This window comes from Mya arenaria, chromosome 10 (genome assembly GCF_026914265.1).
Source record: "Mya arenaria isolate MELC-2E11 chromosome 10, ASM2691426v1".
Lineage (NCBI taxonomy): Eukaryota > Metazoa > Mollusca > Bivalvia > Myida > Myidae > Mya > Mya arenaria.
Genome location: NC_069131.1, coordinates 42599701 through 42743879, shown reverse-complemented (window position 1 = coordinate 42743879; position 144179 = coordinate 42599701). Strand labels below are relative to the sequence as shown.

At 33.8% G+C, this 144179-nt stretch overlaps 3 protein-coding genes and 1 long non-coding RNA gene across 9 annotated transcripts; 3 read left to right on the top strand and 1 right to left on the bottom strand.

The window, feature by feature from the left end:
• Positions 1-53: 53 nt before the first annotated feature.
• LOC128205162 (neuroglian-like) lies at positions 54-60487 on the bottom strand. 5 transcript variants are annotated; one of them, XM_052906618.1, is made up of 20 exons: positions 60375-60487; positions 37827-37905; positions 24605-24683; positions 21458-21543; positions 20944-21067; positions 19914-20098; positions 18449-18588; positions 17317-17383; positions 16570-16695; positions 15468-15576; positions 15053-15231; positions 12560-12703; positions 12310-12441; positions 10340-10528; positions 9521-9679; positions 9004-9174; positions 8042-8281; positions 7533-7667; positions 6462-6540; positions 54-4547 (listed from the first exon to the last, which is right to left on the bottom strand). In XM_052906618.1, exons 4-20 carry the CDS (start codon positions 21510-21512, stop codon positions 4343-4345), a joined length of 2439 nt encoding a protein of 812 aa, XP_052762578.1. In that variant the 5' UTR covers positions 21513-21543; positions 24605-24683; positions 37827-37905; positions 60375-60487; the 3' UTR covers positions 54-4342. The 5 variants fall into 5 exon arrangements, with proteins under 5 accessions (XP_052762578.1, XP_052762579.1, XP_052762581.1 ...); XM_052906619.1 differs by lacking the exon at positions 60375-60487 and adding an exon at positions 52388-52732; XM_052906621.1 differs by lacking the exons at positions 37827-37905; positions 60375-60487 and adding an exon at positions 35458-35475.
• On the top strand, positions 39042-64159 carry LOC128205166 (uncharacterized). 2 transcript variants are annotated; one of them, XR_008256185.1, is made up of 4 exons: positions 39042-39074; positions 62865-62998; positions 63578-63675; positions 63955-64159. It is a non-coding gene; the product is annotated as an uncharacterized LOC128205166 (long non-coding RNA). The 2 variants fall into 2 exon arrangements; XR_008256186.1 differs by lacking the exon at positions 39042-39074 and adding an exon at positions 60571-60645.
• Positions 64160-72335: 8176 nt separating this feature from the next.
• Positions 72336-110486, top strand: LOC128205163 (neurofascin-like). Its single transcript, XM_052906624.1, has 18 exons — positions 72336-72404; positions 73213-73299; positions 75399-75519; positions 76713-76897; positions 81192-81334; positions 82171-82237; positions 83621-83743; positions 84535-84643; positions 87971-88149; positions 90946-91089; positions 93394-93522; positions 96489-96680; positions 97884-98042; positions 99169-99336; positions 99784-100020; positions 100545-100679; positions 102649-102727; positions 103776-110486. The coding sequence occupies exons 2-18, from the start codon at positions 73248-73250 to the stop codon at positions 103975-103977; spliced, it is 2424 nt and encodes an 807-aa protein (XP_052762584.1). The 5' UTR covers positions 72336-72404; positions 73213-73247; the 3' UTR covers positions 103978-110486.
• A 6805-nt stretch (positions 110487-117291) lies between these two features.
• On the top strand, positions 117292-135731 carry LOC128205165 (multidrug resistance-associated protein 1-like). The gene is given in 34 exon segments (XM_052906626.1): positions 117292-117599; positions 118127-118312; positions 121181-121306; positions 121606-121734; positions 122039-122158; positions 122288-122349; positions 122652-122786; positions 122922-123176; positions 123488-123665; positions 124008-124328; positions 124561-124698; positions 124845-124991; positions 125140-125224; positions 125510-125562; positions 125564-125577; positions 125733-125859; positions 126024-126200; positions 126362-126529; positions 126704-126890; positions 127040-127118; positions 127305-127418; positions 127849-127975; positions 128183-128414; positions 128653-128797; positions 129382-129544; positions 129818-129908; positions 130153-130261; positions 130404-130527; positions 130763-130864; positions 133037-133183; positions 133523-133681; positions 133997-134163; positions 134898-135092; positions 135371-135731. Coding segments are annotated over 34 exon segments (4719 nt in total). The 5' UTR covers positions 117292-117554; the 3' UTR covers positions 135483-135731.
• Positions 135732-144179: the final 8448 nt, after the last annotated feature.

Below are 144179 nucleotides of genomic sequence, written 5' to 3'. Positions count from 1 at the left end.
CTAACAGTTAGTGCCAAAATTACAATCAAGATGGGTGCCAAAAAAACAATTAATTAAGTTACTTGACATTACTAACAATCTTACAAGCAACAGAGCATGGATGAATTACTGAAATGCCAAGGAAAGTGAATCCTCTTTACACTCAAACACTGTACAAAAATATCTACAATTTTCATGGTTAGTATTTATGTACATTCAATGTAAAATGTAAACATAGAATATACACCTGATGAAGTAAACAACATGAACATTGGGGACAGACTACTTGTATTGAATACCTACATGTACATGATTGTAATTGAATTAATTGTTGTTTTTTGTTTGTTTATGAATGTTCAGTTGAAAAACAGTGGTCCAAGGTAGCATTAGCTAAAAAGCCCTCCACTAGTAAAATGACTTTCTTCTTTACCTAAATTCTTGGTTTTATAAATTATAAAAAGTTTTATTTTTTTGATGCTATATGCACCTGTGTAAAAATTTGGGCTATTTTAGCCAAAAGTGTTATTATTTTTGACGCTAAGATTGCATGTACTTCTGAATAAGCATGTATGTTTTACTAACTGCAAATTGGGTACCAAACACTTCTTCAACTTTTTAACTACACAGTGTATGAGTTTATGTAAAACATGTAGGTAGTTTACAACAAAAATACAACAATCATCAAAAACCACCAATGTTATATTTTAAATCACAGATCAATGATACTGACTTTTACCTTAAAAATATCCATACTGGACTCCATTTTATATCAAATACTCAATACACAGAACGTCCTGTATTAATTTATTTCTGGTTTAACAGTAATACGTTAACAACATTTTTAGATTACACTCTTCTTGCTACAAACAACATCATCAGCCATAACCAAATATTTGAGCGCTTGTTTTCGCCGGGACATCTTATTAAATCCATATTATACAACTTCTCTTGTAATTATATATGAGAGTTCCAAATATACATCAAAGTTCCAATGAATAAAGAGAACTCGGTTCACTTTCCATATTATAATTCTGTCCTCTTTAAAAAAATCAATTATTATAAATCCACAAGTTTTGAAGATCGTAAAATAATTCATATTGAAGTCTAAATCTGAATGCTGCTCATCTGTGGAGTTTCAGGCATAACTGTATAATTATATAAGCCAGAGTTAAGTGCCTTGCTGAACATGTTTCTGGCAACATGCCTACCAAGCTAAATTAAAATACCTTTAATGTTTTTATATTAAAGGCCAAGGCTGAAAAATGTGCATGCCTATGACTAAGGCTTTAAAATTACTTTCTACATTTTTTCTTTAAAGAAACAGCTTAGCTTGAAATTGTTCATTCAAATCAAGCTCCATGTTAATTACAAAACTGATAACAACACAACCATGAAAACAATACACATACATTTGTTATAAAATGAAGACTTTATCAAAAATGTCTACAACCAAGAACAGTAAAATAAGTATCTATGACACAACTCACACTTCAGCTACTAAATATTATAACATATCTTAAAAAAATATACATTTCATGTATTTAACATGTAATAGTTCTAATGGCAAAACTAAAATTCATGTATGATAAAATCATAACAAGAGCTTCGCGTATCCAACGCGATTGCTCGTCTGTTTATTGTTACTCAGTAATACAAGGGAGAACATTCCACCATTACTAAAGCAAGAGTTATGGTTCTTGATAAACATGTGTATTGTCACTGGCAAAATGTGTACCCAAATTCATATGTTTGAATATTTGAATATATTGAACAGTTTTCGAGTAAATGGCTATGGTAAACATTTGGATTGCTGAAAGCTGTCGCAGGCGACAACACCAAGGCTACGACAATGCATCAACTCTTTTCCTTCGAAAAAATTGAAGAGCTAATAAGTTGCATGAGCTAACTATGTACATATGTTATGTTGTTATATTTCTTATATATATATTAAAATTATGCTCTTAGAATAATGTACAAAATAAGCACTTAATACATACACAGAAATATACATCAATAAAACCATAGCATCATATAAATGTACTTTACAAATGAAGATCAATTAACATTGTTGCATTACTTGTATGACATTTAAACAATGGTGACAACACTTCAAGGCATCAATACGAATAGTGAGTGTAAAAGAACAAAAATAGAATTCCATGGCACTTGGATTAGTTTGTAATTCATTTATGCAGTACATCTAACTAATTGTTGTTGTATAGTTCAGTCACTTTCTTTTGCACATAAAAATCTTAGTATATTAAAAAAACAGTCCGGTCAAAGTTTTACTAAAGTGAAATTTCAATTAATAAAAGAAAAAAAAATGTACTTTAAGATTTTCACACTTTTTCCTATTGTAATCAAGCATTTTGTTAAAAGAACTTTTTAGAAAACATAACTTCAATGACTTCATGTAATAATATGATCATGCTGTATAAGCACAGGGATTTGATACCTCTGCATGTTCAGTTCATGTGTGAGTCTTGAAATATTGATCACATGGATATATGTTGGACAAGCCTTGCAGTTAGGTTTGGAATGTAAAAGATGCAGGTGTATTGAATTCTGAGATACTTTATTACATTTCAACAACTGATTCAAGAAATAATTTAGAGAAATTGTTTTAGAGTGCAAAATGTTGTTTTCTTTTCTTCATGGAAGAAACATTCTTTAAATTTAATGAATTTATCAGTCAATGAATGAATGAATGGATGGATGAACGAAAGAAGGAACGAATGAACGAACAAATGAACGAACGAACGAACAAAGGAATGAATGGAATTAATGAATAAACTGAATAGAATTAATCAATGAATGTTTTATGGCAATAATAAGTGTTATACCTATTAACTATCATGAGAAATGTTTCAAAACAATCACCCATGAAATATGCCTTTAACATCAAAGACAGGCTGGGATCATTACAACTCCCCCCATCTCTATTTCACAATACACGGGGTGCCCCCCCTCCCCTCTCTATTTCTTTAAGCCACATGCCCACCAGGTTAATTTTACAGCAACAGTAAGGCCATCATTAATAAATAATTTGTTTGTGATTTAGCTACTGACAGTTATTAGTATGGTTAACGTAGGATTTTTGTTGTTTTTCTCCTTCCTAAGAAGTTAATTCGCCGTAATAAAAACTAAAAAATATACCCACCAGAAAGGCTAAAAACTAATTTGGGTCAAGAGTATTTTTGTGAGTCAGTCGAGAAACACCATATAAACTATTTATTACTTGTAGATTTATACATGTAGCAATTTCATACACAAAGTGTTCTCTTCCAATATTCTAACCCTATTCATTTGGGTAAATTTATCAATTGAATAGGAATGGAAAAAAACAACAATGTCATAAAATTCCCAGTAGAGTTATCTGCAAATGCCCTTAAACAAATATATGAGATAAAAACATAAAATACAACATAAAATAGTTCACATGTAAAACGTTACATAATATCCGGAGTGCTAAACACACAAGCTTGTTATAACTTCTAAAAGCAGAAGTGAACAGTTTATAATGACAAATATATTTTCAAATACATCTGGGGTTTTTCAGTGAACATCAGTAACATATTGTTGCATGGCATTATATGAAGTTATAAAATAATATGTTACAGGCAAATAGTTAAATTATCGGTTCCTATAAATTGAAATATTTAAACAAAATGTAAATACAGTACTAATGTAACTACCAGTAATAAACATTGTAAAGGTATTCATATATTACTTGACATAAACAAAAGTGCTACAAAGCAGACATCATCGCTCGTCTGTTCTTTTGTTCAGTTAAAAAAGGGAGTATAACTTTAAGTCAGAGTTATGGGCCTTGCTACACATGTGCTTGTTGGATTAAATATCTTAAACGTTTTTTGTGTCAAGTCAAATGTTAAAGGTTGTTTTGTACGCTGACAATTTAAACAACACCAAAGGCTATAACAATACCTTGACTTTTTTCTTCAAAACTAAGGTAAAAACAATATTTCTAACATATATCTAATTCTAATAGTCACTACAAAGTATCGAACCGAAAGCATTTACTGTTTTTAATAAAAAACACAAATATTTTTTTAATGAAAATCAACAGTGTTACCAACATATAAAAATACATCTATAAACCATAACTTGAACTTAAAGAACTAAAATAAGTATTGCTTTTCACCGATAGACCAAAGCTTATAATACAGTTTGAATGAATGATTTCATAAACACCATATAAAGCATAAAGAGAACGCTGCACATACTTCATAATTGGTCCAATCAACATTGAAATTATACAAATGATGACATGATTTTTAAAATAAAAGTAGATGTAAAAAAAATTAATTTGTTAAACCTATAATGATAAGTCGGAAACAACCCGCTACACTGTTGCCTCCTTTGATTCTGTGGCATATTTACTTTTTTTGTCCCCATATAAACCTATGAACGACCCATCCTCGTTAAATTTGCTGACGTCAAAATCGCCTCCGTATTCCTCGGTTATGTCTTCGTCTGATTCGTACGGTTTGACGCTCTCCGATAATGAGACTTTCTCGTCAGGGTTGTCGTTGTAGTCATCATCATCTCTGAAAATATATTTAAAATATATTTATTTTTTAAAAACTTAGCAGTTTGAATCACAAACAATCAATTTATATAAAAAAATAAAATAAAATAAAACATTTCACATTATGTCAAAATACTAATGTTGAAATATTTAAATACATATAATACTGATACTTTTCAGAAATAAAAGTGCAAAATAATTACATAAAAAACAACACTATAATTTGCTAAATAACACATTAATATGACATTTTCGAACTGTGAGTCGAGTTCTGCATGCTCCATTTATTAAATCATTTAGTATCAAACAATGTATCCCAGCAGTCCAATTAAAAAAAGAAAAAACCTGATGTATGATATCAAAACAGTGCTTTTGTATGCTATTTGATTGATCATGCATGAATGTTGAGTGTCATTAGACCATAATTATTTTTTATAGAAAGAGACAGTATATAGATTACTGTGAAATCAGTTGTTTTACAATTTTAAATAATAAAATTTAAACTTCATAATTGCTATTTTTTTGATGATTTTTAACTATAATATCAAACAAAACTTAACATAAATAACATATAAATGACTATTACCGCATGTATGGACCAGTATGCCAGCTAATCAAAAAAAAAAAAGCACAAAAACATGACTCAGCAATCAGCCATCTTATTCTCATACATATATAAATATTACCGACCCTTTTTAAATGGAATTCAAAAGTGGACTTTAAAACAGAGCATGATGTAATGGAACATCATTTCTTTCGCAAAAAAACGCAAAATTACAGACCATGATAATTATCAACAAATGCAAATTTACAGACCATGGCATGGTATTATGGAGCGCAAAACTACAGACTTAAATTATGAAACATGAAATCAGAACCATTATATAATGGATCACAAAATTACAGACCATGATAGTTATCAACAATTGCAAATTTACAGACCATGGTATGGTATTATGGGTCGCAAAACTACACACCATTAAATTGTGAAACATGAAATAATGAACCATTATATAATGGATCAGGAAATTACAGACCATTATATATCGGAATAAAAAATTACAGACCATTATATATATTGCGAATTTAAATTTACAGACCATTGTATTGTGAGACACGAAATTATGGACTACCGGTATTTTATTTTTGAATATGAAATTATGGACCATTATGTTATTGAATATGAAATTATGGACCATTATGTTATTGAATATGAAATTATGGACCATTATGTTATTGAATATGAAATTATGGACCATCATGTTATTGAATATGAAATTATGGACCATCATGTTATTGAATATGAAATTATGGACCATTATGTTATTGAATATGAAATTATGGACCATCATGTTATTGAATATGAAATTATGGACCATTATGTTATTGAATATGAAATTATGGACCATCATGTTATTGAATATGAAATTATGGACCATTTTATTATTGAATAGGATATTATGGACCATTATTTTATTGAATACAATATTATGGACCAATTATGTTATTGAATACAAAATTATGGACCATTATGTTATTGAATTATGGACCATTATTTTATTGCATATGAAATTATGGACCATTATATTGTTGAACACGAAACTATGGACCTTTATGGACCATTATGTTATTGAACATTGAATTATGGACCATTATTTTATTGCATATGAAATTATGGATCATTATATTGTTGAACACGAAACTATGGACCTTTATGGACCATTATGTTATTGAACATGAAATTATGGACCATTCTATTTTAACAATAAAAAACAGTGTCTGCCTGTAGAAGGAAAAGTCGGGGTAGGATTTCCACAAGAGCACCAAACTGATTCACACAACTCATTACAATATTAAAGAGAACACCAAAATATGGAGCATGTTAAAAGGTAGTCAGGTATAGTGAGAACTATGAGGTCTGGGAAATACTTACATTCTACCAACATCATGGAATCCATCATGTTTGAGTTCCTCCTCAGGGTCATTACCGGCCTGCTTCTCCTTTTTATCCACTGAAATACATGTACCGATTCCCAATGATCACGTACAGGGCATTTATTTGACATCATATTTCATGTTTAGAACAACAAACATCAATATGATTATTTTGACTGATTTGTTCTGAATCAACTTAAAAACCTTTTGTTTAGTGTCATTTAAAAATAATCTTAATTTTCTTTTGGAAGCTATTATTAAGATGTATTTATGTTTGTTTTCGTCAAAAAATGGAATTTGATTTGATTTTTTTTTGCCAGACTTTGACATACATTTTTACAGGTTAAATATTCAATAAATAAAAAAATCGCTTATGTGACATTTGACGAACAATTATTCCACATTGGAAGAAGTATTGTATGCTAATGTCTATTGATTATTTCTTATATGAGAACAGCAATCAATAGACCGATGTCTTACCTATGTAGTATATTAAGAACAATATAACAATATTCACTCCTACGCACACTTCTGTTGAGTGTAAGGCTGTCCTTGACAATACATGGTACCTTAAAGTTACTAAATCTTGAACCCCAGTGATTCAAATTATACAACTTGTATACAATTTCATTAACTCAGATGGTGGGTAGAGTGACTTAAACAGTTGAATCATCAGACAAATTTCATAATTAAATCAAAGTTAAAAAAACAAATTGTTCAACTAATCATGTATATATAAGAAACTGTAATTTAATACTAAATATCGGAATGAAAATATTTCAGATCATTTAAAGAACATCTACCTATTATATTTTTAAAAAACTGCCCCACCTAATTGAATGAAAGAATAATTTTTTAAAAATGGATAATTTATCGTGCTTTCATAGCATAAAAACAGATGACATTATACAAGTGTATTTTATGGTTTACAAGTGAAATAATAAAGGTTGATGAAATTGATTATGGTCGATTATAATCGATTATTGCTGAGGTAAGGTGATGATGGACGGTTACTTGATCACCTTCAGGCCATCACTTGTAACTATATTAACCAAGTAAGTCCACTCACAGAGATATGTTCCTCCTCTATTGCGATGCATGTAGCAAACGATGAGCGCGATAACGATGAACAGAATGAGAATGGCGAGAATCAACGCAATGAACCACAAGTTGAAACTTGCCGTCGTCACCACTGGCTTGATAACTGAAACACAGAAAAACATAGCTATATAATCAAGCATTGTCCATTTATTTTCAATTTGATACAGCCTTAAAACATTTGGTTTAGTAATTATTGTTCATTTAAAAAACACCAGCTATAATGCACCATTTTCAAAGGTTCGAAATGCGTCACTGAAATTTGCAGGATTTTTGCGATATTTGCATGACTAGGTGATTATGCATTTTGTTGCCGTGACTATCATGAGTCACTACAGTCAATTATTAAGCCAACGACCCAGCTCTGCCACATAATAACTTCTAATGTATATTCTCAAACTATGAAACTCGCAACTCTGCTATTAAAAGATTCTACGGCCCTATGCCATACATAAAAAATGATTATTATGTCCAACATACTTGGTTTTTCTACTTTTTCTCCTATGATTGTAAAGTTTCTGACATCCGAGTCGTATTTGTGGCTAACTTCCAGCTGAAATAGTCGATAGTCCGTCATCATGTCATAGATCTCGTACATTCTGGCATCCTGCTTCTCATTCTTGGTGTCGATTTTCGGAATTACAATTGTCAGATTCTTGTTAGAAAGTGACAGTGAGAAATAGCTCCTGAATGGGCCTGTTGGGGGTAACGTCTTCTTCACTAGAAGAGAGTAGGAATATAAACTATATATAAAGTAATAAAATAAACAAACAAAACACAGTAATAGTAGAAAAGCAAAGAATCTAACATCTTAATTATTTACATTGTGAAAAATATCCTTTATTTTACTTTCAATAGAAAAGCTGTGAGGAATTTGGACCATCTCAACATCAAAATGTTCTAATTTCCCTACTTGTACAGTGTACAGAAATCATTTGTATTATTTTTATAATCATTTTAATATTAAATTATTAAAATTCCGAGCATCTGGTGTCCTGCCTGTTTGAAGCACCTATGATAATTTTACTTAAGGTCACCATAATCTTTACCTATTGACCACTTAATCACCAGGGATTATCTTAAGACTTTGACCAATGTACATGCTAAGTTTGAAGACTCCACGCAAAGTCACGCATAATTTTAATTATAAAGGTCATCATCACCTTGGCCTTTGACCCTAAAATGAATCAAGGGGTCATTTACTGACCATGACCAATGTGCATAGCAATTCTTAAGACCCTACAACAAGTTATTCAAAAGTAATTGATTACACATTATAGAACACACATAATATATCTAGTGTAGACCACAATGACCTTGACTTTTGTCTCATCTACATTGCAAGCCAACTCTGGCAACCTCACTTTTTAAAAAACAACAACAGACACATATATTATCCCTTTGCAAGCAATGCAGGAAACCAAGCGCAAAATTTAACATACCATAAATAGTGTTTCCAGTTTCCTTGTCTTTGACTGGTTCAAACCAATACCAGGTGAAGTCCATCTGATTCATCCAATCCTTGTCCGTTACGGCATCAACTCCAATATTGATCACCATGTCTGGTTTTACGTGGTATGTGTCGTTGGGTGGCAAAAACAGATCAATTTTATCTGGAAATCGGGGATTGGACAATTAAGAAAGGGTAAGTACAGATCAATCATGGCTTCAGATATATTACATTGTATGAGTAGTATATGTTTTCATTCAAAATAAAAATTTAAGTAGTTTTAAGGAGTTTTTTGCAATTTTCTTACAGCAGCCTTAAATTCAATTTCAAGTCTGTGCGAACGCTGTTAACATAGCTTATTCCTCCATTAATGAAAGTAGTTCTGGCTCTTGGAATGAAATACGGCTGAAATGTGCTGGAGTGGAAAACTAACACTTATATACAAAGCGATATGTATTGAGCGTGGATTTATGATTGGTATAAAATAAATGATAATATAACACTCTTACCAATAACAGTAAGACATCCGTCTCCGAATAGGTAACCATGCTCATTCTCCACAACACACTGGAAGCACATGGCATCATCGAGCGTCACCTGGGGTAGAACCAGTTCTGTTTGCTGGCTGTTAATCTGAAACCTGCCACGCTGAATTGTGTCCAGATTGGCTGAAAAAATGATGAATAAATGCTTACATTGATTTATAAATAGATCTCTCAGACATTCAGCTTTTACCAGACAGTAATCTTCATACTCATGTCATTGTTGAATAGAAAAATTGAGATATTTTCTACCCATCCCAGTAAAATTTTACCAGACTTGGCCGGTGGTTCTGACTTCTTTTTCCAAGTTCTACAACCCTCAATATTAGCTAGTCAATTATCATAAGGAATTCATTAAAGCTCTTTTTACAATAAAATAAACAAACCGTCATGTAAATTTACATTCAGTACCATATAATATCAGACAGAAATTCATCACAATCACAAATCAACTCCATTTATAACCTCAGGCAGCTAGGATATACTATCAAGCACTTCGTTTTCAAAATCACAACACATAAATCCTCATGCCAGGGTTAGAGTGGTCATGTGGTATATGCGTCACCCTCTCACCATCAGTGGTTCTTACTCATGTAAATAAATGTTTAGTATTTGAGATGAATGAAAAAATAGATTTGATCTTGTTATATTTAAACTTTTTCGACAATTTTGGCCAAGTTCTGGTTTCTACTGAGGAAACAGACTTAAGAGTTATTTTTTATGCTATCAGCTTTCGACACAGTCGAGATAAAAGAAATTAGTATAATTTAACCATCTAACACTTACGACATCCCTTTTCATCTGACCCATCTGTACAATCCTTAGTGCCATCACATCTCTTTCCTTCCACGAGACATTTTTTGCCCCGATCACAACTCCACCCTGGGAAGGAACACACGCTACTGTCGCTCAAACACTCGGCGTCCTTGTTGACACACTTATCGTTGCACACCTTAAGTCCCTCCGCACATGTAGCTAGAAAAAACAAAATCATAGCTTTAATTCTGTTTAAAGATGTTTTTAAGATTTTTACAGTTTTAAAATGGTTTGAGAAGATGATCTTCATATAAGCTAAAAAGCTTTCGCTCAAATTCTTAAATATTTTAAATGAAATAAATGTTGTCACTTGTATTTTTATAAAATAAATATGTTTAAACCAAAACGGTCTAAAAAACTATATGTTACATTTTTTACATATATTTATGTTAATAATACTTAAACATTTACAGGGTAAAAACATCTATTACTTGAAATTTACAGAGTTTACGGGGTGAAATCTGTTATATATTTACAGTGTTTACGGGGTGAAACCCGTAATATATTTACAGTGTTTAAAGGATGAAACCCGCAATATATTTACAGTGTTTACGGGGTGAAACCCGTAATATATTTACAGTGTTTAAAGGATGAAACCCGTAATATATTTACAGTGTTTAAAGGGTGAAACCCGTAATATATTTACAGTGTTTAAAGGGTGAAACACATAATACATTTACAGTGTTTAAAGGATGAAACCCATAATATATTTATAGTGTTTAAAGGATGAAACCTGTAATATATTAACAGTGTTTAAAGGGTGAAATCTGTAATATATTTACAGTGTTTACGGGGTGAAATCTGTTATATATTTACAGTGTTTACGGGGTGAAACCTGTAATATATAATTACAGTGTTTAAAGGATGAAACCCGTTATATATTTACAGTGTTTACGGGGTGAAACCTGTAATATATTTACAGTGTTTAAAGGGTGAAACCCGTAATATATTTACAGTGTTTAAAGGGTGAAACCCGTAATATATTTACAGTGTTTAAAGGGTGAAACCCGTAATATATTTACAGTGTTTAAAGGGTGAAACCCGTAATATATTTACAGTGTTTAAAGGGTGAAACACATAATACATTTACAGTGTTTAAAGGATGAAACCCATAATATATTTATAGTGTTTAAAGGATGAAACCTGTAATATATTAACAGTGTTTAAAGGATGAAACCTGTAATATATTTACAGTGTTTAAAGGGTGAAATCTGTAATATATTTACAGTGTTTACGGGATGAAACCTGTAATATATTTACAGTGTTTAAAGGATGAAACCCGTTATATATTTACAGTGTTTACGGGGTGAAACCCGTAATATATTTACAGTGTTTAAAGGATGAAACCCGTAATATATTTACAGTGTTTAAAGGGTGAAACCCGTAATATATTTACAGTGTTTAAAGGATGAAACCCGTAATATATTTACAGTGTTTACGGGGTGAAACCCGTAATATATTTACAGTGTTTAAAGGATGAAACCCGTAATATATTTACAGTGTTTAAAGGGTGAAACCCGTAATATATTTACAGTGTTTAAAGGGTGAAACACATAATAAATTTACAGTGTTTAAAGGATGAAACCCATAATATATTTATAGTGTTTAAAGGATGAAACCTGTAATATATTAACAGTGTTTAAAGGGTGAAATCTGTAATATATTTACAGTGTTTAAAGGGTGTAAACCATGTTTTCCAGCTTAAAACTGTTAGATTTGATTTGATTAGATCAGCAGGGTAATTAGTTTCGTGTGATTTATAATTAATAAATAATTATAGATACATATATTTCTTATAGCTTAATCAGATATATCATTTAAAAAACTTTCCAATAAATGACAGGATGAATTTTCAAATATTCCCAAATAAAACCCTTTGTGAAAAATGATTTATAACATAACTACAATGCCGAACTACACAAGATACATGTACAACATACTCTCTTGGCATTTTTTTTCGTCCGCTTCATTTGAACAGTCAGGGTTGTTATCGCACACTTGTTTCTCAGGGATGCACTCGGAAAAGCCGTCCGTTTTCATGACATCACAGTCGAAGTAGTTCGGTGGGCAACCTGAAAATTATTGTTGTTCATTTCAAATACTAACCGACCAATCAATTATCCTGTCTTGTATCACTTAAAACAGCATAATAGTGCCTAATACAAAATTAATTGCTGCATGTCGCATTACCTATCAGTGGCACTCCATTCACCATCCAGACCGGTGGCTGCATGTGGGAGTTGTGTGACGATGCGCTGCAGTGGAAATCCGCGTTCTTTTCCACGGGTACTGACGTCAATTGGGGGGCCTTGCCGGGCACAAACTCTGGGGGAGCTTGAAATAACATTAGGTAAAACGTGAGTATTTATCAGTTAAAAAAAAAAAAAATTATGTTCTTTAAATAAATTAAGTCATCTTCAACAATGCCAAAAGTTTTCAACCATGATTGAAAAGAGATGAATACTAAATACATGGACATTTGTTAAATATTCCTTCCTGTTTCACACAACAAAATTAGTATTTCGAATGAAAAGCTCAAATTCATATACTTCTGCTTCACATTTCATCTTTTAATGATCTCTGCTGTATAAAACCCAGAATTTGAGCAAGCCCAGAAAGCATTTTACCAGTGCATGGCTTTTGGGCTTATGCTAATTTCCACATCTGCTGTTTTTGTTGTTGTTGTTTTTCAATTTGAAAGTATGGAACATTATTCTTGGTAGGCTTGAGTCATTGTGGCTCCAAATTGATATGAACATAACTGCCAGTACCATCATAGCATAAATGCATGCATGAGTAAAAACTAGGAATGCAAACAAATATTCGAATATTCAATCAAACGTTTGGTAGTTGAATGTCAAAATCGGTATTCGAATATTCGAAAAAAAAGTCAAATAAAGAGAATAAAAAAACCTTTTACCTACAACACTGTTGTTGTTTATAAAGTTTGTCTTGTTTTTACAACGATTGGCCCCTTATGCCAGAGGTGTAAATGTGATGACAATACACAAAACACGTGTCATATGTCATTTTTGGACATACCGTCTGGTACTATAAAAAGTTACCTACTTTTACAATAACTAGCTAGAATTCGGCTTTAACACCAATGTGTTGTCGTGGATGCAAATTAAGCTGTGCAACATACTGTGAAATCATTTATATTCGTGGGCATGAAATTTCGTGGTTTGCCGAAAAATAACAATTTCTTGGGTACTTGAATTCGTGGTTTTTCATTTTTGAAAAAAAAAATCGAAACTGCGATCGTCCTAAATTGTATGCATTATCTCAACGCGCTGGCCCGTGATTTTCGTCTTCTACATCACACAGTTTATGACACTCGCTAAAGTGGTACGACATGCCAATAGCCGAAGCCATTGAATGCCAATTAAGAATTTTGCAAACTGCGAAAACACCGAGAAGGTCCGTATATTTGAGAAAACAATCCCAAAAGATAGCTGATGTTTACAAATTTAATCACTTTGTATATCATCTCATTTCATATCATAATTTCAATATTTATTCAAAATTTTTTGTTTAATAAGTGTATTGAACGCGATGTTTTGTACATTGTCACGTTGGATGCTCAGAACCTCCAATGTAATCGATTAGTTATTCCATTAAAGAAAAAATCGAGAACCAACACTCATCACTCACATCGTGTTAGCCTTGAGGTTTTCATGAACAGCACACGTTTAGGCACGTGCTTCTGTCATTTGGTTCATAAAACACATTAAAATGATTTGGTTTATTATTTGTTGAAGGCATATATAATATATTAACATCGATGAAAGAAAGATATACTGTATACAGTAAGACGGATGTTTACGCTGTATAATGCGGCCTGTGTAACGAATAAACTAGAGTATGAACATAACATGGCAATTGGAAAAAGTGAATAAAGGATCTATATTTCGTGGGATCTTGAATTCGTGGATCACCCAACCCACGAAAACCACGAACATAAATGCCCCACGAACATTAATGATTTCACAGTAGCTCAAATCGCCGTGATGATATGAATGCTATGTGCTACAATAATGTTGTTACATATATGTGCTTTAAACAGTCTTCCATGTTTCGACACAATGTTCGTGCTTTGAAATTTAAATGTATAGTATAGCATTCAGGATATATTTCCTCTATTGTTGTATAAAACATGAGTCTAATCCATATATATTTTTGTTTTATTATTTTACTAGTTCCCTAGTTGGTTTGGGTTTTTCATAGTAATACAAACAATTTAGAGGCCAATCTCAGAACGAGGCTCATCATCCTACGGAAAGACCCTCCATTAGCGCAAAACGCTATTTGAATAATAATCCATCTAATTTCACATTGTTTACAAATAATGCAGCAGAATTGAAATTATTCTACTTTGTTGTTTGTTTGTTTGTTTATAAGGTATTGTTGTTTTTTTCATTTCTGAATATGCAGAATTTTAAAGACTCATTTAGTGTATTCGGGATTCTCTTCGCATACTGGCTATGACAACGTAGGGTAAACATGTCCCAGCTATTACTTTAGCAAATAATAATAGTAGTTTACTACTTCTTATAAAATAAGTATTTCGGTAATCGAATATTCGATCAAAAGAATTTCCGAATATTCGAATATCTATTTTGCCATTCGTTTGCATTCCTAGTAAAAACGAAACGTGACTTGAAAACAGTGTGGCATTGTTACCAATAATCTTCAGTGTCACGGTGCCTCTCACAGGCTGCATATTGCCAAGCCGGGCCTCGCACATGTACTGTCCCTCCTGATTCTGTAAGGCATCAGGAATCTTAACGTTCTCTATCACCAGGGTTGTACCCTCTCCCACCTTCTTGTTCTGAAAGATCCAGTCAATCTGGAGTTTTTCACTGAAAACAAAGAAAATTCCAATTAAATGTAAAATGGAAGCACATGTAACAGGCAGAAATCTTTTTTTTACCTTCTTTTTACCCTTAAATTTGACACTCCATTTACTTTGTTTCCATTTAAACTGTGCAAGCATGTTCATTTATAGTGCTGTTAAATTTTGATAATTTTATATAATAATTGCTTTCTACAATTTTCACCACAAAACTAAATGCTACATATAGGTACATGTACACACCCTCTTGCAGAGTAGTAGGTAAATATACATGTGAGTTTAGCCCTCTGCCCTGCTTCAACCGTCACATCCCCGTTGTACTTCAACTCTGGAGATCGGTCTTTACCTGAACCTGTATGAATGAAATCACATGAAAGTAACAAGTAGCCAACAGTATTCCAAGTGTGTTTGATTTTTTTCAACAATTAGTTTGTCATACCTTATTGCATTCAGTGCACAGGAAATTGCTTAATTGACACAGGTCATGCGCATTAAATGCACATTGGTATAAAATACCAGAGTTTAAGATAGGAAGATTTCACAGAATTTCAAAATTAAACTTCATTAGATTTAAATTATCTACAAATGACCATGTGTACATTGGTATAAAATACCAGAATTTAAGATAGGAAGATTTCACAGAATTTCAAAATAAACCTTCATTAGATTTAAATTATCTACGAATGACCATATGTACATTGGTATAAAATACCAGAATTTAAGATTAGAAGATTTCACAGAATTTCCAAATTAAACTTCATTAGCTTAAAACTAGAGCTGTCACAGGAGTGGCGAATACCCTCAAATGCCGCCTGGACACAGGAATGGCAAACCATTCCTTTGAAAAGAGGCCATAACCGACCGACCAACCGACCGACAAGCTCACTCCTATATATACCCCCTCAAACTTCTTTGTGGGGGTATAATTATCTACATATGACCATATGTACATTGGTATAAAATACCAGAATTTAAGATTAAAAGATTTCAAAATTAAATTTCATTAGCTTGAAATTATCTACAAATGACCATAGAAATGTTTGCTTACTCATCAATACTGTAGGTCACTGTTATTTAGGGTTGATTTATCTCAAAAATAGTTCACAGATTTAAAAAAAAAAAAATAACCATTGCATTTGACAAGAGAAGATATGGCTGGTGAATCTTAAACCTCATGGTCAAAACCAGAACAATGAAACACAGGACCTAGCAAAACAACCTAAAACAGTTAAAACAGGCCTTGCACAAGACTGTAAGTGTTGTTACACAAATTTTCTATATGATTTACAACTGTCTTGAATGAGGCCTGCCGATTGTAGAAAACAAACTGGTTTAAAATCCTTACCAGTCATCACGTTCAGTTTAAACGTCTGAGTGTTCCTCACGTCCATAAGAATGATCTCGTTTTTGGTTTCACATGCGTATATGTAGCCATTGTCGGACGACTCGACCCACAGAAAATGTAAGGTCCCTGCAAGTTAATAGAGAATATACATATAAATTCAACCTGTTCATTATTATCATTTATAATTTTACTTTCATTCTCATCCATTGTACGCTAATAATTACAAACACCAATCCTGACCCGCAACGTAATATTACGATATGTAAACTTTTTAACTATCAATGACAAAAAAATATTATTAAAGACTGAGTTTTTTTGTTTGTGCTGATATCTTGCCTGCACAATATTTATAGTCTAAGAGTAAAAAGGTTGCAAGTATAAATATTCACTGCTAAAGAAATGCTGTTTCTTGGTTTAGATCTTGATAACAATAACTTTCTAGCCCCTTATTCATTTACTAGTGCTTGTAAATTTCCTTGACTTTTGAGTCAGATACAGAATAGAAATTACAAACCAAGTTTAGCAAAACATGGCAGAGCTTTTATATCGATTTTGGATCAGCCATAAATAGGTTGAAGTTGTGTTTATTAGAATGCTTTCTTAGGGCTGTGTAGACAAGTAGCTAAGTTATACGTTTGGAAATCATGAAGTACCTAATACAACACATGCAAAACCTATAAGAGAAATCCACATATTTGTGATCATCCCTCAAATATATATATATATATATATATATATAGTACTCACCTTTAGGGTCGATGACCATTCTTTCACCTACTGGCACACGACTTGTATCCGATAGTGTGTTACCAACCTGCGAATAAAATAAAAATGTGATTAAATCAGATTAAGTTATTCTTTATGTGGTTTAAAAATGTCCTTTTTGAGATGCCCTACTGTTGAAGAGTTAAAGACTGCCTGTTACATTATAACATCTACTATCAAAAGATAATTTAAATTCTAGCAATGATATCTGAAATTCTTGTCAGCTACTGCTTCTTGAAAAATTCTGCTTCTTGTTGGCAACGGCTTCTTTAAACTTCTGCCTTTTGCTGGCTACTACTTCTTGCCAGATACTGCTTCTTGTCGACTTCAATTTTTTATCAGATTCAGCTTCTTGCCTACTACTGCTTCTTGCAGACTTTTGGGTCTTCGCAGCTCACTGCTTCTTTTTGGCTTCTGCTTCTTGTTGACTTCTGCTTCTTGCTGGCTACTGCTTCTTGCTGACTTCTGCTTCTTGCTGGCTACTGCTTCTTGTTTGCTACTACTGTTAGTAGCCTCCCACTGCTTCTTATTGACTTATGATTATTGCCGGCTACTGCGTCTTGTAAGCTCCTTCCTTTAGGGCCCCTCACTTTCCTAACAGTTAATGTGATTATTTATAATTCACCAAGTTCTTATCAGGCCTAAAAAAAAAATACATTTGGTTCGGGTTACCCGACCCTACCTACGGAATAGGCGCCGACCCTACCGTTTTTATAGTCAGTTTGAAAAAAAAATATGAAACATTAAAAAAAAAAAAAAAAAAAAAAAAAAAAATCTCGTTTTTTTTTTAAATTGCTTTTTAATATTAAGTTTAAACCTTAAATGCTTATACAGAAGATAGCTTTAACACCATTCTCCAATGATGAAAATTATTTTCTTATATAAAACCTAATAAAAAAAAAATAATAAAAAAAATAAAAAGCCTACCTACCCTACCTATTTTTTTTAAGGATGTAACCCTAACCAAACAATATTTTTTTTTAGGCCTCACTGATAATTCCCTGAGAAAGGATGGAAGCTGTTTCTCATTCAGAATCTTAAATACAAACCACTTTGCCATCGCTTCCGATGTCAGATGATTTCTTCATTACTTTTTTCTGTACCTCTTACATACCATTATTCCTCTCTGCCAATCAAACGTCCATTGCGGGACACTGCGGGGAATGTTTTCACAGTCCATCGTGAAGTAGTTTGTCGCATACGCTTCAACGTTCTTTGCAAATGTGTTTTCACCCCCAGGGAATGCATACGCCACTAAAAAAAAAATGGTAAAGAAAGATAACAATTTAGTAGTGAAATAGGGTTAATCTGAGTTAATGTGTTCTTTACGAATCGCTTTTCCACTTCTTCAGGCGTTGCTTAGCCTTTTCCTTTCTGTTGAGGCTAAATGGCAGCAAGTGTAGTTATCTTACTAATAAAGCTATATGTTATCTTAGGATTCTATGATTTGGTATTACTGTTAGTGTAAGAAAAAATTTGATCTGTCGTGCATAGTGAATGAAATACCACTTCTAAGAATGTAACAGTGTTAATGACATTGCTTGTTTCATCGACGACACATTCATTTTACCCACATTAAGACATTTGACCAACCAAAAATGTCCTTTTTGTAAATCTAGGTTTACACTACGACGTTTGGACTGATGTTTAACCATGGTAAGGGAAAATGTCTAGCTCTGATAGTAAAAGTTGTTACAATTTATAAGAGTTGATGTTTGCTGGGGTAAGCTGGCAAACCATGTGTGTTCTTTGAAAAATCTTAACATGCTAAAACTATGTATTTGTTTGGAAATTAATGTTGGTGTACTTTGTGCTTCGTTTATAGACGTTCCTGAACACTTGATTAAGTTGTACAGAGTTTGCCTTAGTTGGTTTCAGTTGGCAAATAATGAAACACTGGCTGGCAGTGGTGAACTTAGTTGAAAGCTAGTCACATGGAGGCCAATAGATATCTGACGCAAAGAACATGATGATGATGGTAACACAAGGGAACAGCTAAGGTGAACATGATGGTAACACAAGGGAACAGCTTAGGTGAACATGATGGTAACACAAGGGAACAGCTTAGGTGAACATGATGGTAACACAAGGGAACAGCTAAGGTGAACATGATGGTAACACAAGGGAACAGCTTAGGTAAACTTTCCAAAGCAGCCCGTAACTTAGGTAAACTTTGGAAAACTGATCCTTACAGATACGACCACTCCATACGAAAGTATCATTTAAAGGGATATATCATATTGTTACAAGTTAGGGCTTCCTCATAGAACACTTGCATTTTTCCATTCACTGACTCATATTTAAGCCCCTGTGAGTTATATTGTCCAATTTTCAAAGGACAAATGTAATAGTTTGATTAAAAAAAGTTTATTAACTAAGAGAACTTTTTATATACAAAGATTTCATCAGAAAAGAATCCAAGGGATAATTCCCTTAAAATATGTTTCACTATATTACATTGTATTTCTCCACAATACATGGATTAACATGAACTTTGAATGATCAATACTCTTGATATGATAGTAAATATGCATGGCCCAGGTGCCATTTTGACAGTGTTAACTTTTAAATACACATACCTGTGGCGGAGATGGTCAAATATGGCGTCATTGCAGTCCCATAGGCGTTGCTCACAACACATTGGTAGTCTCCTGTCAGCTGCTCATTAAAGTACTCGCCAATAAACAGACTACCAGCGTTCTCATCAAAGCGAACCTCTTCTGGCCTCGCACTTATACGTTGTCCATTATATCGCCATTCATACCTGTAAATATAATACATGATGTACATGACCCTTCAGTCACATGATGTTTCTGGTTTCCAGTACAATACAACCATTACACATGCTCTTAGATTACACCAGAGTAATGTAACATTGATGTTATTTTTCCATACTATTTTAGCACCACACATTTTATGGAAAAGTTAACAAAATAGTCATTCGGTAGTGTTGGGAATTGGTTCCATCGATAATCGGTTTCACTCTAGTTACCAATTATCGATAGAACAATATGTTTTTGACAATACGTTAATTGTAGTTTTTTTTCTTGTACAATAACTCATTATCCGTAACAATGCTTATGTTATGCGTATATTTGAAGTAATTTAGTATTGTTTATTGCTTTTGGTCATATTGTTCACAATAACAACTGAACATTTCTGAATGTATAAATGAACCCAGAGGAGAAAATTTACAGAAATTAACCGAACTCAAATAAAGAGAGGAAAGATGAAAAACAAGTCTCTGGTTAAATCGATGATTGATTATGACCAAAATACAATCAATTGGCGCTGATTTCAGGCCGAACCAATTAATTTTCATTTATCAAAACACCAGTTTTTTTTACGATAAATGTGGCAGGTCAGGAAAATCTGAATACGTTCCCACTTTATACAATATTTTACGAAATTAAATTTTGCATTCAATGGTAAGTAATGTCAGATCCATTTGTTTTTTTGTTATTTCATACATTCTTACATGATGATTTGGCACAGGCTGCTGTCACTAATGCTATTCCAAATCTTGACTCCATTTTCAGCAAATAAAATACACGCTAAAAATGAACCACTATGTTACAAACTATGTAACTATTCCCATTTCCAACTTACTTCAGTGGACCTGGACCAACCGCCACGCATTCAAAGGTCTCTTTGTTTCCTTTACGTATATACTCAAAAGACTTTGGCCAGTTGTTACCCTGGGGTATGGAGATCTTTGGTGGGGATCCTCCACCTGAAAGAGATGTGTATAGTTTAGTTTATTCTTTATTTTACAATCAAGTCATTAAACATTATATTTATATATATATCATGTTATGCAATAACGTAGTTGTTGTGTTGTTGGAAAGGCCTGAGTACCAGGCGGACACCCATTTGCCAGGCTTGGCAAACACAAACTTAATGCACCGAGGGCGATCGAAAACCTTGGGCCCCTGGTCAGCAGCAAGTGCGCTAGCCACTAACCAGACACTATGTCCATTTTTATTGAAGAAGAACTTGCATCCAATGTAGAATCTCTTTAAGACTGACAGCAAGAGTGGCTCAGTCCTAAAGGTGTCCACCTTTCACCAAATAACGCAATTTACAGTAAAAATGATCTGGAATAAATCTAGCGGTCACTTACGCCCTTGGACACTGGTCAGAGCAGCCAGACATAGTAAACTGGCCGCGAAGATCATGGTTGATGGCACAGCAATGGAATATTATGATCTGAAAATAAAACAGTATTTTCAATATAAAAGAAAACTTATGACTTCAAAACTCACGTATTATTCATAATAATGTGTTGGAACTGGTTGTAGTTTAATCAATGATCAACAACAACAAAAATTGTTCCAAATGATATCACAGTTATAATGAAATGATTTTTTCTAATCTTTACTTATAAAAATTTAAAATGATATAACTTTTAAAATGTTTATTTCCAGGATGGAAATCAATCCTTTGGCAATTTCTCTTTTACATTTTCATGTTAACAAGAGCACCATAAAGGATATCAACTTTGTTGTCATTTGCCTGGCTATACGCGTGCATATTGTGACTGACAAATGTACCATTAGTTTTATTTCAATATCTAGAACAGTTTTTGAGTTATGGGCAATTTAGTTTAAAGTTAATGTATGATGGTGCTTACACCATAGCTATCACATTAACTAAAAAAACCTCTTTAAAAAAACAGACAAGCATATATAATATATATAACCTAGATTAAGAAATCTTTTCCATGTCAAGTACACAAGACAGCCAGTTATATTATTCAAAGATGCTTCATGTCTTAAATAAAACCGTAATCATAACCTGTCTTAAACTGACGTAATTGCAGACAACCTAAATACCTCTCCTATTTATCTAGCCATGAATAATTTCCTATCAATTTCTCCAATTTCAGACACAAGAAATATCTATCATTTTCCTATGACAGTTTTCCATTAAATGGGACTATTTGCTCAAACCCTCGTGTCAATAGCTGCTATACCGCAAATCAATCCCTTTCAAATAGAATTTTTACTTGCTTTCTAATATTTTATGTATGGACAAATGCAATGAGTACAATATGCAGAAACTTAACAGTCATAATGCATTAAAAGTCCTTAGTGTTTACAGTCATGTCTCTGCTGATGGAGCTAGCTGGATGGATTCTAATAGGATCTCTAGAATGCTTCTCACAAACGCAAGAGCCAAAGTTCCATTACGAAGGGTGAAAGCAAAAAGGTTCCATCTTCTTTATTTAATGTCACTTAGAACCTTTTCGCATTCACCCCAATTTTAGTCATTAATTGGTTTGATTAAGTGGGTCATGCAGGGATTCAAGAGTGTGCACTGCCAGGCTGGTATGAGGACATTCACATCAATAATTAAGTGTTATTTATTTTTTGCTTTTCTATACAAACTTAATCAAACAAAAATAAAAGAACATTTGAAATACCGACCAATGAAATATAATATGTGCATTTTCAGTAACTTAACATATTCATTTTAGGTTAGTACAGGATTGTTTTTCTTTTCATATTCTTTCCTTTTTTACATTCTTGATAGCATCTATCGTATCAATATTTATCTCATCGAGTTTTTTCTCACAGAAACGGCATGTGTGGGGCTTGAACCCACAACCCAGTGTGACAAACAAGCCTAGAAATATGTCATTCAGTTTATTACATTTTCCTCATTTTAAATTGATCTTTAAAAAATTCAAGTCACACTTAAATATTTAGTTCCAGTAACTTTTCCTTATCTTTTTCAAGAATACACAACACTCCTCTCTATCAATAATTAAAGGAAACAAACCTAGAAATATTTTAAAGGCTTTAAAGTCTTTATCATACTCTTCCTTCTAAAAATCCACACACTTAGTCAGAGTTTGTCCTATGAGGCTTAAAACATAAACAAAGTTGTGGTTTTGAAGAATTTACATCGATAAGAATACAGGATAACTTTTTAAACCACACAAAAGCTGTGGATCATGTTAAAGAGACATGCAATACAATCCTAGCATTTAACATCAATGTATTTCAACAAATACCTCGGAGGTATCAATTACACAAATTTATTGTTTTGTATAGTTTTGTACTAGTTTCAACAGCCTCAATAGTGTTTATTACATAAATTTTATAAATTGTTCTGTTATTACGATCATTTAGTGATGGCGCCTGGATGATGATCAAATATACTCGTGCGACTACGATACATCGGTGATAATAGATTATATGATCACCCATAATCGATTTTCATTAAACTTTCAAAATTATTATATTACTTCAGAAAAACCATAAAATACATGTGTATAATATCATTCGTTGAGGCATAACATATGAAATATCCAAGTTGGAGTATAAAAATGTACAAAAATAAAACAAGAACAGTTCTTCTGTCATTCAAATTAATTGGGCCAATTTCGAAACATAAAACATAAAAGTATTTTTAACATAAATGAAATGTTCATACCAATATTTAGAATTGAAATAAATCCACATCTAGAATCCCTGTTAACACTCAACACTGTATTCCGAAATTCACCTACTTTAATTTCAACTGTTTAAACACTGCCGTCAGAAACTTATGAATGTTTTAAAAACTTGCTATTCACTTCAGAAAATGATTATTAACGTTGGAAGCCTGCACGGTAGCTATTGTTCCAATTGTAAGAATGTTTATTTGCATATACGCAGTGACATAGCCGTGTCATTGAATGTATCGTTCTCACTGTATACCATATGCGATATGCATAAGGCTCGAGATACATTTACTATATAAGGAAATTGGAATTTTATTAATACCACACATTCATTCGCATGACTAATGTGTTTTTACACTAAGTATTAGTTGTTTATTTTAGAAAAATAAAAAATCGTTATAATTCTTTCCAACCACTTTAATAATGATTGTGTTAGATTGGCAGGAATGATAGAATTATTTTCTTTTTTAAACAATCAACACTAAATGGACTGTAAAATGTAAACGATTTGCATGAATTATTTTTAAACGTAATAATATAACCCCTCAAAAACTTTTTTTTCTCATCCAAATTTATGCAATAAATGATCTTAAATCATGAATATCTGTTTTCAGTGTTAGTGTTCATAGGTTATATTTTGTCCAATGGAATGGCAGTATTTTCAAATCTGTCGTACATTTACTTTAGTGAATTAAAGCATTCATGATCAGCCATTTTGATCTTGAACCAATTAGTTTGGTAAATAACATACTAATGACTTGTAACCATTACATGAAGTAAAACATTTGTAACAAAACTATAGACTATATGTTAATATACCTGCTTAAATCTTGCTTTTGCTTTTAATGACTCGATCGCACTTCGTTTCACTCTAGTGGTAAAGTTTCAATCCCCCAGACTGAAAACATAAAAGATTAACAGCATGAGACGAAAATGTGATAAAGTATGTATTATTTCCTTACTTGATGTAACTGACATCAATATAATAATATATAATACAGTGTTCCCCTTAGTTGACTTGAATACCTGAAAAATACCTGGAGAATATGATCATCACTAAAAATGATAATTTAATCCCGAGTTTCAATAAATAGAAACCAAAATATCAGTTTTACAACTAAAATGTATCCTGCTCCATAGTTTTATTACGAAACAGTTTTCACAATAAAGCAAGAACTCATTAACTGCTTCTATTTGTATATCCAGTTATTGAATTATTGCACTAGTGGGTGACGCACGCTATATTGTGCGTTATATGCTCAATATTTTTCGTCTTTAGTCAATGAACAAGCTTTATTAATGTCATGATTGACACCCATAGAGTGAAGCAATTCATCGGCATAATTGTTCAAATATTTCAAAACTTGCATCAATTTAACAACAAGAGCACCAGCAGCTGAATCTAAAGCTCGTCTGTTTTCCTCAGTTGTCTTGGTCAAGGGGAATAAATCAATAAACTACTATGGCCAGAGTTATGGGACCTACTTCATATACATGTGCATATTGTCATAGTGATCACATGGGTTCATTAACCTTTCATGGTAATATCTAAAATTGTGTTATTAACCTTTTTCAAAGCAATTGTGCCAGACATAGAAGTCTTAAAAATATAAAAGAAAAAGAAGGAAAAAAAAAACAGACCCCCTACAAATCAATATTTTGCGTACAAATTTAGTTACTATTTGACGATTACACACCAGAACCTTGTTAATCTTTAAGTTGGTAGAGAACATTGGTTCAAGCCCAAAGAAAATTGCAATCTCAAAATAATAAGTAATAATAAGTGTCTCAATAGTCTTCTAAAAGTATTTAAATCTAGATCAAGTCAAAGGAAACTATGCGTTGTGCGAATACAGCACTTCCAGGACACTTGACTTATAGAACACTTGATCAACACTTGTGACCGAAACTGCAACAGTCAATTGCGCCGAAACAACAAGTTGGGATTCAACAAACACTAAAGAATGAAACAGGAAAATGAAATGTCGTAAGCATTCTTGTTTGTCAAAGTTTAACTCAATTAGGCCTATAAAATAATATTTTTGGTATAGGTTACCCTACCTATGAATAAGGCGCCGATCCTACAGTTTTTATAGACCAATTCCATTGGTTAAAAAATGATTTGGTTAGGGTAACATCCTTTTCAAAAACAGGTACTAGGGTAGCTAGGCTTTTCTTCTTCTTTGTTAAAGATTGTGTTTCATAAATATAAGTTTTATACAGAATATTACTTTAAAGCAATTTCCAAATGATGACAATATGTTCTAAAATAAACCCCAATAAAAATAGAAATCTACCCTACCTGTTTTTGAAAAAGATGACCTATAAACAAACCAGTTATTTTTTGGCCCAAAAAAACGAGTTTAGAGGACAAAAAATGAAGTCATGAGTACACTACTACAAAGCCATACAAATCTTGGCATAGAAAAGAAACATCATAAGATATAACCCTTGAGAATTGAGAAAAGGGCAATATCTAAAATTATCAGGGTAATATCGAAATGATCAGTAGCTGAATGATTTGTAAGTCTCAATTCTTGTTAGAGAGTGAATGATTCCTGACCAATCTCCCATACACAATAACCCATTGTGTTCATCTTCAGATGTTCAGGAAACCGTAGAATCAGGAAGAAAGAATTCTCAGAATATTCTGGGCTTTCAGAGAATGTTTTTTGTATGACCAAGAAATGCACACTTTAAGAAACCGGATCTGTATTAATATTATCAAGAAGATAGCATTCAATAACACAGTCTATATTTAAAAAACAAAAACATTTAAACAATGTGTTCTTTATATAATGCATTTATTCTAATTGCACAATCATTATAATAATACTTATAATTAGAAAAGAGGACAACAATGTTTCTTATAATGTTATCAATATGGGAGTGAAATTAAGACTTGGAAAAAATCATATCATTGTTGTAATGAAAGACAAAACTCATATCAGCCCTAATTGACAGTAATTTATTTTTGCAAGAATGAAAAACATATTCTGTGAGCATATTGTAGTAAAAACAACTAGATGATGAGTTTAATGGAACAGAATTTCCTGGCAAACAGGTGAACAGTTTTGCAGAAGGAAGTTAATTAAGTTAAAAGGCGTCTCCCATTAGGTTCAAAATGATTTTGTTTATCCTCGATTTTATATTGTTTAACTTGGGCGTTATACAACATGTTGTTGTTTAAAACGGTGCAAAACATTAGTGCACCGTGAACATGCTCAAAGTGAATGACAATTTAAGAATGTTTGAGTTTCCAATTCATCAATACTCCGCAATTTATTTCATTCCAAGGAGATTGTTTCAACACTGAGTACTGCGATATTGAAGATATCTCCTAGGTACGAATTGCTCCTAGGAGTCACCATAAAACAGCCCCCAGTAGTATTTTTCAATAAACCTTACTTACAGCCACATTTTCGGCTTTGGTTAATAAAGTGGTCTAACGGCAGTGACCTTGTTTTAAGCACTCCAGAGGAATCAGGATCTGCTGCCAAACTAAATCAGTTATTTTATTTTTGTTTTATATGTCTTTTGAGAAAAGGATTTTAAGATTTATTTTATTTCAAACTTTAAAGCTTGTGAATGTTTTCTGAAAAAAAAAATCTTTTTTTTTTAAATTAGGATTTCTTCAAATTATGCACCATGCAGTCAATAGTAACCACGCCCCCCCCCCCCCCCAGGTCCGGGGGTATACTGGGGATAGCCGGGGAAATGGGCAGTGTTTTTACCTTTCAGGTGGCCTCGCAGTTCCGAAAAGATAGCAAGGAATGGGCCTTACCTAGGGTCCCTGGGGTGCGGGAACATTAAGCGGGGATTTTACCATCTGTTCATCCCCACAGGGCGGATATTTTAACCGGGGATGGCTAGACCGAAAGATAAAGTCCCTGCTATTCCCCGGACCTGGGGGGGGGGGGGGGGGGGGCGTGTTACAATTGACAGGTGCATTGCTGTATTTTATTTAGGGCCTGTTAGTTAGAAAAAAGTCATTTTCCACTCCATCTGATCAATAATCATTAATGATCTACGTCAAGAACATGCATTGATACTACATGGTATTATTTACAAAATCAGGTTCTGATGTAGGTACTGACAGAAAATAGCATGACTAACAAGATTAAAGCTTATTATCGGGCCTAAAATCAGCCATTTTTACACAAAAGCCTTTTGCCATTGGCCATATGGTTCATGTTTGGAATTCCTTTGAGAGGGTTCTGCTCTTCTGGATTCGTGAGGGAATTTGGTGCAGTGTACAACTATATACTAGTAAGGAACTTGGCTGAACATAAATGTGCCATTGTTAAATGAAAATGTAACACACAATTCTGCAATAGTTTTCTTTTGAAAGGACATATTACAATATAAAATGCTGAAGAATAGGGTTAAAACAAGGATCAATTATTGTCCTAATTTGATTGATAATACTGACAATGTCACTTTTTACCTTTTACCTTTTATACCTTTTCAGTCAATAAATTATTTTACATAGTTTGCCTTACTGTAATGATTTAAACCTAATAAGTTATAGGTACTCATATTCAATTATTACAACCTGCACTCACTCACTCAAGAGTCAGTCCTTCGAGGATCAAATTTAAAATCCATGGCTGGTATTTAAGCCCAATAGACAGTATCCATCCCTTTGCATTTTCACACTAATTCTATCATGTAAACATATTTTTTCACAATCTGTTAGAGCAGTTATATAATAAGCATAAAACTTAAAAAAAGTGAAGTAATGCAAAGTAAACAGTAAACAGCTACTGAACAATATAGAAATATATAAAAATAAATTTATCAATTGGATGACAACTAGAAGCATTATCTAACACAATCAAGTCACTATAATTCATGTAAGGCCGAATATATATAACCCTGTGTCACATATTTGGGGTAAATTTATCACCAAGTTGGCTATTAAGGTCCCAGCAAGACATTTACCATGTAACTGGAGAATACCATGCCAGTATCAGGTTTTTGGGATGATGCGTATAAAAAATAAAGACTCAACTGTTCTTTTACAACTTTTAAATTCAAGGTCTGAAAATTTGATTAATATCATCACTTAAAAACGATGTATGATAGGAATCGGTTTAAAAATAAGTCTGCAGACACAATAACATGATTCATCAATGAAATAATCGAGACAACAACTGACACAGACTGGCTCTCAGAGCACAATGAGGGCTTTGACTGCCAGCATGCTGCATGCCATACAATTATACTTAAAGTTTAATCTTTTACAGGTGGTTAAAATTCCTGATATTATTATATTATTTATGAAATTACATGTTTGAGGTGATGTTACGTCATAGGAGCCTAGGTGTTCCAGAACTTTCACCCAACTGGTCATAGATTCAATCCCCTTCACCGGCACTGAGTCTTCAACATCTTGTGACCTCTTTACGCACCAATGAGTTCCAATTTTCTACCCAGGAAACTATCATTCAGTCAACTATCGTAATTTAACAGTAATATAACTGTTAGTGTCTATATAACAACCAAGCTATATTCCAATAATAAGTATATCAATGTAGCAAAGTAAAGTGACATCTTCAAAATAACTTGCCTCTTTCAACTTATTCAATCATAAAATGCTTATTGAAGAACTATTATAAAAAATAATCCAAATGTAAGTTTTTCACAGAGTTTAAATTTAAACTAGTAAATCTCCACTCCCAAAAATGATATGACTTAAGTTATTCAAATGTTGAACAAGATTAAATAATAGGCAATATTGCATTCACTAAAACAATGAAATAGTATTCCAAAAAAACAAATCAGATCTAGCTGACTCAAACCAATTTCTGTACACTGCATTTGTTTGTCAGCAATAATAGCTACCTTTTCTTATCAAATAACCCATCTTTCAAGTTCAGCAATAATTGGATGTAATTCCCTGCCTGCCACAAATGGTTAGCCTGACAACCCACAACTAATGGTGCGTTGTAACCTATTTCTTTTGTTTACATCTGAGTAGGAACCCTTTAATTGGCACATGATTGTTTACAAAATCCAATTTAATTTGCCATCTAGGTAATATCATCTCACAATTCTTTCAACAGGCTTGGTATAATTAATGTTAAATTGCTGAACAATGAAGAGCCATAGTTAAGTAGTGTATTTATTCCAAATAAAGCAACTTCAAAATAATGTTGAGGAAAGTATGCATTTCAATTTAAATCACTTAAAATGTTGACGCACCATCATTTCTGAAAAATAAGTGCTGCATTTAAATGGAAGATTCTGAGCTTAAGGGAAAAAGCCTATAACTGCCAGCAGCTCACTCAGATAGCCACATTTGTTCATGCCAGCCAGTTTAGTGGACTAGGCACTTTATCTATCAAGCATTTTAGCATAACATGTTTTGTTACTGAGTAATATAGCTTCTTAGATAATACTAGAAAGATTTTCAAGAATGAATCACTGTTTGCCATTACATTAATTATATCATAAGGTGGAGATAATAATAATAAGAGTATCACTCTTCAAGTGGAGGAGAGATAACTCTTGGTACCCAATCAGATTTATCTGCCCCAAAGTGACATCTATTACCCCAAAGTGAAATGGCAGGCAAGTGCTGCTCACTGCTGCTTGACAGGTCAGGCATTGGATAAACAACAGAACCTGTTGTGTGTAGGTGTGTAATTACTGGGAAAAGATAAGCCCGACATTAGATAACTATGCTGTCACAAAAAAATATAACAAATTCTTAGATTTCCCTGGAGATTCTTTGTAATTAATTATAAGGTCTTTGTTTAGAATGCATCTCTTTTTTAAATCACAAAATCTAAACACTGTGTGGTCTTGTCAGAGATGTAAATTAATTAAGCCTCTATGAAGTCATTTGTTTATCTTTAAACAGCATTAACAAAATTATACATATTCTTCATTTGTATCGAGCCCGGTACCGCCTTTGTGCAAGTCAAGTAATGGACCTTCTGAGCTAAAAGCAGTCTGGATATATTAACTTTCATAATCTCAACCTATTCCAGTCAGAACCATGACATATAATATGATTACTAGATGTCCACAGGTTATTATAAAATGCAAATTTCATGACAATTTGTTCACTGTAGAAACCCTGGAGCAGTTTTGATGTTATGTTTCATTTCATCTACTATCCAATTTGATAAGCCAACCACCTGTTGCTACTCAAAGGTAGAATTTATTTTAAATTGAAAATTAATTGCAATTTTACAGTCATTTTAAAGCTGCACTCTCACAGATTGAATGTTTTTCCAACTTCATTTTTTTTGTTACTAACGGTTTAAACCAAAACATTAAATTTGGAATGGAAATATGAACATCTTTTATCTGATCTTTAGTCAGCTGAGTCTTTCATCACTGGTTTGCAGATATTTACGCAAAAATTTGCTAATTCCAAGACAAAAAAAAAAAAAGTTGGAAAAACAGTAAATCTGTGAGAGTGCAGCTTGAAATTAGAACCTATCTTTAAATAATCAAGCAAAACATGTAATTTTTATCAGCAGCTTTATCATGCAATTAATTCAGTGCAATGAAAAATGTATACATTAGTTCATCCTAAGTATTTAATATGTATAGTTCCATGGATCAAATGCAAACGCCTTGAACGCCTGACAGTTTAGTTTTCAGTCAAAAAGGGGAATAATTTGAATACGATTACAGCCAGATTTATTAGCCTTGCTTAGCATTCATGTACACATTGACTATATGGCAGAATGTGTACCAAGATTAAAGTACATTTGAGTCATTGCAAAGGATGAAAGTTTTGCCCACTGTTGCCAGCGATGTGGCCAATGACGACGCCTGTTAAGGGTATGACAATACCTCAACTATTTTTTCTTCAAAGACAGACTGAGCTATAACTAGATTTATAGGAGCTATAGATTTATTTAGATTTAGTTATATTTATGAACTTATGAGTTAAATAGATTAATATTATCTACCAAATTAAATAGAACATGACTACCCATAACACAGGTTGGAAATGAAAAAAATATAATATTTTGATAATGAAGGTAATAGATTTGTAGTGGTTTTTAGTTAAACATGTAAGCCCAATGGTTCATCAGCATATCATAAAATGCCTGACTGGAAACTCCCCAAACAAATGTCTAGAAAGTGATACCAATCTTGGAACAACTTTCGACACATGGAGAAGTCCTAAACTGACAATTAAAAGCCAGTAAAACAACCGGAATTGTCCCTCAAACCACCAACAGTCATATAATCAACATAAGTTATTCCATGTCATTCAAAAAGGTATCTTTATGTGCCGAAACACATGCTTCCAATTAATCTATTTCAGGTAATATAAAAACGGAGTGCAGAATTATGAGGCTTTTAGTATTTTATGAATGGCAGAAGTTGAGATATTACTCATTTTTGCCAAAATCATCTCACAGTTAAACACTTGTTTTTATCAGTCAGTTATAAATTGGTTCATATGTGCATGATGCTTAAATTCCTTTGTGTGTTTTTTTAGAGTTTTAAAACCATCCTTTAGGTGTAAAAGTTTAAACTTTGTTCAAATAATGAAGTTTTCATGAAACCTTGAAAGAAACGCATAATGAAAAGCTTAAAATTAATGAACAATACCTTTTGTTTGTTAGTTGAGGCAACAGATAACATATGAGCATACAACATTTTTTACCAACTCTGAGAATAATTTTATCAGAATTTCTACATGAACATATAAACATTTGTCTTTTTGTTTTCGTTATGTCAAATTGTATTGCATCATCAGACGGAATATTTTTATATGTTGATATATCATTGCAGCTTTAGTAAGTTAAGAACTAAGTGTCCTGTAATGTCTTAAAAAGTCAAGGTGATGTCGATTAGTTTTGTTACAAGGCAAATCCAACTCAAACGAGTTTCTCAAACTATTTATAACCACAATGTGATGATTCAAATTCTAAATGGCCCATGTCAGAGCTACAGTGCCAAGGAATGCTCACATTTACATTCTAGCTGGCAAGGCTTATCAGCAGATCCGGGAGCATCTGTTGTTCTTTATACTGCAGGTTGGAAAGTTGTTGAAATTTCAAAAAACATTGCTTTTGTTTGTGTGTGTGGAGAAGTTACATTCATCACAGAATATTGGCAAACAGCCGATTTCCCTTGGACTGGACAAAGTTATTATTATATACCAAATATACTTGAAACAATGTCATTAAACCATAGGTGGCAGTATCAGTTAGAGAGGATAATTTTGTATTGAATTATATCATGATTTCATATATTTTTATAAGACATCTGGAAAATCGTCAATGTTCATGATCAGTGAATTTCAACCCATTGAAAGTAAATTTGTAAAGGACTGGGTGTGTCGATCTGATCAAGTTGAACATAGAAATTAATGTCAAACTTCGATAAAATGTTTTTTAGACTTTTTCGTAGTTATAATTTCAAAAGACATGTACACCTTGCATAATGCAAATTATGTAGTGTTAAGGAAAACAAGTGTAAATTATGTGTAATACATAAAAATGAGTGTCATGATCAATAAATTACCAGAATGCACACACAGTTCCATCACAACGTCAATTTTTTGTATTCAAAATACTGCATTCTTAAATATTTTTAATCAAGCTTTGATATCGAGCGTAAGAAAAATCACTCAGACACAGAAGCATTATCAGCATCATTTCAGAGAAGTCATTATCTTTTATCTTGAACATATATGTAACATTCTGTCTTATTATACTATATAAAGATTTTGCCTATTTGAATTAAATCGCAAGAATTTTTTAACCTGAAACGTTTCAGTCCTTAAATAATTTGGTGTTACATTGTTACAGGACCGTCTAGTCCAAAATTGTACGTTGACAGATTTTTTTTTAGATTTTTGATATGGCAAATCCTTCACATACAAATTGTTTAGTATCAGAAGTGGGTAGTTGTTCCGATCAGGATTCTGGGTTAAAGCATATAGCGTCTATAAAATATCATAAAAACAGGAAATTTTACCAGACAATGTTATTTTATATTAGTTTCATACACAAAAAAAATAATATCCAACTTATAATTATGAGTTTAAAGGCTTTTCTTCATTTCATTCTGTCAAAACATAACGATATATACATGAAGGGCACCTGCAAGGCTTTAGGGCACAGTTTTAAATCGCTCGGAACATTTCGGCCATGGCCGAGTTGTTACGATTGTATAACGAGGTCTATCTCGAAGCTTTGTCGGAGGAGGCCGAACTATCACGATTGTATCGAGTTGTTCCCCTTCGCATAATTGTTGTCTGTGTCAGTCAACTTTCGTTTTATTGGAAAGGTAAACAACTTGATTTAATGCATTAAATGTTTGTTAAGTGCAAAATAACATTTCACTTACATGGTAAAATATGAATATAACTCTTTATGATCAATTTCAACCATAAAATACTTCACTTAAAACAATTTCAATATTTTTAAAACACCCCCGTTTTTTGAACATTCCCGTTTAGACGTTAGGGATTGGCAGAATCCCGTATAACACGTCTATTATTTTAGACTACAGGACCGTCTAAACTGCAGGTTCGATCTTAAATCATGCGGTTATAGAAGTTTTTTGTTGGACTTAGCATTTTCCTTTCCGACAGACAAAATTTGAAATCACCTTCATGCTGTCGATACTTCCACTTATCGTTTTGAGGTTTTCCCAAAACGAACCTAAATTCGTCTGTTATTCCTCTAAAAATTATTGCATTTTTTTTTATTGGTTTTACAATAGAATGAAATTTGACCATAAAGATTGAAACTTTCAAAGTAAAGACTTACCTCATATTTATACCTTGGCCAATTTTTTTTTAAACACACCTCTTATTAATCATACTATTTGTATAAACCGAACAAAACATTTCACACATGGAGGATAGTTGGAATGACAAATTTTTAATCTTGTTTAAATTTACAAAGTCAAGAGTTTAGTCAGAAAGAGGTGTGAACATAAATATTACCATTAGGATTTAGAGATTAATGCAGATAAACCAACGCTTGACCTGACTGAATAAATAAATGACATACAAACTCCTGTCTTGCTGACAACAGACTGTCAACCTCATAAGTCAATATAGGTTGTCTAAAAATAGCTCAAAACTGGTACATGTATAAGTCAGCTGCATCTGCTCATGTATGACAGTTTTAAGTCTAATGAATTTGAAGTTCAATTCTGAATTCTGCTTTTGCCATATCAAAAATCCCAACAATTATCTCAACATACAATTATTTGGACTATTTTGACAGTTATTTCACCTTATTGTAACCCAAGCTTAGCCTATATTGAAAGAATTCACTGGAGTGCAAGTTTTGTATAATTTCAATCACAAGGGTAAATGGCCTTATATTTCCTTATTTGAAGTAAAGCACATATTATTTACAATAATGTCTCTTACCTTGTTTTTTTAAATTTAAACACATGTCTGACTTTATAGAACACGCAAATATTTTAACAGTATTAAAACAACATCCTGTTTTAAGCATGATATTTCTCCCACACAGTTAAATATTATGACACTGAAGACACTGTTGTGTCATCTGTGAATCAGAGTTTAAATTTCTTCCCAGACATATGTCATAACAACATAATAGTGTGTGTAAATTACTGGGAGAAAAAGAATTGATAAGCCACAAAGTGTTATACACAAAACATATCATTTCCCTTTTGTTTTGTTAGATAGAACCTCAATAACTTACCCTATCATCCCCAAACATATCAACTACTCTGTGACAGATATCTTCAACACAGGATTTTAGGGAAGGAAAAGTGACGTAATTAGCATATAAAAAAAGTCCAGATGTTTTGTTAAAACAGAATCAATGTTTTCTTGCTTTATGTACGTAAACATTTACTACTGTTTGCATGTAAACATTTAGTTATGTTTGCAAATGAACTTAGCATTTGAATGTTTGGGAGCATTGAGTCATCTGCCCAAATTCATCAATGGAGGGCAATATCTGTATTGCTTGTCAGTCAAATTCACAAAATGAAACCGGACTGCCGCAGTCAGCGATTGAGCTTAATCTTTTAATGAAAACATGGCAGTTACTTACAAAGGGGCTGGCTCTTACATCTGCAAAGGAACTATACATGTACTGTCTGAATTTATTTGGTTCCACATTAACCGGCCAATTAAATCGGAGCTTAATAAATTACACTTTTTTAAGTGATGAAAAGTTATTATTCATATCGCTTTTGGGGCGGTACAAACTGACTGTCTTATCATGGCAAAAAGGCATTATGCTTCTATTAGCTGATTATCATGTACATGTATGCTTGACTTAGTTTATTTGCAAACAGTAGTCTATAAATCATAATTTCGCTGACACTTGTGTACCCTCATTCTATAAACCGCATAAGTTTTCTCAAAGTTTTTAACACTAATTTGTATATTCTATTCCAATGAAAAAGATATTTTGAGATGAAATTTCCTTTAATCGATCCAATCTGTATAAATGAAAAATATGTGAGATATCTGGTATCAACTGATAGGCCTGTTGCCATGAAAATGCTTATTCCTGAAAACGATTCTGCAGTACGGTATGTTAAAATTGTTCTTCTCATTCTTTTTTAAATTTCTGCAAGATTCCGAGGCAAGCTCATTTTATGATATTTGTTTATGTGTTTTAATTATCACAAGTAAAACAGAAAAACAGGCAATTTATAATATTCCTGAAATTTTAGTATTTTACACAGGAAAACAAACTTTCTATTATATTCCTGTGATTTGATCAGTATTTAAACACAGGAAAACAACTTTACAATTGTATTCCTGTGGTTTGCGTATCATAAAACACAGAAAAACAAACTTACTTCTATATTCCTGTGTTTTGAGTATTTTAAACACAAAAAAATGTTTCTATAACATTCCTGTGATTTAAGAATATAGTGTCCAGAACTTGCTTCTCTCTAGAATTCCACACAAAAAAAACACAAATAATTCTTCCCACAAACTGATGTAATCAATAATCCAAACTGTTATCCACTATTACTAGAGGCTGAGAAATAAATGAACTTAATAGTCCTTCTTAAACAATCAAGTTGGTTCAGCAATACAGCTAAATTGGAAGTGAAAGTGCTCTGCATCAATGAAAGCAGACCAGCAGTGAAATGAAAATAGTAACAGTTATATTTTTGCCGATAAATACCAGAATATATGCTAACTGGTTGGCGGAAAGTCAAATTACTCCAGCTAAGGATGCCGGGCTCCAATTATTGCCACTGAGCTAATTAATTAAGACAATTTTGTTGCTGGTAACATTCTTTTTGACATAACAAGAATTGAATGTCTCGCCTGACCAGTCAAGGGTACATCTACACACTTTGATCCGCCAATGTAAATGGGGGTGGGGGTTACTGTAATTGAACCTGTGTTACGCTGACGCCTTAATAGCACTGGACCATGGATCTGCTACTTATATTTACTAGGCCAAGTTACTTAAGTAACCCTTCATCCTAAAGCACTTCTTAAGGTTATTCTAATTCAACACTAATATCTAAGCAACAATTTTGGCTTCATAATTGAAACATGGGGGTCCCCAAAGTTTACTAGAGCATATTTAAGAAATATTACACACCACATGTTCATATGACATTAGGACCAGCCAATCAGCCACTGAAAGTGTATATGGACGTTTAAAACAGAGGTCCATTCACCTTTTGAGGACGACTGGCCAGTCTTTATAATGCCACATGGCATGATTGGTGTGTAAATATTTCTTATATTATACTTAACATATTGAAATACCATTTACTATTTTGAAAGCACTTTAGATGTGTTTCATTAAACAAAAGCTTATAATGTTTACTTGTCATAAATTTATGCCCTTGTGTAAACTGAGCAAGCTGCACTTACCAGTTGTATGACCTCAGCTGTCCACATTAACATTTCTGGCTAGGTCCAGACTGGCCCGAAATAGGATATGGACCATGGACGCCATTATAACAACTTGATTTTTATCAAAATACAGTGATATACGGACCGATTTACTTTATATATATATATATACAAAGAAGAGCCACATTTATGTAAAGTATAATTTTTAGCAATATTAACTGTTCTCACCTTATTTCTTGTATAGGGAGATGATTCAGGGGCACTAACTCTTCTTGTTTTGCTTGTTTACTTGCTTCCAATTTAAGTCCTGAAAATAGAAAGAAATAATTAGTCACAGAATAATTTTTAGCATTCAGGTTACTGTATATAATGAATTCCATCTTTGGTCAATGAAACACCTAAAAATATTATATTTATGGTGATCAGAAAGCTCCTCTGTTTAAGACAATAAACACTTCTGACCCTCCGTTCTTCGGTCCGTCTCACAGTCTTCAAAAGACTGCTAACTAGACAAAATCATTATATTATAGTTATCGCTAATTGTTTTATAATACCATGTATTAACATAATTGCATAATGATGGGATAAATATGATCAAAGAACAATAACTAAATGCTAATGCACCAGCCGTAATTACTCATTTGTAACTGGTGCCAAGTCTGCACAAGACATGAAAGACAAGAAAATATTTCCTGTGACATAAAACAGCACATTCAAATTAAGGCAAACTCAGCTTATATTAAGTCAGTTTATTAACAACGAGGTTGTTCATTCTTTTGATCTGGTTTATTCACATTCAAATAATGTCAATATTTGTTTGGTGTAAAACATATCAAGTGCCAAACAATAAATAAATATTGCCTTGACTTAATAATTATTGACAAAGTACTTCACAAAATTTCGTGACTTAATTGACTGACTTACTTCACAAAATACGTTAACAATTTTTAGTTCATTATATATCAATTAATTTTATTGCTTCACACAAAAAATGCATTTAATAGCTTGTAGAATGACTAGTCCAAATAATTGTACGTTGACAGATTTTTTTTATGATTTTTGATATATGGCAAATTCTTCACGTACAAATTGTTTTCACCAAAAGTAGGTAGTTTTTCCGATCTGGATTCCGGATTAAAGCATAATCTATAAAATATCATAAAAACAAGAAATATTACAAGGTAATGTTATTTTATAATAAATATCCAACAAATAATTATGAGGTTGACGGGTTTTCTTCATTTCATTCTGTCAAAACATAACGATATATACATGAAGGGCACCTGCAAGGCTTCAGGACACAATTTTTAAAAACAATCGAAACATTTCAACCATGGCCGAGTTGTTATGATTGTATATATGAGGTCTGTCTCGAAGTTTGTCGGAGGTGCATGGCCGAGATATTACGATTGGATCGAGTTGTTCCGCTTGGCATAATTGTTGTCTGTGTCAGTCAACTTTCGTTTTATTGGAAAGGTAAACAATGTGTTTTAATGCATTAAATGCTTGTTGTGTGCAAAATAACATTTCACTTACCAGGGCTCTCACTAGGCTGAAATATTTGGGAGAAGTGACTTCTCCCTTCAGTCAATTTAGGGAGAAGTGGGGAGACTTTAGGGAGAAGTGATACTTTTCGTAACACCTGATACAAAAACTATGCCATACCACACACCTAAGTTTACATTCACATTCAAATTAATTGCTATAACTATATAAAATGTTCACAAATAATGTATCATTTTTGGCTCAGCAAAAGTGTATTTGTCAATGTCACATAGTTTATCTCCAAATAGCATCTAAAATGAATCAAACACCAAGACAGCTAAGGATTTGAAACAATCAAAATGACCTTATAAATGAACTGTCAATATAGTAGGGGGACGAATCTTATTTTGGTACGTTCGGGATGGGTACGAATGTCACATTCAGCTATGCTGTTATATGCTTGTCTCTGGCTAAATAATTTTCAATATGCTGACATTTAAGAACCAAATGACATTTAAATCACTGTTCTTGATGAAATTTTAACCAATACATAATGGGAGGTTGAAAAATATAACTCGGAAAAATGTTCTGACAAAATGGCGATCTCGCCGATTTTAAAGTCATCAACAGGAGAAAAATACTGTAAGTAAACACTACATAAAGCAAAAAAAAGAAGATATTTTTGTGTTTACAAATCATTTTTTATCATTTCATTTTATCATGAACAGTTCACTTAAACCAATCAAATATTTGTTGATACGTCATGTTATTGATTTTCTTAGCGCCACCTTGCCGATGGCCCGAGATGGTTATGACCGTCTGCTTCAAAAGCAACAATGTTTAAAATGTCTGGCATTGTTTGTTCAATACATATATCAATTACTTTTTAACTTCTTTAATGCTTAACAAGATTTTTCATAATTATGTTGCCTTTTCAATCTGATTAAAACAAACTTATTTCATTTGATCAGGGACTTCTCAATGTACATTCTGATTGGTTGACCATCAATAGCTCCGCCTACTGGCGATGTTTGGGTAATTGGATGACACGGCCCAATTATCGGATTAGGAGATTACCTAATTTTATGAATGGCTAATTGCGGTGTTTTGACTAATGTGACAGTGGCCAAAGACTGCTGATTGACAGATTTACAATGTGCTATTTTTTTCGGCGAAGTCAATGTCGCTTTGATGATACAAATGGGCGAAGTCTGGGAATTTTAGGCGACCACTTCGCCCAAGTCGCCCCCTCGCGAGAGCCCTGCTTACGTGGTAAACCTTTATGATCAATTTCAACCATAAAGTACTTCACTTTATACAACTTCAATATTTTTCAAACACCCCCTGTTTTTGCACAAACCCGTTTAGACGTTAGGGATTGGAAGAATCCCGTATAACACGTCTATTATTTTAGACTAATAGAATGACATGCTCATGGTTGGATTCTTCGGTTACAACAACTCCACCAATGACACAACAAACAAAATCACAAGCAGTCCCAAGCCGAGGATTGAACTCCGGATATTAGTGTTTAAGTGAGAGGAATGTTTGTCCACCATGTGTTCCAAATATAATATGAACCTTAATTATATGCAAATTAAACTCTTGACGCAACCGGGTATAGCACTTATTTTATATTTCGCTATTTGTTTGAATTGAGGTATTGTTTTTCCGGTAATTAACTATCTCATACACTTCTATAACGTAAACATTAGAATTCTGCTAATAAATTGGTCGAATTCTGAATCAAAAGGTTTATTATAATCGAAGCATTCCTTCAATATTATACAATATTTAACACTAAAAATACCAACAAAAACCCAGCACATAAATAACCTTATTTTTGACAAGCTTTGCTTTTTGAGTGGTTATAAACCTAACATAACTATTCTCACAAAACAATTATGTCATTATTATACATTCCAAACTACAAAAATACATCCGGTACTAATTTTCTAGGATATATTTATAATGAAAAAACTGACATACAAATATTTGTTCTATATAAATACTATCACTTTTTCATTATTTCAGCCTACTTGTATCCTGCTATTTTATTGTACCTTCATTAATAATAATATCACCATTGGGATGTTATTTTTAAGATTTTATGAATGAAACAATCTACAATTACTTTTTTCTACATACCAACCAAATAAATCATCAAGAATTAAAATGATAAGCTGCCCTAGAATTTAAAAAAACACAAGAGCTATCACTGAAGGTGATTAATACCCCTGAACGCCGCCTCTCATTATGATTTATCATTGTATGAAGTTTTATGAAATTCCATCTAGTAGTTTTCAAGTTACTGTGCGGACAAAAGTTTGACAAAAAAAAAAACACAGAAAAAGGCAATAACTCTGTAATTTGCTAAAATAGTGTAATGATTCATGTATACTCTTTCTTATTGTGCTGTACCATTGTATAAAGTTTTATTTCATTCCATCCAGTAGTTTTCAAGTAAAGCTCCGGACAAGAAATAAGTAGCAAAGGGCAATAACTCTGCAATTGGCTAAAATAAAATTGTGGTTCCTGTACACTGCACTTCCTCTCTTTATGATCTATCACTTTATGAAGTTTTATTAAAATTCCATCCAATAGTTTAAAAATTATGCTCCGGACAAGAAAAAGTAACAAAGGGCAGTAACTCTGTAATTAGCTGAAATATAATTGCGGTTCCTGTACACTGCAATCCCTCTCATTATGATCTATCACTGTATGAAGTTTTATTAAATTCCATCCAATAGTTTTCAAGTTATGCTCCGGACAAGAAAAAGTAACAAAGGGCAGTAACTCTGTAATTAGCTGAAATATAATTGCGGTTCCTGTACACTGCACTCCCTCTCATTATGATCTATCACTGTATGAAGTTTTATTAAATTCCATCCAATAGTTTTCAAGTTATGCTCCGGACAAGAAAAAGTAACAAAGGGCAGTAACTCTGTAATTAGCTGAAATATAATTGCGGTTCCTGTACACTGCACTCCCTCTCATTATGATCTATCACTGTATGAAGTTTTATTAAATTCCATCCAATAGTTTTCAAGTTATGCTTCGGACAAGAAAAAAGTAACAAAGGGCAGTAACTCTGTAATTAGCTGAAATATAATTGCGGTTCCTGTACACTGTACTTCCTCTCAATGTGCTTTACCATTGTATTAAGTTTTAATAAATGCCATCTAGTAGTTTGCAAGTTAATGTCTGGAAAAAAAATGACAGCAAAAAAAAATAATAAAGGGCAATAACTCAGTAATTAGCTAAAGTAGAGTTATGGTTCTTGAACTGCACTTATGCTATGCAGTTATGCTCCGGACAAGGTAAACTGCAACGGACCGACGGACAAACCGACGGACCGACGGACCGACCGACCAAAGGGTGACTCCAATATACCCCCTTCAAACTTCGTTTGTCGGGGGTATAATGAAGCATGGTTTAAAATTGATTTAGACTTTTTCTTAAAAATGACCAATATGATAATATAGTATAACATTATCACTTCTATTGCAGTAATTAAAAGCTTTCTGAAACAATTAGTGGTAACAGATTTGCCATTATTTAATTTGAGGCTGGAGTTCACTAACCCAACAAACAATGGGAAAACAAAGAAATATGAAGATAATTAAACCAGAAACCAACTAATTGGCTGATTTCTTTATTAACCCCATGGCTGGACATTTAGCACCTAGTTGCAATGAAAACAGCAGAATCAAGTAATAAAACAGTAGATTTACACACCAACCGAGCAGCTTCCAACAATAACACTGTCAAACAACAGGTGTACTGCATCGGTCAAAATTCCCTTCCAAAGTAAGCTAACCAGTGCAAAATATCCTTCAGGCAAGAGCTAGAAAAAGAGCCCCATAGAATGCATGAACACCATTGCTCGCCTGTATATTATGTTTGTTTATCAGTTGAACAAGGGGCATAACTTGACAATGATTAAACCCAGAGTTATGGGTCTTAATATAGCCATACATATATATATCCAGTGTTTCTGGCAACATGTGTATGAAGTTTCAGTTGAATATCTTGGAACGGTTTAAGAGTTTGGGCCAAGTTTTTGCACGACGACAGCATTGCTTGCTCCGCAAACAACAACACCAAGGCTAATTTATTGACAATACTTCGACTTTATTTTTTTGAAAAACGAACAAGCTAAAAACAATTTTAACATTATCATTCCCGAATTATTAGGAATATGAAAATAGTTTGAGAAAATGCAGGTGAAACTCTTCAACCAGTAAGATTATATTAAAGATTCATTATCAATCAAGAATAATTTCATGTACACTATTCAATTAAAAAGCCAAAAAAGCTTGCTCAAAACTAATACTGTTTTTCTCCTATTTCAAACAATCCATTTCACTTTTAGCCTCTATTTATGGCAAAAAGTCATTAGCTATCCTTCATTGTCAATTTTAGTACCTGTAAATACTTCTAAAATGAGTCGTATAGTCAACTACCGTGTAATTGCAGTTAATGTACAGTTAACGTAATTGCGGTAGAAAAACAGTTTTTTATGACATGATTTATGAAATAGTACAAAAATGCAGTAAATAAGAAATAAATATGTTTATAATCTTCAAGCAGTCATCGAAGGTCAACAAGCTCCAATTCTCACCTTTTGTATTGGCTCAATTTTAAGAAATCGCAACATGCCTGTCTTTGTAAAATTCATTATTTCCACCACTGTTCAAAGCATGTTGTTTATTATAAACTATGCAATAAACATTTTACTCTGTCAAACATGCTAAGTTGACATTCTCTTTTTAACTATTACACTATTTTAATCCATAAAACTTTGTAGAAATAGTTTCAGTCTGCTTTGAAGTTTGATCAATTTTATTTCAAATCTGTAGCAACTGCAATAAACAGATATAACAAACTTGATCAATTTGTCACAAATGGCGTGATGACCTTCCCTTAAGCCCACCCAAGGTTACAATGCACCAATTACCCTGCTGGGATCAATATGTGTCATTTCCTGGTCAAACAAGGTCACATAATTACCAATGTGACATGCACTTGTCATTTTATCAATAGTTAATGCACATCTTCCAATTATTATTCTGTGCCTCAATTACAACAGAAAGGTATTTTGTTAGAGGAAAGTTGGGATGGAGTGTTTTATAACTTTTCCCCATTCCAATCCTCTCAGAAAGAAATTACTTTCATGTATGAATTGACAATAAGGAAGAAATCTTATCCGTTTCATTTCAAATAAAAAATAAAAATGAATTAACAGCTTTTTTTTTTCAAAGTAAAGTTTTATAAACATTGTAATTAAGAAAACAACATGTCTTTCTTTACCTTGTTTAACTTCCTATGACACAAGAATTATGAATAATTAAATGCTCTTAATATATATTTCGCAGCAATAAAAACATCCATTTTCATTTTACTAAAATTCCATGTGGAATAATCCAGGTCTTTGATGCAACGAAGTGCATTTATTGCAACGAGATGTTAAGGTGATGAATTAATTTGAGTCATTTCCATTGATTTAATTCCCACAGCCGGCTAGATGCATAAATTAAAGCTGGCTATAGATGCATAAATAGAAAGCTTGTATATATATATCAACAGTGTGACAAGACATAGCAACCTGGAGTGAATTATTAATGCAGGTATATATACAAGTTGCTAAATATGCATCCCTTAAATGCACCACAAACATAGTTTTAAAACAAAAAACTTCAATTTCATAACCTATATGTAGTGATTCGATCCCTCACGGACCACCATACTTTCACTCTTTTTATCAATTAACAATTATCATGTTAAATCTGCAAACACTCCATCACCATAAAGCCATCAAAGGTCCCAAGGGTCGGTCATAAATTTCTCTCCAATATAGAGAATACAAACAGTTGTTGAACATAAAGAAACACTGATGCTTCCCACTTGCTCTATTAATACAACAATCATTCTCATACATTTTTAATTAGCCATTCGCATACAGAAAGCATTTCTCTCACTGCTTTTTTCTTGTTTTGTTCATCAAAGAGAATGCACTTTTCATGCCACACAGCTTTAATACCATCCCATCAATCATTTCATAATGACTGAATATTATTTTTCAGAAACATCACAAAAGCACAAAATAAATCATTCTTTAAAAACTTCATGGATAATGTGATGACGCTACTGTAAAACCCATTATTACCTCATACCTTAAATTTTGTAGTTGTAGAATCATAATAGTCTCCCTGCTGGCGTTTAAAGGGGCTTAACACACCAGAAAAAATTGCAAGAAAAAAAAGAAAATTGTCAAGAAATTACATAAAATTGACATCAATCTGTACAACGCATTGAATCTTCAACTTACTGATGTATCACATCGCTTACGACACATGCATCTTTCGCAATTTTTGCGCATTTTTCCAATTTGAAATTTACTGAGGTTGTCTACCGCCTAAATTTAAAAATAGCATCGTTATATTTATCTGGACTCATAAACAGTTATTATTTCAACTGGGAAACCATTATGCACTATATCCTTTAATGGGTAAACACAGATGGGACAGCAGCATGATTGTTGGGTTTACTTATTCTAATCATGTAAAATGATGTTTTATCAGACTCCTAGTCTTAAGCTTGAATTGACCATTCTAGGGTTGTCTTGGGGAGATACTGCTTTTGTATATTTGAACCATCTGGTGTCGAGGCCCTTTAAAGTCTAAATTTAAGAACAAATTTAAAAAAAAATAATTAAAAAATGATGCAAACCATCTATAATTTATAACCAACAGCAATGGTCATAACTGCAACATTTGGAAATACAGATTATATTCAATGTATAAAAGTATATCTCACATTTTACAGCACCACAATAATATCCACACAAAAAACAAGTAATTATAACTATGCATTCTCATTTCATCTTCAGAAAAGCGTGCATCTGAGTGTACACTTCAATTATACTTGACCCGTAAACACCGCGGTTCATTGCAACTGTAAAATGCACTTGTACTGGGACTGGTCAACAATGTCCGAAACATCAGAAGAAATAAATACCGCTTGATGACCATCCCTTGATGACCATGGGTGATGTCTTAACCATATGTTGGTTTCTCAATAACATTTGGTTGTAAAGAAAAGATCACTCAGGTTTCAGGACTACAATTTGATCACTCAGGTTTCAGGACTTCAATTTTCATGTCCAAATGGTGTTAAGTTGTAATTCTTTTTAAATATGGAAAGAAAATTTCTCATTTAAAACTCTTAAATCTGTAATAATTTGTGACCAACAATTCCTGCACCAAACTACTGTAGGCTTAGCCATGGACATCTGCTTCATTCAGGAAAGTGTTTAATTAAACACCTTTTTGAATTTTCTCTAAAACAATTACCATAATAATTCCATGTATACCAATGAGAAAGGCCAATATTTTGACCCATACTTTTTGCAATGCTCTACTTAGAAATGAGGATGCAATCTACATATAACATGTATCAATCACACAGTTGAGCCACATAATATCACATAACATCAGCATATCCCAGGTTACAGAAATGAATATCTATGGCATTTCTATACATAAAAAATTGATTTTGTTTAACATTAAATGATTTATGATTAACTAAGTAAGAAACTTATAATTTAACTGTGACAATTTATTGGCCTACTTCACAAATTCGTTATATTATAAGAAACACTGCGATAAATCATAATTTATATAACTTTAATTATAGCCTTAATAAAAGTGCACTCCCACAGATTGAAACTTTTGCCATTTTTTATATTTTTTTATAATTTAGAATCAGCTGAATTTGGCATCAATGCTTTCAAGTCAGTCATATAAGATTTATCACAATAGAACAGATCTCAGTTGTAAGAAAAACGGCTGAAAATTTCAATTTTCTAAATACATTCGTAACTTTTTCAGCCATCAAACATCAATTTTCTACCATAATGTACCGGTCACAGTTGTGTTGACAAGACCCAAATATCATGAAAATCCTTCAAGGGAGCCAACGTGAAATCTTTAGCTTTGCTTTGACCTTATACTGCGACCTTGACCTTGAGCCAGCACACCTCAATGTGGGGTCGGCATGTTAAATTGCCACCATGTGGTAAACATTCGACCCAAGTTTCATGAAAATCCTTTCATGGGTTTTGAACAAACGGAGCAGAAAGAAACAGATCATCGACAAATATCCCATAGCATGAGTGGGGGGGGGGGGACTGACACATATAACTATAGCCTGGCAAAAAGTATACATCGTTAATATAATGTTCCCAAATCCCAAGGGTCTGAGTAAATGTCCACTGAACTTCTATGCCATAAAACGTACATTAATTCCTCCAAAACATGCTATACCAAGGGATCTACAAAGGGAAATATTAATTACAGAGTAATCAATTACAAGCTGTGGTCACATGCCGCATATTTTCCCAGCTCCACATGTCTCCTACAACATTCCATCTTGTCCAGCAGTTGGTTCGATAGATGGTTTTACATGTTCCGAGAGAAAATATACTTGGCAGGAGAGAAAATAAACATGACTACTCTAGTTCCAGTAATTAGTCAAAAAGGAAGAAACATTCACTCATAACAATAAAAGAAATGAGTTAACGGGGAACCGACCTGTAACCTCTCATGTTTTCTGCCCAAACCTTATTTTTCTATTGCCATTGGACAATTTTTCTGACTGTTATTTGTTTTCTTCTATCTTTTACATCTTTTTGGTAGTTTGGTTGTTTTTACAGAAAACTCTTGTAAACATTAATGCAACAATGATATTAAGACATAAAATTTTAAAATCTCCAAACAAATCTACCTGTAAATTTATTATAAGTTTTTGGAGACTATGAAATCAGAAACAATATTTATTGCTTGACCTTAATCAAGAGTCTGACCAATGTATATGCTTTAAGAGTAAAAAGTAAAAGAGGTTTGGTGTTTGCTAGAAGAGGCAAACATGAAGGCCCTATAATGTTAAAAACAACATATGAAAGATTTAATGTTTTTAAAGTGGTAACTCATTATTCTCAATGAAGGTTATAATAGCTTCTTTAACAACAAATAACCATATTGCCTATCAACAGTGAACTGTTCCTTATATCTCATTGAATACAACAAGAAACATTCAATGTGTCAATGGCACTCATAAAATGACCAATCAAAGTCAATTACATGAAGTAATTCTACACAATGAAAGCAGAATTACAGTTCTATCACTGCAAATCAAGAATTTCTCCGATTTCTCCAATTTTCAGTACATGTTACAAAATCAATCAGGCAGGTGCCAGAAGCCTCACTATCAAGGCTATCGATCTGAACATTCCTCAAGATAATAAAATCATTTATATTTTTAGCTCAGCTGATCAACATGTATCATTCTTTACAACTTTTCAAATATTACAAATTTGAACATTTTGTTTCCTGTGTGTTAAAGTTAAACATTAATCATGATCATAAAATAAATAGTCAAGAAACTTCAAAACAACCCAAATGATGTTGAAAATTGCCACATACCATTATTGCTTGTTGTTACTGTTGCAAAGTAAAATTAAAGTATGATCACTCAATATGATAATTCTCTTAAGGCAACCAGGTGGGTGATTCAAAACAAGACAATGTGAGTTAAATTCAAGACAAGACAACCAGTGCATGTGATTCAAGACAAGGCAACAACTGCAGGTGATTCAAGACAAGGCAACCAGTATGCGTCATTCAAGACAAGGCAACAACTGCAGGTGACTCAAGACAAGACAACCAGTGCAGGTGATTCAAGACAAGAGAACAACTGCAGGTGATTCAAGACAAGACAACAACTGCAGGTGATTCAATACAAGACACCCAGTACGACTGATTCAAGACAAGGCAACCAGTACGGCTGATTCAAGACAAGACAACATGTACAGCTGATTCAAGACAAGGCAACCAGTACACGTGATTCAAGACAAGGCAACAACTGCAGGTGATTCAAGACAAGGCAACCAGTATGCGTCATTCAAGACAAGGCAACCAGTACGGCTGATTCAAGACAAGGCAACCAGTACAGCTGATTGAAGACAAGACAACCAGTACGGGTGATTCAAGACAAGGCAACCAGAACGGGTGATTCAAGACAAGGCAACCAGTACTGGTGATTCAAGACAAGACAACCAGTACAGGTGATTCAAGACAAGGCAACCAGTGCAGGTGATTCAAGACAAGACAACCAGTACAGCTGATTCAAGACAAGGCAACCAGTACGCGTGATTCAAGACAAGGCAACCAGTACAGCTGATTCAAGACAAGGCAACCAGAACGGGTGATTCAAGACAAGGCAACCAGTACAGGTGATTCAAGACAAGGCAACCAGTGCAGGTGATTCAAGACAAGGCAACCAGTGCAGGTGATTCAAGACAAGGCAACCAGTACAGCTGATTCAAGACAAGGCAACCAGTACTGGTGATTCAAGACAAGACAACCAGTACTGGTGATTTAAGACAAGACAACCGATACTGGTGATTCAAGACAAGGCAACCAGTACAGCTGATTCAAGACAAGACAACCAGTACGGGTCATTCAAGACAAGGCAACCAGTACTGGTGATTCAAGACAAGGCAACCAGTAAGGCTGATTCAAGACAAGGCAACCAGTACGGGTCATTCAAGACAAGGCAACCAGTACGGCTGATTCAAGACAAGGCAACCAGTACAGGTCATTCAAGACAAGGCAACCAGTACGGGTCATTCAAGACAATGCAACCAGTACTGGTGATTCAAGACAAGGCAACCAGTACAGGTGATTCAAGACAAGGCAACCAGTACAGGTGATTCAAGACAAGGCAACCAGTACGGGTGATTCAAGACAAGGCAAGCAGTACGGGTAATTCAAGACAAGACAACCAGTGCGTGTGATTCAAGACAAGACAACCAGTGAGTGTGATTCAAGACAAGGCAACCAGTACAGGTGATTCAAGACAAGTCAACCAGTATGGGTGATTCAAGACAAGGCAACCAGTACAGGTGATTCAAGACAAGGCAAAACTGGTGTCTTTTTGAAGCAAACATAAGGAAGTACCCTTTACAAGGATTGATCACAGAGCTCTTTTGTGAGAGGCGGACACCTGAACCACAGTACAATTCATGCCCCTAAATGTTGCCAAAGCTGTTGATGATCTTCAGGCAAGACTGTAAATTCTAAGTTGTCAGTTAAGGATATACTTTCAAAATACACCATCTTCTCAGCCTGGGGGCATATGAGTTGGTTTATAGGTCACCAAGTCGGACAAGTGGTATTCCTCCGGGTACTCCGGTTTGCCTCACAACACAAGACCACACTCTCACATAACATTGTGCCAATGAGAATGATTGATATAGTGTTGTAATAGCTTGTTGCATTATCGTTTTAAATTCAATAAGTTTAAACTTAAGTATGTACATCTGATCTTCAACATTTTACTAGGTTTTATTGAAATACAAGTCAATGAAGATAATCTATAGCTTTCTTCTTTTTACAAGCTACAATCTCTGGGTATGTTTGTCCAACAATTGAAAACAAATGTCATAAATTGAAAACTTCCTCCACTTGACCCACAACTTTCAATCTCATTAATACTCTAACTGGTTGACACTGACTACATAAAACAGTCACCTTTGAAATTGATTAGTTTAAGGCTTGATAAAAAAACATCAATTTCATTGCTCTATTTGACACCCTAAACTCAGTGTAGCATCTATTATCAATTTGGTCTGGCAAATGCACTTGTCATATTGCAGCAGTTCCATTTGTCCTGGCCAATCACTAGTCACTATTCAACAATTATTTTTGGCTTGGCAAATGCATTAACCATATTGCAACAACAATACCATTAGGACTGGCAAATTCATCAACCATATTTCAACAACATTACTATAAGGACTGGCAATTGCATCAACCATGTTTCAACAACATTACCATTAGGACTGGCAATTGCATCAACCATATTTTAACAACAATACCATTAGGACTGGCAAATGCACCAGCCTTATTTCAACAGCCATTAGGACTGGCAAATGCTGCAACCATATTTCAATAACATTATCATTAGGACTGGCAAAAGCATCAACCATATTTCAACTTTACTACCATAAGGCCTAAAAAAAAATACATTTGGTTCGGGTTACCCGACCCTACCTACGGAATAGGCGCCGACCCTAACGTTTTTATAGTCAGTTTGAAAAAAAAATGAAAAACTAAAAAAAAATAAAAAAAAAAAATTATTTTTTTGCTTTTTTTTTTTTGCTTTTCAATATGTAGTTTAAAACCTTAATTGCTTATATAGAAGATAACTTTAACACCATTCTCCAATGATGAAAATGACATTCTTATATAAAGCCTAATAAAAAAAAATAATAAAAAAAATAAAAAGCCTACCTACCCTACCTATTTTTGAATAGGATGTAACCCTAACCAAACATATTTTTTTTAGGCCTAAGGACTGGCAAATGCATCAACCATATTTCAACTTTACTACCATAAGGACTGGCAAATGCATCAACTATATTTCAACAACATTACCATAAGGACTGGCAAATGCATCAACCATATTTCAACAACATTACCATAAGGACTGGCAAATGCATCAACCATATTTCAACAACATTACCATAAGGACTGGCAAAAGCACAAGCCTTATTTCAACTGTCATTAGGACTGGCAAATTCACTTGTTATAAGTCAACAATGCAGTTAATTAGGCCTAGCAAATTTACCAGTCATAAGTAAACAATACCAATACGCCCAGCAAATAAACTTAAGAATTTAAGAATTATTTGAATTTTGAATTTGAATTTTGAATTACTCGGAAATAAATGAAAGTATGGAAGAGATAAGAAAATGTTCTGAGATAAGATAATGTACTGTTGAGTCTTTCATACACTTACACAATACCCATAAAAGGGTCGCCCTATCTAACAGGGATCTCTGAGGAATCGACCCCCGTTTTTAACCCAGACAATGCCTTTCAAAGCCATGGGTTAGTTGAATAATGGAGATTGATTCCATATGACAGATCTCAATTTAATCAGCGCAGACAATGGAACTGTCGACACCGTGCTGTGGCATTTATTGATGCCGTAATTAATATTGCAGCATGCTACAAATGCCACTAAACACATCTTGTGCAAAAACGTCAGGCAAGGAATGTCATCAATAACATCTGGGAAGTGTGAAATATTTCGAAGCATTTATAATAAATCATTATTCTTATGTTTTAAGAATAGGGATAGGTTAACCATGAGTTCCAAATCAATCGGTTACCACATTTTAAAATGTTCCAAACATAAGACAAAACTTTAAATGTTTATGATATAATTATACTTACTAGAAGATAAATGTCCCAATTAGTCCTCGTAGTGACTATTTAAGTCTCAAATACACAAACTGTCACTTAATCACAACAGAATAATCAAATCTAAGTCCCCTGTTCACCCAAGTCCTATTTCACAAATAACATATCCGTATTTCACTGGCAAACATCACAAAATATAAACTCTACAATTTATGTTAAAGATCAAAGCCACAAAATGATTTACACTTGCACGCCTACAAACCTTAGATCAAATAAACCATTTATTTTCAGTTACAGCTCATAGACCGAAGTATGATTCAATGGTGAAAGTATTCTAACTAATAACATTTAGTGTCCCTCCTACTTTTATCAGTGACAAGTAAAGATATCATTCAGTATAAATCCATCACAGGTATTTGTAGTTGGTGGTCATAAATAGACAGACGAAGTTCACATATTGACCCAGTAGATGGGAAAATACGAAGATTATAAAATGTCGATGGCAGTTAATTTAAATTTGAAATCCTCTTAAAAACCTACTTAAATATCACATGAAAATTTATATCAACAGTGTATTTCACTATTTAAAATGTACATCGGATGTAATTCAATAAAGTACCTGTCAAATTTGAGCTGATCAAATTTATTTCAAACATTAAAATCTGTGTACCATAAATCACCCTGTATTTAACATTGTGCACTGCATACATGTACAATTATGACATGTGAGAAATTCAAAACGCAGCTCTGTCATTTGTCAGATGGGCCGTCAATCATTTTGAAATTGGCAAAGAGAAACAAAAAAAATCTTCAAATTATATTGACCCGTTATCAGAAGTAATTTGAGACATAAGTAGAATATAATTTAACCATGCTGAAGAAATTTAATGTGTTTTTCATTGGAGGTTTTATTTCATTAATAACGTGATCTAATCAATTTTACTTGAATAAATTTTTAAAATAAGTGAAACTGAATTTGAAAGGCAGAAATTAAAAGGCATTTAACATAAATTTCATAAAATCATGTCTTTATAACATACATAGTGCAGTAAAGCCTTAACAGACAGATGGACAGCAGAGCAATTAGTAATCTATACCACTCTACAAAACCTGGGAAACCATGCACACATCATATACATGAAGTAAAGGTGTTGTTATTTTACCTTCAATACAGTCGATGGTACAATATGATATAATTAAATATCAATCAGAAAATCACAAACACTGAAGGACTTGTCTTAATGAAAAAATGATAATAATTTCTGATGACAGCTTTAATAACTTCGAAGTTCAATAAAATGCTATTTTTACTTTTCAAAACATGATAGACACAACATTTGCATTATCTGCAGTATTTTGGTGAGTGGGCGAAAATAAAGCTGCAATGAAGCCGACAATATTTACACAGAGTCTTTAAGAGCTCAATTCGCCTTACCTTTTCTAAATAGCTAGTCATATCTCAAAAACAATGCTCAATTTGAAGTATCTAATACTGTAAGGCCATCTTAATATAAAATACATTAATTTATGCCAAAAATCTTTGCAATTTGTCATTAAAATAGAATAACACAAAAATGAGAGCATTTACAGTATCAAAAAGTACAGATTTCCCATATCAAGAATATATTAGTATAAATGTTCATATTTTATTATCATAATACCATTTCAATGGCAAACCCCCGACCATGATCAAATTTTCAGACTTAATGTTAAATCATCATAAATCGATGATTCTGCATCATTATTATTCAAAATCATTTAAAACTTTTCATGAGATTACAGATTATGTTGATTTTTGAATGCTTTTTTCTCTGCTTTTTGAAACATATTAATATTAGAAAAACTCCAATGACGAAATTCAATCTGCTACGTTGTTTGCATGCAGATGTGATTTTAAAAACCCGCTTAAACCTGGTGACTCATAAGTGAACATGTTAGAAACAGATTATTTTACATGCAACTGTCAGAGTGAAGTTTAACCTCCAAACTTCAATATAAACTATAATGTTATCTCTTTATCTAACAAGTACATACATTAACAGTGATTAAACTCTCATCAAAATCACACGAATATCTGAAATTTTTATACAAGTGAGAGAAAAATAAAAATACCTTTTGTGTTTAACAATTATCATTTAAAGTATGAATTTCAATAATCAAATTATGCACCAGTCAATTGTAACCACGGCCCCCTCAGGTCCTGGGAATAGCGGGAACTTTGACTTTTGGGCAAAATCCCCGCCCTGCGGGAACGAACTACTGGTAAAACCCCCACCAAATGCCCCCGCACCCCAGGGACCCTAGGTAAGGCCCATTCCCCGCTATACTTGGCGCATAGACACAACCACCACATTCACCCGGCACTGCGGGGCCACCTGGAAGGTAAAAACTCGGCCCATTTCCCCGGCTATCCCCGGTATACCCCCGGACCTGGGGGGCCGTGGTAACAATTGATTGGTGCATAATGATTATTTCTTTTTTCGCATCTCAAACATCAGGTACGGGGCCCCGACACAAGAATCTGTGGTCACAATTAGCACATGTCTGCAAGCCCTGGTCTGGTAAAATGCATTTTGGGCTTGGTCAAATTTTATATTTTGTTCTATGTTTTATAGCAAAGCTCAAGACTTACTTCAATGATTTTATCTAAAAAATCTGTCTTTTATCAATTCTGATTATTAATAGAATAATTTGATCAATATAATTATTTTGTAAACTTTATTGATTTGCTTTGTTCATGATACATCAACTTTCATTTGCTTCAATTGATATCAATCTATAAACATTTTAATGTTTTCTATGACTAGTTTGATTTGATGATTAACCCCAAAAACCTAGAAAGGAACAAAAGATGCACCTTATATTTTCTGACCACAAACTAGCACAGCTCACAAAATGTGGAAGTACAGCTCTCTGACTCATAGAAACATTGAGCAAACATATGCACCCAAAGCCCGCATTTATCACAGTAATTGAAAGGTACATATAAACCTTATCAGATAAAAAGAAAGCCTTCATCAAATTAATCTTCACTAAAGAATGCCCGGTCTTGATCTAGAATAGAAAACCTTGATGTTCAAATAATGTTGGCAAAATATCTACATTGTACATGTTCTCAGAGAATCCTATAAGCATCAAAATGTCAAAATAAATAATGCTCTAAATAAATTTTAGTTAAGTTAATACCCATTTCTTTTATAAATCAGGATTGGGACGAAAATGTCATGAATTTTGATTGGAGTCCATTTCCTGGGCAGAAAAACCAGAACTCAGGTGTTCATTTTGAAAGCCTGTGAAAGAGTTTCTTTCCATGGTAGGAATCGAACCCACAACCTATTCAGGTCAAGGCAGGCAGACAACTGAACCACAGTTTATTATACAAAGAAATATGAATTATTTTAATAGCATAGAAACTGCATGTTCTCACATTTACTTCCAGTTTTATTTCAATTTTAAATATGGGCAGAAAGTAAACAAAAACACATAATGATCATATTACCTATATATTCCTACATTGGTCTGCAAAGCAATCTAATTTGTTATGCAATTATAGATTTTCACTGTACACAGTCAATGATTCACATCCAAAAAATAATAAGAGGAAATAACAATGCTTGCACTACCCCCCCCCATGTAACTTAGACAACATGGTGTTGTTTTCTATAACGTATTAAAAAGTAATTAAGATTAACCTTTCATTTCTAGCTAACAAATAAACAACAATTTAATAATATCATTTACGCATTGTTGGTTTTCAAAACCATCGTAGTTGTCTTTTTCCTTTTTCTTTTTTCTATTAAGCGTGTGACATTAAAAATGTTGGCGCCAAATGTTTAACTGAACTTTACTGTTTACAACAAGCACGGAAAAAAGCCAAGATCGAGGACTCTTTTAGAAATGAACACTTTTAAAGCATCACTCCGGAACCAATTTCATATAGCATATCTCAAGCTGTTTTCAACTCTGCTATCTCTTTGTGCAGCAAAATAACAATTAAAGACCCCTTTCATGTGTTATCCTAAAGGAAAAGGCTTGTAGCAAACAGCCTTCCAGGATCTATCATGTGTTTTACAGAGGAAGGAATCGATTATTGATGATCTTCTATTATAGACCATTTCTGTGATGTTTTGATGTTGTTGTCAGATTATAGCAATTTCATCATGAACATTGTCAATGTTTAAATCGATACATTTCAGAGCTTTATCAACATTCCGAAAAAAAGATATTTTCATGAACCAATACCTTATACATGCAATACAAATCGTGCCACAAATTCATCATACCAAATAAACATTGCACAGTGTAACTTTATTATGTAGAACAGTTTTGGTTGAATTCAATATACAGTCAGGAAAATTAAGCATTCCGATGAACAAGTTTACGGTTTTGTTACACAATAGTGTTTGAGATCAACATTATGTACAATTTTGATTGCTTTGCCATTCATTCCAAATATCAACAGGTATGTTTAAATGCAATCTAAGGCTCTTAAACTGCTTAAACCCCAGGAGCATCAGACACAAGGGAGCTTAAAGCTGCACTCTCACAGATATACCATTTTTACAACCTTTTTATTTTTTGTCTAGGAAAGAGCATTTTTTTGCATAAATATCTCCAAACCAATGATATGAGATTGCTGACAAAAAAATCAGATCGTAGATTTTCAAATTTCCATTCAAAAATTAATGTTTTATGGGTTAAACCGTTACTAATGGTTTAAGGAAAATGCGTAAAACATCAATTTTTGAACTTTTAGATAAAAATCTGCGATCTAATTTTTGGTCAGCGGTATTATATAACTTGTTTCCACGGATTTTCGCAAGAAATTGGCTCGTTCCATGACAAAATATAAATAAGTTGTCAAAACGTTCAATCTGTGAGAGTGCAGCTTTAAACCTTAGCCCACAAACCTGGCACAGCCCCCTGCGAAAAAGTGGTGACAGCTTTTCAAAACCCAGAGGAAACCCTGCTTATTACATAGAATATTGCCATATTATTTTTTTGGTGAAATTGTACACAGGTCAATAAAAATCAGGAAAAAAACTTAAATAACCGTTATTCACTTATTGCAGCTTGACAACTATTCAAACCTGGTAATAAGAAGCTGGTAACATAAGAACCAGCTAACAATTTTATTCAAAATCTTAATGCTCATGCAAAAAAGCATTTAAACATTATTCCAAAACTAACAATTTATAACTTTCTTTTTTACTCTCCAACCCTCCACAATGAACTAATTTGTATGGACCAGGAAGACATAAAATATTCTGTAAAGAGTGTTTTTTTTCACAGTTTTCAACAGGTGATTATGCTTTCATGAAGACCCTACAAGCCCCTTTTATCTGTTTTATCAACTGGAGTAAAAAAGCTAAAACGTGACAGGCTTGGCGTCTATTGAATATAGAGACCTAGACAGCTTTAGAAATAAATATTTGTTCTCTCTACAAACAATTGTGCATGTTTAAGACACATTATACAATTAATGTTAACAAAGTTTGCAAGGCAATTCAAAACAGAAAGCATTATGATGTACAAAATATTGATTTTAATGGCAATTAAAATGCAGACTTTGAAATAGATTTTAAATTAAAGTGGATCAAAGTTTAAAAAAAATCATCTGATACAATTATGTTTTCAATAATGTTGTATTCATAAACATAAAAAAGATGTGCATTTTTCAATGACTTCTAGCCTTTTGAATAATGAACTATTTTAAAGTTTAAAATACAATGAAATTTTCTAAATAGAGACATTTACCTGACAATTGTTATCAATTCCTTTTCAGAAGTAAATCCTTAGTATGCTAACACAATAACTTTGGCCAAATCTGATATGTTCGTATCTTCAAGTATATCAACCATTAACTGCTACAAATCGTAACACATCCTACAACATTCCTATCTTGTAAACCCTAAGACATAAACATCTGCACACAAGTTGGACAAATTTAGTGAAGATCTGTCAACACAAAACAACATGAAAGGGTGATGAAGCATCGGTTTACTGCTGGTCAATTGTCAAAATGTGATCAAAATAGACCCACAGGGTATAAACCTTGTTATCTTATGGTCATATCTTCAACCTTTCACAAACTTTGCCTTTATCAGTTGTAACAAACACATAACTTTATGAGCTGCTGCAATTTTCATGACACTGCGACATAAATGATCAACTTCATTTGTACTGTTCTGTCACTAAAATTAAAACTATAAAAGAAACAAATTTTTAGAAGAAAGTGATTTCGGTTTCAAAATTGTAAACCAAAAAGTTAATTATGTTAATGACACTCTTTCAAGTAATCTTACCTATACATTGGAGGTTCTAAATCTGAAACATACCAATCTTTTAACAGAATTTACAAATGCTTGGTTTGATGTATAGAAAATTTTGTTTGAATATCTGTACCCATAGCGAGAAAATAAAACCATTCCCATGTACACAAAAGGAAAAAGCCATACTTAGGAAGTTTCAGTTTCACTTTACCAATTTAGACTGATTTTGAAGGTCCCAGAGATGCACAGAATTATTCTCATTGAGTTTGAAATGGGGGTCATTACAATCTGCTAAATCTCCAGTCTCCATGTAACTGTGGATAATTGGATAATGACAAATAAATAACCGCAACAAGAAGAAAAGTCTTTCATTAGTTTACCATAATTCACAACCTTGCTATTTAATTTAATAGTAGATGACAGATGATAGATGTAATCATGGTCACTTGCATTATCTCTTAAGTAGAGGGTTATGTAGCCTCTTTTCAACAAGGGCTCTGTAACCATGGTTTAATGCCTGTCAAACGGCCAGCTGTACTAAAGTGATAAACAGTTGCAAATACAAGGGATGACATTGTTATCTTTAAATGTTCTTTTTCAGGTTTATGTTTGAAGGTAAATTTACCACCTTAAAGGCACGATTTCTTAAAAGATTTGGTTCATGATTAGCTATACAAAACAATCAAACTACAAGGGTACTATGAGTATGATCTTATGACGTATGAGGTCAAATAAAACAAAGGTCGAGGTTTTTAGCTACAGAGTAATGGAAGAGTGCTTTACCCTGCCCTATTTTGCAAGCACCCATCTTACTACATGGAGACCAGCATGGGCACCCTTTTGGCTTCAGTCTTTGAAAACACTTTTCATTCTTGGCAGTGGAAACCTATTATCACTTTATTTACCACAATTCCTAACAAGAGTTCATAATAGCCCCCAATCCAATGTGCCATTTTCTTCCTTATAGCACCATGTACCTCTTCTGCTGCATCCCACCCTTTATAAAACATGGCTTAAACCTAACATAAATACATTTTCTGACATTTAAGTGTGGTCAAGAAAGTAAGACAAACATGTCAACTGTATCACCTTATACAAACTGCAGTGCCACATTGGTTAAAAAAAGTGGTCAAAAGTAATCTTTTTATAAAGAAAGTAAGTTTTGTTCACAATTTTATTCCGTCTCAAAAGTTGATTGACTTCGAGGCTTGATTCACAGACTATGTCAAATTCTGGTACTCTCAAACAACTTGTTATTTCACAACCTGAATAACTTTTAAACTTATTAAAGCAAGTAGGGCTTTCAACAGGGTCTGAAAACGAAAACATAAACATGTTTGGCTATTCAAACCCTGAAATGCACATATTTTAATAATTTTCATGATAATATTGACATTACAAATATAGCTGGGCAATTTTTACAGGTGCTTGCTGTGTGTGCCTCCTAAATCTGCTCGTTTAGTACGTAACAACCACCTGCACGGTTCAAGTCAGTTTTGCACGTCACCATCACAAAATCATCAAGACTATGATAATAAATTTTCGAGCTTAACGTTCTTCAATACAAGGCTGATGGCGTCTTTTAAAAACGATCGACTTTATCACCAAACTAAAAGTAAAACTTCCAACAGTTCAAATTCCAAAATTAGCGATTTAGCATCAAACTTGTTATGCAAATAGAAAATAACTAGGAAATTTGTCATAAATGGAGTGATATTTTCTTGTGTATTTTTATCTACAAATCTTACCTGATTTTGATCACCATGACAAAGATATCATATGTAAATACAAATTTTCCTCCGTACACATTTAAAACAGCCCCCGGCGAAGGACGCGAAACGCTTGGGTGATTGAAACGGTAAGCGCTAAAGATCATACCAATACCGAATTGACACAACCCAAGATCATACAGATGGAAATGCAATTAAAATTGTTGTCTGCCACCATAAACATGTACGTTAAATGTTTATTTTCATTTCTTGGATGTGCAAGAACATCTTTATTACTTTAATGTATCAGGTGAGTTGAACAAATAAGAAACTGAGTAACTGGATTACGTATTCTGTTTTTAAGCTTGACAGCAACGTTATTGCTAAGTATTGGAGATGACTATACTTTTAAAGTAAATACTGTAGCTACTTTCAAGTTCTGGGTGATGATCAAAAGTCAATTTGAAACTTATTTTTTATCGTTTTTGACTTTTACGTTCTGAGCGATGTTCAATAGCCTGTTAATATTACTATTTTTCTGTCTTTTCCTTCGTTTATGTTCTGAGTGATGATCAATAGCCGGTCAATATTACTATTTTTCTGTCTTTTCCTTCTTTACGTTCTGAGTGATGATCAAAAGCCGGTCTATATTACTATTTTTGTCGTTTTTGACTTTTTCGTTCTGAGTGATGATCATTAGCCGGTCAATAATTATATTTTTCTGTCGTTAGTGACTTTTTCGTTCTGAGTTATGATCATAAGCCAGTCAATAATGCTATTTTTCTGTCGTTTGTGACTTTTTCGTTCTGAGTGATGATCATTAGCCGGTCAATAATTCTATTTTTCTGTTGTTTGTGACTTTTTCGTTCTGAATGATGATCATTAGCCGGTCAATAATGCTATTTTTCTGTCATTTGTGACTTTTTCATTCTGAGTGATGATCAATAGCCGGTCAATAACTCTATTTTTCTGTTGTTTGTGACTTTTTCTTTCTGAGTGATGATCATTAGCCGGTGAATAATTCTATTTTTTGTTGTTAGCGGCTTTTTCGTTCTGAGTGATGATCATTAGCCGGTCAATAATTCTATTTTTCTGTCGTTTGTGACTTTTTCGTTCTGAATGATGATCATTAGCTGGTCAATAATGATATTTTTCTGTCGTTTGTGAATTTTTCGTTCTGAATGATGATCATTAGCCGGTCAATAATGCTATTTTTCTGTCATTTGTGACTTTTTCGTTCTGAGTGATGATCATTAGCCGGTCAATAATTCTATTTTTCTGTCGTTTGTGACTTTTTCGTTCTGAGTGATGATCATTAGCCGGTCAATAATTCTATTTTTCTGTCGTTTGTGACTTTTTCGTTCTGAGTGATGATCATTAGCTGGTCAATAATGCTATTTTTCTGTCTTTGTGACTTTTTCGTTCTGAGTGATGATCATTAGCCGGTCAGTAACTCTATTTTTCTGTCGTTTGTGACTTTTTCGTTCTGAGTGATGATCATTAGCCGGTCAATAATTCTATTTTTCTGTCGTTTGTGACTTTTTCGTTCTGAGTGATGATCATTAGCCGGTCAATAATTCTATTTTTTGTTGTTAGCGGCTTTTTCGTTCTGAGTGATGATCATTAGCTGGTCAATAATGCTATTTTTCTGTCTTTGTGACTTTTTCGTTCTGAGTGATGATCATTAGCCGGTCAGTAACTCTATTTTTCTGTCGTTTGTGACTTTTTCGTTCTGAGTGATGATTATTAGCCGGTCAATAATTCTATTTTTCTGTCGTTTGTGACTTTTTCGTTCTGAGTGATGATCATTAGCCGGTCAATAATTCTATTTTTTGTTGTTAGCGGCTTTTTCGTTCTGAGTGATGATCATTAGCTGGTCAATAATTCTATTTTTCTGTCGTTTGTGACTTTTTCGTTCTGAATGATGATCATTAGCCGGTCAATAATGATATTTTTCTGTCGTTTGTGACTTTTTCGTTCTGAGTGATGATCATTAGCCGGTCAATAATTCTAATTTTTTTTCTGTCGTTTGTGACTTTTTCGTTCTGAGTGATGATCATAAGCCAGTCAATAATGCTATTTTTCTGTCGTTCGTGACTTTTTCGTTCTGAGTGATGATCATTGGCCTGTCGATATTACTATTTTTTGTCATTTTTGACTTTTACGTTCTGAGTGATGATCATTAGCCAGTCGATATTACTATTTTTTGTTGTTTTTGACTTTTACGTTCTGAGTGATGATCATTAGCCAGTCGATATTACTATTTTTTGTCGTTTTTTACTTTTACGTTCTGAGTGATGATCATTAGCCAGTCAATATTACTATTTTTTGTCGTTTTTTACTTTAACTTTCTGAGTTATAAACAAAAGACAGTCATTAATAATGTTTTTTTGTTATTTATGAATTTTACGTTCTGAGTGATGATCATTAGCCGGTCAATAATACTATTTTTCTGTATTTTTCTTACTTTTATGTTCTGAATGGTGATATATTTAAGTGCAATATTTGATTTACTTGATTTTATTACAGATTGTACAGTTCCTAGTAATGAGAAATGGCTAGATGTTATACAATATCATACTTCATGATGTCACCAACAATGTCATGTTCTGAGTATTGGGAAATAGTTGGAGACTCAGCAGTGCAGAAACTAGTTTACTCAGGTATGTTAAATGGCTGCTAGGTTGCTGTTTGAAAAAATAGTATGCAGATGTGCAAGTGACATTGTGCAACTTTGGGCGTTGGAGATAATTGTTACAATTTTTGAAGATTTAATACTTTAACTATTCTCATGTTTCTATAGCAACCATGGCTCTCATCCTTAAAGCATTGCAATTGGCTTTTTAAAAAGACCTGATTGTTTGATTATACCTTAATGCATCATTAACTTTTTCTTTATTTATGTTCCATAAAGATTCTATTATCAAAATTAATATTACTAGCTTTAATAATTATTGACATTTCATTTGACTTTTGACATGTCTTTTGAGTGCTTCCTTAGTCATTAATGTGTAATCATTCAGGGCCCTTATCGCATTCTGTAATGGCTCATTCGTCTACAGTATGGCCAAAGGTTTATACTATTCATCCATGTATTTGTGAAAGAAATGTTTGCATTTTAAAGAGTGTCAGTCAAAAAATAAATGAGCATAATAACCTTGAAGTGATCAGTTACAAAAGTTGTTATCTTCCAAGCATGGAATATAGCCACATGCCAGTCATGTTCTGCTCTATATTTACAGAATGTTTGTTCCAACTCACGGATGATATTGTCAGATAAGAGCACATTGGCAAGTTGCAGACGTTGACTTTCTGAATTACAGAAAATAGTTTCAGTCAGGTATTGTACATCATGATTCGCATATATATATATTAAAAATTTAGTTTTGAACAAAAATTAGCAAAAATGTTTTTTGATAGAGAAATTACAGTGCTTTTCAAGAACATTTTCATTAACAAATTAGACATAAATCTCATTGAGATTTTATTTTACATGTCGCAATGCAAAAACAACCAAAATGGACAGTATATACTTAAGTATACATGGATGGACCAAAACTGCCAAACTAATGGAAATTTGTAGTATTTTTCTTTATATCTTCTTTTGTTTGTGTTTCAGGATACCAGAAAGCATCAGGACTTCCAGGGCATGGCTATAGCTCCTCCTGAAAGAACATTAGAAACACTTGATTATTTGTGTGAAATACTTTGAAATAAAAAAAGACTCTTTTTGCATGATTTAATTCCTAAAGAAAATCAATAAACCTGAAGAATGATTTATATATATATGTAAAAATATGTTCCAATAAAAGTATCAATTATTACATTTATCTTTTTAATTTGAATTGCTATGTCAGTATGGATTAAAACCTCTGAAAAATAAAGACAATGGAAATATTAACAGAATCTGGATTTAAACTAGAGATTTTTTTATAGTCCAGTTAAATGTCCATCCGGGTCACTTTATTTCCATACTTATGTAGCAGATACTTCATTTGCTATGTTTGTATCAGAAACATGAATTTCTGATGCTTCTGAAATTTTAACTTTATTAAACAAAAAAATAACAATTCAAGAGAAATATGTATCATGTATGTGAAATGAAATGATGGCTGCTATTTCTCAGTAGTTAAACATTTATCTGAAAATACAATATTATGTATGTATGTTGGTTTTAAAACAAATCATTATAAAACAGAATATTTCTGAAAAGTATCAAATGATATGAAGCATAATCAAGCATACCAATGTATCATTATCAATTACAAATGAAAAGAAGATCATAGAAAAAACTGTTACCCAAAATTGTTTTCTATAAAATTCAAAATTTGTTTTTTCTTATTCTAAATGTGGGGAACAGTATACAATCACAAACAGTTGAAGCAATAATTTGAAACATGAATAGAAGGTATACAAAGAAATGTTGTTGAGCCTGCTCCTCATATGAGTGAAGTTGGGAAAATATCCGGCTAATAATACATTTTACCTCTTACAATATGTGATTACGATACCATACATGTAAGGTAGCAAGGACATCTGAACAACGAAGCTAGTGTGAATACTTCTATTTGAATTATATTCTTTAATTCCATTCCTTTGTTGTTATTTTCCTCTTCATCCACTTCATCGAGCTTCACAGTTTCTTGTCTGGTGAATCATCAATGCAGATAGTACATTACATAATTGGTAGGAAAACTAATTTTCACTGCCAACATGATTACTACCGACATCAACATAAAATTCCTGTCAAAGCTGTAACCTTTTATTTATACCTTCCATTCTATCATTTTCTTTGTAAATTTGTTATTATTGATATATTGTCCTTTGTTTGACAAATTTCATTTCCAGTTTCTTTCTAGCATATGTTTCTAAATTCTCCAGATCATTAGGCGACTGGTCCATGTTCTTTCTAGCCCTTAGAAGGTGGTTTCGAATGTTTCTGCTGTTCAGAAAAAACTTTTGTTGGCCACACTTATGCCCGGCAGACAAAGTGTCCTGACATTCTCCTTTAGGTGTTTCTTCACACTCTCAGTGTATGTTATGCATCAGTCAATTGTAACCACGCCGCCCCCCAGGTCCGGGGAATAGCGGGGACTGACTTTCGCTCCAGCCAACCCTGGGTGCAAATTCCCGCCCTGTGGGGATGAACTGATGTAAAATCCCCGCCAAATGCCCTGAACCCTAGGTTAAAGGCCCATTCGCCACTATGTTTAGCGCGAAGACAAAACCACGGCATTCACCCTGGCACTGCATTTACCATTTGCCGATATTTGAGGACTAATAATAAAATTAAAATCAATCAGCATGTTTGCACTTGACCCCATCTGTAACATTTACATTTGTTTATTTAAAACTTTTAACCAACAAAATCCTTTACCTTTATATTATTACGGGAGTAAGTTTTTTCGATGTATATACATATTTTGTATAAACATGTTGATTATATAGTGTTGCTTTCAATATAAACTATCTTTATCATTAACTTCAGTGAAATCCCCGCCAAATGCCCACGCCCCTGGGACCCTAGGATAGGCCAAATTCCACCTTTTATGGCGCAGACAAAACCACTGCATTCCTCCGGCACTGCGGGGCCACATAGAAGTAAAAACACGACCCATTTCCAGTATACCACCTGACCTGGTGGGGCTGTGGATACAACTGACTGGTGCATAACACATTCACTTGGCACTGCGGAGCTACCTTAAAAGTTAAAACACGGCCAATTTTCCGACTATCCCCAGACCTGGGGGGACCGTGGTTACAAATGACTGATCAAATAATGCATAGATCCTTCCCATAGTACTTTAAAACACTTCCCATACAGACAAGCAAACAAACCCACTCTCATCACAATTAAGTGATAATAATTTTCTTCCAAGTGGCAGTTATCATAAATTTGGGCTTTTAAATGCTGTTAAAACGTATATGGTTATCTAAAGCATTAGTCCTTTTTAACATCACTCAATGACAGTTGTCACGTAACCGTCGTTACGTATCAACTTTAAAGTGTTACGTAACATAAAAGTTACGTATGAAACACTTTAAAGTAATAACCAAAAATCAATAATAGAATTCAAAATTTATTTGTATCAAAAAGTAAATACTCCATCATGGTGATCAAATGTAGATACACTTAGATGCTGACAGTTCGTGATAGCCGCTGGCTATTAGACCAATTAGCGTGACAGTTCATGACTATAGAATACATCCTTTCGTCTATAACAAGATATTAGATATGCATACCTGTCACAAACTGGACGAGATCAGCAGTATATATGAACGCATGTTACTCATTTTAGTTAGATTTAGGTTTTGGGCGTGGACTGGACATATGGCCCGTATGATACTTTATTATATACTGATTATTATACTTTGAAAGAACGGTGAACAATAAAGACTTAGAACACTGGAACAGTTGTTGGTTGGTTCCTGAACGAACTATCACGAAAGTTAAGTGAGCGTTGGCGTTACGCGACACAGTCTGTCACAACAAAATAATTATAAATGGTGAGCTCAAACATTGAGCTTGACATTCTTCAACCACTGTAGAGGCTATTTTTCATCGCCCAGAACTAATCTTTCAGTGAAATCACCATATGTTTGGCTAAAACATTGGCAAAAGCAAGCATGCTTGAATCAAAGTATTGAAATCTTCATATGCCTGAATGTTGGAGTTGATTTTCCGCAACATTGTCAACACTGTAAGCAGCCATGAACGTCGTTTTTAACCTCCTTTCTAAGAGTTCAAGCTGCAGACAACAGTTTATAAACATTATGATCTTTGAGCGAATAATGTTATGATCATTAGTGTTTACGGATTGAAACGCTTGCAGATCTGAGTGGAGACGTCAATACAGTACATCGGTTATTTACCACTATTTGTTTTACTTCTTCAGTGTAACTCTGAGCTCTCATCAGTGTCCCATGTAATAAGTTTGTTTGTTTGTTTGTTTGTTTTCACGAAAGTATATATATATATATATATATATATATATATATATATATATATATATATATATATATATATATATATATATATATATATATATATTTCTTTACTGTAAGATCAAGACCGGGTATGTTTCCTTAAAATAAATATTGTTTTGTTATGTATATGAAATTGATATCGAGTGTATTTTCAAAAATGTGACAGAAATTGTTCTGTGTATTGTTTGTCCATAAAAGTAAGTAAAATATAAAAAAAGATTGGTTATTATAATGTATGACTTGATTTTTATTTGAAGTTGACACAAAAAAGAACATGTTTGTCGTTCATGCATGCTTACAAACAGGCAGCTTTCTTTTGCTGAGATTTCGCAGGTTTTGTTAAAATCCAGAGCCCAGTTGTACGAAAAAAAAACATAGAACTGAAACGTTTATCGCGCCTGAAATCCTAAAAAAGGATTCAACAGAAATAATAAAATCTAATCAGGTAGCCGAAAAGTATATGCCAAGATTGTTATATATGCGACTTAAATTGTTTTTGCGAAACCAGGCCAAGCTCCTCTTAGATAATATGGTGGCGATAGCCGAGTGGTTAGAAGATCAATGTCTAAATAAGAGAGTCCCGTTTTGACCCCCATCAAAACTTTGTCAATGGTAGTACAGGTTGTTTAAACATCCGGTCAAATATCAACATTTAGTAGTAAATAATTCTCATTTAATGGGAGAACTTCAAAACGCTTTAGCACAAATTTTATTTACTGTGAAAGGCCGACATATACAGAGTGCAAGATCAGGCCATGCACTTCAAGGTAAATGCAAAACTGTGAGGTAAAGGACTGGTCGTGATGGACTGATTGCCTTTTGTGACCGCTATGAAAACTTGAGGGAAAAAAATGCAATAATTACATCAATTGCTTAAGTGAAAGAAGAAATGATCTTGGAGTTGTGTTTCACAAAACTTCATTTCAGGAAGTACAATGAACCGTAAAAAGTAATCGAAACGTAAATAACGCCAATATAAACCTAGGTATCATTATGAAAACCTTTCATTTCATGTCAAAGGATTTGCTCTGAACACTCTACAATGCGTTCATTAAACCTCCATAACGATATGCATCAGCCATATGATCGCCAAGAAAAAGACCAGAAACTGCAACTATGCATACCGAACCTTGAATACAGAACGTATAAGAGCAGACTGATAAGACACATATATGATCCAAGCGTACACATTTCATACAATCGGGTCATATTTACTTTCTTCCCACTTACTCAACAAATATCACAAAAGTTCAACAAACGTAGGTGTAGAACTGAGTTAAAAGGGAACATATTGAGCCATAGAGTTATAAATTACTAGAACACTGAATTATGACATATCACATGCACCGAAAATAAACTCATTTAAAAATAGAATTAACAAAAAATGGGTTGATGGCCTTTATGAATTTATGCCAAAATGTTTAACATAAAGTAAACAAAGAATAAAAAATAGTTTATAAAATGCAAAGTCCAAAGAGCGAGGAAAAAATGATTAACGTTGTGAGGTACTCAACTGTGTGTAAAAGTATGTGCAGCGAATCCGTTGTAACTGTTTTTTGATAATCTATTACTGGATTGAATCACTGAGATATATTGGGAACAAGATACGGAAAGCAATCGCCGAAAGTCTCAATTGAAATATGTATGTAAATTATATAAACATTAAATTGATATAAGTTATAAGTTATAGTAAATCATCCAATGAAGTGAATAATGGAACTTTTAAATTAGATCCATCAAACTTGCATACAACTGGGGAAAACGCTGTTATATAGTGATATTGGGACTTACATTTTAACGGGGTTTATGCTTAAGCTTTCGACTACTGGGCTTGTTCTGTAGATTTTCATATAAATAATTACTATTTAGTTATTATACAATTATAAGTTTGACAAAATGTGAATATATACAATCATTATGCCCCCGAAGGTGGGCATATTAAAATCGCACCGTCCGTCCGTCCGTACGTCCGGCTCAATAACTCGTGTCCGGGCTGTAACTTTCTCTTGTATGGACAGATTTTAAAATAACTTTCCACATATGGTCGACATACCAAGACGACGTGTCGCGTGCAAGGCCGGTGTCCCTACCTCTAAGGTCAAGGCCACACTTTTTTTTGTATGGACAGACTTTAAAATAACTTGCCACATGTGTTCGACATACAAAGACGGCGTGTCGCGTGCAAGACCCGTGTCTCTACTTCTAAGGTCAAGGTCACACTTAATGTTTATTCACAATGGATTGTTGCATATAAGGACACAGAGTATAGGTTGTCGTGTCCGGGCTGTAACTTTCTCTTGTATGGATATATTTTAAAATGCCTTGTCACATATGGTCGACATACCAAGACGATGTGTCGCATGCATGACCCATGTCCCTACCTCTTAGGTGAAAGATAAACGTACTTAGTGTTTATTCACAATGGAATGCTGCATATAAGGACATAGAGTATAGGTTGTCGTGTCCGTGCTGTAACCTTTTCTTGTATTGACAGATTTTAAAATAACTTTCCACATGTGTTCGACATACCAAAACAACGTGTCGCTTACATGACCCGTGTCCCTGCCTCTAAGGTCAAGGTCACACTTAGTGTTTATTCATAATGGAATGCTACATATATAAGGACATAGAGTATAGGTTAATGTGTCCGGGCTGTAACTATCTCTTGTATAAATAGATTTTATAATAACTTTCCGCATGTGTTTGACATACCAAGACGACGTGTCGCGTGCAAGACCCATGTCCCTACATCTAAGGTCAAGGTCATACTAAGGTGTTTATTCACAATGGTATGCTGCATATAAGGACATAGAGTATAGGTTGTCGTGTCCGGGCTGTAACATTTTCTTGTATGGACAAAATTTCAAATAACTTGCCACATGTGTTTGACATACCAAGATGACGTGTCGCGTGCAAGACCCATGTCCCTACCTCTAAGGTGAAAGATACACGTACTTAGTGTTTCTTCACAAAGGAATGCTGAATATAAGGACATAAGAGTGTAGGTTGTCAAGTATGGGTGCTATTTTTTATGTACAGTGGCAATTTAAAATAACTTGCCATATGTATTTGACACGTAAAGGCAAGACTAACTTTTCATGTACTGACCTTGTTCATAGGTCAATGTCACATTCGGGGGTATTCGTCACATACTGTGACAGCTCTTGTTTATTGTCTACATTATAAACATTCTAAATAAGCAAAAGCATACTCAAGCTATTGATTTCATTAAATATCTAAAATAAAAGCAAAATTAAATTAAATTGGAGAAAAGGGAGGTAATAAACTTTAAACATAGACTGATGACATTGGCTATTTATCACTATTAAACTACATTAGCAATATCTTATTCGAAAATACTTGTATCAACTTGTTTAGTAATTTTAGAAGAAACCTTAAAAAGAGTCCGTAATATCGAATTAGGCCACTGCCTAGTATTATATAACGTAAAGTTTTGTTTTTTTTTATAATGATTTGATAATATATAATATCCGTTTCTTTTGAATAGGAAAGTATTCATTTCAAAACCTATGTTATGAATCGTGCATTTTATGTTGGTCGAGTTGACATGTGTAAGACGTTAAGTAAAATAAACTTCAATCATCGTCGTGGCGAAAATGTAACAGTAATTTGCGAAACGTTCATTTATCAAACAAGTTCACTGAATACATTATATTGCGTCTATCAAAACGCACAGGACAAGGTTGTCACAATAATTGGACAACACTTTTTTATTTTAAGGAAACCGCGAAAACAACAACAACGTATCTCAACAAATACAACGTTAAAACAACACTGTTCCATCACTAAAACTTCATGAATATTTTTAATACGGTCAGATCATTATGACATGTTTGCCTTCAATTATTTAATACTCCTGTTGTTGTTGTTGTTTTCTGGTAGGGTCAAGGTCAGGCATTTCGCTGAGTTTTCTTTTGCTATGCTGACACCTTGAAGTATGTATATTGAAGTTTTCGATTTTCTAAATCTGGTGATCCTGAGATAACTGTATTTCTGCGGGTGAAATTTCATGCCCCATATACCTTCCCATTCCACTTGTTTTGTCAGGTAATTTTAGAGAAAGTATAAAGTTGTGTGAAGGTTGTAACATGATACAGTAAGTTTATTGTATTACATTGGAAACTTATCTGTAACTAGTTAGCACTAATTATCTTTCAAATTATGATCAATGTAATAAATTTGAAAGTTCGAGATGGTCTAACGCAGAACCGCTCATTAGGCACCCAACCGCTTCCATAACAACAACAGCGTCAATTTCATGCTTGCAACCGTGCTGGGAGACACTCAAATCCAGGATTATCAAACTGCAACTCACACATTTATACAAAATCCACCATGATCTTATTGATGTAACAACATCCAGTACCTTACTAAAAGTGTCAACATCCATACTCAGATCCAAGCCGCCGACTCTCTATCCGGTTCAACCTCTACAAACCATCTTGAAATCAATTCAAGTTCAGCTTCTTCCCGGTGACAATATGGCAATGGAATAGCGACTGAGGCTCACAACATGGTACTTTTCAAGACGGAGCTCTTCACCAAGGCCATCTGGGGATCTTCTATAATGGTGGTACCTTCACAAATCTTGATATGTGCCGGCGGGGATTCTTGCCTGGCAGCGTCACGCAAGCTGGAGAGGTTAATCTCTCAGTCTTAACGTGGTTTCACAGCTGTGATTCTGTTCTTCTACATTGTATCTATGACACACAAATGGCCGTGTCCATTTTTTTCTTATTCTCGCGCACCCCAATATCATGGCCAACTGTTTAGTTATAAATGCCATTCAGGTACAGATCAATTGTTTGTAATTTCATATTCTGTTACCGTCGCATATTCTTAGTGTTGTCGAACTAAGACGATGACGCCATTTTTTGAAAGAGTGTCACTACAACTTAAGTGTAGCAGGATAATGATAACAAGTAAATTTCAAATAGACGGTTTAGCGCCTAATTTTAGTCGTACTTAGCCCGATAGTTTTGGTCGTTTTACGTTTCGTGTGTTCCGGCTGAAATACTGAGAATACTTTTGTTTTCAACTAACTTTAGATTAACGTTACAGGTATTCTTTACTCCCTGTCGCGACCAATCTGAACGTTTAATTTCAGAAGTTATACAGCTCTATTGATATTATAGATTTTTAAATATCGATGGTTGTCTACATGGAAAAGTCACATATATCCGCGACCCAATTACTCATTGTTTACGGAAATATTTACTATGTTAGACATCGTCTTGACCATCCCATTTCATATTCGTACTTAAGTATTTTTTTGTTTCATTTGATGTGAATTATCATCATTACGGCAATATGTAAGATTTTTAATAACACGGTTATTTTTTTAAGTCTAAAATGTCTTCATTTCAAACAGGAAATGAAATTCTGCTTCTTCTTTAACTGCCTGTCACGGCATAGTATACCGATGGGAGGCAATAAGTTAGAATTTAGGGCAGCCGTAATGCCCTCCAATGTCTGTTGGTGGACTTAAATTTTCTTGAGAAGATTCCAGTCGGACCTGTTTTGATGAAGAATGATTGTTTTAATTGCTCAGTTTTGGATAATAAAGCCTCTGTCATGATTAAGTGCTTGTTTGACAATAATATTTTTTTGTAATACAGTCTTACAGCTCTAATTTGCCTCTTTTGCTAAGCTAGCTTTAAAAACTCGCTTTTGAACAAGTCTATTGGGGTCAATGGAACGTCATGGGATTATAGTGACGGGAAGAGACACCAAGCAATAATCATAAGTCAGTCTGAATATTTTGCTTTCACTTGTTTTTGATATCTGTGGATGTAGGAAGACTTATATCATCACATGAATAAAAATGAATGCTCATTATGATAAACTGATCACTTTTTGCATATTTCAGATTAAGATATACGTTTGTCCACAGCTGCAAGAAGAATGCTGAGACAAGTTTGGATTCTGGCTGTACTATGGATGTCAGTGGATGCAGGTTAGCTTTGTACAATATTGTTGTTTTAACTCATATTAATGCAAGTTTAAATCATTACACAACAGTACACTCATAGTGTAAGAACCTCTTTCCTCGCTCGCTCCTTTAAATTTGCCGAGTTGCTCCTTTTCCATTGAGAGTAATAAAAATCATAGCGATAGAAATTGTATTACTGGTATATATAACTCCACTGTTTGCTTTTATATTACACATTGTTCTGATAATGCCTATGAACTGGTGTCATGCAGTGGCATAGATGATAGGTAATTGTTTTTGATTGATTTCGTAACGGTGTAGATATTAATTTAAAAATTTAAATATTTGTGTGTGACAATTTGACATGATTTCAAAGTGTGAAAGTAAAGAATGCCTTGATGCTTTTAAAAAGTGATTGGTTACCATGAAACTTTCCCAACCCTTAGTCCCTAAACCAAAAGTCTGGGAACTGCAAAAGAGCTCATGTTTGTTTACAGTCTGGTTTAGTCTGGATTATTACATGGCTATTGCTTGCCGGCTTTACCTCCGTTTTTACACACAATCAATCTCATGTGAAACAGAAAGTAGTCATATACAATCAATCTCGTGTGAAACAGAAAGCAGTGGTCGATATTAACACCAGCCCACTAGCCCTGCACTGGTAAAATATGTTTCGGGCTTGCTCAAATTCTGAATTTTATATAGCAGGACTTGTTCAAAAATTTGATGCCAAGCAAAAGTATATCCAAAAGTCTAATTTCAATGACTGAGAAAGTAGACAAATACAATTAATCTTATGTGAAACAGAAAGTAGACAAACAACTATACATGTTAATTGTAATGTTCATAAATACTTAAATCATTGCAAAAATGACCCATCATGTTTTTTAACTATTAAAGAAGTGATGATTTATTTCTGATTAGAATCAAAGGCAAAAAAATCTGACTTTGGTAATTTATGAAAGAATTGAACAATATTGATTTTATAAGTGAATATGATAAGAAAAAAATTATAAACAGTCTTGTGTATAATATATTGGTGTCCATACATAAAAAATGCTTTCAAAACAAATAATCAAGCAACAGGTATGAAAATAAATGACCCTACATTACAAGTACATAAAAAAATATGTATCTATGAGCTTTAAATTCAAACCAAATTATTTTTAACTGAGATTCTTATTGAGTTTCTGCAGTGTTTCCTGGCTTTAACTCCTTCAAGGAACACCACATTTGTAATTATGCGGTCTACTGATCAGCTGCTGAGTGCAGAAAATCCATGATCAGCGAAAATTGCACAGACGATAGATAATTGTTTTGTTTGCTCAAGCGAAAAATCTGTGGATGGAAACTAAGTGTACTGTATGTCCTGGCATCAAAAGTTTACCACTCACTAGCGAATATGGAGAATTAAAATTGACAATCAGAGAATGCACAGCAAATGTTATGCCAGTGCAGAGCATTTGAGTGTGCTATTTTAAACACTGCCATTGACCACTGAATACTTAATCCATTTATGTTAGATTTCATTAATAAAGGAAATTATATATAATGTCTTATTGTAAAATTATTCGTAATACTGTTATTAATTTTATTTGTCATCTCCTTGCCTTCAACAATGCATCATGCTATTGAGGTATATGGAAATGGAATTATTTTTTTTCAGTTTGAAAATGTCATTTTTGTTTGTCTTTTTATGATATTCTAGTTGCTAAGTAATTATATTAAAACTGTAATGTGACATAATAACTTTCAATATCCTCACCACCATTATTTTACAATATATTGCATTTGTATTTGTAACATGTGTGTATTTCTCACACACTGATGTGAGTATTATTGAAAGAAACCCATGTTTGCTGTTTTTATATTTATAACCTATGCAAAACACATGTTTGTTGTTGTTGTTGTTGTTGTTGTTCAAAGGATAGCATGTTTGTTTGGTTAAAATGAGCACAAGCCCACAACCACTTTTTTATGCTTTCCATGCTTCCTCAAAATCAGTATTTTATAGAGCCGGGCTTGTTGATGTTTTCATGACAATAAAGCACTAGTGTAATAAATTTGACTTGTTCATGCAAAACTCTCATTTTGATGACCGACATACAATTTTAATATTTCAGCTGGCAAGCCCCCCAAGATAATCAAACCCCAGGGAAATCACTGGAATCTTCCCATTCAGTATGTTCGCCAGGGTGACCCTAAAACTGTGGAGTGTTCAGCTGAAGGTTCTCAACCAATTACGTAAGTTTGATTAAGCATAAGGCCGGTATTCCATTTGCAGGCTTCCTTCGTTTGAATCCACAGTTTAAAACAGAACAAATTTCCATGAGTCCACGAAAGTATACTGAAAATTGGATCTATTGAAGAAATAACATTTGACAGTAAAGAGTGATTTTAGCAGACATAGATTAGACACACAGATGAAGATGAAATCATTCAATAAGCCAACATAATTTAAATGGTTCAATTCATCATAACATACATGGACAATTGACACAATTAGCGGCCACAGACAGCTTGAACATGCAATATCAGCCTAAGTGGATTATTTTTTGAGAGCCAAAGATTATATTTCTAACTAGTGAAGTAGTGCTCTAATACTATGGTTTATATTACCAAATATTATAATCCTTATTGATGTGCTTGTCTGTTTTTTAAAGAAATAGTTCACATACTGTCATAGCCTTGATGTTGTTTGCAGGTTTTGCACAACATAACTCATTATGAAAATCTGTCTCATGATAAAACATAACAATAATTCTCTAAAACCAAAGTGACTAGACTGTGTGAAAATGCTCACCTAATACCTTCACAAATAGTTTGTTACCCGGTATGAAACCTGTAGTGCATATTTTTCACAAGGCCCATAACTCTAGCTTTAATAAATGATGAGTTCAGCCCTCTTTTTGACTGTTAAGTAACTTGTGAGCATTAGCATTTTATGCAGTGCTTGTGGTATTAATTATGATTTATTATGTTCATATTCTTGTAATAGCAATATTATTGCTTTTTTATGCAACCAAAGGATGGCGTATCGTGATCCAACCTGTTCTCTGTTTGTCCGTCTGTATGTAGGGTTTCCGATCACTAACATTAGAATCCTATAGCTGAGAAACTTAAAATTTAGTAGGCTGATTGGTAATGACCAGCAGAGAAACCCTATTGATTTTGAGGTCAATGAGTAAAAGGTCATGATGTGGTGACCACGAGCTGAAAATCTTTTTCTGATCAGTAATTGAAGAACACCATAATCCAGGAACCACAAACTTGGAAGGCTGGTTGGTGTGACCAGCAGAGGAGCATTATTGATTTAGAGGTCAGTGGGTCAAAGGTCAATGTCCTGGTGACCTCGAGGTGAAAATCTGTTTCCATTGAATCAGTTATAATTCTCACTGCACTGAAAAAACAACTTGACTTGTCTTGTTTTCCTGCAGGTACAAATGGACCTTCAATGGTGAAAATATAAAATCAGGTTCAACAAGTGTGGCATTCAGTCCGCAAACCGGAAATCTGATGGTTGGGACTCTCTTCGGCAACGCGGATTCAGGCGACTACCAGTGTATTGCCACGAACAGCTATGGAACAACAATGACGCCCTATGTGAAATTAATTCTTGCAGGTAGATGATAAAACTTACTTTATTTGTTTCCAAACTTAAATATGGTTTCAATATTAGGCCAAATAAACCTAATGTTGTGGATGTTACATAATGACAAAAAACATTTTGCTAGGTAGGTAGAGATAACATTTTTATTTGGAAAATAATTATTTTGTAAACACGGTATATGTATATTATTATAAAGTTAACATAAATAATCTTTCAGGCCAAGAAAATAACCCAATTTAAGTAGCATAAACCAGAGACTGGTAAAATGCATGTGAGGCTTGTTTATGATCTAATAAAGCTTGTGGACTTGGCTGAGAACGAAATCCCAATTGTATCCATTTTCTAGATCTTTCTAGGGTGTTAATGTTTTTCGTCAGTCACCATTTTACAATATTTAAAAATAACCTTCCTCCTTATTTTGACTGCCTCTAATGGTTGCCCGTGTAGTACCGTAGTCACGATTCCTTTCAGTACTTTCTCTGATGCAGTTGGCAATCTTCAGTTTGGGATTTCTTGGGTTTTTTTAAATAAGATTCGGAGAGGCCTTTATGGTTATGATTGGATTTATTTATATTACTGTGAAATCATTAATGTTCGTGGGGCATTAATGTTCGTGGTTTTCGTGGGTTGGGTGATCCCACGAAATATAAACCCTTTATTCACTTTTTCAATTGCCTTGTTATGTACATACTCTAGTATATAATTTACAGAGGTCGCAGTATACATTGTTAAAACCTGTCTCACTGTATAACTTACGATCATTATTCTGTTGATATATTATAACTGCCTTTAACAAATAATGAACCAAATCAATTAAATGTGTTTTATGCAGCAAATGACAGTTATAAGCATGTGTTTAAACTCGATTTTTTTATTTAATGAAATAATTAATCGATTACTAGTACATTGAAGGTTACTAAGCACCGAACGTGACGCACCTTTTCGGTGTTTTCACAGTTTGCAAAATTCTTAATTGGCATTCAATGGCTTCCCCCTATCTGTATTTATGATCAGGCTGCATCTTCTTTTATTACCTTTATTCCCAATTAAATCGTTAAGTGACATGGGTATATGCACTAATTGGCATGTCGTACCACATAAGCGAGTGTCAAAAACCGAGTGACATAGAAGACAGAAATCACGGGCCAGCGCGTGGATATTATGCAGGCGATCTAGGACGAAAATGAAAATCCACGAATTCAAGTACCCACAAAATTGTTTTTTTTCTGCAAACCACGAAATTTCATGCCCACGAACATTAATGATTTCACAGTAACTATATTTAGAAATGTCCCAACCTTATTTTACAATGGATTTAGGCGTTAGGCATGAATAAGTTTTCCCTTTTTGAGGTTTGTTTCCTGATTGGACAATGAATAAGTGTGTAAGGGGCAAAAGAAACCATCGGGTGAATATGGCTGACCTTTTTCTGCCAATCTCACTGGTCAGAATATCTTACCCATTCCAAATGCCAAATATGCATATTTTTTCCCAATTTCAAGAAAATTTCCAAACTTCAACTTACACCTTGCCCCTTAGCCTGTGTTTTAGAGCAATAATAATTAATAAAAAAAAGAGTAAATTCATTTACAATAATGAATTATAAATGGATTGATCAGCATTTTTGGGTGACAATCATGGTTAAATTCACGAATTTCTCAAAGAAATGTTGCCCAAGATGACGAGTTGGTTCATTTTTACTCCAGATATTGCCAATTGTAACACGATTTGAAAAAACTCCATTTTTGAAAAGTTTTGATCATTAATTGAAACAAAAGACCTTAAATTTCTTCCCAAATCTTCAAAATTTTCCACTTTGTTCTATGAATTTTTCCTAGACAGAAAACGCCCTGTGTGGCTTCCTGCGCCCGTAATACCAATATCAGGTCACCTTTTTATTTATATATTCGACAATTGCTTTACATTGAACAATTTATGGGAAATGTTTTATTCCTGGAAATCAGAAAATAGACATCATTTAGATACGATTTAATTAGATCAGAGAACCAATATGAAAGAATATGGGTTCACTGCGTGACCAGTTTGGGACCAAATAGTATTGCGTTATTCATGTTGGAGGCGTGTAGTTGCTAGGTGTTTAGAATGTTTAGTAACCAGCCCTTTGTAGTAAACAAATATCAGACTCAAGCAAAGAAGTCTATTTTTTTCCCCATACCAATAGATAAAAAATCAGTATAGAAATTGCATTTTGGTAGAACTTTTTTTATGCAAACATCCTGAAAAGGACAATGTGTTCACTGGCAATTTAAGATAACTCAGTTGATATAATGCTTAATTTTACAAACCTGTTCTAATATTTCGTCAGGCTTTTTCTATTCAGAAATTATAAGGATTTCTAGCCCTAATGGATTGCTGTTCAAAATCCTAATTTAGATCACTAAAATAAAAGTAAACTGTTTCACCTTGTTCAAATAATAGTGTCGTATAGATTAATTCCAATGATAAAAAATATGTTTTTCAAACAACTTGAGTAAGAATTGATGGAAATTAAACACATTAGATACTTAACTAAAATAATTTTCAGTTACATCTCTTTTTTTTAAAAGTAAAGATAAAGGCTCTACTTTGTCGGGCTTCTAGTGTTTTGTTTTTAAAGGGACTGTACACCAGGTTGGCACCCAAAAAAGATTTTTTCTGTAACGAATCTCAGGACATTTATTTAATAGAATGTGTTAAGCTTTGATAGCATAATTGTAAAATAAAGTACCAAAATGTAAAAAAAAAAAATGTGTCAGAGACCGGTTTCGTACCTGTGTCGCCAAAATTGCAGTCCAGCGTAGTATCCACTGAGCTACAACGACTTACTGTAATCTATACACCTAACTCACATGATAGCTGGTAATGTCACATGATAACACCGACTAGCCAATCACACATAAGCAATGAATTCTACTAGGTAGACATACCCAGTAATCTTTTTTAATGGAGAAATACGAAATAACTGCTAAACTTAAATAAATTGTAAACTATTTGGTACTACAGTTAGTTCTGGTGCACAGTTGCTTTAAGAAACAATTTTTAGCTCGACTATTCGAAGAATAGGTGGGCTATACTACTCGCCCCGGTGTCGATGTCGGCGTCTGGTTAAAGTTTTAGGGCAAGTTATGATTTTCACTTGTAAGTCCAATACCTTTCATTCAATTGAGTTAATACTTCACACAGTTGTTCAGGGCCATCACATGATGAGGTTAGATAACTCCGTATTATTCTTTACACAGATTATGGCCCCTGATTGACATTGAAACTCAGGTTAAAGTTTTAGGGCAGGTTGGGATATTTATAAATAACTTCTATACCCTTTGTTCAATTGACTTAATACTTCACACAGTTGTTCAGGACCATCACACAATGAGGTTACATAACTCCATATTATCCTTAATACAAGTTATGGCCCCTGATTGACTTAGGTTAAAGTTTTAGGCAAGTAAAAGTTAAGGGCAAGTTGGGATTTTAATAAAAAAACTTCTATACCTTTCATTCAATGCACTTAATAAAATTCAAAATTATTTACCACCATCTTACAACAAGAAACATAACTCCATTTTAACCCTAAATACAAATTATGTCCCTTGATTTTTTTTTATTGATTTTTTTTAATTTCTTTTGACAGGCACATTTTTACATTCTTAACCAGTTTTTTACCAAGGGAAAACAATGAGAGCTATACTATATGGTCATTGATTTTTTTTAATTATTATTTTTTTTTAAATTTTATTTTAATTTCTTTTGAAAGGCATATTTGTTTATTCTTTACCACATTTTCATAATGGGAAATCAAGTTATTTGAATGACTTGCATCATTTTTCGGGTGGTGGGAGGGCAGCATCAAAGTCACCTTATGTATTGAATAATTTTAGTTAGGTTTGACATAAATAGCCCAAACTTGGTAATATCAAAAGGAAACAATGCATTTTCCTGGTCTTAAACCCTTTGTGCTTCGGCAACTTTTTATGATAGGATGAAATGGTCTGGTGTTATAGGTGCCCGCCTCTCGCCTAGTAGGTCGTGGGAGTGGCCAAACTGTTGCCTCTTATAATGGACACCAATATCAGTCATGGAAATTAGACTTGGATGAACAAGCCCGAATTCATATACTATTGCTTGGCATCAAATTTTTTTGAACAAGCCCTGCTATATAAAATTCAGAATTTGAGCAAGCCCGGAAGACATTTTACAAGGGCAGGGCTTGTGGGCTTGTGCTTATTTCGACCACTGCAATCGTGGATTGGATTTTGCTGCCAACTTTGGAAGCAGGCAATCATTTTTGTATATTATATATTTTCAGTGTCAGGTAATCTGTTTCCTGGGGATCAGACCCAGTTTCCTGACAATGTTGAGGTGTTCGCGTCAAATCATTACGCAATGAAGTGTGTGAACCAGCCATTCAGCATTCCGCCCCTGGAAATATCTTGGGAAATGGGAAAATTGGTAGGTTAACACAAGTGTTTAGTTTGGGAAGTACGGTAGTTATGTATCGCTATATAGCTTGGGAAATGGAAATACAGTAGATCTATAAAGTGGCGTCTGGTGACAATTCTCATGCCCACACATAATTCTTTTCTTTGACGAAACGAGCGAAACTTTGTTGAACACAGACTCCAATGGTGATTTTGAATTGCCTACCTAGAGCTTCTCGGAGATTGGGATTAAATTATCCATTTGATTTACATTTCCTAAAATTGTATCTTGTTTTGAGACCAATGCAAGTTATTTTTAGACAATTGGTTGAAACAAGTAAGTTAACAAGCTTTACATAAACTTCATCTGTATGAGTGTCTAAACCTTGTTCAATCTAATTTCGCATTGTTATGCAGTTGAAAAGAAACTTTGTGTTTTCTTTGTTCAAAATGTATTACTTTTTATATCTTTTTATGAAAATTGGAAATTTCAGAGGCTAATTTTTGGGAAAATCAGGTTCTGTTGTGGGACTGGCTACGACAAAGAAGGGTTAAAAGGCCCTGGCTATTACTATAGCGAATGATAAAAGTTAACTACAACTTCTAAAAAAATGTTTTTCGTAACTGAATATTCGGTCGAAAGAATGAGCAAATATTCAAATATAAATTTTGCCATTCATTTGCATCCATATTCTTGAGATATTTGAATCATGCTATGCAGTTATGTGAAAAAATGAGATCAGATTGATAATTGACTTAAATTTTTTGTGACATTGGGGCCTGACATGGGATACACTTGTTAAATACCGAGCTGATGTGATACTCACTTGTTCTTTATTTATTAACAAATTCTACAATATTTTCCAGGTGAATAATGAGTATAAAAAAGAGAAAGATGTGATGGAAAATGAAAGGATTGTTATCGATCCAACAGGTGAGGTTAAAAATTGCCCAGGATTAATGGGACTATACACCAGATTGGCACGAAAAAAGTTTTTTTCTGTAACAAATCTCAGGACAACTATTTAATAAAATGTTTTACTCTTTGGTATCATAATTGTATAAAAATTTACCAAAATGTAAATAAAAATCGTTTCGGAGACCAGGTTCGAACTGATGTCGCCAAAATTGCAGTCCGGTGTTGTATCCACTGTGCTACGAAGGCTTACCCTACACCTTTGGAATATTAAAACTATATACCTAACTTGGTAATATCACGTAATAACATTGACTAGCCAATCACGTATAAGGAATGAATAATACATTGTTAGTAATCTTGTTTAATGGAAAAATACGAAAAAACTGTGATAAAAAATTAATTGTAAACTATGTGGTACTTCAGTTAGTTAATTTCAATGCATTGTACACATCGATACCAAGTTTTTGTCAGTTTTCAACAATTTTCTTCTTTTTTTTCGCTTTTTCATAATACAGTGTATAGACCCTTTAAATCACGAAGACATTTTGACCCCATCTTTTCAACGAGCATACTGAAACAAAATATCCTAACATTAAGATTCGCAGTTGAAATTTGTTAGTTTGCAAAATCAAATAAACTTTGTCTGAACTGACACATCATACTATTATTTTGGCAAAATAAATAATATTAATATTTATATTATTGCGGTACAATCTTAGATAATATGGCCCATTTGTACTTTAAAATGCGTTAAAAATTACTTACTTGTTGAAGTATTTTTCGGTTTATAAATTTTATTAATTAATTAAAAAGATCTTGTTCAAAACTTTTAGATTTTAAACAATTATTATTTCCCAAGCTTGTAATTATCTGTTGTGGTAAAGACTATTTGTCAATGTGTGTTTCAATGATACAAACTACAGGGTCAAGCCCTGTAGACAAAGATTTAAATATGTATCCTGTTTGGAGACACAAGGTAAGGGCTCAAACGACACTTAAAGCGATACACAGACACCACAAGCATACAACACTTATGTCAAAAGGTTGACTGGTTAGTGCATTTGTAAGCCGTTTCTCACCAAGGAATACCCGGTCTGATTCCTAGTCTAGGCACATGTAAGTTTGGTATATGGTCATCAAGCTTGACAAGTGGGTTCCCTCCAGGTACTCTGCTTTCCTCCACAACACAAAGACCATACTCTCCAGTATCATTGCGCGAGGCTTTAATATAATGTTGTAATTACTTGTATCACAATTATAGTAGATAATTTCATAAATAAGTTTAAAATAAAGTAAATCCAAATAAAATCTGTTTCAATCCTGTCCATATTACAAAACATAAAAAGATGCAATCAATACAACATAAAACAATCCTCATTTTACAAATGTTGTTTGTAGGGACTCTACATTTCTTGTGGTCGGAGCCTAGTGACAACAATTTGTACCGGTGTGCGGGGAAGAACACTATCAGTGAATCTACAGTCCAGAACACCAAGATTCTCAACTTAGTTGTCAAGACAAGTATGTACAAAGAAATTATATTTTTGGGGGCGATAATCACTGAAACTGCATTTCACTATGCACAGTTACACCTAAATAGTTCAAAAGAATGATAGCCCTTTAAGTGGGGAAACATTGCAAAATATGGCTAAACACTGCGTCAATCAAAAGGTGCGTCCTCAGAAGATGTCAACTAAAAATAACTTTATTTATCTCCTTCGGCCCTGAGCTGTGTTTACAGGGCAATAATAAGTGAAGTTTTTGTCAAGGGTATAAAACGATAGTGTGTTGATATACGTGCAAGATTTAATTTTGATCGGGTCAGCAATGCAAGGGTTAAGGGAAACTATTTTGTAATGTCTAAAGCTATAATTTGGTGGTACATGGGTAAAATTCACCAGGATTGGATCATTATAACAAAAGTTATTGCCCTTTAATTAATGAAAAAGTTTAAAAAAATTGTCGGTCCAGAGCCATTTCTATGTTACTAATGGGCAGAGATTGATGAAACTATTTTAAAGGGTGTATAACTATATAATGGTGGTACATGGGTAAGATTCATCAGGATTGGATCATTATAACAAAAGTTATTGCCCTTTAATTAATGAAAAAGTTTAAAAAAATTGTCGGTCCAGAGCCATTTCTATGTTACTAATGGGCAGAGATTGATGAAACTATTTTAAAGGGTGTATAACTATATAATGGTGGTACATGGGTACTGAGTATTCAATTAAATAATGATCTAATTCTTATTATATTGTGTCGTTTGCTCATTGATAAGAATGATGTGGAATGTTTACATGTTTCTTCAGGTTCTAGCAAAGATAGAGCCCCGGAGTTGAAGTTTAATAAAGATGTTGTTGTAAAGGCTGGCGAGACCGCTCGACTCACTTGTATATTCTCGTACTACTCATCAAGAGGGTAGGTAATGTTGTTGTGTCGGGATGGCGGGTGGGGATTTATTTGAATAACCAACAATTGAATTCCATTCCTTGTTTTAATTGGACTGTAAAATGGTAGCACTGAGGGTAATGATATGAATATTGTTGAATACGAGCCCTGGATAATGAGGCTTCGGTTTCAAAACTTTTATGACGTGATTGGTGACATAGTGTTGGGGCTAAACAAAGAATTTCCGATAAATTCATGAATTGAATTCAGTAATAAATAACACCTGTCCTCTATTTATGTCTCGGTGTACCTGGTTTAAAACTTTTGTTTAGCACTCCATGAAAATGTGTTCAGATTTCATATTTTAACCAGGATTTTTGAAGATTAAGCAGGAGGTTTGCGCTCAATTACTTTAGTTAGCATTGATGAATACTAATAAATTATGGTGTGTAGGTAGCTTATGTGAAGATGCAGCTTGGGGTTGCTTTTGGGTTGTTGGGGTTTGTTTCGTCACGGTCACTGTTAATAAAAATAAAAAAAAATGTTTTTTTGCTGAAACAAACTGTTAGGATTTATGTATAGTGATTCAATTTCTTAAAAATAGAAAAATGGTTTCTACTCAATAGATTGAGATAGGAATAACTTGTAGTGTTAAAACTATGTTATTAGCAAGCTAATGTAAAGACATATATTGCTGGTGCATTTAGGGTAAATGGGGTCAAGTTCATGTTCAAGGTTACTGGTCCGTGTATATACCGTCTTTTCGTTTTTCGTTTTTTACAATTGAAAGTAAAAAAACGAAAAAGGAACATACATATCCTTTTTCGTTTTTCTAATGATTGAAGAGAAAACCAAAATTGATAGTTTTTTCCTTTTCCGTTTTTTGATTATAACCATGGAATACAAAACAAGGAAACTATTTATTTATACCGTTTTCTGTTTTTTCGTTTTACAAAGTGTAAAACGAAAAACAAGCTATCCTGTATATACCGTTTTTCGTTTTTTATGATTAAAAGTAAAACATGAAAAAGGAACATTCAAATCTTTTTTCGTTTTTCTTATGATTGAACAGAAAACTAAAATCGATAGGCTTTTTCTTTTCAATGATTTCAATTTTACTCACGGAAATCAAGACAAGAAATTGATTCATTAATACCGTTTTTTTCGATTTTTGCATCTGGAAATATCCCCCCTTATGTAGTATAGTAGGCGTAAAGATATATGGTGACATTATCAACTACATGGGAAAACAGGAAAAAGCAGCGTCACTCGTTTTTCGTTATATACACGGACCGTTGCTGTTGCTAAAAATGGACAAAATGATTTTATCTCAATACTTTTTGTTAGAATTGCTATATAGTGATGGAACTTTTTGTAAGAATTTCTATATAGTGATGGAACTTGTTGTGTAGGAAGCGTATGTGAAGATATACTTTGGGATTGCTTTTGATTCTTAATTAAAAATTGGTAAGCTTTTCCGAAGTTTTTAGCTCGACTATTCGAAGAATAAGGAGAACTATACTACTCACCCAAGCGTCGGCATCACACCTTGGTTAAGGTTTTGCGTGCAAGCACACATGGGTTAATATCTCAGCAACTACTTGAGGTATTGCATTGAGACTTTATACAATGGTATTCAACCATCCAACCTACTTAATTAAGCAAGTTTGATAACTCTACTTTGCTTTTAATGCCAATAATAGGCCTTTATTATTTGACTTAGAAATTCTGGTTAAGGTTTTGCGTGCAAGCACACATAGGTTAATATCTCAGCAACTACTTGCGGTATTGCATTGAAACTTGATACAATGGTACTCAACCATCCAACCTACTTAATTAACCAAGTTTGATAACTCTAGTTTGCTTTTAATGCCAATAATAGGCCTTTATTATTTGACTTAGAAATTCTGGTTAAGGTTTTGCGTGCAAGCACACATAGGTTAATATCTCAGCAACTGCTTGAGGTATTGCATTGAGACTTGATACAATGGTACTCAACCATCCAACCTACTTAATTTTACCAAGTTAGATAACTCTAGTTTTAATTTAATGCAAATAATTGCCCTTTATTATTCGACTCAGAAATTCTGGTTAAGGTTTTGCAAGTAAGCACACATAGGTTAATATCTCAGCAACTACTGGATGAATTGCATTGAGACTTTATAAAATGGTACTCAACCATCCAATCTACTTAAATAACCAAGTAAGATAACTCTAGTTTGCATTAAATTCAAAATAATGGCCCCTTTTTTATTAAACATAGAAATTCTGGTTTAGGTTTTGCATGTAACCACTTTTAAGTCAATGCTTCAGCAAATACATCATGTATTGCATTGAAACTTTACACACAGGCTCCCAACCATTTAATCTTCTTATTTAATCAAGTAAGATAACTCTATCTTTCATATTATATAATTTTTGCCCCTTTATTATGCGACTTAGAAATTCTGGTTAAGGTCTTGCATGTTAGCACACATAGGATAATATCTCAGCAACTACTTGATGTATTGCATTGAGACTTTATACAATGGTATTCAACCACCCAACCTTATTGAATAATCAAGTTAGATAACTGTGTTTTGCAAATAATGGCCCTTTATTATTACACTTAAAAATTCAGGTTAAAATTTTGCATGTTACCACATTTATGTTAATATCTCCGCACATCATGTATTGTTTTGAAATCTAATCTAACAGTGATCCATGCATGTTTCGCCGAAACTTTTCAATCCTTACACTGAAAAGTGGCAGAATAATCGAGCGCGCTGTCTCTGTGACAGCTCTTGTTTTTGTTGAAGAAAGATAATTGACCATTTGTATAAAAGAATAGATGATAATTGTTACGCCTTACACCATTGAATAAATGGCATTGGGCTTATCCATTCAGAGCTCCATATTGAGATAAACATTATGACATCACAACCCCTTTCAGTTTATTTGATAGGAACACCAGGTGATCTACATACAGAAGACATGGTGGATGTAAAGATTTTTATTTGTATTTATTTAATAATTGATATGTGATGCAATTAAAAAGTTTGCACTGTTTTCCAGATTTTTGATAGTTTCTCGGTTAGGCCTAAAAATACCAAAAAAAAACATTAGGTTTAGGTTACCCGACCCAAGGTACGACATAGGCGCTGACCCTACCATTTTTATTGTCAGTTGGTAGAAAAAAAGAAGAAAAAAAGGCTATTTGTTTTTGAAAAGGATGTAACCGTAACCAAACTTCTTCTTTTTTGGCCTGAGGATGAATATATATATTTTTTAGTCAAATGAAACTTTGATAACATTAGTTTGGGATGTCAAGGTTAAAATAGTTTGGCCTTATATTCAGTAAATGTTTTTTTGCTTCAGAGAGAAGTTGACGATAGAATGGCGTTTCAGCAACGAGAAGGTGGGAGAGGGGCGAACAATAAAGCTTACAAATGTGAAAGTTCCTGACGACAAGCAGACGCAGGAAGGGGAATACTTGTGTGAGGCCCATCTGGGGGAATTGCAGCCTGTACAGGGAAAAGTCAACCTGAAAATCACAGGTACAGTCAAACCTGGTTGAACGGTCACCTGCTTTAAATGGCCACCTGCCTTAACGGGCCACTCCAAATTCCCCCCGTACGTTTTTACTATATAATGAACGTGCATTAAGCGGCCAACTGTCTAACGCGGCCACGGCCACTAATTTTTGTCCCCATGAAGCCATATAAACACTAATTAGCGGCCACTAATCCCTTGTCACTGACACTTCCGCTTATAAATTTTCCAATACACAGCTTTAATTGCGTATAGAAGTTTCGGAAAAGAACGACGGCCTCGGGTATCTCCTTCATCCAATGAAAATGAATATTGCATGACACGATTGCCATGCGTGTTTACTCATCGAGAAAATCATGTTTATTACACGTGTGCGAATGTTTGCATCAGAATTGACACAATTAATAAGATAATTAAATAATTACGAAGTTAATTAATAAATACCGACAAAAGACCGGTTATTATGAATTCACAGTTTGCATTGTCATTCGAAGGCGTGAAATGAGTTACGATTTTTATTCACTTCAATATTATTTTTCAAAGGGCACGGATTTATATTTCTACGAACGGATATTTACAATGCATTGTTCTTGATATTTTTTTAACTTTGATTATGGCTGAAAATAAGATTAATCGAAAGTGTTTGACTCTAAAAGAACATGTCGATTGTATAAAGTTATTAGAAAATGGCTGTAGTGTTTTGTTTATGCCTTGTATCAACATTTATCTAATGTATTTTATTCATAAATTTGAAATAAAGTTATTTTATCTATACAAATGTATTTGTATTCAACCTTCTTTAATTATATTGATACAAATGTTACTGATTGTGGTGTGAGGTGGTGGTTAAGATACATACTCCATCTCTGAATAAAGCTAAAGTGGCGAAATGTTAAACCTGGATTAAGTGGCCACCCGTCTTAAGCAGCCTCTTTGATCATTTCCCAAGGGTGGCCACTTAGTACAGGTTTGACTGTAATAGAAAATATTATATATGATGACCCATCAAGGGCCGGCCACTGCAGCCTGTCATTAAAGTAAGTAATGATTTTTTTTATATTTAAGTCGGCTGTAGATCAAACAGTACACTTTGTGAAGTCAGAGCACGAGCAATTTAAGTGCTTAAATAGGTCAGTCGAAATACATATGATCCCATTTTACTCTTGGCTGGTTAACAACTACTGTGTTTACCGCTGTCTTGGCTGGTTTCAAAATACCATTAGATTGGAAAATAATAATCATCATCTGAGAACCTTTAAATCATTGCTGAAATTTCATTACAGATATGAATGAACCTTTAGGATACTCAAAATTTTTCAAATAAATGTGTCCGAAGGGGGTGTACCGGTGCGCCATGACAGATTGAGGTTTCAAACTTTTAGAAGCCCTGGAATAGAATATATGTGTAGGGCCATCTCAGGGCTTTGCAAGTGGTACATGCGACAGTCAGTCTGAAAATTATAGGTTATAGAAAAGAATACCTGTGTGAAGCTCTCGGGCCATGTAGCTGGTACAGGGGAAAGTCAATCTGAAAATCATAGGTTATAGAAATGGATATATGTGTAGGGCCATCTCGGGCCATGTAGCTGGTACAGGGGACAGTCAATCTGAAAATTATAGGTTATAGAAATGAATATATGTGTGAGGCCGATCTCGTGCCCTGCACCCTGCAGGGAAAAGTTACCTTATAATTTTTTAGCTCTACTGGCCAAAGGCCAGAAGAGCTTATGCGATGGTAATGTGTACGTAGTATGTGCATCCGTGCGTCCATGCGGTCTTGCGTTCGTGCGTCTGTAAACAATTGCTTGTGAACACGATACAGTCTTCAGTTTTGATTGTATCTCGATGAAACTTGTACAGTATCTAGATATCCATTAGAGCTCGGTTCCTTTCAGCCAGATCCGCCCATAAATGCCTAGATTATGGGCCATGAAAGTTTTAAAGAAATGCTTTCTATTTTTAGCCAGGTCTGCATGAGCGAATTCTATTTTTAGCCAAGTTTACATGTACATGTAAATTCAAGTCTAGGGTTAAGGGAGACAATTTGCAAGTCTAGGATTTTGAGAGACACTTTGCTTTTTGCTTCTGCAGTTGATTTTGTGAATTACTCTGCCTTGTTCTTGTTGAAAACCCAAAGGCCATTTTTTAGCTTTAAGTTCTGTACTTCATCTTAACAAAATTGGTTGTGAATGTTTAAGTTATGCACCTGGTGTCATTACTGGCCACACCCAGGGTTCACAGGTTTGGTAAACATAAATCTGGAAAGGTTTGAAAATCTTTTTGTGTGTTTGTGCATCCATCTCAGCACAATTGATTGTGAATGTTTGTTCAAATTGATCAATGTTGTCCTAGGATGCCCTTGACTTTGACCTTTTGACCAACTTTTTTTAACTTTTAAAACTACAGAAATTTTAACTATGAGTACAGTTTTGAAAGCATTTTTTTTTGTCAGATGACTTTTACTTGGCGCATATTAAAAAAGTTCATGCAACTAATCTGCTTACAATACTTTCTGGGCTCAGATGTTGAACGTGCTACGTTTTCAGGTAACCCAAACACAAAACATAAAGTATATGTCTGTTGCCTTTTACCCATACATACATGCTCTGGATTGATATGACCACAAAAGCCATGCCAGTAGAGCATAGGCCCTTTTGGGCCTCTTGTTTTTTAAAGGTGGGAAAAGGGGCTGAATTTCTCCCAAATCATTCGAAAGACTGCCCTGATTGAAAAAAAGGTTTTCAAAGGTAGAGGAATTGATCTTATTTAATCTTAATTGTCTCTCTTCTTTTATATTTCAGCTCCCCCAAAATTTGATGAACTACGTAAGCCCAGCCACACCTCTGCGCCTGTTGACAGCAGCCCCAATTATTACTGCAGCACAACATCTCACAATTCCTATAGCCGACCACCCGTCTGGTTCGTGAACGGGAAGCCATTGATTGGTAAGGGAACAGTTTCATCTCATCTGTTTACTGAAGACTAGTTGTTGTATTTGCTCAACAACACCAATGGGACTGTTTTACTGAAGACTAGTTGTTGTATTTGCTCAACAACACCAATGGGACTGGTTTACTGAAGACTAGTTGTTGTATTTGCTCAACAACACCAATGGGACTGTTTTACTGAAGACTAGTTGTTGTATTTGCTCAACAACACCAATGGGACTGTTTTAAAATGGTATATTCAGGATCTGGCCCTAGTTTCCTGAAATTACTTTAGAAATTAGTCCTTTTTAATAGGATAAGCTCAGCTCACTATTTTTTTTTTTTTTTTGTAATGTGCATTATATTTATTTCTTTAAGAGTTTTTAGATGGTTAATAGAATTATCTATATGATAATCACAAAAAAACACATTTTTCATTTAACAAATCAATTTTAAGTATGTATTTTGGCTAATTGAAGTAAGCTACTTAAGCCTGTTAAGCTTAAGATGTTTCGAGAATTTGGTCCAGATATCATGAATTTTAAAATAGATTTAACATTATTATACTGCAGTGTATCTTTAATACCATATTTTAAAAAGGAATACTTCTGAGCTAAGACAGCTCATAGTAATATTTACTGTACTGTAAATTGTTTGAAATTTGCAAGGGTTTGATTCTCAATGGTAGTAATATAAGTAAAATAATGTCACAACACTGAATTTGGGCTACTTCATAATTGCGGAAAAAGGCATTTTTCCCAATTTCCAGATTTTTTTTTCCCAATATAGAAGTTCTAACTTCACAAAGTAACAATTAAAATGTTAATGAGAAATTTCGTTTGTTTATGCTTGAGGATAACACTAGAGGCATTCTGCATAATTTTCAGCCATTTCCGATAGTTCTTTTCCAATGCCCTTGAGCGGCGTAGAAATTTTCAACATGCAATAGGGCTTCGTTTTTTACATCAGCCTTGAAATTGTATGTGAAATGCTGTCTAGAAATGGTAAATATTATGTGAAATCACTTTAAGAAAAGGCACTGCAATCCCTATCATTGCCTGTTTGTGGGGAAGTGAAAAAACGCAAAGTAAAACTCTTCTCTTTTCATCAAAGTACTTTCCAAAATGATAATCTACTGATTTTATTTGTTTGAAAACGTTGTATTTGTTGAGATAACATGTTAATGTAGATTTTGCTGTGTAAATGATTGTAATATGTAGATGTGTTATAACAAGTCACCCTGAACTTCGAAATATAGAAAAGAGAATGGGCTTTTCAAGCCATTCCCTAAATTTGCGCCAATTTCACCAAATGTTATGGATTTGGGTGGCATTTGGTGAAAAATTTGTAGCACTTAGTGGAATATCAAATTTTCACAAACTGTCACGAAATTTCCACCCAATCAGATGTGGCATTTGGTGAAAATGAACTCATTTTTTTTCATGTGGCATTTTGTGGAAAGGTTTGACTTAATTAATTTTTGATATTGCAGTTGAACTATTTTTAAAAAAATTTGGTTGACATTTTGGTGAAAAAGAAATCTCAAGAGTTCTGCAAGATTGAACTCAGCAGAATTCATCTTTAATTATCATCATAATCATCATGGAATTAGAATAGCATTCAGTAATAATTGTATAACAGCCAATTAACCTAGCTCTGTAGCTGCTGCTGTTACTGCTGATGATGTTGGTGATTTTATTAATTATGATTATGATGTTGGTGGTACTATTGATGGGATAATGATTCCCAATTTGCGGCATTTCATGCGCTAAAATTTCCCAAAATGAACAGTCTAGGCCTCTTCTCAATTTTTGGTGGAAAGGCCCAGTAGACCTTTGCTTGATGTCATGATAAAGAAGGATGCAAACATATATATGAAAAAAATTAAATGAATTTTTATGTTTAATTTGTTTGATTTTTGCATCAATGCCTTCAATCCAGTCATATAAGATAACTCTCAATAGAACTTCTAAAGTGTCAGGAAAACTGCCGAAAATTTCATTTATCTAAAAGTGTTTAGCCACAGAACAGAAATATGAAAAACTGATATCTGTTCTTTTGTAAACAGTCTTATATTGCTGTTTCCCAATTATTTGCACGAAAGTTGGCTTATTCCAAGTTTAAAAAAAAGAAAAAAAGTTGTCAAAACTGTCCATCTGTGAGAATGCAGCTTAAAGATAATCACCATATTCTGTAAAATTACGTTGAAGTAAATAATTAAGATACTTACGCTGGTTATGCTGAAGAAAATAGGAGCTTAAATCTTAGATCTCCATTCCTCCACTAAATATATTAACTCTTGCCTTGTGCATGTTCTTACAGGCTGCCCGCCGTACACATTTGACTGTGGTGTACCTGCGCTGGACGGATTCTCTCAGTGTGTACCTGAGAAACAAGTGTGCGATAGTTCTCCAGACTGTTCAAATGACGCCGATGAACGCAACTGTCCAGGTTGGTTGATAGATTCATGTTGTTTAAGCTCATATGTTTTTTGAAGTGGTAATTCTTATACTCTATGGTGTCACTGGCGGCATCATCATCGTGCAAAAAAACATTTAAAGTCGCACTCTTATTCAAAATCCATACATACACATGTATAACAAACATGAATTTTGAGTGACCTTTAATTACTTACTAACAATTGCATTTATGGAATATATTAATTACTGATAATAAGATTGTAACTCTGTATTAATAGCTGAAAACGCAATAATATTTAATGATTGGTTAGTGCTAAAAGATTTACTGTGATCTACTGTTTGTTTGATTGAGTTTATCAAGATCTGCCCGCGCCCATTGGCTGCATTACGGCTTGACCCTGCCATGACGCCATCACAACTTAAATTGTGTTTAAAATGCCATAAGTGACATGAGATAGAAGTGACAGCAATTCGCAGTCAAATCCAGACATTGGAAGACTTGAAGAAACAGAGTGAGATACAAGAGATCCGGGTGCGATACCCTAGCTCTTTGCGAAGAGACCTCTTGGTTCTTTAACGTGCTTGGTGTAAAGCACCGATACACGGGATACAACTTTCCTGGGTTGAACCAGTACTGAGTACACAACTTTGTACTAGCTTTAAACGTCTTTCGGTATGACGCGCCCCGGGATCGAACCCACGACCTCCCACTCCGACGCCTTAACCGTAACTGTGATCTACTATCATTTCATGGGGTAGAAATACCGTGTTTTCTGCAACATTCTTTCAAATTAAACTCGGTATCCTTTACAAAAACCATTGTTTTCGACATTTATTCATCCTTTTGATATATTAAAACAATTGTATAAATTGTGGTAAATCTTATTTGGTAGTAAGAGTGCATCAGTTCTTTAACCTTGGCCAGGACTCGAGTAACTTTCAAGATATTCAAATGAAAATTGGTACACAAGTTAAGAGAGAATACACACATGATAGCAAGGCCCACTACTCTTGCAGATATTATAATTGAGTTATGCCTCTTTATGCTCAAACAAGATGGTAATCTTTCGTTAATCAAATTTTGTAAATAGGTTTAATAAATTTTGTATTGAAAGACTATTGTGAAATTCCATTATATTATAAATCTTTAATTAATGATTTAGAGTGCTTACTACATAAAATGTTGCTATAAACTGCACATATTTTGAAAGCTTTTTCATTTAAGTCAGTTGTAATGATGCTACTCTCGCTAGTTATATTAAAGATTTATATGATGATTTTATTGCATGAGAGCGGTGTCATTTGTGATATATGATTTGCTTCTTGGAATTTCAAATAATTATTTATCACATGCTTACCCTTGTTTTCCGTGTAATATACCCATTACGAATATTTTTATCTTACACATGTGTAAGATAACCTATCAGACATTTCGATTGGCCAGACTAATCACACGCAACCTAGATATCCCTCCGCATTGTTTGTAAACAAAATGGTTTAAATGCTGTAAGACTTTCGGGAGAGAAATGGTTAACGAATCATAGTGCCAGAAAGCATCTTGTACACAAACTTTCTGATAACAATGTTCCGCCAACCAGATAATGCAGATTACTAGTCACAGAACTATCCAGTCAGTCAACAAATACAGCCAGATTAGTGACAAACACCACAAGAACATTTCCATCTTGACCAACACAAGCAATATGCAATCAATGCCATTTGCTTGCCAGTTTAATCAGCTGTCGGTTACCGAAAACATAAATATGAATTCCGCAGCACAGACATCTCCTTACACATCCCATGGCGGCTAGAACATCATGTTCTCTGGAAACATTCATGGTGGAAATTAACTTTTTCAACAGCAACATCCATGCAGTACAGAGTAAGGCTTCGCCGTTATCATCTGCATGTTGTGAAACGCCATGTACATCAAGAAAACGCTGCAAAATCATCGTAGAAAGCGACAGCGAATAACTTTTAAATCTGTGCACACAGAAAACTTGACAGACCGATGTAGGTCACATAAACCGCGTAAATGCCTGTACTCTGAGTGTGACGTCATCAAATTGTGTACTTATTGGGTTTTTTGGTTAAATTTGTTCGTTATTCATGTTGTTGGATATTTTACTACACACTTTTGTATTTGTGACTTGTTAAGCGCTTTATCAGCTTTTAAAACTTGATAACTGCTAGTTACTTTTGTCATTTTAAATTGGAACTATTTATATGGCGCATCGTTGACATTCTACTCTGAGTACTTTGGCTGTCAAACAATGGGTTCAGAAAGTGGAACTTAATTGGTTATAAAAACTCCGTTTTAAGCATGTGATAAAAAAGATCTGACACGAGTTGTCATTTAATTCAAGAATTTTATTAAACTCGTCCATGAAAGTTGTTAGTAAGCTCCCAGAGGCTCGCTTACTAACAAATTTCATGAACTCGTTTAATAAAATCTTGTATTAAATGACAACTCGTGTCAGATCCTATATATAATAGATATCCCCTGTTTATACAAAGCTTCATTGGTGGAAATTTCTCACCTGGATTTCACCTTTGCGAAATGGTCAAAGTGGCTGCTTAAGACAGACAGGTGGCCACTTAATACAGGTTTGACTGTACATGTAACTTTTCCTGATGCCAGCAGGGGGCCAAATAGGTTGTAACAATGAACCAACATCTATAATGATATAAATACATGGTGTAATAACATGGCAACATCTTTTATGATATATAAAACAATAAAATTGCATATAACTTGTATTTTCCAGCAGAGAAAGCTAGAACCAGTGCCAACATCTATAATGATATGAATACATGTAATTTCTGCAGCTTCCTGGGGAGAGGGCCAGAAACAGTGTAACAACATGGCAACATCTTTTATGATATATAAAACAATATAAATGCATATAACTTTTGCATTTGCCTGCAGAGAAAGCTAGAACCAGTAAAATTATGTTCCAACATCTATAATGATATCAATACATGTAATTTTTGCAGCTTCCTGTGGAGAGGGCCAGAAGGTGTGTAACGGTGCTTGCATTTCCTTCATTGACGATTGCATTCCCGCCCCAGCAAATGTGTGCGAATATCCCAATTTCGAGTGTGCCAATGGGAAAGGTTGTCTGCCGAAAGCACAAAAGTGTGATGGGCCAACACAGTGCCAGGACAAATCAGATGAATTGGGCTGTCGTGAGTATTTATTATGAAATTGTAAAAAGCTCGTATATACCAGTCTTGAGTTGTCATATAATACACAACTTAATTCAAAGAGTTAAGGAAATATGTTAGTAAGTGAGTCTCTGACTTATTTTCCTTGAAGAGTTGAGTTATTTTAGCGAAGCATATGCTGACAGTGTTGTTGTTTTTTAGTCCAAATTTGGCCCAATTCACAATCCCCAAAAGTATACTTCTTTCTAAAAAACTGAACTGAAGTTCACAATCCAAATTAATATCAGTAAAACTGCGATCGCTAGAGGATACCTAGGCCTAAGCTAAAACCTCTCATGATCAGATGTTTTGAGGGACCCGAGTTTCAAATTTATTCCGTTATGAAATGTCTTACAATGTATTTTCAAAGTTTGAAGTCGTCATGCCGATTATTGTCTTAGGCACCGATCATGTTTTGCGTTGTGGAAATCCCTCATACGTTAAAAGGCTTTCGTATAATAATTGTGAAAATGTAAAAATGAAAAAACAAAACAATGAATGAATACAAATGTAACAAGGTTATTTTTATGAAAAACAAACGCATTTTCGAAATTTTTGCCAAATCAAGGATGGCTAATGTGGTAGGGGTTTATTTATATATATTTATTACTCATTTACATTTCTCACAGTTAAATTCTCATCATTACTTTCTCACAATTAGCTTCTCAAATGCTCTTATCAAGTAATAGCAGTCATGTGTAAACAGTAATAGTTGTTTTTTCACACAATATTTAATTTCCTTTCAACTGTCATTGCAATTTTTACAACTTGGAAATATTTTTGCACCTGGCAATTGTTTGTTTTTTGGAACACCCTTTCCGGGGAAAATTTGTGAAATAATGACCTCGAGGTAATCTTAAGATTTTGCGCGTGATTTATGTATTTGGGACTGGCAATGATTTAGTGTTTGATCCATCGTCAGTATATTTTATATGAAAAAGAAGAAAAAATAGTCAGAACTAAGCATCTTCCTCGACTGAATACCAGTTCTTGAACAACTGTCTGTTTAAACCGCAGTTTTACTGGATTTTTTTTTTAATTAAGCAAGTCAACATAACTGGTACCGATATCTTTAAATGCAGTCTTAATCTCATAAAATTCTGAAAATCCAGCATTTTATTGTCACTGATATTTACCACTGAAGTTTGAGCAGAACATTAATTCATATTTGACATATTTAAACAGCTGGCCGGCAGAATACCAAACATGATAGGATCATTGTCAATAGCGACCGCTCCGTGCTGACTATACCCAACGTACAGAAGGAAGATGTGATGTGCTTCCAGTGCCTGGTCAGTAACAACTACGGTACAGTGCCAGGAGATGGATGTCTTACAGTCATTGGTGAGTGCTGGATTGTGGATTAGGGTTGTTGTCAGTAACAACTACGGTACAGTGCCAGGAGATGGATGTCTAACAGTCATTGGTGAGTGCTGGATTGTGGATTAGGGTTGTTGTCAGTAACAACTACGGTACAGTGCCAGGAGATGGATGTCTTACAGTCATTTGTGAGTGCTGGATTGTGGATTAGGGTTGTTGTCAGTAGCAACTACGGTACAGTGCCAGGAGATGGATGTCTAACAGTCATTTGTGAGTGCTGGATTGTGGATTAGGGTTGTTGTCAGTAACAACTACGGTACAGTGCCAGGAGATGGATGTCTAACAGTCATTTGTGAGTGCTGGATTGTGGATTAGGGTTGTTGTCAGTAGCAACTATGGTATACTGCTATTTCTTCTCATAAATGATCCAGATAAAAACTCTAGTACAACACAAGCAACAGCAAGCAAGACAGCATAGTTGGCTTGTGCATCGTCATAATTACAAAAAGAAATTTGATAATTTTGAGTCTTTTTATCCATTTGTCTGATAAAAAAATGATTTTCAAAAGTGAAGTTAAAGTCATAGCTGAATGTGTTGGTGCCATGCAACACTACAACCGTGTCAAAACTCAATAATTGTTCAAAATATTCAAATTGAACTTGGTACACGTGTTCCAAGAGACAATACCCGCTTGTATACTAAGGCCCATATCACTTGCATTATTTATTGTTGAATGATGCTTCTTAATCATCTATAAATAGACAAAGTTGTTGTGTGTTCCATGGTGCTCTTGGTTAAATATTTTCGTGAATTTAATGAACATAATAAAATAAGTTACTATGATTTATTCCCGCTTTAGAAAGGATTTAGATCACATTGTTGCCGAATGAAATATTCCGCACAAATTTTAATAACATGCTAAGCTTTATAAAGATTGGCTCTTGTTCAAATAAATATTTTTTTTGAATTTGTTGAACACTGGGAAAGAGGTATTATAATTTATTCCCTATTTGGAAAAGATTACTCTGTTGCCAATAAAACATTCCACACAATTTCTAATACCATGATGAATGTGCAGGGTGATGCTATTGCATACAGTCAATTATATTATCTTAAAAGTATGAAGTGTTTAACCATGTTATTCTTCAGAGAAGATCAGGATAACAACCCCGCCCAATGAAACATACAGCACAAAACCGGACAGTGTGGTTAGTGTGTACGTTGATGCTATCACTGACAGTGCGTGGATTAACCAGCTGGGTTATACATGGTTCTGGTACAAACCTGTCACATTCCCGAATGGCTCCAAGGGCATTGGTGAGATATGACTTCTTTTCTTATCTCATATTACTAGCATGTCTGTTTATTTAAAAAAAAAAAACAATGCCCAAGTACCAAACCTTGCCGTTGATACAGTATTGTCATCATCTGTGGCATTGTGATAGGCAAGGACCCACCTCGCTGTTACTCAAATACTGTTAATAATTATCACATGAAATAGGATTTCATATGTTTACAGCTTAAGCACAGTTATGCAATTATTGAACAGATTCCTGACTTATTGCTGAAGGTGAAGCAATGCATGTACAACATTTTTTTTTTAATTCTAGGCAGTAATCATTATTATGGCTCAAACATTCTTTATCACTCAGTCTGTCCACATTTCTTTTTGTTTTCTAAAAAGTGGTCATTAAGACTTCATAAAGATTTTCACAGTAACATTATGCACTTCTATGAACAGTTAACATTTTCTCCCAAATGCAGAGCAACAAATGCTTCCCCCACCTGGCCTAGAGAAATATTTCACAGTCTCCAGCAGCAAGAAGAATATGACGATGACCGTGCCAGACGTTACCCAGCCGGTCGATCCTAAGAATACGGCTATGTACGATTTGTACAATCTGCTGACGGAATACCGTATGTTTATGGTGAATGTCAGCCATAAATATGACTCTGTGGCTGTAAAGTTTACGGTTGTAGGGGAGACCTTGAAAGAACCAGGTTCGTTGTACAAATTTTGCAATATTCAGTGCCATTCATAAGATCTTTACATTATGGTAGTTCCATTTGAAACAAATGCTAAAGCTGGTCTGCTTATAAGTAATGTTTTCAGCATAAAGATAATTTTTATCCAGGTTTTCAACATATTTTGTAACAGTTAGCAGTCTTGTTTTACATGTAATGCTTAGAGGAGTGAATGAGGAAATCATTCACATACTGGGTACCTGGCACATAGGCCAAGTACAAAGTATACTACACTTTTCCAAATTTTGGATGTCCTTGGCCCTTTGTACAGTTTTGTAAAAACGTATTAATTATTAAAATTGGCTTTATTTGTATCCTAAAAAAAGCTGGAATATAATAATGGGGACACTGATTGTGTTTATCATCCTTTGCAAATGCTGTATCTTAATATATTGCAGTTTAAGAGCCGTGCTTGAGAAGGCTGGTTTCGTACCGCGGTTTATTGCCCTCTTTCTGGAGGTTCTGATTCTGTTTATCATCCTAACCTTAATATATTGCAGTTGAAGAGCCCGCAGTTGAAAAAGCTGCTTTCAACTGGTGGATCATTATACTCATTGTGGGGATTCTGATATTGTTCATCATCCTGGGGCTCATCATCTGCTACTGTTACAGAAATAGGGGAGGCACCTACTTGTGTAAGAATCTGTTGTTTAGTTTATTCCAATTTGAACACATACTTATTTGTTCTTGCTCATTTGTGATGTTGACCTTTAAGATCGTGGTCAAGTATGTTCGCATGTTCAGTTACAAACTCTTCCATCAAAGATTTTAATGACATGGTGTAAGCTGGAATATTTAAGCACTGAGAATTTTTTTTTGGTGTCCAACCAAAATATCACTGAATTCCTTTGCAAATGCAAACTGGACGTGTACAATTATCTTAGTTTTTAATGGCTACTTGCCCCATATTATTTTGATATTATCTAATAAGGAATGGAAAGGAAATCTAAAAAAGTAGACCAAAATTAATAATGCAAACTTGCAAATTGGCCTTGAATGATTGCAACATATATATTATTTCACAACCGCTCTCAGTTGAAATAAAGAACATAACTACAAACTACATTTTTTTATATATAATGTATTTATGGTTATTTATAGACCATATTGGTAATACCACTTACATCATTAAACTGGATTTTAACTTAAATACAGTGATATACGGACCAAATAACTTTATATTAACCAAGAAGGCTCACATTTAGGAAAGGTTTAATGTAATGTATGATAAAATAAGATGCGTTTTATTCGCTAACCAAAAGATATGGAAAGAATACTAAGAAAAACACCAGAAAAAACATTGAATAAATGAATAGAAGGACTTTCTATATATATCAGGATTATGAGAAAACCCCTGTGAGTATGATATATAATATAGTTTGCTTCTTTCATGGCTGTCTCGACCATCGAGAGATTGTCTATTTATAGGTCATATAATATTCAACATTATCAGCACTGCATTGAATAAATGACCAGCTCATTTGTACATCGAATATCTTAATTTGTTGGCGAAGCTTTTATAGCCATAGGTACGTTCTAGGTTGTACATCGATGCTATATAACATGAACAAAAATAAAAAAAATACTTCAATGTACAATTCATGCCAGTATTTTTGACTAAGGGAAAAATTAAGTTTTTTGTTTTAAATTACCATAGTTATACAAGATGTAGTTTTCCTGGCACCTGTGTAGAATGGCAGACATATAGGGTCTACTATGCCCGACCTTGTAGTCTATGGTGACATATTTTCATTTTCACTCAATAACTTTTGAACAACTTAGTTTAGAGTCTTCAAACTTAGTGTGTGTATTGGTCATAGTCAGTAGATGACCCCTAAATATTTTGGGGGCAGTAGGTCAATATCATGGTGAATTTTCTTATAACAAATATGGGCCCTCCCTACAAATGACAGATCAAATTTGTTTGTTTTTTTGTTATCAACAATGAGTTTAAGGTATTGTCCAGTCTTCCAGAAATTGTAAAAATTTTGCACGTTGAAAGTTTTAGCCAGTCCGAGAAAAAATTTGCCTGTCCGAACAAACATTGTCATTAAAAAGTTTACAAAAAGAATAAAAAATGAATATCACCTGGTTTTAATGCTTTCCTGATTTAACTGTCAAAAAAACATATACACACTACATGGACATGTCGTTTAGTAAAATAAACACTTAGTCTCGCAAAATATATTTCAACATCGCCGGCATTTACGTGTTCTCATGTTTTCCGGTAAGTCCACCAACATATTTTGACACCGAAGCCGAAGCATATTGAGTGCTGTCGATTTTGATTGTGGCTTGTTGCAAACCAAGAACCAATCAAAACATTTGTATTAAAAGACCCGTACAAAATTTACCGAATATGTCCGGCAGACCGGCACATTTGGGAAGACTGATTGTCAATGGCCATGCATATAAGTCTTTGGTCGTGTGTGTAAATTTTTGGGCAACAAATTGTAAGCCAAAGATAAATCAATCCAAAAGCTATAAGATATTTACTGTGACCTATTCAAATTTGATTGTATGGATATCCGCTGAGAAGTAGGTGTGTACATGGCCATATATGTTAAACACGGAACATATTCGCTGCATTCTCTGTTATTTCAGTGGATAAGAAGGAGAAGAAGGCTGGCAATGACCCGGAACAGGAACTGAAGGACAGTGGATTCCAGGATGCCGGCAGAGTGTGAGTATCTTAGATATAAGCCACTATGTTAGCACTAACAATAGTAAAAACTGGCTTGGTTACTTAAATTTTGGAACTATTTGAAAATGTTCTTGTATTTTTCAAAATTTCATAGAAAATTATCTAAAAAGGAGAAATTATAAAAGTTTGTTTTTAAATATAAATTTCTCAGTGCCAACCATGAACATACCCATTTAAAGGGGTAGGGTGAACCTCCCACATTTTTATGTAAAATAGTAACATTTGCCTAAAATTCTGAATTTGTTCTCAATTGCTTGGATAGAACATGGGACACTTGATAAAGTTATCTAAACAGAAATCTTTGCCTTTGATGGCTTCAGTATAATATGTTGATTACAAGGGGAGATAGAATGAATGAGTTACAGGATTGATGTCATTATCGGGGTATGAACGCAGTTGGGCTGGTTAAAGTGTGTTTAGTCCGAGGGACTTCACGCGTACTTTAACCAGCCCAACTGCATTCATATCCCCGATAATGACATCAACCCCGCAATTCATTCCTTATATTTACACAAATAGTTCATTATTTCATTAAAGAAATGTTAAAAAATACTTCATTTCATTGAAGAAAACCTTACAGTTATTCTTTCTCACCGATTATGTAAATAAAACGACTAGACCATAACCAGAAACAGTTTTATCAAATTACGTCTCAATAACAGGAAAAAAGTCATTCACTTCAAATGACTTTTAAACGTAAAATTTAAGCATTAATGACAGCAATACATTTCACACATCGCAAATTAACACTTTCTTACCTGTTCATTTAAGTTTTTCAAGGCCTGCTTACACAATACAAGCAATGAGATAAACAATCTTCAATTTACATGTATATTTTTATGCGATGATTCGCGATCCGAACATATCAGAAGATGTTGCGTTCATCGGAAAATATTCGCAATTGCCGTACTGTAAAGCAGTTCACTTGAGGAATGGAAGTTGAGGTGAAAATATTGGTTTGTGAAAGGAACAAATCTTTAGATATTAATCTTTCATTGCTAATTTGACGTATTTCTCATCTCCACAGGGATGACTACTATGATAGCACAAGGCCGATGGAAGAGAAGGCCTCTCTGACTGGAAGCAATAAACCGTACGATTCTGATGAGGATGCCGCGGAGGAATATGGTGGAGAATCGGACGTAAACAAATTCAACGAGGATGGCTCGTTTATCGGTGAATACAACAAACGCAATGACCTGCCTAATACTAAAGAAGCAACTGTGTAGTTTCTTTTTTGTATGTGAAACGAACAACTTCAGGATAATGTTTGACCAAGGCTTGATCATTGTAGATACCATATAAGAAATCAAGTATGTTATGTGAACTGTATAATACAAATGATAGAAGATGTGCTGAAGAGTCATATATCAAATTTTAAAGCAACTGTAAGAATTTTATATTGGCGTTTATTTTTACAAGTAGGGTTTTTTAGTAAAACCTTTTAAATTTGATAAATTTTGGGACATTACTTACATAATAACATCAGGATTTATTGATAAATGAGTATGGCCACACCAAATTGATGGATTGATAGATTAATGGACCTGTTTTTAAAAAAATCTAAAATGAAATTATTATTTTATGCAACTGCTATTTTTTACTGAAACAATCTGAAAATGACCGAAACACTTTCTTGTAAAGCAATGTTGCATCAAATGACACAAAACATGTTTTGATACGTCTCTGACCTAAGTCCTGGAAGACTGATACTGGTATATATGATCAATACTCCTTGGGATTTTTCATTAAAATTACTCTTAAAAGGGAGAATAAAAATATCATTGTTCAACATTATCATTCGAAAAGATAAAAGAAAGTTTCTTCTCTGCTCGCTAGATTTTAAATGAAATTAAATTATTGTACTTTTAATTTGCTCGCTTGCTTTAATCTTTTTGGCGAAAACTTGTAGAACAGAACATAAATTGGTGTGGCCAAATGCAAATTCAATCTTTCTCTGTGCCATTCTAAGACATTCTGAAGTATAGAATTAAGCAAAGGTTTTATTTAACCAAATAGTAGAAAAAGAATAGCCACTTCTAATATATTAACATATATGTCTAAACCACAGATTTTTTATATACCGTAGAATTCCATGACAAATCTTCTAGTTTTGTTGCCATAATGTTGGTCATAATATGTTTGTTGAATGGTGTTTTACTACAAGTAGATATACAAGGTTTGTGAGAACTGTGATTTACTGCAAGTGTGCCTTAAGTTTTTAAACATTTAAATTAGCATTGCTGGTAAGTGAAACTGTGCCATCTTGTTATACATTGCACCCTGATTGCACTTATTTGGTTGAGGGAGCTAGGACTATTTTCAGGAAGGTACTAACATGAGAAAATCATTTAAAGCCTGATATTTTATCAGCAGTTTAGACAGTGCAACAACATTGAGGTTCTTTTTGATTGGATTGCTATTGTAAGAACTTCAATCAAATAGCTGGCAAGTTTTTGCGTTATTTTATAATCTGTTTAAGACAGTGTAAGAATAATCAGCATAATAACATATAACTTGCAGTATGATTTTTGATGGTTGGGGAACTTAATTATGATACTTTTTGAAACTAAGTTGTGCTTTGTTTTTCAACATCCTTCCTGGAAAATATAAAATTGAATTTTAATTGGTTTGAACGTTTTGGTGTGAAAGTTTGAAGGAGGGTGAATAGTAGACTGGCTTCAACTGGCTGTTTCTCTGTGAAGTTTATGAATATATTAACTATCTTGCCTGCAAAATGATATTCAGATTAGATGTAGTGTGTGTATTGCAAAACTCTGTGTCTTAAGTGTGAAGTTGTCAGGATGTTTCCTGATGTGAAATCCTGTATTCTATGTGCTATATATTGCTTCCTTTGTAACAGATGTTTGTCATTTGATCATGTTAAAAGTGTTAAATAATTAATATGCAAAAGACCTACACATTGATGCAAAAGATATACAATATGTGTATTGTCTTTTCTCGCAAGAATTATTTTGTTGATGTATAGAGCTGTAGTCAGTTAGTGATGCCTGAGTTTGTTTTAGTGATTTTATACACAAGTTAATGTAAACGATATTCCAACATACGGTTCTGTAGTAAGTTAAACAAATTGGTTGTCGTATTGCTTTGCTGTTTGAAGCATTCCATGTTAACCCTCGAGCTTGTTTTGTGCATACCCAATTTAACATTTCCAGGCTGTAGTTTTATTAGTTTATACAAAAGCTTACATTCCCTTGCTCACTTGGATGTTTTTCATCAAACTTATAAAACAAATAACATTCTTTATAATTTGCTTACATGCTTATGTTTCGGTAACTTGTATTGGCAGGTTTCCAACAAACTTGTAATACAATATGTATACATTCTCATTTTTTTGCTTACATTCCACTAAATTGCTTTATAATTATGTCCTGGCTTACTTATTTGCACGGTTGTAAATAAGCTTACAATCCCTTATTTTGCTTACTTTCTAGGCTGATTGCCATCAAACTTGTATATAACGCATGTTCAATACTTTGTTAACATTCCCATTTGCTATGATTGTCCTGGCTTAATTTTTTTACAAGACTATAATTAAGGGAGTCTTATATTAGAGAAGTTATTGTACAGAACACAACGTTTACAACAATATTATTGGTAAACATTCACCAGGTACTGAAAGCCTAAATTATCCCATTCCATAAAACAAACGGAAAGTTTACCTACCAAAGGTTGTATTTGTATGTTTTTGCTGTAATTTTATTTTTACACAGAGGTCTTTTGTTGGTAAGATGTATGTATTGATACACATCGTATTCATTTCAAGTTTACTTATGTGTTCTGCGTTATCAATAAGCTTGTTTCACAATGTATTATCATGTATAACTTCCTTTACTGATATTTTATGTATCATGGCTGATTTAAGTGACATGACACACATTGGTGACAGTGTCATTCAGAGATGGTGAATCAATGTTAATGTTATATATAACTATATTCAAACCATTTGTTCGCAATCTCTGACTTAAATACTGCTACCTTTGTGGACATGCTGTAGCCATAAATGGTTTGAGAGGATAATCTGCTGGATTTTGATGATTATGATGATTAATGTAAATACACAAAATGAAGATTTATTTTTGGTATTTGAGAGTTACAAGCTGAGTAGTTGCATTTATATTTTAACATGATTTGTATTGTTGTACTTTCAGATATGATAGGAAGTCAGATACATTGGTGTGATGTATATACTTACTGACCTGTGTGTTAATAGCTTTTGAAAATGTGAGAATAACAGTCAAGTTTTAAACATAATTGTCTGCGACTATGTATGAATAATGGTGAACTTGACACAAAGCATTTTGTAAAAATCATTTGCAAACTCAACAATTATTCTCTGTTGTACTTAACAACTTTTCCATTGATCATATTGTATATTATGTACATTCTACCATGTAGTTAGACTTAACACATAATGTAAACATTTGTAAAATGTTTTTTGTATTTGGGGCTTAGCCCTAGTTTTGATGCTCTCAGTGTATGTATTAGGGTTTATTGATATAGAAGGGTTTGTGAAACACTTCTTGTACGGGCAGGTGTACGTGTGAACTACTTTTTGTGCACTAAATAATCAAGGTATGAGAACATGTGGACTACTTTTCGTGCACTACATCATCCAGGAATGTGTACATGTATGTGTGGACTACTTTTTGTGCACTACACCATCCAGGTGTGTGTATTTTGCAGGCTCAGAGAGGCATATATGATGATGAATCAGCATCTACAAATACAAGCTTATAGTGAAATTTTGTAAACAACTTAAACCCAATTGCAGCTTTTACATGTACAATGTAGTCACACATAATATATTTAAGTGGGCGTACATTATTTGTTTTGCAAACCTCTCTGCTCTCATAAAACTGTACACTTGCGATTGGTGACTAAACTTGGGTAGCTTTATATAAGATAATGATTATGTAACTTCTTCTTTTCATTCTTTTATTTAGTTATTACAGTCATATATAATTACTTAGTCATATTTGTATCATTGTTTATTTTTACATTTTCGTCCAGGTTAAACTATACCCTCAGTGTATGCTCATAGATTTTATGTTTTTTATAAAATCGTACACTTGCGAAAGGTGGTCTAGCCTGTTTTTTTTATACTAAATAATATATATATTTTTGTTTATTATTGATACCTGATACATTTCAGTTTAATTTGTTTACTCCTGGTCAATGTTATGCCCTCAGTGTATAGTTGTGATTTTATTTTGCGATAAAGTTGTACACTTGCGATAGGTGATTTGACCGGGATTGGTTTTTTGCTTAATAATCACAGTTTACATATTTTTATACTATATATTGCAATGTTCAGCCACTATGCTGATTTGTACTTAACCATAAAGTAAGAAGCTAATCATATTTACAATTTACATGGTGTCTTTATTCTGTTTGATGGACTCACTTATGTTTTTAAGGTCAGACAATGATTTTTTTCAAGTTTGTGCAAATTTGTGTGAAAGAAAAATGAACATAAATATGCTTGTTACAATGATAAAGCATGATTGACTGTTCAAATTAGAGCTCTATTGTTAAAGATTATATAAAATGTAAGAAAATTTTATTGCCGAAAAGCACTAGTAACGGGATTAAAAATTGATTTATTTTGGTACTGAACGCTTTTTGGCAAAGTTGCTGTAAGAATGGTGTTTTAGTGGTATAGGTGCCCGCCTCTCACTGGAGAGGTTGTGGGTTCAAGCCTCACCAGGGGTACTTTCTTATGGCCTCTTAAAAAAGGACAACATTACTGGTTTCTGCCCAGAAAACAGACTTAAGAGTGATTCATAACAGATCTCAGCTATCTTTACACTCAAGCAAAAATAAATTAGTATAAACCAGAGTTGCTGTTTGGTGTTTATTCATAGAAGTAAGCAAAATACTCAATTTAAAAAAAATCATTGCAAATATAAAATCTGTGAGTGGGTCCCTTTATAATAAAGTTATTTTGTTTACTAGCAGCATTAGTTTTATCATTTTCTGGTTGTGATTTTCTTCATGTTGATTGTTAAAAAATATCTTTTATTTTAAGAATATGCTGTTTAATAAACTGATAGAAACTTATTTTTCTATAAGTTCTATGTGTAGTTCAGATTAAAAAATGATAATATTTAAACTCATTCTTGTATTCTAATACCTTTGTTATTATTTTTTTTGGTACCTAGATAGTATTTGAATTTGGCAAATGTAATTGGTTCTCATCTTTACTTAAAAGCCCTTTGTTATTTCCATGAAAAATTGAAAACCTTTTTCTTTTTCTGCCCCATTGCATTTTTTAATTGCGCAATGTCTCAATTTAAAGCAAATATATTTACCTTCTTAATGTCTCTTTATGTTTTTATGATTAAATCCTTAATATGCATTCCTAGTTCATCTGTTTAAAGAAAGAATTTCACACTATTTAGGAAACAATAAAGTTTGTTACTTAGATTTCAAACTTATAATCTGTCTAATCAGATGGCAGTATTTCTCAAATCTGCCATATGCTTATTTTGGTAAATTAGCAAGTCAGCCATTATTGATTGAAATCAGGTGAATCAGCAAATTTAAACAGAAGTTTGGCCATTAGATAAAATATAAACTTGAACATTTAACTAGTTTAAGAGTTATTAGTAGCATGTACTGAAAAAAAACAACTGTTTTATCCATTTTTCTTGATAAATGTATACTAGTAACCTTTAACCATTACTAAGTCTGATTTATATTGGTAGACTTTAACCTTTTTAAGAAACAAACATTTTAATATCCATCTAACATTTCTGTTTTCCATTTTGCATTGATTTTTCTGTCTCATTATCACTATTATAAAAACGAGAATGGTATTCAATAAGTGACTCATAACATTTTTTGCCATACTTAGTCCAAAAGCTGATGGATTTTATCCTGAAAAGCCTTCTCTGAGTAAAGGTTATATTTCATGTATTACAATTTAAACAAATGTATTGCATGGACGCAAAAATGTGACCAGCAGTTCATTTCCACAGACCTGATTGAATACCAGGGCTTATGTTTCACTAACATCTGGGGTATGAGTTACAGACCAAGACTCAGAAAACCATAGATGATAGCAGGGGCCGTATTCAATAAGCATCTTAGTGAATATTTTCAACTTAGTGAGAATTTTGTAATTTTTGACAACAATAATTTTAAAAACCGGCTACTTTTCATCAAGATTTATTCATATGCATATATTGTTTAGACCATTTTCTTGCTTATTTTCATAATTTTGGTGTACAAACATTGTTCGTTTTCTTAAAATTCAAATTAGAAAAAAAGCAATTTTTCACTAAATTGAAAATAGTTACTAAGATGCTTATTGAATACTGCCGACTGGGTCTTATATTCACTAACATCTCGTGTAGGAGTTTGAGAGGTTCTTGATAGCATGCCAATGTGTAATCAGAAAATTGTTTGTGAAAAGAGTGAAATTTGAAGTTGTTATATTTTTGCTTTTCTGAGGATTGAGTTTAGACCGAGTCTTTAGATCCTACACAATCATGGGCCCAGCTCTTAATTAAGCCTACCTCTCTTTTTACTTTATTTTCTTCCAAATATTTATGTTAATGCGGCATGTAAGATGCCACTGTGTCTTAGTCTTACTATTTAGAATGACTTGTTTTATGTTAACAAGTACTTGTTTAAAGCCTATTCTTTATTCTTAAATGCATAAAAAGCTTTGTAAACTGAAATGTAAATAAAGATTGCTTCTTCAAATGTATTTCTTGTTTTTATTTGAAATTCAAACATGTTTTTCGTTGAACATGCTTTAACAACTCGCAAAGTGATGGTTGATTTTTTGGCTGAGATTATACAAATTTTTTTAAAAATTCGGTATCCTTTAGGTTTCACTAAAATAAAACACGACGGGAAAATATGATCTTGCAAGGAATCCTTTCCATTCAACATAAATAATTACAATCAGATCAGGTAGCCAAAAAGTCTATGCCATGATTTTTATGCGACTTAAGCCTTTTTGTGAAGCCAGACCCCACACAATAACAGCCAAGTGGTTAGCATGTCAAATTCTAGATCAAGAGTGCCGGGTTTGACCACAATTGGAACTCAGCCAACAGTAGTACTGCATGTTAATTATAACCCCAAAATGAAAAATATTTCTCAATCCCATGAACATGTATGTAGCAGATTTAAAAAAAAAGAACAACTGCAATTATGTTCGTCTCATAGAGTGAGTGGGGAAGGCCAAACAATAAAAAATAAAAGTTCATGTTTTATTTACTTTCAGGAAAAAAAACTTTTTAGGTTGTAGAACATACATCCTTTGCGACATGTTTTGGGGTACATGTTATTATGAGCAATTGATTTCAAAGTTGAAACTCACAACAACATAACATCAGACAAAATATACTTTATTGCAACAAGGTATGACCACAGACAGGGTTTTGATAGTAAATGAGAAGTTCATGAACATAATATCATCGATGAAAGTAAATATAAATATATATATATATATCGAACAAGTGTGTGTGTGTGTGTGTGTGTGTGTGTGCGTGTGTGTGTGCGTGCGTGCGTGCGTGCGTGCGTGCGTGCGTGTAGTATATATATATAATATTAACACCTATTAACCCCGATATACATTCAATTTATGGAAACAATTTGATAGGCATAGGGTGGGCGAGTTCTTGAAATTATAAAAAAAATGACTTAAAAAGTGCGAAAGACTCCAGTTGTAAAAATATTTAAGAGATCGAATTTGCTGTACATAACGTATGCTCTCTCTCTCAACTCACTTTAGAAATGACACATCGTTACTGCGTATTGAATAAGTTGCATTAACCGACTGCAAAGGAACATGACTCTAGCCGCGGGATCTTGATTGCCCCCCCCCCCCAAAAAAAAAAAACAAAAAAAAAAAACGTCTAAGTTTTCTTTTAATTTCTAAACATGAGAAAAACGTAATAAAATACGCTCCAAATGCCCCATTACGGACTATATATTGTTAAAATTTCCTGCCAACACCTTTGAAATTGTAACAACTTGACATGGCCGACCAAGACCCTCCATATCCGGATATTGGCGGTTCTAGCTTCTGTGCCACTGATGAGGAAACGAAGAGACGTCTCCTGACTGAAACTAGTAGTTATTTACTAGTTTAACATGTCTCATACTGGCTAATCTACTGTGGTGTAGTGGCATAATGCTTGACTACCACACCAGCGTCCCCCGGTTCGATTTCTCGATCCAGTTGATGTTGTTGTTTTTTTTACTTTCGTCTGTCTGTACGTCCATCCGTCCGTCCGAAACCATTTTTCTAGAATTATGGACTATACTGATTATTAAATTTCACATATCGTACTCAAATTAAAATGAAATTTTAAGTTCTCTATACACATTCGCTATGCGCTCGCTCCATTTTCTGTAGGTCGCCAAAATGAAATCAAACATAATTATATATAGATGATATTTAAAACACAATTTTCATTGAAAATTTCCTTGCCATTGTTGTAGATATTCGTCAATAAGACATTGTTTAAAAATACAAATAGAATGTTTTCTGTCAGTATGGGAACCATACACAATATAACTCATATCGTGCGAGATGGTTATAACATTACTTAACCAGTTTGTTTTATCATTATCAATCAGGGGCGTAGCTTGCCAGAAATCAATGTGTAGGCCCCGTTTTTCTAGGGGGTTCGGGCATGCCCCCCCCCCCCCTTAAAAATTTGAAATCCTATATCGCCGCAGCTGTATTTTGGGGCATTTTTGAAGGAAAAATAAATTTTATAATTTTGCAGTTTTTGTCAAGCTGAAAAGTATATTCCATACATAAATTAACGATTATCGAAAAACTCTCCGTTCTGTAATCAGAATATATAAATGAAATGAATATATAACCGACCATGTCAATAAAAGTAATCAGACTAAGAAACTGGAACTAGATAGTAATCGTACGAATCAAACACTTTCTGTAGCAAAGGCCGGCTACACTTGCTTCTGAAAAAGTTAAGCTTCCTGCACTTCCTTGAAGCGAATGTATCTATAACATTATTAATGTCAACTGGACATGTCCTTGTGAATATGCAGTAATGCCAACGATGACATCCTGTCTGTGCTCAAGGTCGACTGCAAATAGTTCTTGATTCGCTTCATATCACTAAACGATCGTTCGCATGGTGCTGATGTCGGTGGCATTATCAACAGTACTCCGAGAATGCCATAAATACACGGGTACAAATGTTTGCTCGTCTGTCGGAGCGTATCTTGGAGCCGAGGCGGTCTACTTTCCGCGATATTCCACCGAACTCTCCACCTCTCAACTTCGTTACCGAAAGCTTCAAACGAATGCTGGAGATCTGGAGCATATGCGGCATATATGGACAGAAGCATTTCATCTTGTAGACCTGACAATCGGTTTGGCAGAAGATACTGTACCGCAGACGGTCTTCATTGCTTAAAAAGCGGGTCTCCATTTCCTGTGTCAAATGGTCAAGGAATACATTGAACAGTGTTGTTCTCCAATAGTCGGTAACTGTATCTACATCCGGGTTAGCGAGGTGATTTTGCCTACCAGTCCTTCTTGGTCTCGACGGGATAATATCAAATTCCGCAGCAACATTTGTAGCTTTTTCAAAGAGAGCGCCCCACACTTCTGGGTCGTTTCGCTCATTGTTCATTAGCTAAATGACAACCTTAGCCTCACCAATTGCATGCAATAGATCGTTTTCTTCGTATTGCAATAGGTTTGTTAATGCAACCGTGGAACTAACCACATGTTTAGCCACTATCAATGCTATAATGAATTCAAAGCAAAGTATCCCTGCCACATACTGCCCTGCTTTGTTATCTCCATCGTCATTTAGTCTTTCAAGCGTATGAACTACAACGGGCAAGCGTTCTTGAAAGTCGCCAGGGCATCGGCGCGACTCGACCACCTTGTTTTTTTATCAATTTGAATAAAATTTCAAATAAATTCCGATTATGAAGCCTATCCCATTATATGTTAAAAAAAATATTTATTTGTTAAAAATAAATGAGTTATGAGAGGATTTTACTTCTCAAAAAGTGGATTTCACTTCCAATATCCGATCTCTTTTTCAAAATATTCTACAACTTTCTTAATCAATCTTAATAAAATTCAAAATATTAAACAATTATCAAGCTTTTTCAAATATTTATTTAACAAAAAGAAATATTTAACAAAAAGAAATATTTGTTAAAAATAAATGAGTTATGAAGTGGATTTCACGTCTCAAAAAGTGGATTTCACTTCTCGAAAATTGGATTTCACTTCGATTTTCCGATCTTTTTGCAAAATATATCTACAACTTTCTTATTTTGGGATAAATTTGAATACAATTTGAAATATGAACCTATAACGAAGCCTGTTCAGTTATTTCATCAACAAAAATAAATATTTGTTAAAAATAAATGAGTTATGAGTGGATTTCACGTCTCAAAAAGTGGATTTCACTTCTCAAAATGTGGATTTCACTTCGATTTACGATCTTTTTACAAAATGTATCAGCAACTTTCTTATTTTTGGATCAATTTAAATACAATTTGAAAAATAAACCTATTATGAAGCCTTTTCGGTTATTTGATCAACAAAAATAAATATTTGTTAAAAATAAATGAGTAATGAGTGGATTTCACGTCTCAAAAAGTGGATTTCACTTCGATTTCCGATCTTATTACAAAATATGTCTACAACTTTCTTATTTTTGGATCAATTCGAATAGAAATTGAAATATAAACCTATTATGAAGCCTTTTCAATTATTTGTTCCACAAAAAAAAATATTTGTTAAATTTAAATGAGTTATTTACTTCTTTATTTTTTTTACAAATTTAAATAAAATTTGAAATATTAAACCTTTATGAGGCACTTTCTAATAAGTATACAAAAAAGAAAAAAAATCATTAAAATGAGTTATGAGGGGATTTCACTTTTCGAAAAATGGATTTCACCTTGATTTCCGATCTATTTTCGAAAAAAAGCGAAAAATTCCTCTTACTTCTTCATTTTTTGACCAATTTCAATAAAATTTGAAATATAAACTCTTCATGAGGCACTTTCCAATACGTATACAATTAAAAAATAATTATTAATTTAAATAAATGAGTTCTGAGTGGATTTCACGTTTTGAGTGGATTTCACGTGAAATCCACTGGATTCCTGTATCACCCTGTACCCGGCGCTCAATGTGTACACACCGGTCTCAAAAATAGACCTGTGTCTTACGACGCATTACTCACCCCCATTTGGGGTAAAAAAGACTCCGACATAAAGTAGTCCGCGTAGGGATGGCGATTTTTTAATAAAACAAGTAAGACCAGTAATTCAGGTCAGTAAGACCGGTGTGTACACCATGCCCGGCGCTTGCAATACCTCTGACACAATTCCCGTACTATTTCCGTGCCCCGTTTCCGCAATTACAAAAACGTTTGAAGCCGCTGTACATCGCCGGGGAGAGGGGAGTCTACTAATCAACAATTACAGTCATATGTAATATTATTGTAAAGCATGTAATTATATATGACCTTATAATTCCCCGGATAAACTAAGAAGTCTAAAAATCCATTCCCCTCCGGTAAACATTTTACGTTAGATGCCGGCCAAGTTGAGAAGCATATTCCTCGCTTAAATCCACGGACTTACGGTATATAAAATTAAGTAAATGTAATTACTTAAGATTTCATAAGCTTAACAAACATTTATTTCCGACAAGCATCACAGTGCAACTGAATACAATTAGACAATGCAAACCATAAGTAATATCAACCTATTTCACATTACTACATCCTTCCCCCCAAAGTAGTAGTAGTAGTAGTAGTAGTAGTGGTGGTAGTGGTGGTAGTGGTGGTAGTGGTAGTAGTGGTAGTAGTGGTGGTGGTAGTGGTGGTAGTGGTGGTAGTGGTAGTGGTAGTGGTAGTGGTAGTAGTAGTAGTAGTAGTAGTAGTAGTAGTAGTAGTGTTGGTGGTGGTGGTGGTGGTGGTAGTGGTGTTAGTGGTGTTAGTGGTAGTAGTGGTAGTAGTGGTAGCGGTGGTAGCGGTGGTAGCGGTGGTGGTGGTGGTGGTGGTGGTGGTGGTGGTGGTGGTGGTGGTGAATGGTGGTGGTGGTGTTGGTGAATGGTTGTAGTGGTAGTGGTAGTCGTGGAAGAACAAAAACAGCTCTTCCAGAAAACAAACATTACACACTGACTTATCAAAATATCACACGGTTTGTGTGTGGGTACTCAATCTTAAACTTGTCCCGACATTTGTCAACACAGTGTTAACATCATACAGGTACAAAACAAGACTTCACAAACAAGAACTACAAAAGACAACAGAAACATGCACACACTAGTACATTAATAAATATTGGGATAACGCGTTGGAACCGACATTTACGGTTGTGGGCTGATAGCGCAGATCGCTTATGATTATTGTTCAGGTTCATGCATATGGTATGGCAGAACAGATTCACATCAAACCATTTACAATGTGTGTATACCACGTCATAAATGCTACGTCGGAAGGCAATAATTTGATTTGATAAAATACTTTAAACAAAGATAACTTCACTATTTCTTCACCATTTTAAATGAAACATAGCGCAGTCTACGCCGCTTTCGGAGCCCTACCTTCGGTCTTAACCAGAATTATATTGGGAGTTTAGTTTCTTAAAACACTTCGACAAACCTTTTCATAATATGGCCGTCTGATGTAGCACTGTCAAAACATTATTTTGGAAACATGTTTTCCGGTCACAATCGAACTAAACTAAATTAGTATAAACTATCTATTGGGCATACTCTCCCCTTATATATTAAACTAACCGTTGTAACATCGAATCATGTAATAAGACTTACCTTTATTTCTGTACTTAATGCTATTTTACAAGAGAAAGCTACACTGGAATAAAACCAATCTACGAACTAGCATAAAGAAACGCAAACAAAGACGAAAATGTATGAAAAAATATTAATGTCCGGCCTCCAGTTATCAACTGACGAAACAGCAAGGTATTATGGCGATAGTGAATACAATTTTTATTCTTTTTTAAAACATTCAAAAGTATCATAATATTAATTAAATTTTAACTTTAAAGGTAAATTATATTATTATAATTATGTGTTTATAATAGTATTTTAAGTGAATAATACGATGCCATTTCCGCGATTTAGAAAACCCCCAAAACAGAACACTTTAATTATCCATTGTAAAACACTTTAAGGGCATATTATTATAATTATTATACATTGTATTATAACTTAAGCGTAATGGAACGTAAAAGTACACTATCGATTATCAGTTTAACAGATGAATCACGTTTCAACAATAGCATACATTGCAAAATGTCAGCAATACAACTTTAGAGCGCGGTACCTGAATGGTATACATAACCAATATCTCGTCAATGTAGTTTAGCATTGGGGATTTTCTTATTGGGAAATCACCTTTACATGTATTAAATAAAAATTCTCTAAAAGCCGCGGGGGGAGCTAATACTTAAATTAAATGGACTGACTAACTTGAAGGGGAAACCTAGGTTTAATTCTGTCCGAATAATGACGAACGACCACCTGTGTATAAAACTGGGGAGCCCTGAAGATGGTCAGTTAGTTCTGTTCAGAACGCTGACACGGACAGACATCTGTTATTTAAATTAAACCATCTATGGCAATAGTGGTGCAATAGTAAACCGAACATAATTTCACTTTGTTTTAATTCTACTCGTTAATAGAGGAGTGTGCTTTGTTGTGCAATACTAGGATTTTATCAGTAATCGTTTACTATTTTATCACTGGCATCTTCAAAGTTGCATCATTCAGCGCTGCGCTATGGAGTCAACAATAAGCGAAATCGGCGGAAATTCAACCTTATGGGTAACGTATTTTAATACAGTATATAATATATTATTGTACAGATTTGTATGGTTGTATGCTATTGATTGTAATGATATACAAGTAAAGGCAAACATCTCAGTTATACCGTTCCATCAGTGATATTATATGAATAAAGGAATGGTAGTCGACAAAAATATCAGTCTGCAGTCTCATCGTATCCACTGCAAATGGTAGAGCATGAATGAACACCCTTAGGCTTCTTCAATAAAACTTATGATGAAACGGTATGAATCGGATTTTGTGGGCTTAAATAATCCTTTGAAGTCGAAATCCTAACTCGTCCCTGCATTGGGAACAGTCAAATGTTAGTAATTAATTCATATGCATAAATTTAAAAGCTTAGTTCCCAAATACCATTTCATTCCAATTTTTTATAGCCCTTATTGTCATTGCCCTTTTAGTACATGAGCAAGAAGTTGTATCAGAAATTAATATATATTATCATGCAAATCATTTTAAATCGGAACATCAAGTTTCTCATCGAAATGTGCCAATTAATGCTTCAGGGATTCGATCTGTTTTGGGACAACCCTTTCTCGAGTGTGACATACTGTTTCCACTACACGCTCCTGACATGGATACCGTGCGCGGTCATCTGGTGCTATGTTGCCATGGTTGCGCGAACCTGGTACGCTTCCGGTTCCGGTTCCCTGCCGTCTGTGCCTCTGTCAGGTCTTAGCTTGACAAAGTCTGTGAGTAAAACTTGATACACGTGTACGAGAACATGACTATAAATCGAGATTATTAACGTTTTCTTTCTTCATTTTTTTTAATATTTGGGCAGACAAATTAAAATTGATTAATTAATCAATTATAATAGTCATTGTTTCTTTTGACGAAAAATAAAAGGTACGACATAATGAGCTGAATATGAACAGTAACAAGATATCCTTCATAGATAAAACATTTAAAGTGACACTCTTATTCAAAATCAATTTATTCATCCTTTTTGGTATATTAAAACATTTGTTTTACTTGTGGTAAATCTTATTTGGGAGTAAGAGTGCATCTTAAATCAGAAGTTGAGTCGTGTAATACAAAAGAAGGAATGGATGTAACAAATCATGAGTTACGAGCTACGGTGGCCTTGTTGCAAATGATCTCGTATAAACTGGTATAGCTGTTAATTTGAACGTTCATTTATTATATCAGTTCTAATGCTGCAGAAAATTTGATTCCATATTCAATGCCATATAGGGTATATTTTATTGAGTGTCGTACTTTTCCTAAATATTTGCACAAACACAGGTTCAAGGTCAGAACACTTCATAACGTAAAGTATTACTGCACACTCATGGAATTATGAATAATCTGATCAAATGTTAATACAATAAGTTCAAGTTTGATGTACTTTGTTATAGAAAACATTTATTTTTGTATAATTTTCTTTATTAAAGGAAACACTACTTTCTACAATAACTATAAATGGGTTTTAATAACCGTCTGAGGCTGGCATGTTTCATTTTCTTCTCTTTATATATATACACCCACAGCCGTCGTTAAACGTTACATATATTGTATGACCGAAATGTTTTCAGCATGACCTATTTTTGTTTTACCTTTTATCAATCATATTTATTAATATAATTTGTGCAAATATTTTCATATTTATAAGAAGTGATCATAAAATGATATTTTGATTTTTTGTACATTGCCAACTTGGCGAAATCCTCTGAAGCGAAAGTGCGTATAGAGTTATATAGGGAAAATATGGTTAAACTGTTCTCACGACTTAGTCTTTCAACAGATCAACTTACTTCCTACATATATGTTAGGATAATTTTTGCCCTTAAAGATGATGGCTTTGTATTAATTGTATGATTTTTACATTTTGGTCCTTTTTAAGGGTTTTGTTAGTCATTAAAAGTTACATTGAAATAAGAGGAGCTAAAAATTGTTTTGCTATTTAAAGTTATTATAGACATCCGATCGCTTAGCTTCCAATGGATTAGTATGCAGATTTTTTTTCTCTTTAAAATTCACTTTTCGAAATAATGGATTTTAAAATATCTTTTGGTCCTTTTTAAAATTTATGTAAAATTTGTAGAAATTTGATGCCCAAAAATTGTGTCTTCAACTGTACGTACGGTAATGGTTTTATGGCCAACCCCGCGGCGTATTCACAGCAGGATAGAAATAATCAATAAAAATCATTGTTTTGCAAATTTGCTTAAATAAACTGGTTATAATATGCATTTTAATATTGGGGGGGGGGGATATAATATGCATTTTAATATTGGGGGGGGGGGGTATCGTCCGTTTTTTTCACTAAGACGGGGGGGGGGGGGGGGGGCTATCTTCCGGGAGGGCTATGGTCCTAGGGGCTAATGTCTGGGGGGCAATCATCCGGGGGGGGGGGATATAATCCGTACCTCGGTTATGACACTGGGTATGACATGTGCAACGAAGTTTGTCATTTATAGCAATAAAATATCCATAACTATTTCGGATTTTTTTCTTTTATCATTATCATATTATTTAAATAATATATGACACTCGATTATTCATCTATATGTAGTAAAGAAATGTCATATTTTTTGTGTAAAAATAATAATATATTTAGCAAAAAAAGATTCCCATTTTTAACCAAAAACACTATTACAGACAGTTAAAACGTAACTCTTTTCTTATAAATTATTAATGTTTCAAGTTTCATTGGCAATTTTGGAAATATATATGGGCCATGAAACATAATAAATAAGGGTATTCAAAGATAATAATTTACATATCTACATCGAGTCAACATGTTCATAATAATTGCTTAAGTTCTAATTCTTAATCGGTAACATTTTGGTCTTCCATTTGCACTCAACCAAACATGTTTATATATTAAGGATAAATATAATTATTTTGATTAGGCAAAAAATGTGTAACATGGATTTTTGTCAGCATATTTTCGGTAACGAGTGCACTAGGTTTTCATAACGTGTCAAAATGCCAATAAATCAACGTGTTGTTATGGTATAATAGGGTATGCCTGTCTTATTGTCAATACAACATTAATTACATTTTAACTTGTATCGTTAAAGACTGGTACTTAAATGTCTTGATAAACGATCAGTTATAGACTTCAACAAAAAGACACGGAATAAAATATGTAAAAGAAGTAAGTTTATCAGAGTTGATTTGATATTTCAGTACTTAATCAACTAACGTTTCCCCTATAGAACAACCCCACCTAATAATGGCTAATTCTAAAATCCTCCCAAACTGAAATTTTCTATCGCAACTTATAATAAAAGGACGGGTCAACTTTATAACCCTCATAAATTCTGTATTTCTTATCTGCCTTAATCTTACACTGCGTTCAGTTGATAAATAAGTGCTAAACTAGCGTATCTTAACGCTACTATTGCACTGAGAGGAGAAATCGATAGAGACCGTCGTTACCCTGATAAGCTCCAAAGTTGGCAATGAACTTTCAAATATGTTTTTGGATAAATTAACTCTCCATTTACAAAATAATCATTCATGTACCATCTTTCTTTCCAGCATACGTACTTTTCATGCGAACATTACTTTTTATTAACGATGGTTTCTCTATATTCCCTTTTTAACAGATTTTGGCGTTTGTTTTATGCTGTCTGAACCTTGTAGAGATGCTTCATACACATGAGAACTCGCAAACAGATGAAACCGACAGTCCGTCGTTTTACGCGGCCTGTATGATCAAGGCGGCAACATACGTAAGGGACACAACTATTATTTCTCATGAATTTTCATTTTAATGAAACTTTTTTCAGCGAAGACCGAGCTTGATTAACGTGTTTTTTTTCAATCAAAGCTTTATAGTAGCAAACTACTTTAAAACTAATACCACATCGGATACGGAAACATCACATTATCCTATTAATTGGAGTTGTGTTGAGCGGAATCATTTTCGTTGCTTAAAGGAAAGGCTGAGCGTGTCTTGTCTCAATTAATGGCAACACTTCACAAATCAACGTTTTCTGTATTCCAATTTGAACTGCCTTGTTTCTTCCAGTTATTGGTGTCTTTCTTTGTGCAAATTGCCCGTATACACGGTGTGACGTTCTCCAGAGCGATGGTCAACTTCTGGCTTCTTTCTGCCATCGTCGGCCTTGCTCCCATTTACAAACGCATCATAGAAGAGGTGAAGCAAATTCAAGAAAATATTTCCTTAAGAAACACATAATATATCAAATATATGAAAATAAAAGTATCGGTTTGTTTGAGACTTTTCACTGACAGCCGCGAATGCATGTCATATAAAAACTGCCAACATCCTAGTGTTCTTATTTATACTTACCTGTTCGATAATTATTAAGTTATGATACTAAATCATAGGATAAGTAATTACCTGCATACTTACTTCGTTGTTGTTTTTTCTACACCATCCATCCGTGTGAACGGCGTCTTAACCCGATTGTAGCTTTCTGATACCTTTTTTATATCAGGACATGAATGGTTCCCGGTTTAAGCTCGAGTGCCTCGCTGTGGCGACGATCATGTTGGAAGTGTTGCTGTCTTCTATAGCGGAATCGGCACAGACTAAAGAGAAAGAGCCCGTTGATAAAGTATGCTTTACGCTAATAATGGTCATGCATTACCCGTTATTAAATCATTTTCAGCGTTGAATGGTAGAAACAGGCATGGGTCCATGTACTGTACGTATCTCTCTCATATTTTATTTTTGATTGTTGCAGAAACAGTGCCCAGAAGTTCGAGCTTCGCTAATCTCCAGGATCTTTCTTTTGTGGGTGAACCAGTAAGTCTCACATACTTTTCCTTTCCCTTCTCATGGCCGTGTCTATACATCTACATATCGTATTAATTCGTTACATATTCAATGCTAGTACCTCCTTAGCTCTACACGTATTTTGAACTAATTGGAAAAGCAAATAAGCAACATTCACAGTCCAGATGCAGCGATTTCATCACGCAATTAATATTTGATGTGCACCGAAACTTTGATCGACACGGTTTCATTATATTCTCCTTCAATATTCAGAATAAGACAACACTGCGACCATTCAATGCGTTAAAACCTTGAAATGTTTTGTTTATCAGAGTGATCACTGGTGTGTATAAGAATGGCATTAAAGAGGACGAGTTATGGGACTTGAATCCGCGAGATCAGGCCGATTCATTCGTACCAGCCTTCCAAAACTACTGGGGGAAAGAAATTGAACTGTTCAAAATAAGGTTTGTATTTCATTTGTTGTATTTGCCTTTTAGTATACAGCTGCAATACTGTGTCCTTTTACTTTTCTATTTGCAATTAGCAGGTTACATGTATTTTAATTTAATGCATTAAAAATGTCGATCTTTGCTATATAGACAAGCAAAAGCCAAGACCACGAAAGACAACGAGGACGAAGTCAGCCTTATTTCTAAGAAAGATAAAGAGCACACAAAGAAACCAAAAGATAAAAAGGAAAAAGAGAAGAAGAACGTAATGGAAAGTGATGAAAAGAAAGACGGACCTTCCCTTCTGAAAGCCATTGTTAAGACATTTGGCAGAGGATTTCTATATGGATGGGCGTGCAAATTGGCGTTTGACGTTTTCCGGCTTATGGAGCCAATGGTCTTGAAGTAAGAGATTATATTTGAATCCATATCAATGCAACTTGGATATTAAGGTGTAATAAAGCTATATCTTCTGTATCTATCAAGTAAGCATCACCATTAGTTTAAACAGTATATGTTTTACAACGATTGCGAAGCGAGTGTGTTAACCACTGCGCTAACTGGTCAACCATTGGTATATTGGTTGTGCATCATACGTCAACAGAAAGAGACATTTGCATTTGTGTATAAAGTAACTGTTTGGTACAGAACAAATATAAAAAGTACTTAAATTATGTTTTTCTTCACAAACTCACAAACAATTTGCTATTCTTCAGGTCTATGATTGCTTATGTGGAGAAAAGATCTGGGGAGGCGTCATACGGTTACGGCCTGGCTCTTCTTCTCTTCCTATTGGGCTGTTTGACCAACCTGTTAATTCATCACTGCATTCGGCTGTGTATTGTCTCCAGCTTAAGACTAAAATCCGGCCTCATCGCCATGGTTTATAGAAAAGTAAGGTTCTGTTAAATAGGTAGTGAATTGGATATTTGTATATTTTAGTTAATAATAAAGAGAAATGAGATCCACTTCACAACATTATTTTATGGAAGATATCGACTATATTTAGCTTTGTACATTATTCGCCATTTCGGTGAAAACTTCTCTGAGGTTAAAATAAGTTGGTGGTTTACTTAAGACGGCCCGTAATACATTTGTAATCAGTTAAATTGTTTCAAATTAAAACACTCAAATGTTTCGAATTATACGATGATTTGCGCTTCTAGTATTTTTAAATAACAACGGCGAACGGCAATTCGGCTTAAAATATTCACGTTCATGTTTATACAACTTCAGGCTTTATCAATGAACAACGAAGCCCGAAAAGCATCCACAGTTGGAGAGATCGTGAACATAATGTCAGTGGACTGTGACCGCATCGCGGGAATCTCTAGCTGGATCTGGTTTTTATGGTCTGTCCCATTTTCCGTGACGGGTACCATGGTGCTCCTGTGGCACGTGGTGGGCCCCGCGGTTTTGCCAAGTATTGGTATCTACGCGCTCTTCATGTGGTTCAATGCGTTTGTTGCAAAGAAGAACAGACAGTACGAAAAAGAGAAGATGGAACAAAAAGATGCCAGGATTAAACTGATGAACGATATCTTGAATGGCATTAAAGTACGTGTACTGAAAACGTACTTATATTGCATATTTTTTAAGTTAGCCTAAATATATTTTGATGTACAATGCGATCCGTTTGGGAAAAATGATCAGGCTGATATGCTCGAAATTGACGCCTCACCATTTCTTTAGGCATAGAGAACTGTTCTTGTAATAGAACTCAGCAGAGTTGTGTCATTAGAGCCATGTTTATCTTGCACTCTTATAGCATATAATTGTTCTTTTATAGGTTCTGAAGCTCTATGCCTGGGAGGCCTCTTTCCAGAAGCAAATAGAAGAACTCCGAGCTAAAGAAAGTGAGGCTCAGAGGAAGAACCACATGATTGGAATCATGCACAATTTAATGTGGTTCACCGTCCCTATGTTGGTATGTATACTAAACAGGATTTGTGTAAATACTAGTTTGAGATTGATACAGTTGTCGATAAAAATCATCATGTCAGTACTTTAATATCAAAACGTCCTTGATAGTTGGTAGATGACAAACACTATCGCAGTTTCTGCATTTTTCAGTGTACTGGTTCGGTATTTGGTACTTTCATCTTGATGAACCCTTCATCACTACTCGATGCTCAGAAAATATTTGTCACCATTTCATTGCTGAACATTTTGCAAGGAGAAATCAACATCTTGCCACACATCGTGTCTCACATTTCTGAGGTAAGATCCCATGAATCGTTATTTTGTTTAAATTGATTTCAAAAGAATTGTAATCTTCAAAACTATTGGTATAACTTTGAAAAAAAAATGAAATTGATTTTCATTCCAATATGATCTTATATCAAAACAACCTCTTTCTGTACAACAGGCTACCGTGTCCATTGGACGAATAAGCAAGTTCCTTCAGAATCCTGATATCGACCCGAAAAATGTTCAGCGGGACAACAGCACTGGTGAGAACTTTAATTTGCTTTCGTGCAATTTGTTCTCCATCTAAATTTTAGGCAAAACAACTGTTTATTTTTCAAAACAATAAGTTATGAAAATGAAGGTAATCGTAGGTGTTTATACGATTAGTAAGATATTATCAAGGAGCTCTCACTCAGGTCAGGAAGTACATACTGTACTGGCACCAACCAACATGACCGTATTGTATTGATATATATTTATATATATATATATATATATATATATATATATATATATATATATATATATATATTAATTTTCTTTTACAGACAAGGCAGTCTCGATCAAAAGTGGCACATTTTCTTGGAACGAAAAAAGGAAATCCAACTCTCAAAGAGTATGTACAAAACTTCTTTTGAGAAATATTTTTCATCTGTCACAAAACCTTTAGCATCCATGTTTTAAAATGCTAGTTATAAGTACCCTTAGAAATTGCGTCAACATTCAATCAAACCAGATTACCAAAATATTTAAATGTATACACCATTATAGTATCAACTTGGACATAGAAGCTGGCGGACTCATTGCGGTGGTCGGCCAGGTCGGGGCGGGAAAATCTTCTTTAATATCCGCTCTGCTTGGAGAAATGGAGAAGATCAATGGCGATGTTAATGTGAATGTAAGTCTTAGAGGCATTTCTAGCTTCAGTCGACTAGCTACAGGTTTTTGTAAACAATTTATAGATGTATGCATGCGCGAAATGAGCATACGTTGTTTTTAAAGCACGTTACTATGAAAAACATAATATCATACGTGAAAGCAAATATTTTATACTGTTTGTAGGGTTCGGTTGCTTATGTGCCACAACAAGCTTGGATACAAAATGCATCGGCGCGTGATAACATTCTCTTCTGTAGCCCGTCTGACAGGACAAAATACAAGAAAGTTGTCGATGGATGCGCTTTGACTTCCGACTTTGAAATTTTCAAAGCAGGCGATTTGACTGAGATCGGCGAAAAGGTAAACATTAGCCATAAGGATCTAAATATAGTGTTTCTGAACACTCTAACGTCAGGAAATTGGGAGGTTTTGGGCATTCATGTATAACAACAATATTATTACATAAAATGGTTTTAAACTTGTGTCTGCCTGATAACGGATAATTTTTATTTTATTTTAAGGGTATTAATCTGTCTGGTGGACAGAAACAGCGCATCAGTCTTGCCCGCGCCGTTTATAACAACGCCGACGTCTACCTTTTGGATGATCCTCTCAGTGCAGTTGACTCGCACGTCGGAAAACACATTTTTAATGAGGTCATCGGATCGGAGGGGCTCTTGAGAAATAAGGTAATGTTAATAGTATTCATTGTGGCACTCTTAAGGTACCGATGGCAGATTAGAATGTTGATTCGTCTGATACTTGTAAGTAATTTAAAATTGACCAACCATTTAATCAGCTCGTAAGTTTTTTGGTAATAAATTTGATTTATCCTTATAATCCAATTAGTTTTGTATTTTCAGACTAGAATTCTTGTCACTCACGGAGTTCATTGGTTGCCAAAGGTTGATAAAATCGTGGTTCTGGTAAATGGTCAAATCTCTGAAATGGGTTCTTACGAACAATTGCTAAGCCATGACGGTGCATTTGCAAAATTCCTAAAAGCGTTCGTAACAACTGAGAGTTCTGACGAAGACAGTGATAAAGAAGGTATTCATTAACTGAAATGACGTCACATTTTATCAACATATATATGAAATAGTACATTTTACCGCAGAAGTATATTAGTTGCAATTGGTTTTCTTATAAAAAAATCAACGTATGAATATAACTGAAAAGGTAATTTTTGTTTATTTTAGTTCAAACCATGAAAAATGAAGTATATCAACGGTTTGAATCAGTGACATCGAACGATGGCGATTCTGTATCAACGAATAGGTAATTATGTTTATATAAAGCTTTTTTGTATATATCATTAAGGGATAAAAAAGTACTTAGATGTACGAGTGCTTATTATTGTGTTTAAAATATGGTCAACATTTTAATTTCAATGTTATTATTAATATTTCCGTCTATAGAAATTGGTATTCAAATATTCTCTAAACCATGTGCACTTGTTTCCAGAAAGAAACACTTCAAACGGACCAGGTCTGTCATAGATAATGATGAACTACTGGCCACCAAGCCGACGTTTAAGGGAGACGAGGATGAACATATACCGTCTAGACCATTTAACAGGTATATTAACAGTCGAGCCATTGCTTGGCACAGTTTCCTCGTTGGCTCGAACTTCATGTAAAGGACCGTTATTCGCTGGTCCCGGGGAGTTCGAGCCAATGCGGTTTCGACTGTATAATCGGATGTGATTATATTCTTTGATAGATGTTTAATAATTAACAGAATATTTGAACAAAACTAAAATATAATTTTCCCTAAAATATGTTCAGTTAAAGTAGCAAGGAACTTGTAATTTGACTCGAAAGAAGTAAATAGAAACAGCTGTTACATAGAATGTACATTCCCAGAATATATATTTCATCGTGATTGGTTATTCTTATTAAGAAATACAAAAAAAGAAAAACGTAGAAAAAAAATGTATATACAACGGACGCGATTGGTAATATGGTAAACAAGAAAACGTAAAGTGATTATTGTTTTGGGTTTACAGGAGATTTTCCAAGTTGGAAAGAAGTATTTCCAATTACGACACCATTGACAGCGAGCTTTGGGATGAATCTGAAGACTTTGAAAAGAAGGCAAATCTTGTGGAGGACGAGACTCAGGAAACAGGAAAAGTAAGATTTGTTTTCTTAAATGTAGAATTGATGTGTCATCTGAAGGCTTTACGAATTAAATGTCATACATAAAGTGCAAAATACGAATTCAGATCATGTTGAAGTTCAAATTATGGGCGTGACGTAAACAGCGTATGACAACAAATAGAATCAACAGACGCATGTAGTCTTGAAAGGTTTACGATATTTTGAATAATTTATTTTCAGGTGTCCTGGAAAGTTTATTTGAGCTTCCTGAGAGCGTTTGGTGTTGTATTCACTGGGATATTTCTTGTTTTGATGTTGATGGTTCGAACCGGGGAAGCCGCTTCTAACCTCTTCCTTATGCAATGGTCCGATGATGAATTTTTAACAAATACATCTAACGCCAATACGACAGAGTACAGTCACAGAAATTACGTGTACCTTGGCCTCTACAGTGTATCAGGAATGTTCAGAGGTATGGTGAAGTTCGAGTAGAACGTATGTTAAACAATAAAGAGATTGGCATTCTGAGGTTATCATCGCAGTTTTATTAAATTAAATTACGATTAAGTAAACTGTTTAGACTATATTTTGACCATAGTTGTACACAGTGTAGCATCTACACATCTCTAAACACTTCAAGTGCTAAATTAAAATCATATTTCCCTTTTAATAATTTTCTCAAACCAAAGAGCATACTGTTCAATTTTTAGGTTTGATGGTATCTAGTGTCAGCTTTGTGATGGCAATCGGAAGTATTCGGGCGGCCAGAATAATGCATGAGAAACTTCTCGACAACGTTCTTAAACTCCCCATGTCTTTCTTTGACACGACTCCAATAGGACGGATTGTGAATCGGTAACTGATAATAGCCGGTACATCAGTAAAAGTAGTTCGGAAATTTTTGAATAATATCATAAATTAAGTTTTAAGTTTTAGCTTCTATTTATTGAAATAAGTTTATTTGCAGGTCTGATTGCCAGTGATGTGTATTATTGCAAACATAATTAAGATTCCCAAGGGTTTTAAGTCATTAAGTTTAACTGCTAAATTAAATTTCTGCGCGATCTACTAGCAACGGACTTAAACATACCAATTTCTTAGTATGTTAACCGTCCATATACATCCGAAGTTGTTTTCGATAAAAATGGCGAGGAATGTGATAATAAATACCATTAATTTGTCACATTATCTCTATTTGATATCAGAGTAAATGTTCATAGTTACTAGTATAATTACTAGTACGTAAACGTTGACGTGTTCATATTTTATATAAGTGTAGAATAAAAATGATACCGTTCGCAGAAAACTGAACATATACACGAAACAGATGTACAGTAAATTTTGTTTTGTAAATATTTTCTAGATGAATTCAAGAAACACGTGTAGCGCCCTTTTTCTTACCTTACCCAGTTTTATACTATCGATTTCAACATTTCCAGGTTCTCTAAGGACGTAGAGGCAATGGATCATGTGGCGGGCAGAATTCGTGGATTCAGTGCTTCAATTCTTTGTGTTATCTACAACGTCGTTATTATCTCTTACAACCTTCCCGCCTTTGGCTTTGTCATTGGCCTTGTCGCCATTCCCTTCATTGTTATGCTGGTAAGTTTATATGTATCGCCTTCGTCTTTGTCATTTGACTTTCCTTAACCTTTGTTTGCATGGTCATGTTTTTGCGTCATATGAACAATTTGTTAAATAAATTTGACAATACATTCCTGATATGCTGGGACAATTACATCCAAAGTATAAATATCGATTTCGATTTTATTGAATCTGTTAATTAAGAGTAATTGAACGTGCAGCACCGCCAAAAGATTTAGTAAAACATGTGTATGTTTCTGTTTTTGTAATGATTCGATTTCTGCGTTCCAGAGAGTATTCGTGCCCACATCCAGACAGCTACAGCGTCTCGAGTCCGCCACTAAATCGCCCATATTCAGCCATTTCTCAGAAACACTTGCAGGTATTGTAAGCTAAATATGAACATTTATTTTTTTATTTAATAGTTATTTCAGTATATGGCATATACATTGACTCGAGTGTATATTGAGACAAGCCAGAAATAAAATTAGTTCACCGAAAATCGTAAACAATATAAAACGTTTTCGTTTACTGCTACATGCTATTTATTAGATTTCGAATCATGAAGATCTTCATTCGGTATCATTCAACTAGATGATTAGTATGTATTATTCGTTTGTTTGCAGGGACCAGCACGATCAGAGGATATTGCTTGGAAAAGAGATTTATTCAAGACTCACAAAAAAGCGTTGATAAACATATTTCCTTTAACTTCGCAAGGGAACATGTCAACTGGTAATACCATTAAAATCGATTATTTTACCAATCATTATTAATCAAATTCAGATTTCCATTATGTTGCTGATGAAATTTGAATGCTTAACATAACATACAGCAGTTCACCATGAAAGCAAACAAGAATAAAAATGTTTTTCAGGTGGTTAGCAACCAAGATGGACTTTTTTGGAGATTTGATGTTGCTGTCGGCCTGTATATTTGCAGTTTCCGCTGGGAACTTTACTGGAGGGTTGGTCGGCTTCATCATAAACTACACTATGATGGTAATAATATCACCAGCAAAACATTAAATTCAAAAAGTAATATTCTATATTAGGCTTTTTCCAATGTTAATGTGAATCAAAGCTCCTCCTCGATTTTTATCACGTGGTATTTATTGTTGTATTTGTCACAAGATATTGCACTTTGTGCAATGGTCATATAACAATTCGTTTTGGAACTGAAATGAGAGTTATGTATTTCCAGACAACTCATGATACAGATGTATTTGTATTTAAGGTTACTGGATCCCTTAAAGGCATAATCTGGGCAACGGGTGAACTTGAAACTCAAGCCGTGTCTATTGAGAGAATTGTCGAGTATACAAACCAAAAGAGAGAGGTACGATACAAAGTTTAATCATTTAACAAGCGGGTGGATGTAATTTCGTTTCTTGCAAACATTAAGTGAGAAAAATGTTTCATGGCAAACAAAATGGCGTATTTGGATTGATAAATACCGATTATGGGACCATTTTTTGCATGGTAAGTTGACTTTCTTTTATAAATTTGAAAAATGAATTCGTCCAGTGTGTGGGGAAAACATATTCTTCAATCGACATCTTAGTTTGGTATCATAACTTTAAAGATAAAAATGATATTGAACAGATTGTGGCTCGGGAGGCAATGTTTACAAATAAATGTGTTTAATTTATCCTCATATTTTCGTATTTTCTCGGCAAATATGGCATATCTCTGCATGTTGTAACCGTGCTCTCATGTATATATATACCTATCTTCCAAACGTCATGGTTATTACTCGACTGTACACGTTTCCTGGCAGATTTTTAGTACCTTAATCCCCCATTTTGTTTAGTGCAAGCACATTACCCACATTTTGGTGACAATGCAAACAACATACCTCTGACTACCTACATTTGTATGTGTTCACGATTATACCATAGTTATAAAGTAATACAACATAAATTATTCTAGAATAACGTAAAGTTTTCGCAGTTTATTTACAAATGACTTCGCAAGAATATACAGCAAGTGAACATTCCTAGCGTCGAGCTGGTCAAGATACTTTTAAGAAAATTGCTATTGCCTAGTAAAAGGTACGAAAGCATGTTTAAACTCACCAAGAAACTTTTTATTGCTATGTTTTAGACAATAAGTTTTCGTGTAAAATGGCAATTTTAATAGTAAGGGAGGCTACTCTTCGGTTTGAAGCTAAAGTAACTCAGTGTTTTCTCAATATACTGTATCGATACGATCGAACCAAACAATTAAAGCTCTGATGTATTAAATAACTAATAATAAATCACAATCGTAACGGATAGTTCGAAAACCATTTTTGCTCATATGCAGCTTTGCTACAAAAAATGAACTGCACTATTTCTTCCAAGTTCAGTTTTTAACACTCAAATACGGGAAACGACCAAATTTGGATAGTACATGCAATCAGCTATTTACAGAATTATTCTTTATGTTTGTTATGGAACATTTTTTGGTCTGAAACTATATATCTGATACCTAAAAATTGCAATCTTTTGTCGTGAAGATGTATGTAGGTATTACGTTTCCTAATTTATGTATTAATCGTTACGGATATCATCAAAACAATGTTTTGAATGATAATCGAGGTACGTTATTCTAGAATAATTTCTGTTGTATTACTTTATAACTATCGTATAATCGTAAACACATACAATTGTAGTTAGTCAGAGATGTGTAGTTAATTTTACAGCACATTATGAACAGTTGGACACACTGAAATGATGCAGAAGGTTGTTTGCATTGTCACCAAAATGTGGGTAATGTGCTTGCACTAAACAAAATGGGGGTTAAGGTACTAAAATCGGCAAGGAAACGCGTACATTCGAGTAATAACCATGACGTTTGGAAGATAGGTATATAAATATATACTATATATACATGAAAGCAAGGTTACAACATGCAGAGATATGCCATATTTGCCGAGAAAATACGAAAAAATGAGGATAAATTAAACACATTTATTTGTAAACATTGCCTCCCGAGCCACAATCTGTTCAATGACTTTTTTATCTTTAAAGTTATGATACCAAACTAAGATGTCGATTGAAGAATATGTTTTTTCCCACACACTGGACGCATTCATTTTTCAAAGTTATAAAAGAAAGTCAACTTACCATGCAAAAAATGGTCCCAAAATCGGTATTTATCAATCCAAATACGCCATTTTGTTTGCCATGAAACATTTTTCTCACTTAATGTTTGCCAGAAACGAAATTACGTCCTCCCCCTTGATTTAACACTTGTAAAAACAATAAAGGCATTCTGAGAATAATCTGCTACAGCAAATTGTAAAAAACTTGGATAACTTGTCCCACTAGTTTGCACATTTAAATGATTTAATTGGTTAATATTACTTTTTGGGTAATTATTGACTAATCAATATATATTTTTGGCGAACTTTAACCAATCAAAAGACTTAAGAAGTTGTATACAATTGACTACTGTTATCTTTGAAATATACTTCATGAACCTACATATCACATTTATATAAGTAAGCGTACTTGTTTTTGTTCAGGCTGATTTGATCGTGGAGTCGAACCGTCCGCCCACTGGATGGCCTCACACTGGGAATGTGACATTCAAGCATTTTTCAACCCGCTACCGTGATGGTTTGGACCTCGTTGTAAAAGGAATCAGTTGCCAAATCAAGGGAGGAGAAAGGGTAACAATAAATTAACAATAAATATTGATGCACATGTATATAAATTGTTCTTACAGTGTTGTTTTTGTTTTAATTTGGAGCGCCCTGTCTTCCCAACAGAATGAGCAAGACCAATATGTGTTGTATATATTATATATATTTGTAAGATGGCTTGGTAACAGTCAGATTGTAACTTCGAGTCACCTGACGAATTCATAGACCCTGGGTTAATTAATAAATAGCATAATATCACACGTTATGTTTTCGTTACTTTTGAAAAAAAAAAGTTTTATGCTAGCGATTTAAGTCATACACAGGTTGGAGTGAAATTTGGATTAATTTATATGTTTTTCTTCAAAGGTCGGGATAGTCGGACGGACTGGAGCTGGCAAGTCGTCCCTTATGGTTTCAATCTTTCGACTCATCGAGGCCGCCGGTGGCGACATAGAGATCGACGGTGTTAACCTATCAGAGATCGGTATCCATGACCTTCGCTCAAATCTGACCATTCTCCCACAGGTGCGAATTTCTGTAATACGGATTGCGCATAATGAATTATACAATAGTATGTGTATACAGAGATGATCAGATACAGAAACATTAAGTTGACACTATGTTTCGCCAAAAACGTTCTACCATTTATTGATATATTGTTGTGTACATTTCGGTCGAAAATACGGGTATCTTACCAGTTGCTAATTTCCACATGAACATCATGCATGTTTAAACAAAATATATATGCAAGCGGATTCGTTCTCGTGTGGATAAAAAACTCTGTCAATGTCCTTAGCACTGCCTTAAGCATAAGCGAGCCCACATTCGTTTATATTTTAGGACCCTGTGTTGTTTTGCGGAACTCTACGCATGAACCTGGATCCATTCGACCACTATACGGATGAGCAGATATGGACGGCGCTCGAGCACTCGCACCTTCACAAGTTTGTCAGCGGCCTTGAGGACGGACTGAAACACGAGTGTGGAGAAGGCGGCCAAAACTTGAGGTAAATAAATGGTGTTTTTGATTAGGGATAACGATTTGTATAATGATAAATATATTCGTAGAACTATGTGGAAACATAATTTAATTGTATGTAAATCTTCCATGAGTTCTCTGTTACTAAAAGTAATTCAAACTTTACACATATATCCTTGAACATTTGGCATGATAATCCCCTGCTGTACATCCCTTGTTTATTACAATGGTGTCACTGCAGGAGTCAATTTCAAGTGACTTGTTTATTGGCTAAGGGCCATTTTGAGTTGACTCTTTTAGATTGATAATGTCATTGTCTCTCTTATACATAAATTAGAGTTATAAATGTTTTAATAGTTATATAATTTATATATTTCAATCCATTTTAAATACATGTCACCTTTGTAATATCAAATTGTGAAGCATCATTGTTATATCATATTAATGGGTTATTATATATAACAAAATTACACTTATTCTTATTACAAACCATTGTAATAATATTTATTTTAGTAATTTTTGAAAATGTCAACAAAAACACTATGTAGGACAGGTCATTTATTCATTTTTATAATAAAAACTTCCAGAACTGAGATAAACAGCAACAACGATAAAGATTAAGATCAATACGCCGAGGTTGTATACTATACACGTATGTAGGGGGTTGGGGTAGTCATTTGTAGAAGGCTTAACCTATGCCTTCAATGGCAAAACATCATTGTGTTCAAATGTGTTGCATCCAAATTGTTATCTTATTTTCAGTGTTGGACAACGACAGATGGTGTGTCTAACTCGCTCCCTTCTCCGGAAGTCGAAGGTTCTCGTGCTGGACGAGGCCACAGCCGCCGTTGATATGGAAACAGATGAGCTCATCCAGAGAACCATCCGCGAGGAATTTAAAGGCTGCACAATCCTCACCATAGCTCACCGTCTCAACACCATTATGGATTATGATAAGTAAGTTCATGGTTTGGTTTTCTCCCATGTTCATAAACAATATGAAATCTTATGCATTCCTTCAATATTTGCCAATTCGCAATGTTTCGTTTGTTTTGTTTTGAGTTTGAACTGAGTGGTATTTCAGTATTAAAAATAGATAAAATAGCAAACATCGTCACTTAACAAGTGCGTTCACTTTTTAATTGATCGAAGTCGTATGTGAGAAACTGAGATTACATACCTGTGCATGAATAATAAAATGAATACATCTAAACATTGTGTTTATTATTTTGCAGAATTATGGTTCTGGACAATGGATTAATCAAAGAGTTCGACAGTCCAAAGAACCTGCTGGCAGATTCAACATCAACATTCTACGGAATGGCAAAGGACTCCAACCTTGTTTGATTTCAAAAGTACATTGAAAAAACTGATATTGTGATTTATATTGAATCTAGTTTGTATTAAAGTGGTATCTGTATATATGGGCATATTTTACACTTTAGTCTTTTGTTATTTTATATGTGGTATTCTTACGAAGTTTAAATTCTAGTCTTCCATGTTGCAAATGAATATTATTTTTGACCTCTTTTTATGACGATGTAATTGAATAATTTATCATTGTTTTCTCAAATGCATCTTACATTAATGTGTTATGTGTGGTTTACCGTATTATGTATTGCATATATTGTTTTATTGTATTAAGTATATTATTGCTGATACAAATGTATTCATATAGATGTGTAATTTGTTATTGAAATACGTTTTTGTTATATTTATCCCATAACGGTTTATCTTAAATGTTTACTATAAACTTATAAAAAATATAAAAACTGACTTGGTACGGATAAAACTATTGCAAAAAATATATTTCGTTTTTGTCTTTCTTTGAATACTGGAACCCAAAAGCGAAAAAAGGAATTCCATTAGACTGCTTCCCGATCTGGAATTACCATATATACATGATAACTTTTCGTTTAGTATTAAACTGATACTCGAAATGATAATGAATATTACAAATCTAAACGGTGATATTTTAGTAATATCTGTCCTGCATACATACGCTATTCAATCGATGCTCCCATTGACGGAAGGACTTAGTTTTAAGGCGTACAAAATGTTTGCTTCCACTTATATGTCATTTGAACGAACTCTCGCGTATAACAAAAATATCGATAAGAAACTTACCTTGATTGACGATCAATCGAGCCAAAATACTAATGGCGTTTGCATTTGTGGTCACGTGACTTTTTTTGCTCATCCCCGGTGATAACATTCATTTGAAAACAATATGCGAAGGCATCGACAAAAAAATATCTTAAACCTTTGCGGTTTCATAGCTATACAACAAACAAAACGTAAAACAGCAAATATAAATGTTTCAAACCTTCCGCTCCAGCCATGTTTAAACTACGTGTCCGTTTTTAATTTAGGTTATCTTAACTGGAAAAACTCTTTCGTTTTCGCCTTGATATACTGGGACTAATTCTGGCTTCCATAACTTTAAAGTAGATTTTTTTTATGTTTACTGCACATTCAAGTTATGGCGTAACCCCCATAACAACAACTGACTACGATGATCCAATTAAATGACTCGGCAATCACATGACCGTGATGACGACGGTTAATTCTAATTTTAGCATCGGCTTCACATTGTTTATTTACTATTTAGTTGAAACCAATTGCAGTTAAGTTGAAAATAAATTTTAATAAATAAAAACAATTAATATAATCCAGATTTGTTATCTGTTAGATTTCTAATCAGTCGAAGTAGAAAAATAACAGCAAATTAAACTTTACATTCGTGATGTCAAAGGTAGGTCACGTGGGTATTTTCTGAAAATCTTGTTATCACGTGATTAAATTTGAACACAACTATGACCTGTTAAGGAATGCATATAATCTGGTTTATTATAAACGTAAAAGACCTTTCTATTAGGCGTTTTTAAAATGTGTTTGTGAACTACATTTTACTTCATTTACCTGATAACACAGTTATTTTGTGTGTACAATGCAGACTTGTAAGTGAAATAATAGCGTGACATATTTTAAATGTCACGAATTCTGGTTGAGTTTGGATACGGCGTCCTCTTCAGCGCACACGCCCAAAAGATAATAATATATAACGTGTTCGCTGAAGTTCTTTTATAGCTTAACTGGAAAATGATGTAACAATTATGATATTCAAATGTAATACTTGTATCCAAAGGCATTCTTTTATGCTAGTCTTTAAAACGTACAGCGACATTTATATATGGTTTTCAGTGTGTTTCAATCTGCGAGCAATGATATTCAATTTGTTTTAATTTCATTAAAATATACTCGAAAAAAGAAAATGTCAAGGAGAAAGAATCATTTTGCTATGCTATTATCGTTATTATTATATTCTCAGCACATTAAGTCTTGGGAGATGGAATATACTCTACTACATATATGTAGATTTAACATCTTAACTAACTATCTGACTTTTTATACGAACTTCCCGTAAGATTCGCACACCAATAAAACGATTAATACATTAAAATTTTCCACCATAAGTATTCTGAAACACGTCAATTCAAACTATGAGGCGTGCCCATCACTCTTCAGCTGGAAAATGACCCGTCTTCAAGCGAATCTGACTGATCTCTGAAAGTGAGGGTTATTGCTTTACATGAATTACATGAAACAAACTTAGTAAACTGTTTTAATCCCCTCTAAATCCACAAGTTTTGGCCTAAGGCCGTCGGAAATCATCATGACTTCCTTAGAAATTCATAAAAAAATGAACATAATTAAATTATTTTTTCATTGGTCATCATAAACTTACTAGAAATTCCATTGGTCATTGTAAAACTAGTCAAATAAGATGAAGGTGTATCGGAAAGGAACTCTTTAGATATCTGATTGTTTAAAAGTTGAAGAATTCGGTTCCCCCGCGAGCGATTTATATCAACGAAAGTAAGACAGATCGTCTGTTCATCGTAAACACAACGAATACAACGTTAAAATAATTAAACACATTGTTTTCAAACTTGATTGATTTGGGCGTAATGCGGTCCTGCTTTGTTTTCGTTCCTCTTGACAGATTGACAAAAACGCTATTTCGGGTCGTTATAAAGTGCTGACCAATTAGCTGACGACATAAAAATAGAGGGATATTGCTGACCAATTGCTGACCGTAAAGACAAAGAAGGAATTTCTTACAAGTAAAATGAAAGTAAAGTTGTATGAAGAGTAATTTTATGTTTCATTATGTACTAATAGCTTGTGAAATATAAATTGTATAATGATAAAAAAATAAGTTGATATTTCTTTATATTTTATAAGAGCTTTTATTTGCAAGCCACAAGCGAAGCAGTTTACTACATTCAAGGTCGATCATTATAGTCCACACGAATGTTCTCAGGAACTAGGTTCCTGTCGGTCATATATATTGACGCCCTACAATAAACTTGATAATACAGCACATGGCGTTTCGTTACCTTTTTAGGTCTGAAAACATTTATTTTTGAAACATAAAACGTTTAAATAAAACAGTAAATAAAACATCTCTATCACATGTCGATCAATCTAATCATTCGTACTCTAGTCATCCCGTGGGTCTACGACGGCCGAGTATATTTTTAAAGATACTCATTCTTAAGTTTACATCTCTTACCTTTCAAATTTTTCATTATGTAAATGGTGACCACTGTAATTTGGTTTTATGTATTCATGCTCGGATCAACTTACTTTGTTTTGTACATCAAATTTGTTGAGAACATAAATGAATTAATGATAAATGTTTACCAATTGTTTGATCTGAAACACGAGTTAATAATGAACTTTAAAAAACAAATCTTTGAAAACTACTTCTTCACAAACCGGTTTAGAAAGGCAGTCTTCGTCTTTGGCGATCAAAACTGTTCCCGTGGAAACTCCTATGCAAAAAGGTAGTAAGTAGTTTAAATAAATAAAAAGACCAATTTATCTCCGAAAATCAGCATAGAAGCAGACAGTTGACGATTTCAGCGTAAGCTCGTATTTTATTTCACTCGTGATCATAGAAAAACTGTAGTATCGCCCCTCGTGAACATACAGTATGTTTTTTAATTGTCGCTCTTGAAATAAAATACAATCTTACAGTGATATCAAGAGTAGTCTCTTTATCTCCAGGTAATATACTTACCTCTTCGAAATTCAATATTATGGAATAAATCTAATACTTTAATTTGAAGTCCATTAAAGCTAGAGCTATTGCTCCTACGACTGGGCCAATTCTTACCTATAGATAGCCATCCACATCTCCGTCCGGCCACCGTCCTGGCAATATTAGCAATGTTGCCAAATCGTAACACCTTAACAAATACTTGCCGAAAAAATACAAATATTAGCCCTTGTTATTTAATTTGATATATTTTATTCATATTCAAAATGCGCGCTGAATTGTTTGGTATTTGAGTGCCACGTCTTGTCCAGTGGGTGTAGGCCATCCGTCTGAAAACACAACTCATTTTCCGTGGTGACAAAGGATAAAAAATATTCAGTGAAACACCTTATATTGATTTGTGCACATTTAACATTTATTAACGGGAATTGTCCAGGTGCGGAACAGCTCTCTAAATTCAAGGTATATTGAGAGCACCTTATTTCCTTTGGGAGGCTGCTCCATACATGACTGGCCTAGTTCCTCCCCATATTTAATTGTTCTTACTGATGGCACATCAACACAGTTTTCATATTTGAGATTAAAATTACATGTCTTAAAAGCAACAAGCATTTGAACATATTCTTGTGGTATACCGTACAGACATGTGTAAGTTTTAATAGCGATGCATCTTAGCCTGCTATGTTGTAATGTTGAGATGCAAGCATTAAAAACAAAAGTTAAAGCTCTGTATTAAATGTTTTTCATTTTTTTCTGTGTTGGTCTTGTTACAAAAATGCCAAACAGCAGGAGAGTAGTTGAAATTGGATCTGATAAAAGATTTAATGATAATAAGCTTAGTATTGATTGTCAAAAATGTGCATACTCTTTTAAGGATATTCAGTTGCTTACCTGCTTTTTAGCACATTTTAGAAATCTGGACATCAAAATGTAATAAACTAACAACCTCAATGCCTAACAGTTGGCACATTTTAGAAATCTGGACATCGAGAATTAATGCACTATCTACCTAAACGCCCAAAAGTTTAGCTTGTTCTTCACAGACAATAGTGTGATTAAGAATATTAAATTGTGCTTGAACATTTTCAGGGTTAGCCTGCATTTGATTTGAGAAGAAAACCAGTTTATCAAAATGTTTCTTTCTTCTTCAAGATAGGTCTTATTTCACTACTTTTATATAAATTGGTTTACAAAACCGGCGGGTCTAATTTTCCGTACAAAAAAGAATAATTGAATTTCACTTTTTTTCTAAATTATTTTCCCGACTGTATTGATTTTGGTGCGAAACGAAAAAAAACACGAACAGATAAGAGTACGAATGCAGTAGGTCTCGACTGGTTTGTTGTTCCGTAGCCGTATTCGCCAATTTATAGTGATATCATGTGAGCCAGTCAACTGTTATGGCAGCGCCCTTGGCAATGGCACAATACTCATATTTTGAAGTATCGTTTTGGAGTTTCTTATCGCTGGTTCCAAGCTGAGCTTTCGTGATCGCCCTGTGTCCGTCGTCGTCGTCCGTCGTCAACAATTTGACTGTTAACACTCTGGAGGTCACAATTTTGGCACAATCTTAATAAAAAATGGTCAGAATGTTACCCTCAATAAAATCTTGGACGAGTTTGATATTGGGTCATCTAAGGTTAAAAACTAGGTTACCAGGTCAAATTAAAGGAAAAGCTTGTTACATTTATGACTGTATCTTCAGGAAACTTGGCCAGAATGGTAATATTAATGATCTCTAGGTCAAGGTTGAATCTGGGTCATGAGCGGTCAAAAACTAGGTCACCAGGTCAAATTGGAGGAAAAGCTTGTTAACACTCTAGAGGTCACATTTATGACTGTTTCTTCATGAAAGTTGGTCAGAATGTTTATATTAATAATCTCTAAGTCAAGTTTAAATCTGGGTCATGTGTGGTCAAAAACTAGGTCACCAGGTCAAATCATAGGAAAAGCTTGTTTGCACCCTAGAGGTCACATTTATGACTGTATGTTCATGAAACTTAGCTAGAATGTTTATCTTGATAAGCTCTAGGCCAATTTTGAATCTGGGTTATGTGTGGTCAAAAACAAGGTCACGAGGTCAAATTTAAGGAAAAGCTTGTTAACACTCTAGAGGTCACATTTATAACTGTATCTTCATGAAAGTTTGTCAGAATGTTAATATTAATAATGTCTAAGTCAAGTTTGAATCCGGGTTATGTGTGGTCAAAAACTAGGTCATTAGGTCAAATCATAGGAAAAGCTTGTTAGCACTCTAGAGGTCACATTTATGACTGTATGTAAATGAAACAGAATGTTTATATTGATCAGCTTCAGGCTAAGTTTGAATCTTGGTCATGTGCGGTCAAAAACTAGGTCACCAGGTCAAATAATTGGAAGAGCATGTTAACACTCTAGAGGCCACATTTATGACCATATGTTTATGGAACTTGATTAGAATGTTATTCTTGATGATCTTAAGCCTTAGGTAGAGTTTGAAACTGGGTAATCAGAGGTCAAAAACCAGGCCACTAGGTCAAATCATAGAAAAACTTTGTAAACACTATAGAGGTTACATTCTCTCTTTGATCACCATGAAACTATGTCAGAATGTTTGTGTTTATGAAGTCTATGTCAAGTTTGAAACTGAGTAACCTGAGTTCAAAAACTAGGTCACAAAGTCAAACCATAGAAAAAACATTGTTAAAACACTGTTGAGGCCATATTTTCTACTTTATCTATATATGAAACCTGGTCAGAATGTACATATTCCAGTAAGGTAAGGTTTGCAAGTGGGTCATCCGTGATATTAAAAAAAATCATCCGTGATATCAAAAAAGACACTTGGTCACTAGGAAGGATCAAAGTAATATATTTTTTTTTAATTCTAGCAGGTAATGTGTTTATTTCATACCTCATGATTATATGCAGTTTTATTGAAAATATACTCTGTAATTTAATTAAAAAGTCCTTGTATAATAAGTTTTCAATGTTTCGTGCATTTTCATGTAGAAGTGTTTTAATCACACTCACTGCTAAAATACTTTCTGAATTAAATGAAACATTTTTCATGTTTATACTCCAAGCATAACAAGAACAGAAAATAAAAATGTACAAACAAAGACAAGTACGCATCCTTTCTAAGGTAGCAGACCACCAGACACATTTCAAATTCTCTAAAACTTAATACTCTCAACTTTAATATTTAACATGTAGCATTAAAAATTTGTTTTAAGTAAGTCCCCTCTCATTGCACTTTCCATCGCCCTGAAAAACACTTATTCCCTCCCCCTGCCACAATTGGCCTAGCCCTGAAAACACTTATTTCACACTTGAATTAGATCAGGTGAGCGATACAGGGCCTTCAGGGCCCTCTTGTTTAAATTTTATACATGTGTATTGGTCAGTTTTTAAGTGTTCTGCATTCACATTTTCTTTAGCATACCCTTAAAGCTAAACAAATGTCTTGCTGAGCGATATTCAATGTATCTTTGATAAAAAGTGTAGTTTATACATGTATACATGTTTTATAGATAATTTCATTGATGTTTTATATGTACAGTATGTAAGATTTAAACTGTGTGTTCAATTAGAACTTTGAGTGCATTAACACATGCATTAATAACACTTTAAGAATTTAATATGTCAAGTAAATTATATAAATGTTCAATGTTGTTATGTTGTTCTCTGATTTTCACCCTTTAAGAGTATGTTTTGTGACTTTTTTCCTTCTTTTTTCGACCCCCCGGTGGACATTTTTCCAAAAAGTATTGTAAACCAAAAAATATAAAAGCAGTGGCCTTAACAATATCAGATTTTTGTATCACAAACAGAAAGTCATCTGCACAATCATACAAGGCTGCCTTATTAATAAAGTAGAAGATTTCATTGAGAAGGATGTTGAAGCCTAGAAACCCTAATATTGATCCTTGTGGCATGCCGTTCAGGATGGAGTCCTGTCCACTCACTGGTAATTTCCCTAATTTGACTGTTTGTACGATTACTGTGTATGAGTTTACATGCTGGAGCTGAGCGACCATATGCGTTAAGCTTGTCTAAGATTAGATCATGGGGCAGGTAGTCGAATGCTTTTAAGAGGTCCATTAGAACTTCACCTACGGCACCTATTTGTTCTCATCAAGTGTTGTTTCCCAGTCTTCCATTAGCCTTAACAGGGCAGTTTGACATCCATATGTTGTTCTGAAAAATGTCAGGAAAGGATGAATAATGCTATCAAAATGACTAATCAGTCATCTTTTATAACAAATTCATATATTTTTGGCATTGATGGTAAAATACTGACTGGTCTATAGTTCTTTTCTATAAAGGGATCATCTTTTTTGAAAATAAGGTATCGTGTGCTAGCTTAAGACTGTTTGAAAATAATCATTGGCATATGATTTAATTGGCCATGATTCGGATGGAAAAGTTACTTTGCCAGCAAAGATGCTTTAATAGGGAGGAATCAGATCTATTCCGGTTGTGTTTTTGAATTTGACTTATCAAACTATTTTTCAATGTCCATATTGGTGAGCGGGTTAAAATAACAGGTTACATTTGGCAATTTTCCTGTATTTTGTCAAGACTAAGGAGTGTATTTTTAAGCTGAATTCCAAATACTCCAACAACTTCGGCTATATTGATGTAAAATGAGTTAGTTTCCTTCTTCGCCAGTTTTATATTATCAGAAACCAAATGTCGTATGTTGTCTTTGAGCATTATTGGGCTATCCAATTTATTTGTAAGTTGTTGTGAGAGAAAAGGTTTAATTATCGGCCAGAAGTCTTTAGATATGGGTCCTCCACTACACCGTTCTTGGAAATAAACAGCTATAGATTCTCTTTTGACCTTGGTTTAAAGATTTCTGACCTTTGTGTAGTTTAACCAGTTGGCCATGTGCTGATTTCTGTTATAGGTGTTTCTTGCTTGACGAGCCTTGTAAATAAGTTTACGGTACCTAAATCGTCTACGGCGATCAAAACCGTGCGTGTGAGGAC

Bases quoted from the DNA above. Each gene is read 5' to 3' on its own strand.
- LOC128205162 (XM_052906618.1), bottom strand. From the start codon at position 21,512: ATGATCTTCGCGGCCAGTTTACTATGTCTGGCTGCTCTGACCAGTGTC. The intron at 15,577-16,569 runs GTAAGGATTTTA...TCATTCATACAG, and splicing joins TAAACTGAACGTGATGACTG to GTTCAGGTAAAGACCGATCT. The intron at 12,704-15,052 runs GTAACAATGCCA...TGTTATTTCAAG, and splicing joins CGTGACACTGAAGATTATTG to CTCCCCCAGAGTTTGTGCCC.
- LOC128205163 (XM_052906624.1), top strand. From the start codon at position 73,248: ATGCTGAGACAAGTTTGGATTCTGGCTGTACTATGGATGTCAGTGGAT. The intron at 73,300-75,398 runs GTTAGCTTTGTA...TTAATATTTCAG, and splicing joins ATGGATGTCAGTGGATGCAG to CTGGCAAGCCCCCCAAGATA. The intron at 75,520-76,712 runs GTAAGTTTGATT...GTTTTCCTGCAG, and splicing joins GAAGGTTCTCAACCAATTAC to GTACAAATGGACCTTCAATG.